Genomic DNA, 132500 nt, shown 5'->3' with positions numbered 1-132500 from the left:
CCTGTGCAGACAGGCCTGTCAGATCTGACCCAGTTAATATGTGATTGTGTTGTCCTGCCGAACAAGAGTTTACACTGGGTGAAGTAATGAGTTGAACAGAGGAGACATGACGATTTGACAGGTTCGGTGGGCCGTGTATTTCCCTCTGTCTTGTCGTTCAACACGATGACAGTTCAATGTTTAGAGAGGTTTGATGAGATTAGCCGTCATTATTAGCCAGTCAAAATCTTTCTAATAGAGCCTCGAGCACAGGTTAAAAACATTCCCCTGAAGCTTTCAAATGAACTGCGCGGGTATTGATTTTTAGTCGGGGTGACTGGTTAAAGCCTCTGGATGAGGTCGAGCGGAGGCTGTTGTTCCTGTCCAGCCAGTCTTTTCTGAGTTCAAAGCATTTATTCATACTTCATTTAATAATAACTGGTTACAAGTGATGCCACATGATGTCAATGGGAAAAAAAAAAAAAAATGTCATTTTGACTTTAATTTTGCTTTATTTTCATGAGCATTTCCACCACATCTCAAATCATGTATTGTATTTAAATGTACGCCGATTTAAATCAAATGACAGACTGATTTGCCATTTTATGATATTTACCATGATGTTTTTTTTCTTTTAAACATTATGCATGTATCAACATTAGGTTGATATCAAATTAGTAGCAATAGTGATAGAAATGTCTTACTTCATAATTGATCTTTTATTTTGATTGCTTCCATTGCTTTGGATAAAAACCTCTACTAAATGACTATGGATTTTTGAAAATGACCTTTCATGCAGTGTGTAACACAGCTCTAAGTGAATGAAAACATCCTGTATGTTTTAGATCTAAGAGTGTACCATGTATAAAGATATTGTCTCTTAAATGAAAGAGGCGAATCTGAGTTTGATGAGTCGTTTTTAAAACGAGTCCCAAGTGGATTCATGTTGACGTCTAAACGAAACATTAGCATATCGTCCACCCACTTTTGGAGCGTTAGAGGCTCACAAACACTTCTTTATTTCAGCAGAGGCATTTGTAATAATGAATTGTTGAACTTAACATTTGGGAGTCATTGAACAAATATAAGTTAAAAAGTAAATGCATATCACAAGAAAATGAAATAGATTTTTGACCTTGCATGCATTTTAGCCTGTTTTTTGGAACTCCCAAAAACCACAATATGAACCTTTGAAATTTTGTTCTGAATCAAATGATTTGCGATACGTGATCTGATTTGAGCGCTTCGAATCATTTTGCAAATGAGTTTGCTGGCCAATTAAGAACAGGGATATCATGGTCCTTAAACCAGGTACTGGTAAATTTAGCACTGTGTGCAGGTGCCAAGTCCTGTTGGAAAATGAAATCTGCATCTCCATAAAGTTGGTCGGCAGCAGGAAGCATGAAGTGGGATGACATGGCACCCCAAACCATCACTGACTGTGGAAACTTTACACTGGACTTCAAACAGCTTGGATTCTGTGCCTCTCCTCTCTTCCAAAAAAATGACTTTCATCAGAGAACATAACTTTGGACCACTGCAGTCCGATCCTTTTTGTCTTTAGCCCAGGCGAGATGCTTCTGACACCGTCTGTTGTTCAAGAGTGGCCTGACACAAGGAATGTGAAAACCCATGTCTTGTATACGTCTGTGTGTAGTGGTTCTTGAAGCGCTGACTCCAGCTGCAGTCCATTCTTTCTGAATCCCCCCCACATTTTGAATTGGTTTTGTATCACGATCCTCTCCAGGGTGCGGTTATCCCTATCGCTTTTTTCTACAACATCTTTTCCTTCCCTTCGCCTCTCTATTAATGTGCTTGGACACAGAGCTCTGTGAACAGCCAGCCTCTTTTACAATGACCTTTTGTCTCTTGCCCTCCTTGTGCAAGGTGTCAATGGTCGCCTTTTGGACAACTGTCAAGTCAGCAGTCTTCTCCATGATCGTGTAGCCTACAGAACTAGACCGAGAGACCATTTAAAGGCCTTTGCAGGTGTTTTCAGTTAATTAGCTGATTAAAGTGTGGCGCCAGGTGTCTTTAATATTAAACCTTTTCACAATATTCAAATTTTCCGAGATACTGAATTGGGGGTTTTCATTGGTTGTCAGTTTAAATTATATAACCAGCACTTGTATATATATATATATATATATATATATATATATATATATATATATATATATATATATATATATATATATATATATATATATATATATATATATATATATATATTTATTTATTTTTTTTTTTTTTTTTATGTTTAACCCTTTATTAGTGAAAAAAAAAAAAAAAAGCTTAATAATGTTCACTTTTAAAAAAAAATGTATAGGACAAACCAAGTGTTGCATCTAAATGCTTTGACAGATTCCTTAAACCTAAGGATAGTTTTATGTCTTTTTATTTATATAGCGCTTTTAACTATACAGATTGTATCCAAGCACTGACCAGTATTAAATAGGAGAATAGAGTGATAGTAATGTATAATGACAAGATCAAGAACTTAATATTTTATTAAATGCATAGATGGACTGTTTAATCAAATAGACGATAATCGCTAGAAATGTCCAGATTTTATGTAAGCAATCTCTTTCTTTATTTCTCTCTTCGGATTTGGAGGCTCTTTTTATCCTCTGAGCAAATGACATGGCATCTCTCTTCTGTTGGCTTAATAAGAAGAAGCAGCTACCTGCCATCCTAATTGGGTTTCTCACTTCTGACTAATTACAGAAGACTCAGTTCGGTCCCTGGGCCGCCTGCCAGCCATGGCAGAAGGACACCGCGTGTCAAAGGCAGTTTGAGGCAACAAAAACTACTAAACAGCAAAGAAAGACTTGCATTCCGAATGCATCCTCATTTACACTGTGATCTTATTAAAGTGTTTATTTTCCTTTCGTCTGTTTTCATGGCAAGGGCTTAGTCTCCGTACTTAACTATTGACTTATTTGTCTGCTGCTGGCAACCATTATCTGAGGAGATTTGCTGTTTGGATATCAAGGTGAAGATTTGTATTTATTTATTTGATTTCTTTCTCTTTTTTTGATGCCGTAATTACCAGTACTGTGACTTTAAAGCTAAATGACGGATTGCATTTTGCAAGCGCAAGTTATATATTGTATATAAAACAACGCTACAACATAGAATTTGTCAAGAAACGTTTATACGCCATATAAAATTATATATAAATACGTTCCAATATGATACAAATCTTAAGCTTTTCAATAACACATAGTATATAGTGACCTATAAACGTTCGACTAATGCAGACAAAACTTTTCATTTACAGAATAAATGCCAATCATATTTAAGTAATGCATCAAGGGTACCTGTTAAATAGTCGTTATTTTTCCAATTTCAGTTCTTGGCATTATTCGTGGAGAAATGTCTAATCTTTCTGTAAATTGTAAACAAGGTGAACCTGAAGCAAAAATGTCACGGGCAGAAGACTTACACTTCGGTGTAGTTTTTTTTCAGTATAACCTGAAACTAGAAAAGGCTCTTGCAATCAATTTCAGTTTTCTCCATGGCATCTTTTTTTTTCCTGTTATTAATAGATTGTTGGTTTTATGCCTCAGAGCTTTTTCTTATTTCCCAGCTGTGACAGGCATGCTGTACTAGAGTAATCTGCTGTTTTGCAAAGTGCTGATAGGACATATACCCAGCCCATCCCGACAGCCGCTTGAGGACCACAGTGTCTGGGCCTCTGAGCGTGGTTTTGCCCCTCTTAGCCCGCACACGCCGTCCTTTCACACACACACTGACGCCGAGCTAATCTCTGGAGTGGCACAGCACATGCAGAGCTGCAGGGAAGGAATGCCCCACCTGGTCAGAAAAGTGTGTAATGTATTTAGTCTTGCCGGCATGAGCAAAAGACACATACGCTGAAATCCTCGCTTATGTGTGGATTTCATCATACGGTTCTATAGAGTTATTCGTGCGTTCGGTCCCTGGAGAGCTGGGACGGGGCATGTATGGACATATGCGGATGACTTATTGTGTATTGCACTTTACAGCAACATCCTTGAAAGGATATAAATAAACTACTAAAAAGTGCAGTTTCTTGTTTTCTTTCCTATTTATTTATTTATTTAAATGTAAAGTGATTTTTTAAGTAATGTCTTTGAAATTACGTATAATGTCGTTTTCCCGTCTTTTATTCGTTTTTAACGTATGTTATAAATATACCAGTTCTGAATGACATCATTCTTCAGGAAGTGACATCACTGATTTGGAAGGAAATCAACGGCACAAACACCAGTGAGTATTAACTGAGAATTACCTTAATGTGTATATTAACAGCTTGTTGCATTGTTAGCAAACTGTTACAGCTTCGGTCAAAATGGAAGCAAAATTGAAAAAAGTGAAGTAATGCCATAAAAAAATTTAATTTTTAATTTTAATTTTCAATTTTAATAGATTAAAAAAAGTGAAAATAATAATAAAAAAAAAAAAAAATATATATATATATATATATATATATATATATATATATATATATATATATATTTATTATTTTTTTTTTTTCACTGTACAATCAATTTTAATCTATTACCAAACAATGACGTCAGTTACGTTTCTTGAGCTTGATCACTGCTTTTTTCCTAAATTAGTTAAGGGTCGATTATTACTTTCAATTACTAGAAACATAGCAAGCATTTCTGAATTGTTTATTCTGGTTGGATAGTTGGATACTGTCCATTTGGCCCAAAATGGTGGCTTCATTTTGGCACCCTAATCACAGCAGAAGTCGTCTTTCACAGCACAGCAGAAGTGGTGGGTTCTGGGCTGATTACGCAGATGTTAAATAATGATAAATGTCATGCTGCACCCATCACTTTGCTAGCTTCGCTCTCTCATTAGGACAAATGAATGAAACATTGTATCACGGTATCAAATTAAGCTGTTCGGCTGATCAGTAAAATAACGGAGGAGTTTACAGCCCGTAGACGTCTGCTAATAACAATCTCGCTTTTTTAATCAGACACGTAAACAGCCAATTATCCAGAAAAGCAGCTGCTGTGTTACATTTTTTGTAGCCAATACTGAGCAATCTCCAGAAATCAATGAATAATGGTTCTGTGTCATGTGGGTTACTCATTTGTCTCACTTGAGAGTGACGGCGGACGACCATAAATAGTTATTATTGCATTTTAGATTGTTCTGTAAAGCCTGCGATCTGGCTCTAAATGAAAAAAGAATAAAACAAGACGGATACAGACAACAATAGCACCTTCTGAATAATTACATTAAATAGATGATGACAAAACAAGTTGCTTGCAATTGCAAACTTTGATAGTGTTACTGCAGAGACGCTTTTGATATGTTAATATATGCGTGTTTAACAATAAGACAGCTCGAAGTTCTTCTTTCCATCCCTCTGCACTTCTGACCCGCGTGTAGTCTGTTGAGAGAATTAATTCATCCACGCAAAATATGTCAAAACGGAGTCTGCAGTCAGATTAAAATCGTGCTTTTTTCAGCATTTTATGCGGTATTTTTGTCAGGTTTGCTTCATAACAAAGCAGTGTAGGTGGGTTTTGAACTCGCTTTGAGGTGTCAGGAAACTTTATCGCTGGGAATTCTTTGCTTGAAATGATTAAGTTATCATTAATGATGAGACTAAGGAAGCCCACGTCGGAAAACAAACTCACTAACTATTAGGACCGTAGTTTTGTTCTGGAACTTTCTGCAGGTTGATGCGGCATTTGCAACTCCAGCGTTTGTTCATCAAATGTATCTTTTGTAATGAATTTCGTCGGAGAAGAAGTTTCGTTTTGATCAGCAAAGTTGGTTCAGAAGTCTTGGAATGTAACGCATGAAATACTTAATTTCAGCTGATTTATTTGATAAATTATGATCACTGTATCTGTTACGTTATTTGTATTTTGCTGTTGCCACACGTTTTATTCTAATATAAAAGTTTTCAAAGGCTTTTAACTGAATTTCGCCAGAGTGATTTTTTAGAGGTGCACAGAAAAAAAAAAACTTGGTTTCCCATATGAGACCGCCCTGGTTTGTTAAATGTGGCTTTTTCTGGGAAAATGTCCTCGGCAGAGACGGAGGATCATTAGAGACTGTGAATAACTGATGTGTCTTGCTGCCTCTGGTCATCTGCTATCACTCAAGCAGCATTTAATTCTCTTCTGCTCTCTTTCTCTCTCTGTCTGTCTCTGTTTGTTTAGTGGTGCAGAGAAAGTTTGTGAATAATGTAGAAACGGTTCGCAAAACTGAAGTTCATGATTATGATTTTTATTAGGACGTTTTTGTATAGGTTCATAGATATTTATTAGCTTGCCACTCGATTAAAATGAAATGAAGATTACATAGCATTATCCTAACAGATTAATAAAGCTTTAGCGATAAATTACAATTTTATATTGAAGACTGGAGTAATGATGCTGAAAATTCAGCTTTGGCATTAAAGCAAATAATCACATTTCGAAATGTATTCAAATATAAAACATTTATCTATATATTTGTTTGTTTTTGCATTCATTCATTCACTTATTACTTATTTACTCTAATGCTATTTGACAATATTTCTATTTTTACTCTATTTTTTACCCAAAGTTTTTGAGTAAAAATAGTAGTGTATATCATTCTTAAATGGTTACATGATGCACAGATGCTCTTAGTAGGTTTTTGCCTGCAGCAATATGATCAGCATTCAGCTGTTCCCTTCATTTAAACTATAAGTGAAGCATTCACAGCTCCAAACATTACAGTTTTAATATTCCATCAAGTACCATTTTGGGCATACCATCATCCTCTCATTAAGGGTCTCATTATCCGCAAACTCTTTTCAGTTTTGTTGTTCGTCGTTGTTGTTCCCTGTACGCTGAAATTTTGCCTCTCATTATCCTTGGGCAAATATAGTTTACAGAAATGAAAACAATCAACATGAAGTTATGTGACTAGAGGAGGGTGAAGGCAAAGATTGCGTGAGAAGATGTCTGATGGAAATAATAAGCGTGCCTAACTAGACATATTGGAGGGGTTTTCTTCCGCCACGAAAGATCTGCTGGCAAAGTAAACTAAATGGATGAGTGTCACTGTCGTCTCCAAATCGGGCATTAGCAATCTGGATAATTATCTTGTGGTGTAAATAAAGAGATGGATGTGTAGCGAGGGTCTGCTTATTCCGCTGGATCACATCAAGCCCAAATTTAGCTTTTCACACTTTTGGAATCGCTGCTATCATTAGTGATGCATGGAAATTTCAATATTATTTACTCTTTGGGATAAATACAATCTGGTCTCATAAAAATATGTACCCCTGTGCGTGTCTTGCTGCACGTTTCAAAGAGAAAAGTCCACTGAGTGAACATAAAACACAGGTTCAATACGTGCACCCTGGCACCCGTCTTTTGATATAGGTGTTTTTATTATGTTAAATATCAGTGGACTGTTGCTAAAAGTAAATGCTGTATCATGCTGTAAATAGGCCCTACATCAAATCCAACCCTAAATCTACCGATCTACCTGTTAATAAATGCAAAACTGAAATATAAAGGCAAAATTTGTATGTTTTGTCAAACCGTAGTTACCGGAGCTCCTCGCTTCTCAAGTACATCTCTGTACTCCGTGAATTACCGAAGAAACTCGCTCTCTGTGAAAACCTATAGATATGAGGATGTTCAAACGTTCAAAAGCTTCCGTTTTCAAATCTCGCAGCATATTAATATTGTTTTGAAGTCACATGATGTTTTTCAACTGTGCGAAAATTACACTTCATTAATCAAAACTGTACATTTGTGTGAAAACAAAATAGTATAAAAGGTGTATTTTTCTTGTGTTTTTTTGTTTTTTGTAAACTGCACCTAGGCACGTTTATGCCATGAGGTCACTGTGAGGTCATTATCATATACTATAATTATATTCCATTATCAAATATCAATATTAAACATGATTTTATCTAATTTTACTATGAATTCATTGTTGTCACATTTTTCATTTTACATGTAGTTTCAAGGACGCCGGTTGAACTGAAAAATCCGCTGCATTTACCGTCTCTCAAATGAATGGTGTAATTCACGAGTTCCTCTTTCAGCAAGTGTGTATTCCAGTCTGGCATTGAGAACACAAGGTATGGGCAAGATTTCAATAGGTTTAACCATTATTTCACAAGCATTTTAGCATGAAATTAGATCTCTTGGTAGCAGAAGGCAAACAGTTATTATTGAATTTCACTTGATCTCTTATGCTTCAAGGCCTTGTAGCTAACAATCTCAGATGTAATGTGAATTTAATTGATATCACAGGGCACAATGTACTGGTTTGATATGAAATCCAGGCATTAATAATGGCATTGACAGCAGAAATCTAAATGAAGCGGCTAATCCGTTTTTTTTTTTTTTTTTTTCACATCCAGAAATGTGTATATGAGTCATGCTTGTATATTCTGGTAGACGGCAGGAATATTCCCGTACTAAAGTTAGAAGACACTGACTAACCAGTAGTTCATATCAATAATCCAATCCAATAAACTAATACTTTAAATCAGTACTCTTTTCTTCAATAATTTGAAATAAACTGTATATTATTTTTAAAGCACATCTTTAAATCACATCTGCTATAATGAATGATATTCTAGCAAATATGGCTAGTGGTTGTTTAATTAATATAAATATCGTATTATTGTTGTGTGCTACTTTCATTTTATTTGACTTTATTTCGATTTATGACTTAAATAAAGCCCCGTGACATTTTATGCCATGCTTTCTTTGACGTGATGCTGCAGACACCGCAAATTGAAAGATGTTTTACTCTACACATTTTCCACTGCATTATTCTCAGAAACATCAGGGAGCAGTGAGGAGAAAAATATCAGCTGAACCAGCAAGAGCACAGCAGCTCTACACTTCTAGTAACTTTGCATTTACCCTACCCAGATAAACTATTGTTCCCTTGTATTTGCTGTTATGTAGGACGTTCACACGCACACGTAGACACACTCACACACACACACACACACACACACACAAAAGCCTCTGGCAGACTGTCTCTGTCTCGGATTTTAAATGATAACTCAGGGACTCAAGCGTTTTACTGGATAAAATTTTGAGCCACTACGCAGCGTATATACACACATACATATAGAGTTGATTAGGTATATACAAACTATTTTAATTAGGTAAAAAATACAGCCGACTCAATAAAAAATATATATGGACAAAATCATTAGAACATTAGCATTTAGTAGTTCAGCCCACTGTATAAAAAAAAAAACAAAGATGAGACATGAGAGCAACTGACAAGTGACGGTGCTTTGTTAGATGTTAGCTTGATTTATTGTGATGTCTTTGCACCTGCTGTGATGTCATTTTTGGACTAAAGTCAAAAGCTCATTTGTTCTGCGGTGAGACCTGAAGCGTGCGCAGCTTTGAGATTATTAATGGGACTTACATATAAAGGCAATACCAGTCCGATTTTTGTAATTGTTTCTCTAAGGGCTCTACACAACTAAGCCAAACACGATATTTATTTTTGTACATGGTAGCAGCAAAGCCACTGATTTGTACATTTTAAATAACAAATATCGATCCGTCAGTGTCTTTGGAGTCCCTACACTGGGCATTTTTGTTGTTGACTTTTGTTAACATCTAATGTTAGCAGTTCTTTAAAGTATCTCGCTATTAATGTATCTGTCAGAGCTGTGCGGTGAATTTTTAATTAAACAGAAACCCCCAGTTTAAATTGTACTGTTGAGGGTATGTAAAAATTAAAGACTAATTTTGATGTTGTGACAGTTATTTTGACAGCTACTTCTGTAAAACCTCCACTAATTTACTTAGTTTCATTTGCATTTCATCAGGCATCTGCTTCTGATGTTGTCCTTCCGATGGCTGGGGACTGCTGAGCGGCCATATATGAAATAAGTGTGGCGAAAAATGGCTTTGATGCCGATGCTTACTGGACATATGTTACAGATGGACATTTTATCTTTGACAGAGTTTAATTAGTTTTGGCACTAGTCTCGTTAAATCAGACCAAGCCAGCTGCTCCCAGCTGCCGATGTAAACCATGCACGTCCCACCAACTGCTGTCTTTACTCTCAGGAGATCGTGTCGCTCTGGATTTCAAGATATTTTACTTGCTGGACATTTTTAGATATTTTCCTTGACGTGTTTTTTTGGTTGATGGGTCTCAGTGTGAGCGTAGACCATCTGATAAGTATTTCGCGGTTGCAGTTTGAAATTGAGATATATTATGTTGGGGTTGATGATGCTCATTTAGATGTGCACAGTAAACAAATATTGACTATATCCGGAACAGAACACCAGCTTTCTACGAATACAGCACACAATCTTATTTGGGGAAAAAAAAAAAAAATACTATGCTGTCATTGTGGCAGTATCCTAAGGTGCAAAAGCTAAAAGGTATGTATTAGTATTTTAAAATGAAATAAAATGTGCGTTTTAGGAGATGATATGAAAATATATGCCTCAGTAGCAATTATTGTACTTTTTTTGAGAGTGTGCACTTCGTTATTAAAATAATGAGCACCTTTATAGTATGGTGTATGACTAACATGTTGCTTGTGAATGCCATACAGTTATGAAATATGGTTATTTTGCTTTTTTATTATTTTGTTTAGCAATGTAAACTTTTTGACAAATAAAAAATAGGAAGAAAATTCCGATTGTGATTATATTCGTAACAGTCTACACTATTTTAGTGTACGTATATTTGTATAATATGAATAATGCTGAACTTACTATTATTATTGTGATTATTGCTAATATTGTTATTAGTCTACACTATTAGCAATGGAGATTATACACAATTCCTGCATAATAATATAGCTCCCACCAGTATAGACCTTAGAATAGAAGGAACACGTCAAAAAATTGACAAAAATTGTCACATTTCATGTCACTGCACTACATAGTGAGCTTCTTTTTTTTTTTTACATTGGCATCTGACATTGACAGCTGTTATTACTGACTGCTCTTCTTGGCAACTTTGACATAACCTAGAAATCCTGAAGCCGTGGCTTTTAGCCCTGAGATGCAGCTGTCAGTAAATCGTTATTAAGAAAATCCACTTTTATTAAGAAAGGCGGATTTATTTATTTTTATTTATTCGGTGGTGGTGTTAAAAATATTCCACCAATTCCTCAATATTTTATGTTTCTTTCTTTTTTGTAAAATGACAAATTTAGGAACGTGAAACAACTCACCTTTTATTCGATTTATTAATGCTCTCTACAATGCAGCTGTTGTTTCGTATAACGTGCAATTGCAAAGAAAATGTGGAATTTGTCATTTTACAAGACCGTTTAACTTAAGCATGCCTCATTCTTGGAGCCTCGCACTTCATTTATTGTTGTCTCCTGTCACAAGCTTATTGAGAGTGTGAAACACTGCCAACAAGTTAATTAATTATTGAATTGAATTTTTTATTCTCAGTATCTTTCTTTCTTTGCTCTGACGGAGTTGGCTTGTGTGAATTATTTTTTCAGTGCTGCGTTGGCAAATGAACTTCCTTGTTTTTTGTGCACTCTCCTCAACTCAGAGGAAAATGAATTCTAAATAGCCGTCACAGAACATAAAAGTCTAACGCCTCAGAGTCAATCAGGTGTCAGACTACAGATAAAACGCTGCGTCAAAATCTCAGTGGTGTGTCATTCATCAGAATACTGTCCTCCTCCTTTTGCATCTGAGAAAAAAGCCTTTCAGAGGCAAGGGAGTGTGAGGAAATGAACATAATCAAAGGTTTTGTTGTCTTCGCCAGCACAGGGGTAAAGTGAAACAAACACAGGGCAGAGAATAATGGAAATCACTTACAGCTTGATAGGAAGACAGCTGTGTTTTATAGGATGCGTTTCCTGTCCATTGTGTTATATACTGAATATGTTAGGGCTGTTTATGTGAAACAGTAAATATTAGATGTTTTTTTATCAAAACAGAATTGTTTAAAATCTTTTGGAAATTTGATGGTTTATTCAGTATGTTGATAGACTGAAGGGTAGATGGATGGATGGATGGATGGATGGATGGATGGATGGATAGACAGACGGACGGACAGACAGATGGACGGATGGATGGAACAATGGATGAAAGAAGTGATTGGAAGGATGGATGATGGATGAATGGAACAAAGGATGAAAGAAGTGATAGGATGGATGGATGGATGGATGGATGGATGGATGGTACAATGGATGAAACAATTGATTGGATGGATGGATGAATGGATGGATGAAACAATTGATTGGATGGATGGATGGATGGATGGATGGATGGATGTAAGACTCTAGCATGCAGTGACTCTCCCAGCCACTAGGTGGTTCCAGTGGTGTATACAGTTCTTTGTGTTAGTGCTAATCAGGTTCATTTGTAACACCTGTGGACTGGTCTATTTAAGCAAGCTTCTCTCAGTGAATTATGTTCAGTCTTGGACCTTTAATGGATGTATTTTTTGTTCCCGAGAAAAGATGTTTTTTCATTTACGCAAGTATTCTGCTGCCATTTTGTTTTCTGTATCTTTTGTGGAAGCTCGGCTTCTGAGTTTTGTTGTACTTTGTTAAATACCCAGTAAACACCTTTTTTGTTCAGCAATCCAAGCCTTCTGAATGTTACTCCTCTGCTCTTGGGTCCAACTAAAATACATGTCTGCTATGGCTCAGTGAGGAAAACCTCATTCCCTCAACTGAGAGACCTGTGTTCGATCCCAGCGCTTGGCACCCCATCACAGCAAGACTGAACCAAAAGATGGACCCAGCAGAAGATGCTACTTCCAGTGCTGAGCATATCCTTGCTGCTCTTTCTGACCAAGCCTCTATGGTTCACAAACATGAACAGATGTTAACTGAGATCCTTCAGCAGTTAAGTCAGCTGTCTGCCCATCCAGCATTTACCACTCAATCCACGCCAACAGATCATTCTAGACCTTCACGGACTGACTTTTTACTTGAGCCCAGGCTACCCGCACCAGAGAGATATGATGGGAACCCAGAGAGGTGTCGAGGCTTCATTACTCAGTGTTCTCTAGCTTTCGGTCTACAACCTAACAGTTTTCCAACTGAGAGCAGCAAGGTGGCATACATAATGACTCTCCTTACAGGAAAGGCGCTGGACTGGGCAACAGCATTGTGGGACCACCACTCACCACTCACTGACAATAGTGATCTGTTTGTTGCAGAGATGAAGAAAGTATTTCATCATCCCCCTAGTGGAGGAGATATTGATCACAGACTACTTCAAATTTCTCAAGGAACACGGAGCGTGGCAGAGTTCGCTATTGAATTCCGCACTTTAGCCACAGAGAGTGGTTGGGACCAACAGGCCCTAAGAGCAGCTTTTCACCATGGTCTCTCCCCTGCACTAAAGGATGAACTGGCATTTCGTGATCCAGCTCCTGACCTGGAGTCCCTCATAGCCATTGCCATCAGAATAGACAACCGCATTCGAGACCGCAGACAGGAACGCCACAGGGACGTTGGAATGTCTGAGCCCCAAATTTCTAGTAGCACCTTTGAATCACCAACACCTTCTATGAATTCTGAGGAACCCATGCAATTGGGAAGGGCTAGGTTGTCACAAGCTGAAAGAGACCGTCGCATGAGGGAGAGATGCTGCCTATATTGTGGAAAACCAGATAATTTCAGGTTCAACTGCCCTGAGTTAATGGGAAAAGGCAACTCTCGTCCAAGGAGAGGGGGGCTGGGACGAGAGTAATTAACTTCCCCCGACCGGCAGTCTCTGGGGTTTCACTCCATGTTTCACTGCATCTGGGTAATCAACGTCACAAGTTGTGGGCCTTCATTGACTCGGGAGCTGCAGGAAATTTTATGGACTATGCTTTGGCTAAACACCTGAGAATTCAGCCTCTTATAACCCAAAGACCTTTGACCATAACCGCATTGGATGGGAGACCTCTGGGTTCTGGCCAGGTAAGCCAATACACACCACCTCTCCACATGTTGACTAATAACCATAGTGAGAAGATACAATTTTATTTGATCCACTCACCAGAGTTCCCTTTGATTCTTGGCTACCCATGGCTGTCTCTTCACAACCCACACATAGATTGGACATCTAGAGAATTAATTGCTTGGGGCACTAATTGTGGGGATTCAGACCTGTCTCTTTGTTATTTTTTCGAGTTCCCGAAGACATCTCTGAACTCTCGACCAGACACTCCCAAGTCACTGCCTGCTCCTCTCCGGTCAACAGCCCAATCCATAGAGGTACTAACTATTCCCAAACTTCAACCTGTGACCTCTAGTAACTCAGTGTTGTCTTCTCAGTTATCTCGAGTCCCCCCAGAATATACAGATCTCTGTGAAGTCTTCAGCAAGACCCGTGCTGCTTCCCTGCCACCTCATAGACCCTATGACTGTGCAATCAATCTATTTTCAGGAACCTGTCCTCCTAGAGGGAGACTGTATTCACTCTCAGCCCCTGAAAGAGCCGCTATGGATGACTATATTAAAGAGGCACTTAACAGTCAATTCATTCGCCCATCTACGTCGCCAGCAGGAGCTGGATTCTTTTTTGTAGCAAAGAAGGATGGTAGTCTTAGGCCATGCATAGATTATCGTGGACTTAATAGCATTACGGTAAAAAACCGCTACCCCCTGCCACTCATGACTACGGCCTTTGAACTCCTACAGGGGGCAACCATTTTCACAAAGCTTGATCTTCGAAATGCTTACCACCTTGTTAGGGTAAGGGCTGGTGACGAATGGAAGACTGCTTTCAACACCCCCAACGGACATTATGAATATCAGGTAATGCCTTTTGGGCTAGTCAATGCACCAGCAGTATTTCAGGCACTTATTAATGATGTTCTACGGGATATGCTAAACAAGTTTGTGTTCGTTTATCTTGACGATATTCTTATCTTCTCCCGTTGCTATCAAGAACATGTCCAACATGTACGATCTGTCTTGTCTCAACTGCTAATTAATGGATTATTTGTCAAACTAGAGAAGAGTGAATTTCATGTGTCTACCGTCTCTTTTCTTGGATTCATTGTTTCAAAGGGCAGTGTTCAGATGGACTCCAATAAGTTTAGGGCAGTGCTGAACTGGCCCCAACCACGCTCTGTCAAACAGGTCCAACGCTTCTTGGGGTTTGCAAACTTTTATAGGAGGTTCATTAGGAACTTTAGTTCTATTGCACAACCCCTTACTGCTCTCACCAAGAAGGGATCAGGCTCATTTAAGTGGACTGATAAGGCTAATCAAGCTTTCCTCCGGCTTAAGCAGCGCTTCACTTCTGCCCCCATCCTCACACTCCCAGATCCTGAGTTGCCCTTTGTAGTGGAGGTGGATGCCTCAGATGTTGGGGTCGGAGCAGTTTTATCACAGAGAGCAAGGAGTGATGGCAAGCTCCACCCTTGTGCGTATTTCTCTCGCGACTTTCTCCCGCTGAGAGGAATTATGACATTGGTAACCGGGAGCTTCTGGCTGTGAAGTTGGCACTAGAGGAATGGAGACATTGGCTGGAGGGAGCTAAACACCCATTCCTTATCTGGACAGATCACAGGAACCTCACGTACATCCGGGAGGCCAAGCGGTTGAACTCCCGCCAGGCTCGTTGGGCCCTATTCTTTAACCGCTTTGACTTTACCCTCTCATATCGTCCAGGTTCCAGGAATGCAAAGCCTGATGCCCTCTCAAGGCAGTTCGACCCACCTGAGGTAGAGGGCAGACCCGAACCAATCATACCCAACTCCAGAGTGGTGGCATCTATCCAGTGGGGACTTGAGGTGGCGGTTAGGAAGGCCCAACAAAGACACCCTGTTCCAGGCAACTGCCCTCCAGGTCGGCTGTTTGTGCCCAACCCCATGCGTTCTGATGTGTTACAGTGGGGTCATGCTTCTCTTCCTTCGGGCCATCCTGGGAGTACAAAGACGCTGAGACTCATCCAGAGAAGATTTTGGTGGCCAAATATGCAGAGAGACGTTCAGGCTTTTGTCAACGCCTGTACAGTTTGTGCTCAGAACAAGGAACGCAGAACCCACCCTCAAGGCTTACTGCACTCACTACCCATCCCTACACGCCCCTGGTCACATATATCATTGGACTTTGTTACAGGTCTACCAAGTTCTCAAGGTAACACAGTAATTCTGGTGGTGGTGGACAGATTTTCTAAGGCATGTCATCTCATACCATTACCCAAGATTCCCACTGCAGGTCAGACAGCAGACCTACTAGTGAAACATGTCTTCAGAATCCATGGATTTCCCCAAGATATGGTCTCCGACAGGGGATCTCAGTTCACTTCTCGGTTCTGGAGGGCTTTCGGACGTCTAATTGGAGCATCTATTAGCTTGTCTTCTGGGTTTCACCCTCAGTCAAATGGGCAGACTGAGAGGGTCAACCAGGACATTGAAAAGACTCTAAGATGCCTGGTTTCCAACAACCATTCTGCCTGGAGTTCCCATTTGATCTGGGCTGAATTTGCACACAACACTCAATATCATTCATCCTTACGCATGTCTCTTTTTGAGTGCCAATTTGGTTTCCCTCCTCCCCTGTTTCCTGAGCAGGATCCTGAGGTCCGGGTTCCAGCTGCTGCTCAGTTAGTGCAGAGGTGTCGACGGGCATGGCAGAAGGCTAAGGTAGCCCTACGTAAGGCCACTCAAACCCAACAGAGGTATGCAAACCAACATCGGAGGGTTGGACCATCACTCAGACCAGGTCAGAGGGTGTGGTTGTCGACTAAGGATCTACCGCTACATGTTGAGTCACGGAAACTAGCACCTCGTTTCATTGGTCCTTTCAAGGTTCTCAGAAGGGTCAACCCTGTGTCTTACCGTCTCCTCCTACCCAGGTCCATGCGTATTCATCCCACTTTCCACATCTCTCGTTTAAAGCCTGTTTTCTATTCTCCTTTGTCCCCAGCCAGGAAGCCACCCCCGGTACCTCGCATTATTGGTGGTCAACCAGCTTACACGGTACGCAGACTTCTGGACTTTCGCCAGGTCAGAGGGAGGAATCAGTATCTTGTTGACTGGGAGGGTTATGGCCCAGAGGAGCGGTCGTGGGTGCCTGCTCGAGATATTCTCGACCCAGACCTCATCAGGGACTTCCACCGTCGTAACCCAATTCAGGGAACGTCAGGAGCCGTTCATAGAAGAGGGGCTCCTGTAAGACTCTAGCATGCAGTGACTCTCCCAGCCACTAGGTGGTTCCAGTGGTGTATACAGTTCTTTGTGTTAGTGCTAATCAGGTTCATTTGTAACACCTGTGGACTGGTCTATTTAAGCAAGCTTCTCTCAGTGAATTATGTTCAGTCTTGGACCTTTAATGGATGTATTTTTTGTTCCCGAGAAAAGATGTTTTTTCATTTACGCAAGTATTCTGCTGCCATTTTGTTTTCTGTATCTTTTGTGGAAGCTCGGCTTCTGAGTTTTGTTGTACTTTGTTAAATACCCAGTAAACACCTTTTTTGTTCAGCAATCCAAGCCTTCTGAATGTTACTCCTCTGCTCTTGGGTCCAACTAAAATACATGTCTGCTATGGCTCAGTGAGGAAAACCTCATTCCCTCAACTGAGAGACCTGTGTTCGATCCCAGCGCTTGGCACCCCATCACAATGGATGGTACAATGGATGAAACAATTGGATGGATGGATGGATAGATGGATGGATGATGAAACAATTGGATGGATGGATGGATGGAGTCACAGACGGACAGACAGATGGACGATGGATGGAACAATGGATGAAAGAAGTGATTGGATTGATGGATGAATGGAACAAAGGATGAAAGAGGTGATAGGATGGATGGATGGATGGTACAATGGATGAAACAATTGATTGGATGAATGGATGAATGGATGGATGAATGGATGGATGGATGATGGATGGAAGGAACAATGGATGAAACAATTGATTTGATTTGATTTGATTTGATGGATGGATGGTTAAATAATTGATGGATGGAATGACTGATTGGAGGGATGAAACTATTTATTTGATGAATGGATAAAACAAATGATTTGATTGATGGATGGATAGATGAATAGATGGATGAAATAATAGATTTTATGGATGATAGATGGATGTAAAAGCTATTTATAATTTTTATCATTATTAATACAATATTAATAATAAATGTTGATAGACTGAACAATTGATGGGCAATTCTATTTTATATTCTATGTTATGAAATTGTTTAAATTGTTCTTTTTTAAAGTACTTAAAAAAAAAAATTAGATCAACTGGATCATTTAATAAATAACAGTTAATTTTATGTATCCAGTAATATTAAAATACATTCTTTTATCTCAGAATAGCATACTATCAAGCTAGTAAGGTTAGAAAATGCTGAAGCTTAATGTGTGACTAACGTATCACCTCACCCTCTCCATATATCAAGTGTGCTGAAATGTCAGTTGTTTTTTTTTTCTTTTTTTTTTTTATTCCCAGAGATGGTGTTGCTTGCCCCAGAAATGAGTGCAGGCACTATTCATCTGTGACCTACCTTTCCATTTCTGAACATCAAGACAAACCTGTGCTCACTGCCGTCGGAGAGCAGCTAGATGCCTCCACACGAAACTGGTAGGGCGGAGGGGGAAATGATGAGGAAGAAGGGATGAGAAAGTGTTCTGGATCCAGGGGCGGTGAAATAAACAGAGAAACTCAAAGAAGAACATCAAATGAGGTACTTGAGGTGGATGAAGGGGAGGGTTATGACAAGACACTTCAGACAATGCTTAAATTCTCCATGAGAACCGGTAAAGGAGATTTGAGAGGAGAGCTGTGTTTGATATGCCTGTGATGAATGTGATGGCTGTCTACCTAAAATATGCCTGTCCCTGATATGAACTTTAGGATCAGATGACTATCTCAAGGAGGACTTCAATGATGAAACTCTCTCCCGACTTGATAGGTTGAAACGCTATTGTAAATGGCAGTGAACAAGACCTTTTCTTCTTCTCTCTGGGTGTCTTTTTGAGTTCATGGAGAAATGCATAGGCATTAAAAAATGAAACAGGCAGTGGAAAAGTTTTAAAACACATTAGGGTATAACAAACCAGTTTAGAACTTTTTTGAACTTTAAATATGTCTTTGTGTCATGGAAACAGACCTTCAGCAGACAGCAGACCTCAGCATCCGAATGTACAAATGGGTCGTAATAAGGTACTTGGACAAATGACCTGTAGGGTCATTTTCTGTTGGAGGGCAGGCTCTAACATTCTACTGTTCTGATCATCCGTCCATCCATCCATCATCCATCTTCTAAGGACGGACACAGATAGATGACAGATTTGAATAAAACAATATTTTTTAACTCTTTAGAGTTTTGCATACATCTTAAAGTTAGTTAGTCTACAATTAGCCTCGCTGTTGTGTAATTGCTTTGATAGGCATCTCTTTAATCTACTGCAACAAATCTCTTTCAACCAATCTCATCCATATTAAACCATCTGTATGTGTAATGTCACATCGCGAGAAGGGCATATGTGATTAATAAACTGCCACTACCTCCCAAAGGATGGGTCCGCACGAGCATGTGTGGAGTTTTGGCATGCGTGTCAGCCCATATTTATCACACCCATAAGTTACAGTGTCTTTGCATCATTCTCCACCCATCGTGTTCATGTTGAGCACCATGTTGCTATTCATCATATGGCCATTTATTGATGCTCATGCGATCTCCATCAGTGTCTGGCGCTATTCATCACTGTCTGTGCTGTCAGCCGGGCAGGAGAGAAATGTGTGATGCACAACTTGTTAAGAGATGAAATATGTATGGCTCCATTCATTGTCACAAGACTGCCACTTCCTTTAGTTGTTAATGATGCTCATATTTTTTGTGTGCTATTCATTCATAATGAGCTTTCAGTCACAAACAATTATTATTATTTTTTTCAAGACTAATGATCTTTCCAAAGGTTGCTCTCTCAGGCAACATTGTTAGTGATTAATGTATTATATAGCATTCATGTGTCATTTTTTTGCAAAAATATGCATTACCATTTGAGACTTTAGAGTTGGAAAGTTGTTCCCTAAAAAAAGTTTATCTAAAATTGTTTAACTGTATAAAATGCATGGATCAATTTAATATATCCTTACTCGATACAAGTTTTTTTAAGTATTATTAATAATAATTATTATTATTAATTATTTTGTTAATTAATTTGTGTTTACAATATTGTATCTAGAAGATTACTTGAGCAGCACTGAATAAGATTCAAACTGGTTTTCAACTTGTTTTTTTTTTTTCTTCTTTTTAATAAATGTGACCTGGACCACAAAAGTCCTAAGTTTTAAGTTGCTGGGATATATTTATAGCAATAGCTAAAAATACAGTGTATGGGTCAAATTTATTGTTTTTTTCTTTTATGCCAAAAATCGTTAAGATCATGATATTTCCTATATTGAATATTTCCTACTATATATATATATATATATATATATATATATATATATATATATATATATATATATATATAAATATATATATATATATATAAAAACTTATTTTTAATTAGTAATATGCATTGCTAATTTGGACAACTTTATAGGCGATTTTCTCAGTATTTATAATTTTCTTACATCCTCGAATTCCACATTTTCGAATAATTTGCCAATCCAGATATTGTCCGATCCTAATTTATTTATTCAGCTTCCAGATGATGTATAAATCTCAATTTAAAAAGAATGTACCCACGTTACTGCGGTCCAGGGTCACAAGTGAGGTAGAAGCAATTAAAAACAAGTCACCTCATGTATTAATATCTTATAACTTGTTGTTTTAAAATATAGAACCACAAGCATTATGAAATATCTTAACATACAGTTTATACCCACCTTGCTTTGCAGTCTTCCACACATTGATATTCAGATCCACAAGATCCATAAATTCATCTGCTGAATGTTAAACAGACGCTGATTGTAAATAATTTGGCAGCAGTTTCCTGGGTCAGTCGTGTGAACTAAAACCGCTCCCTCTTCATATCGGGTCCTTCTGTTCTTCCAGATGCCGGGGCAGAGAAAGAAAAAAAAGCGCTACAGTATATGGACTGAAAGAGAGAGAGAGGGAAAGAGAAAAATACAACATTATGAAACTTGTCATGCTGCTTCTCAAACATGTTTATGTGTTTCTGCAGAATATGCACAAAACTTGACATTTGAAATATACAGGCATACGGGAACCTCATGGATCAGGATTAATCTGATAGACTAGTTTTTTGTTGTTATTTAGTGTTATGTGAGAAAACTTTTCCTCTGGGGGCCTTTAGCTTCATCGTCCCCTAATATTGCCCGTCTGTCTCCCGGAGTTTCCAGGAATCCGCAACTCGGGACCGGAATTGAGCGAACGTGAGTGATAATGCAGACGTGAGGAACTGACCTTGAGAGATGGATCACCCACTGAAAAGCGAGCCTGTAGCAGGAGCGTAATAGCCGCAAATCAATACGTTTAAAAGGCAGCACATTCCTCTATGGTGAGACGGATCAGCTGGATAAATTCAAGAGATGGTTATTCAAATGTGGAGATCAGTGTTAGGGCTTATTTGGTGACGGATGTTCTCGTCTAGCTCCTCGCAGACTTGAAATGGCATTCTGGACAATTAGAGTCCTTTAGACTCTCCTGTTGACGCTGATTGGAGTATAATTAGATGAAGGACATATTATAGCCCGATGTGTGCAGTCCATTTAGACAATGGAACATTCGCATTACGCTTTACAGTAATACAATGTGCTCTGCGAGTACAAACGTCTTCGCAGAAATGCTTTAAAGCTTTATTGTGATTAAGGAGGAGAGATGATATGAGGACAAATGAGATCATCTGTGCTTTTTGGCTGGGGTATCCTGCTGCTGCGTTTTATTATTTAGCAAAAATTGTTCGTCTCAAAGAAGAAGGAAAGATTGTAGAGACCGATAATTGTTACGGAGCTGATACGAGCTGATTCAAAACTACGTGTAGGTGTGCTTTGGGACAAAGTTGCTTAGCTGGTTCAGGCTGTTCGCTAACTGGCTGATCGGTCACAGCGTTCATCAAACCGGCTTGATTGCCGTAATTGGTTTGTTGCTTGTCCAAGATGGGCTACAAGCTTGCACTGTACAAAACGCTAAAAACCAGCTTGGAGCATCTATCATGGTTATAACCACTTTATATTTTTTAAAAGTTTGGCTCTTTTGAATGTTTTTGAAAATCTGTCACCAAGGCGACATTAATGTGATTAAAAATGCAATAAAAATTGTGATATTGTGAAAAATTATCACGATTTAATATAACGGTTTTCTGTTTTTTTTTCCTTTTTTTATCAAGTTTTATCGTTGTTTTGACATTGTTTAATTGCACAAGCAAAAAATCGGCTTTTCAGCAGTAAATAAAATAGGCAATAGAAAAAGACATATTTAAACAGAAGTGTATAAAAATAAATAATAAATGTGAATAAATTAATTGGTTAAAATTAACACGATTTTTAAGAGCCTATACAAAAAGTTGTGTAGAAATAAATATAAAACCATACAAAAATCTAGAAAAAGAGCCAATTATAAATAGGGAACTTTAAACACGACTCCAAATGTATTTTTTTGTGGAAACCATGATACTTTTTTTTACAGAAATATCATTAAAAGTGTCAGTTTTGGCCAAATGAATACATCCTTGCTAAATAAAAGTTCATTTAATGGTGTCTGATAACACAATGATTAAAATCAACAAACTTCTTTATTGGCCTGAAGGTCCCTCTGAAACCTCCGCTGCCCTTCCATGAATACCAAACGCTGGGCCGAACCGCTAATTAAAACAGGATTAGGTCCGTGTGTTATGATTAATTACCTCACTGAATGTAATTCAGCTAACACTGATGATCCTCTGCTCATGTGTCATGTCGGAGACTTGAACCATTCATCAAGAGCAAAGGGTCAAACACAAAGCACGACGCTGACGCTAAAACCGTGTTTCCTAATTATGTCTCATACGACAGCCTCAAGTGGCCTAACTAACACTCATACACACAAACACACTTACATGCACACACCTTTCTGTCTCGTTCGACTCCTCATATGTGCACATTATTATGCAAGCGTTCCATCTTTCAATCCTGTACGATCATTTTTTATTCCTTAATAACTTTATCGGTATATATAAACAGCATTGAAGTGATGTTTTAACGCCTTATATCAGTGTTAGGGCACATATCAAGTGAAATTTTAGTCTTTGCTAACATTTTAGTATTTAAATATCTTTATTTAAATACAAGTATCTGAGATCAAAAGAGCTCAGAAGAGAATCCGTGAAAGTAAAACGCTGCAGTTCATAGACATTCACCACAGTATTGCAAATACTTTGCGTTTCTTAAGACTTTTCACACAGAACTGCGGAATTGATATTTTTGAATAGGCTGGTGAGTGAGAGCAATTCACAGCAGTCAATAGTGATTCAGTTGGAAACACAGTAATATCTTGGGTCATTTTATAGCCCGCTGCACAGACACAACCGTAATAGTTTCTAACTTGTGTAAAGCCACTGTGGGCCTGCAGTGTCAAGCATATTAAGTGCGTGAGTACATACATTTAAATTGAATCGTAATGTGTTTGAATTAGACTGCATGAGGGATTTTTAGCAGCATGAATTATCTGGACTGAGGAAATATTGATATTAGTTTAATCAAAATAGTGAAGGTGACGCTCCGTAAATACTATGGGACGCTTCTTTTTCTTTTTCCTTTCAGTTTGACCAACTTCCATTCTAAGCAACGAATGCATGACCTCCCTAAACGGTCACTACTTTAAAGGGTATTAAGTACACATAGAGAAAACAAGCACGGTCTGATTCACAAACAAATGACTCTTATGAACCGAATCAAAGCTTACGACTGCACAGCAACAAGCGGGTACACCATATATCCATTTTCCAACTCGTTGCTTTGTTCAGAATCACGGCGGGACACCTAAAATGCGTTTATATAAGCTTCGGATAGGTGCCGCTGCGAAGTTGCCCAATACCCGCATGATTCTTCATAGACACCAACGGAGAGAAGTAGCTCCGGCTGCAATGTTCTTCCCCCGAGATGCACCCAGTTCTGTTTATTAACCGCTAGAGCGCCAAAACTTATGAACCGCAGCTTTAATACGTGCTTTTGCCATTTGTATTAAAAACTGAATCTAACATTATTGCAGTTAAGTAGAGAATCAAGTGTAGTCTGATTTCCAAATGAACGATTCTTGTAAGAATGACTCTTGCGATGAATCAAACGCAGTGCAGCGTAGTTAATGAACGTAGTTAAATGAACAATTATCGTAAGCTTTTTTTGTATAGTGAATCAAAAAAGCACAGAACGAGTCGTCTGGTTTTCAAGCAAATGGCTTTTGTGAAATGAGCATTTTCACTAAATGGCCTAAATAACAAATTCTATATATATATAATTAGCATGCTGTTGGTTTTTCAATAGCAACGCTACTTGTTAACTGCTCTAAAAACGCATTGTAATATCAATCTGCCGTCTCGCTTAAGCCTCCACTCTTTAAATTCCCTCCATGTCGTAACCTCCATCAACAAACAAGGAGCTGTATTTCATCGAGAACACACACGGCAATGCAACGGATCACAGACCTTTAATCTATACAGATGAATTTCAATGAGCAGATCTGAGTGTGGCACCTTGATTCAAGGATGAACATCCTCGCCGGACTGTACACATATCTAATTGAAGTGAAGCATGACAATAACCTACAGCGGGTTGTTTTCTTTAGCATCATTCCACTGGACAGTTTGTCTATAGTTTGCTTGGCCTCCATAGATCATTTGAAACAGAAGGGGCAGCCGCGGTCAATGCTGTGTTCTTCACAGGTTGTGACTGTAAAGACGATATCGGCAGCTTTATAAAGGTGATGTAAATGGTGGAACCGACAGACATGAGAATAATGTAAGGTGAAAAAAAAAGACAGCTGCAGTTTCTCTTTCTTTTTGTTGAGCATGAGAATTTATTTAGGTTTCATTCAGGTATTGAATAGACCGTTTAACTCTGGCGTTTCTTTGAGATGATTGCCATATTGGACATTATAAATGTTTAGCTCTGCTCGGTAAAGACAGACATACAGTGTATTTTTCATGACAAACTACTGTCGGATATGTAAACATTTGTATTTATTTATTTATTCCAATTAAAGAACGGTTATTTGAGAATTATGCAAGAAAATAGTGGTTCGGTCTTGTGTTTCTTTGCTGCTACTTTGCATGTATAAAAATTTTTAATTTGTTTTGTTTTACTGTAGAATAAAATTGATCTAAAATAAAACATAAAGGTCATATTTATGTCAACATTTCTTGTTTTAATTTAGTTTATCTTGACCTACTACAGTAAAACAAAAACTGTGCCGAATAATAAAATAAAACAAATTAAAATGAAATAAATATGGGCATATAAACAATGATCTAATAACAATAATCAAATATTAAATTTAAAAAATTATTATAAAATATTTATAATAATATTAATTATAACAATATAATATTTGAATTAGAATAAAAAAATTATTTAAACACATGTAATTATTTATTTATTTATAATAAGTACATATATTTTTTTATTCCTCATTATGCTTTTTCATCATCAAATATTGGATTCAATCTTTTTGTAAAAACGTTTTCTTTCAACTAACACTGCTTTTATTCTTCTTTTAGGAACCGGTTAGACGTACGCTTTTTGTATTTATTTATTTACCAGCTCGATGTAAACAGACACCTAAAATAGATCGTATGTTGATTTCTACGATTAACACTGAAAGCAAAAAACACAATAAATTGCGAAACGAGTCCTTGTTGGCAGTTCTAGTCTTCTTCACAACAAATGACGGCGAATTCACACATCGGATAATTTGTATGCTGATTCCCGTGATTAAGATTGAAACAAGAAAACACACGAGAAATCTCGAAATGAATCACGGTTGACAGCCCCCGTCTTCTTCACACGGGACGACTCGATATTCACACACGTGAAAATGCCTTTTGTTATCGTGTTGGTGTGAAACAGCATTTCTAGTGGGATCTGCTCTTCTGTGTTCGAGCATATTTGAAAGAGGGCAGTTAGAACACCGCTGGGCTGGGAATAAGATAAAGAGATAGGTAGGAAATGCAGATCGACAGGCTGTCCCTGAGACCAAAGCGTGTTGAAGAAGCAAGTGATTTGTTAGCTGCTTCAGAGATAGACGAGAAGACGGGAGTGAAACTTCAACAATCTGTTCCGGCGTGCACTCTCCCTCTGTGACTTCAGCTGAGACAGCCTGTGAGGATCAAACCACACACCCTGAAAGAGAGGAAAGCCGCCGTTCATCCACATTAAAAAACAGGGAAGACGAATACGCAACTGGTGGAAAGTAGGTTAGATCCCTCTTCAGGAAAATCATTCCCCGCGGGTTCAAAATTTAGGGTGATTTTTATGGTTATAGCTCATTCATGTTCTAAGTTAAGAAGACAAACTTTGAATTATTCAGTTCTTAGATATTCTGGGTTGCATTTATTTTGCATACATAGGCTTTGTCTGTGCAAATGACCTTCGCTGTCTCTCCGCTGTCGGTTTATCCGTACAGGGCAATAAATGGTGGATAGTGCTTTTGACATGTCCCGTGGAGTAATAAACAGTGTTTTCATCATTATTTTATAGGCAATCTATAAGAGCTCATTTAAAAAAATACACCATCGGTGCTTTTCTGGAAATCCTTCACTTAATTTGGTGTTTAAAACTGACCAACCGTTTAAAAAAAAAATGCTGCATTATCACCAAATCTTTCAGTCTTTTTGTAAACTCGTTTAATTTCAGCTAGCGCTGGTTTTGTACTTCTTTTAGGAACTGATTAGACATGCGTCTCGTTTATCTGAGCTCATGCAAAATATCAGACGATATCAAAAATATCAAACGAGGCCTTTGATCAATCAGTTTCAAAAAATAAGTACGAAACCTGTGCTAACTGATAGAAAGCAAGTACAAAAATGAAAAAAAAATGTAAAAAAAAAGTTGCTTGACTAAAGTTTTAGCCCGGTGCGATAACGTTAAACCAGTAAAAAAATATAATTTATCAAATATAATTCCTCCTGGGTAAAAATGAGCCTTAACACAAAATAAGGGTTAAAATAAACAGTAACACTTTACAACAATGTGTTATTGTTAACATGAATTAACGTATTAACTAACATGAACAAATAATAAACAATGCATTTATTACACTGTTTATACATTTTGTTAATGTTAATGAAAATGCCGTTTATTCATATTAGTTCACAGTGCATTAACTAATGTTAATAATGCATTAGTAAATGCTAAAATTAACATAGACTAAGATATAATAAATGCTGTAGAAGTATCGTTCATTCTTAGTTGATGTCTACTAATGTTAACTAATGAGCCTTATTGTAAAATGTTACCAAATAAACTAAGCTTATTTATCTTATACATTCATATACATCTCGACCTAAAGTGCGTTGTGCAATAAACTGTTAGAATATCTTTAATGTGTTTAGCTTATTTGTTGTTTCACAACCTCAAGGTAAAGGTTTTTAACCAAGAAAGCCATTAGCAAAATTAGTCCATTACTCCACTGCAGCAAAACCCACTAAAAGCTTTAAAAGTCTGTTTGATGCAGTATTATAATTATACACTAACCTGAGCATAGGTCAAATAGTTTTTTAAGGCATCCAAACATCAGTTAAGTGCCGGTAGAGTTTATCTCATTTGGCAGATTTCTCATGTTGCATACACACTGTACCTTTTATGTTCCTTATGTGCAAAAATATTAACTCGGAAATACATCTCACGATTAATTACAACGAAATCGCAAGACATACGTTTTTTTACAACTTTGATACTACATTGTAATAATGTTATCGTAATAACGTCATTACAATGTAAAATAGCTTTGAAGATCATTTAAAATGTAATCTTTTTATGTGATTGAAAAAAGTTATGTTTTCAGTCTTCGGTGTAACACGAGCCTTCAGAAATCATTTTAATATGCTGATTTGATGTTCAGGGAAAAAAAAAAACGAATCTGATTCATCTTTTTGAAAACGCCGTGATGCATTTTAAGACAATTTTATTAAAAATAAAAAGAAAAGCATTTACTTAAAGTACAACGTTTTAAGTCTAGTCACTGTCCATTTGAATGCAATCGTGATGAATACGAGAAATTATATCTTGCCTATAATGTATGTATTACTGAACTTTTGAACAGAAAAAAAAATTAAATTCCAAAAACATTGCCTTTTTTCCGAAATAATCTTGCACTTAAACCTCTCCATGCCTGCTGTTGTGCAAAATCATTCCCCGGGTTTTTATTCCGTTGCAAGGTAATTGATAGCCAGCGGATAACCTGGTACAGTCTGGTCATTGTAGACAGAGCTAATTAATCTCTTTCAATCCCAGCTGCAGTGCCCAGGGTGGCCCAGGGAGTTTGTGTTTCTCTCCACAATTACAGATGCCCTTCCCTGCCTTTTCAATCAATGTCTGCACCTGAAGCTGGTACCTCACACGAGGATATGATAGGATAGGGTGGGACTTTCATTTATATAACGGAGGCTGATGGGATCGTTTCTCTGACCTTCATAGTGTGCTGAATCTCTAAAGCTTGTTTGCAACATCTTGGACTTATTGGATATATATATTCTAGCGAGCTCGAACTCATGGCCTGCGTTCATCTTCTGTGAATTTTCTGTTTCTTATCCCTCCCTGTTTTAACCCGGACGATGTTTGAAACTTTTGTATCGCACATCATATTGCCTCCTTAAGATGAATTGCTTATTGTAAGTGGCCTTGGATGAAAGTGTCTGGTAAATGTGCTTTATAAATATTAAACACGCTTCATAAATATTCCATTCAAAGTTAATATTACATTATAATATTGGCGTTTGTACCCCCAAAAGTCATCTTCACGAATTTAGAGTGTTTCCCACGGGTGAATACTTTCAGATGAGAACAAAAGTTAAACCGAAATAGAGTTGAATGATGATACTGTTGTCCTTTGCTGACTTGATCTGGTCAGCTCACTTTACACAGTTATTTAGGTGAAATGAATCGATTTTTGCTAAACTTTGAGTCAGTGATTCCGTTACTGTACAGTTAATGCCTCTATTATGAGTTATGAAAGATTCATATTTTGGTTTTGGGAGTCCCAAACAAAAGGTTGACATGGAGGTCAAAAAACACTTTTATTTTTGTATAATATGCATTTATTTTTTTTAGAATTTTAATTAAAATGTATTTTATTTGTTAAACAACCACAAAACGATTAGTTGAGCGCAATTATTTTTTCAAAGCTCTCTGGTGATTAGTTGAGCGATTTTTTTTTCAAACCTCTTTTTGCTCGATTGCAAAGCAGCACCTTTTATTTTCATTCAAAAACGTACCAAAATTCTCATTTTCATTCAGAACCAACGCCAAAGATCGACAGGTGCGCGGGCGATATGCTAATATTTCATTTCGACCATGAAGCGGCTTGGGACACGTTTCAAAAACGATTCGTTTCAATGATTCAGAGTCGACTCTTTCTTTGAAGAGACAATAAGTGTTGCACAATGCATGAAAGGTCATTTTCAAAACTATTTCTCTTTGTGTAGAGCGCTATCAAAATAAAGGTGAGTTAGTTGTTTAAGTCAATGTATATGTTATGTCAAAAGCCAACCGAATAGAGCTGTGTGGGACGGGTTTCGTAATGTAATAGTGTTGGGTAGCAGATGCTTTTCTAATTCTTAAAGTTTCTAGAAGCTCACTGCTGCAGCCTGAACCAAAGTCAGTATGATAGATGTGTGCTGGGTAGTGAAGAACTTTTTCTTTCAATCAGAAGTTTATCAGATGTTCTCTTGAGGATCTGATAACTGGGCCCTTCATCTCCTGAGACACAGAACTGGCATCAGCTTTCTAAAGTTCACCGGCATGGCAACACATTGTCCGCCGAAATAAATATACACGGAAGCAGGCCAGAATGTTATTTAACCAGTGTCTTGCATAAACACCAGACAACTTCGACAAACGTGATTGATGACTAACCCATTTTTTTTCCGCCATGAGAATAGGTCTCAAGTACATTTAAGACTTTGAGAGTCTCGGGAGTAAATGTTATTTGATTATCTTATTGACGTGTTTCAGGGTTTATCGACGGTGCCTGGAGCCGCAGGGGAAGCTGGTAAATGCACACACAGATTTTTGCCCCGATTGAGAAGATGCTTATATGTAGGTAATGACCTGAGTGCTCACGTACTTTGTCTAGATTGATGTACTGATCAACTATATTGAGTCTCTCTGAGATATTATGCCATGCTTGAGCACATTATATATTATTTAAAAATGCATTATATTATATTATATTATTATGAAAATTATTAGATTTTCTATAATATAATATATTTTCATATATGTTACATACACACTCACATAAACGCATAATCAAACAAATTGAAGTCTAATTAGCATAAAAACAAAGTTCTAATGTAAAATGTATAATATATTCGCATACATATATAAAGTATATAAATATGCATGTGCCATATAAAAATCTAAATAATTGATATAAATAAAAATGTACATTAATTAATTTAAAATAATATTAATTGTTTATTTATTCCTGTAATATAAAATATATCATTTATTTAAAGAATTTAAGTTTACATTAAACAAGGTTTACTTTTAAATCTTTCATTGTTTTCCCGTTTGACTTCATCACCTTGTATCGGTGTGCTTTCAGACTTGGTGTTTTAGTGTTTGTGTTCACATCTCAGCTTGAGGATGGGTAGTACTGATCTGCACCGACTAACTAGAAGTGTTTTGAATGAGCACCTGCAAGTGTCACAGTTACGCAACATCTAGCTGTGTGTCTGTCTCTGTCTGTCTGTGTCTGTCTCACGCACAGTTGGAAAGTATGGATAATTGAATGCCCCATACCAGCAGACCAAGCCATTTGGCGTAGCTGATATGTCATGTGCTTATAAAGGTGTGGAATGTGATGACAGTTGCCATGGAAACCTGCAGACAGATGGGGGTCAGAGTGGACAGACTTGCTTTTGAAAAAAAAATAAATAAATAAAATAAATCAAGCATTGCTAATCTTTGTCCACTCAATGTCTGCAGGTATAAACTGTTTTTTGGTAAAGCTATATATGTGTGTGTGTGTGTGTGTGTGTGTGTGTGTGTGTGTGTGTGTGTGTGTGTGTGTGTGTGTGTGTGTGTGTGTGTCTGTGTATGTGTCTGTTCATTTGTTCATTGAACAAAAGTGTAGCTCACCTGCCATTATTTCAAGGTATTTCTGTTTTTAATTGCATCTGACAATTTAGATCTACGTTTGTATGCAAAATAAATTGTAATCTCATACAACAGTGTTAAATAAAAGGTAAAAAAAAAAAAAGTCTAATATAACATCTCTCACATTTAGAAAACACTTAGAATGTGATCATTTTTTTTTTTATTATGAGTGATAATTGCGCAAATAACCCTGGAATTTACCAAAGCAACTTTTCTATTTTCATTTATCTTAATGTACTAAAATAAAAAATAAAAAACTGCTAAAATAAAAATAATGAACATATATAAAATAATCAAAAAAAAAAAAAAAAAAACACAGAAAATTGCTAAAACCTTAATCTAATTATTTATTTATTTTGATCAGTGCATGCACTAAAGCGTAGCTTACCTGTCATTATTTCAAGCTGTCTGTATTCAATGCCATCTAACAATTTAATCTATATTCATATTAGCAAAACCTACATTTATATGAGACAGCAAACTGTAACTTCACACAAGAGTAAATCAAATATGTTCAGTATCTCTCATTCTCAGTCACTGACTAAGACCTTAAAGCATTCTCTTTACTTGTGCAAACCTCATTAAAATGTTAATTCTACTAGAATCTAAATAGAAAATTATTTTCCTGGTAGATGCTTTATTTGATCACTCCAGAAAAGAGTGTCTGCTAAATAATAAACGTTAAATAGATAGAAGGCAATTGATTATTACAGATTATAACATATTAGCCGCATCTATTCTTCATTTTCATTAGAACGTCCCATTGGAGATTAAATACGACGCATCTGCAAATCAGTTTTATTTGAAAAAGCACCTTCTGCGCTCACATCAATGAGAAGAAATGAGGCAGAGATTCGCAGGGGCGCATCAGACCCACTTTAATGCTTCTGTTGATTTCTCCAAACAGTCTTTCATTATTGTAATTGGCGTGTCTGTCCGTCAGTGTGTTGCCCCTTTTGAAAAAAAGAAAGCATTATCTTAAGTGCGAATAATGCCAGCCTTGATGTGGGGAATGTGTTGTGAATTTATTGCATGGTGTTATTAGGGTTGCTTTGAAGGACAGAAGAGGACAAACTTGTTTCCCATCAGCCATGGCCTGTTTGAATGTAGATAACAATGTTAGCGGGTGCGGGATGCGTCAACTCTGTCTTTGTTTGTGTGTTTAATTCTCACATGTGGAAGCTGACTAGATACGCATTGATGTAATCTATTAAAATTGTTAATTACTTTTGGAAAATACGGCTTCAAAGACCCTCTACATCTCGTGTCTTTGTTATCCTCGCAGGCATGCAAATGCTGAGACACATAAATGCACAAAAACGACAGATTTCTCTCTAAAAACCCCTTCATGTTCGCACAAATTAACAGAAGTACAGCAGAAACTCTCGAATTTGAATCAAAAAAAGGGTGCCAGGTTTGATCCGACGGGGGTCACTAAATTGCAAAATGCGAATAACCGTTTGATTGTGCATAGTTAATTTATTTCTGTCTTTTGCTGTCGAGGTTAATCCTGCTCAGTTCAATCGGTCTTTGTTGGGTCAGTTCAGTTCGTGCAAAAATGCATACCAGTATTTAATTATAGGACATTTTTGATTGACTTTTTATGCATTTCCAGCTCTTGTTGGGTTGCCACTTGATGTCAAACGCAAAATCTGTCTCTTGAAGTGAAAAGCACTTCTGCAAAAAGTAGAAGGTGATCTCGTTCTAAAAGTGTAGTTGATTTTGACCTCCACCTGCTGGAGGTGAACAGAAGAATTTTAGCCCCCGCTCAGAAAAACAGCATTTACCTTGAGCTTTAAACCTCGGCTTTAAATCCTCATCACGCTGTTTGCAGCTCATATTTATTTTAGCAGGTTACAATATTTAGCGGGTTGCAATATTCACATGGAGTTGAATACTTTTTGAATAGCATATCATACAATGCGATAAAATATGCAGCAGGAACAGTGATGGTATGAAAGCCTGCTGTTCCATTATGCACTTTAGTCATGTGTGTAATATGGAATAGACGCTAAGAAAGCACAGAACAAACAGAATAAAGCCAAAGAGAGGATGTGGAGGATTGGGCAAAGCCTAACCACTCTTTCCTCGGCGTGACACTGACTAATTAATCAGCGCGTAATTAAGAAGCTGCCATCTCAGCAATCATATCTTCAATATGTTAACACTCACGCGGCATCTTTTGTTTTATCTGCAAATTCCCTGGCTGCACCTGATCTGAAATTCTCTATAAATAACTGTTTCTACACAACTGAGTATACGTGAATGGATTGCATTTACACACACCTGTACTGTAAGCGTTGACCGAGGTTCATTTTCAGAGTTAAAATTCTAATATTTGATTCGCTCATCGCTCATGTCAATCGTATATTTTTGTGGTCGTCCGTTGATAAATGATCTACAGAAAGGGCAATTAAGCACCCTAAATGTAGTCAATACTTACATACATGACTGCTTATGCGTACTAGTGTTCTTGTAAGGAAAAGATAAGATAAGACCATAAAACGTATTTATTTTTCATTTTGGGCATCATATGAAAATAGCTGTAAATAGCACATTTGCATAAACAGTCATTTGGATGCGCTTGATATGAAAATCAACTTTTGAATAGATTTCATTTATTGATCGACTTCTATAAGCAGCTTTGTAATTATATGTCAACTATCAGTCATTAGACTGGAATATTAGTGAACTGACCCTAACCATGACCACAACGGTCTACTGATGCTCAACTGAGAGCTATTGTAGGATTATAGTCAACAGAATGTCTAAAGTGGACCATCAAAACAAAGTGTGACTTAGATTTCATGTAGTCTATAATCTAACACAGCTACAAATCTCGTGGTTAAACGTCACAGTTGAGTTTATAGTGACACGGGGAGAGGTTGAATGCTGGGTCAGTGGCATCGGTGAAGGCACATATACCACACTGCTGATATAATGCGCTCTCTGAACTGCGCCGCCCTCACATTTAGAGGTACCCCAGGGTATACACATATAGATTATACCGTAAATGCATAAACGCCCACATATAAAACATAGGCAATCGACCATGCCACTGCATTTGTGAGCTCTTTGGAAATATTGAACATTAATTGGTTGATGGAAATTGCCCTTGGGGTGTTTATTTATTTATTTTTTTAAGGACGGTTCACAAGTAATGAAAATTCAGTCATCGTTCATTGTCCGTCAGTGTCGTTCTAAACCAGTTTGACTTTGAACCTGTCCTCCAACCAAAGAAACAATGACCTTATAGGTCATTTGTGCAAGTACTATTACAACCTATATATACAAACTATATGTATTATATATACGTGTTGCATTTGTCGTCTCTGTCATGAAATTACATCATTACCAATCAAAATGCGTTCTTTGTTTAAATGCATTGTGTGGACTCTTTACACCGATCTCACGATGATTAAAACATATTTTACCATGTGTAACTTGTACAAATGACCACCCCTAAACCCACCAGTTACTAAAGACATGATTCATATAGCATACTTGCATTTTATGAGCACATGCTTTTTCTTGGTTTTAACTCATTTTTTAACCTCTCGCTCAACTAACTGAGCTACGAGAACCCTGAACCACATAGCAGACAAAAAATAGTACAAAACATTAATATGCAAATGTCCCGTTTCTGATAGGGGCACATTTGCAGTATACATTCTGATTTGTCCAAATGACCTACACGGGCATATTGGTTGCAGGACAGGTTGTTGACTTTCTTAGAAAACAAATGCAGGAAGGACTCAAGTAATAAATGATATTAATAATAACAGGATATAAATTTTTTAGTCACAGTACACAATACAGATCACAGTATTCCTTTTTTGTACTACAATATCGTACATCGGAGTGGATATAGATACTGTTTCAAACAGATAGATATTAAATTGGATGTAACAAATAATTCATTATCTTCTGTTTTGTGGGCCAAAGCCCTGCGTCCTTCAAATGATGTGTAGGGTATAAGGTCTAAAACATCCAATAAATTGTTCCAATTTTCACTAAGCATCACCTGGAACCCCCAACATCTGTTATTTATATTGTAGCAGTGAGCTTAGTGTTACCAGATGTTGTGTGTGTTTTGGGAAGAGTTTTGAGGCCATTACCCTCAGGCTATTTTACATGAAAACCTCAAATGGAAACTCCCAGCGTTAGCTGACAGCTCTCTGACCAACACAGCGTGTGTCAGCTACACATGACGTCCCCCGCAATCGATTAATCCACATCATATTCATCACTCGGAATAGGGAGTTCTTTACAAAAAAAATACACTGATGCTAGACAGTAAAAAGGTGAACCTTTCACGGTTTCCATTTTATAACACGAATGCATTTATAAAACAATACACTCTGTATTTATAGCCAGGTTTTTACAGTCCAGGATGATTTGCGTAGTTTGACATTGCGGTTCAAAATTCTCATTATATGCATGCGTGCATGCATTTATGCCCTTATTCTCATTTGATCATAATATTGTATTGGAATACACTACTGTTTAAAGGTTTGCGGTCATTTTTGGTAAATCGTCATTGTCTATTATCCCCACCAAACTGCATTAGTTTGTAAACATTATTATTGTGAAATATCATTGCAATTTTACATGTTAAAGTTTTCTATTTGAGTATATTGTGAAGCATCATTGATGTGTTACATAATACTTTAGAAATCATACTAATATGCTGATTTGATCAAGTATGTTCATTTGAATGTGTTCTTGCTGAGTTAATTCTATAGATTTTGAGGGGAATACTCAATGTTAGTCATTATTCAGTATTTCTATCTATGATTAATTATGTTAGTAATCCACATGCCATGAATATTACAACGTTGACTTCTCTTAGTAAAAGCTACAGTATAAAATACTTTGGAGCTATAAAAATCTGCTCACCTTGTTACCCGCTGTCCAGGTCATCAGCTTTAGACATGCTGAGATGATGTTTATTTTCAAATGGTGTGACCAATCCATCCCTGGCTCTCATTTTCAGGCCACTTGATCAACTTTTTCACATGGCTTTTCTATTTCACACATATTACTGAACTGTTTTAGCTGCAAATCATGAGGAAAATCAATATTCTGCACAGACTGACCAGCGCGCTTGGAGATTTCACATTGAAAGGGAGATTTTCTCAAGGTTTTTAGCAAGTGTGGGCAACAGGTTACGCTTCGTAAAAAGGCTCATTTCAAAACAGCCCACACGGACTTCTCTCTCTCCCTCAATCCTCTTCCTCAATCAAATCTTTAGGTTTCGGATCCTTAGCCAAACCATAATAAAAATGTTTTTTAAGGTCCTGGGCAGTTTTGTGCCCTGTTAGGAAAGTCGTCCTATCCATCATCCATCCATCCATCCATCTATCTATCCATCATTCTATCTATCTATTATTCTATTTATGATTTATTTCTTGCATGCTGCGTTATGAGAATATTTCCAGAATAAATTGTAAAGCTCACAGAAGACAACAAATACAGAATTTTGTGTTTTTGTTATGACACCTCTATTAAGAGAACTTTTTTTTAATCTAATATTTAATTAAACTAGCTACACAGCGAATGCTTGATCTCCTGAGACTTGCAATTATCCGATGAAAATTATACTTTTATGGTCTTTTTATTTTACAGCATATCGACAAATAACATTTTATGTTGGTAGGTAACCTTTAAAAATAATACATATATAATTATTTATTTAATAATATTATTTTGTGACTATTTTAACAATAATAATCATACTGGTTTGTATCTAATTACTGTATATAGGACTATAATTACTGCTGTATTACTGTATAGCACCTGCCTTTGAAAATTGAAAAAAAACAACAACAAAAACGTTTTTTTTTTTTTTTTTTTACATGTAACATATGACATAGAACGTCTGTGAGTCTTCAGGCGCTTTTTTGTGACCTGCAAGAACTGCTGCTTCAAACGAAAACATCCGTAGGCCATGTCAAACTGTCTTTGCTGATATTAAGGTCATACAGGTTCCCTCAAAACAATTTGCTGTCTGAGAGACGGCTAAAAATAGCACAGAGTCAATATTAAGGCCCCGCTCCCGTGCAGAGTTTATCATTAAATATGCATGATACTTTAATGTAAAACATGACACTCAGCCACGGGAGAACTTGAGAAACATGTCATACGTCCAATACAGCTTGATCTGGAATACTTGCATTTGAGAATTGGCACCAGGATTTGTAGGTAGCACGGCGAAGCGAAAAAAGCCATTTATTTGGACTGACAGGATTTGTTTGGCCACCAATATATCAATGCAAAGCTCAATAATATGTGCTCTTCTTGAAAGGGCTTGTTATAAATAATTCAGAGCAGGTTCTGTCATGGAGACTCAGGTGCAGGTTATGGATATGATTTGTGTTGCCTATATTGACAGAGGCTAGTCTATGCGGCTCCTTGTTTCCCTGGCCAGGAAAGAAAAAGGCCAGTGGCCTTGTCAATAGCGTGTATATGTATGTATGCGATGTGCGTTCACTTTTAAACGGTGACATATTTAGACATGAGCTTAGCATGCGCAGAAAAACGACGCAATGGCCAGTGCGTTATTATAGGACATTCACATAAACTTTTGTTAATTTAGTTGTCTAGCGACAAAATCATAAGCACCCCCGTCCCCGTGCGTATTTAATTCTGAACAAACAACCCCGTTATTATCACTGTTATCGCTTAAAACTATCATTTTTGCTCCACAAATAAAAATAAACACTAATACTACTATTAATTATAATAACAGTCACATTAATACAAAAAGGTTTGATATTAAACATAATCCAATTACTATTTTCCAGAGGAAATGATATCAATTAACCTCAAAATCCCGATAATCAGTTGAAATTGCGAAATTCAAAATAGCCATTTACTAAAATCGTTTATGAGATTTGTGCCATCGTTAAAAAAAAACTGTGATTTTTTTTTTTTTTTTTTCTCCAGGTATTTTATCATGGTCTTTGAAAGCTCTCGTGTAATCTAACCTCTGACGCATTAATTTAATCAACATATCTTTGCGCTTTTTATCTTTTTCCACTGCGTTGCATTCACTTTGAATTTTAAAGAAAGCACCACAGCCGCGGTTTGGTTCAGAGCTATTATGTCTAATGCACCGAACCCGGTCACAATGACAGGAAGTACATGAAGAGACTGCTGAGCTGCTCTCCACAATAACTGCAAAATGGAACTGATTTTATCAACAGTTCAAAGGGGAGAGTGTTGTAAATGTCATCTCTCGCTTCTTAAGCCTTTCTTCAACTTTCTAAACATCATTTGCATATCTTCTGTCTTTAAAACGCGTGGCTCCTGTGCTTTTTATGTGAAAACAGGTGAAGTAAGGCTCTTGAAATATCAGCCGGTTTCGAGCATGAGAATGAGACTCGGGGGAGATGGGAATTTTAGTGATATCGATCTACGTTCGCCGTACGCTTTCACCCTCGGAGCATCTCTTAAAGGGTAAGGTTCCCCAAAGATTTTGGTTTGATTTTGACAAGTGGAGGCACTTGACGCTATTATTAGCAAAACACTCTCCGTTATACGTTAATGAACAACTAAGGAGAGTGGCTTCTGAACATATGGGGCTTTAACAGGTCTGTCGGGACAAAGACGCATGAACAAGGTTAAACTGAAATGCGAAAGGAAGACAAAGACACAGAAAGGCAAGGGGGGAAAAAAATATATATAAATCTAAATGTCACTTATGTCACAAATAAAAAAATAGCAGAAGGGAGCTGCTGAGAATAAGAGCCCCTCTTCTGACATTTACAGTTTTCATGAATAAAACATTTCAGGACGTGCTGCTTTGAAATATAAATAGTGTTCTATACATCTTTCAGCATATCTGTAGCACAAACAGTTTTTTGTTTTTTTTAGAGTAGAATGCAGAGACTTATAACTTGCCGTATGCTGCCATCTTCTGTTCATGAGTTAACAGTGCATGCTTTTTTTTTTCTTTTTGTTAATTCAGACCTTGTGCAAATGTAGAATTTTGCCTCTTGTCGCATCAAAGCAAAAAACCCAATTCATTGATCATAACTAAGACACATTTAGAATATATTAGTAGATCTGAAAATCTATTTTAACTCTTAAGCATATTCTTCACAAGGGGACACATTCTATCATGAAATATACTCCTAGCAATATTAGCAATATTGCTCTTGCTCTTGTTTCTTTGTTTTGTTTTGTCTTGTTTTTTTTTCCTGAATCATTATATATATATATGTATATATATATATATATATATATATATATATATATATATATATATATATATATATATATATATATATATATATATACACACACTAATATATATTAAATATTGTATACCATATAAGTATACAATTAGTATTCTTCTGTTAAACGTACTAACGTCTATTGCATATTCTCATTCGCTGAAAGAAACAAAAAATATAAAAGCATGACCAGCAACAGAAGTGTGATTTATACCAGCCATTAGATTTTGATTGGTTACACAGACTCTATTACATCAACCACAAAAGATCTACTAAGCATTTTCTCCTCTCTTTAAAAAGATAATAAGACTATTTAATAATTATTTGTTTGTTTGCTTTATTTTTGCATTAACGTTGTTTTTTTTAATCCCAGCTCTTTCTTATATCTGAATAGAATGGCAATAATCCACATTATATGCAATATAGTATTAAATCACAATACAAAATTACAAACAATACAAAATAAATGCATAAAATGCATTAGATTGATTGGAATTTTAATCAGTTTGTATTGTTGTCTCAATGAATCCATTAGTTATAAGGTTATTGTTGAATCCGTAGGATCGTCATGTGAGTTATTGCTTTTGCATCTCACCCTGGCTCTATTTCTCCTCTTCCTTGCATTTTTAAATACAGCCTCCATCGCGGCTCCTTACGCTGCACTGAAACCTGCCTTGGACACAATTGATTGGCACGCAAGGAAGCAACAAGAGCCCAGTCCAAAAACCCACCCTGGGGCAAAGCTCACACAATCGTCCTGTTGTCGCACATCCAGTTTTCAAAATTCAATGTGTCAAATTGGTGTGCAGGAAAACAATGCACAACTGAGTGTGTGCAAATGAGGGATTCCTGAGAGACCAGTAACATCTTTAGAGTGATGTTTGTGGATGTGTGCATGTGTGTATTTTAGTGTTTGGCTGCTTTTGGTAAAGGGTCCATCTCTGCTGTAATACAATCTGCTCTGTGGTCTTGGCTGGTGTAGATAAGGGGGTTCATACACAGGTTTATCAGGCGTTCTCCCATGCAGTCACTTAAATGGATACCCAGAGGGGGCCGTAAAAGGCTGTGTTGCATTGTGTAAGCTTGCTGCTGTGTCTGCGCTGCTTTATTGAACATGAAACAAGGCTATTTGGATGCACAAAGCAGAGGTGAACTTGGCTAAAGTGGATGCGCACAGAACGCTAGACTCTGAAACGTACCACTGACATCCTATAGAACCTTTTGTCATAGTAGTGCGGAAAATGATATAGTTACTGTGTAAATATTCAGTGATGGAAATATTATTTTATATTTATCTCGTATTTACCACAAAACTAGGTGGTGTACATAAGGCATAGGTTTTATGAAAAAACAAACAGAAAAAAAACAACAGGTCAACGTTCCATTGCGCATGCGCACTGTTATTTGGTCAGCGTCCTGCGCCGCCTGTTTGAATCAGAGTCGATTTAAAATAATTAATAATTAACCCCCGTTGTTAGCTGCAATACTGAAATAGAGAAGAAGCGACAAAATAATGGTGAGAAAACATGTTTTTGTATAGAGATGTATCCGTGGGCTGTACGTAAAAAAAATCAAATACCGCTGTTGTTGTTCAATTCATGAGCAAATGACTCTTGTGAGTCGGTTCTTTTGGTATCAACAAAAGTTCGTTTTACGAAGAAATAGCTCTTATGAGCCTGTTCTTTGTAGTGAGTAAAAAAAATGTAGTGTGGTGGCTCCTTGTTAATAAATCAAAAAAACATATGCAATAGTGTATTAGCCCGGTTCACGAACAAATCAATCTTAAGAGTCGGATCTCTTAATGAATCGTTCAAAAAGACTCACGAAGTAACCGTTAACTCATTAAGCACGGATTCACTTTATTAACGGAATAAAAATGTGTAATGCATATATATGCATTAAACCAATGGTATTTGGATTAGATTTGTGATTATTTAAGGAGCAGCAATAAATATCTCGGAACTATAATTGCATTTTTTTTTTTATTATTCATATGCATTTATTTATTTATTTTTTAAGCAAAATCTTTGAAACTAATTACAACTGAACCTTTTTCTGATTGAAAGTTGTAGTTTCACATGGACTATGTGACACTGTGCAGGTTTCCCAGGTCACGTTTAGGACATTTATGTGTTCAGGTGAAACGGTTTTATCCTAAAGCAAGTATGAAGGCACAAATATAGCATATAGATCCGCTTGTGTTGCTGTGACCCTGATGCCCCCCTAGAGATTTACTTCAAGCAAGGAAGCTTTGAGGCTCCTGGGAGAAGGTGCTCTTCTATTTCCTTTGAAATGACAGGGGGTTGAAACAAACCCTGTATTTTCAACAGCCTTGCAGGGAATTTGGTGATAGGGCTTTTTTCCAGCTCAAGGATTAGTCTTTTGATGAGCGTTCTGTCGCAGCGTTCTGATTGCCCTTCACATGCTGTTCCTGTCTAATCCCGGAGGACTCTACTTACTTACTTACTTACTTACATATCATTACAAAGAAAATAGCTGTCTGATCCTTACAACTTTTTGCTGCATTATTGTCACAAAATTGCATTGATGTTTACTAGAAGTCATACAGAATGTGCGCATTTGAAATATACAGCAACCGGCTATTTTCAGTTATCGGTTACTTTAAACAGCTCGCAAGGAGATTGAAGGGAAATGTTCCTCTAAACTAAGCAAATGCAACATGTGCTCTTCATTAAGAGGGAATACATGACATCTGGGTGATTTTTATGTATGAAAGCAACCTCTTCAATTGTAAATTTAATTTATTATCGTATCTGAGCGTTATTTGAGCCATATTTGTCTGCCGTCGATGATACCCGATACTATAGCCACTTATTTTTTTCATTCATAAAATAATACAACAATAATTATTTTAATTGAAAAAGTTTTCTATTTGAATATTAAATTTATTCATAGGTTTTTAAGGTAATTACGTCTGTCTTAAAATTCACATGATCTTTACAAAATTATATATATATATATATATATATATATATATATATATATATATATATATATATATATATATATATATATATTATATTCTGCTAGCTTGATACATTTAAGATTCTTTGTTAAATCAATTTTTCAAATATTTATAAACATTTATTTGAAAACTTTTGTATTACTTTTAATCAAGTTGTAATTGTAATAAATAAAAATCATTCTGTCTCTAATGTACTTAATACTGGCTACTACTTTAACTACCAATAAATTGTGTCGTTTTTTAAATTACTTTGTATATATTTATTTTACATATAAATACAACTTTGTTATATGTATTAATTTATTTTGTTTTGTTTTTTTACCTTTTTTTGGGTGTGTGAGGGTATCCGTTTTCCATATTGTAATCGACACGTTTTGCAATAAAGCAAATGTTGGAGTATCCTGAAGGTGTTGTAAGTTCACGGCTGTAGGTTCAAACAGCAGACGGCAATCCGTCGTGTCCTTGAGCAAGACACTTAACCTCAGGATACTCCGGGGGGATCTGTCCCTGTAATAAGGCTACCAGTCGCTGTGGATGAAAGTGTCAGCTGAATGACAAATGACTAATTAAGAATAATCCATTTTAACCCTCCCAAAGAGAGGCGTAAAGCAGAACAATTACAAATTTTATTAATTTAAATTACAGAAATTCTTCCGAGAAGAAAAAATAAAAAGAAATCGTAAAACCTTGGCTAGTTATGGCAGAAGAACCAGCTGTTGGCACCTTGCAAAAACCGTAATTTCTCCTCAACCTCGATCCGTCAAGATAAAAGACTGTCATAACCCATGGCCATGGCCCTCTGAACCTTTCAAGTTGAAAGATTGCAGAGCAATATTCATGAATGGTTGGGCACAAATCTATTGAGGCACTTCATGAAATGAGAGACCTGCTTTCTAGGTCAAGGAGAAACCCAAATTCATTCTCATCAAGGCTGCGCTACGAGAAAGTCATCAGTGGGTCTAAATGGCTGCTTTATAAAAATTTAATTGATCTATTTTTTTTTTTTTTTGCCGTTACCCATTAACGTTTCTAAATGTCTTCATGCCACTTGCTTCATGACAAATATTAATTTATCTATTGCCTCAAAACAATAATCTGTCAAAACTGAATAATGCTTATAAATCGGTTTCACCCTGGTAAGCTGCGTTGCTAAATGGTGCGACGTTATTAATGAATTAATTGATCTGTGACCGGAAAAAAAACACACTCGGATTCGAATGAGTGTTTCTGGCTCATCATTTTCAACGGGGTTCAACCCATCGGGGACGTTATAAAGCCTTGTTGGAGGGTCTTCGGATGCAACCGAAATCCTGTGAAAGAAGTCTAGGGCACGCATCTAGTAAATCAAACTAAATTATTTAAGCCTATTAATCGGGCTACATTATTTAAAAGCGTTCATTTATCCCCGGCGCGTCAATGCAAGGAAAGATAATCAATTTTTATTTATTTCAGGCATTTGAGTTGTACATGAAAGTGTTAAATGCATTACAACCTCAAATTAAGTTTTGACGGATTTATTTTGTTTAAATGTCCATTTTTAAGTCCATTTAAACGTATGTCTTCTATGTTTTCTTATTAGTGCCATTAGTTTCATTCTTTACAATAAACACAAATCACGCAAGGCCTCTCTTCTGGAAGGTTTATTTCAGAACTCAGAAGTCATATACCATGTGGTAAAAAAAAAAAAATAATAATTAACCGACTAAATTCTCTATTTTTGTGTTTTTTTTTTCTTTTCTTTAGATGATCGACTTCCCAAAAAGACACACACACCGGAGTTGTACTACAGGCCGAGATGCAGTAACCATGTTTCAAAGATATTTCATCATGCTCACGGCATCCTCACGTGGCGGCAGATGTTCCCGTGACCTTGGTAAAGTGGCGTTGTTTGCACACCGTACAGAATTTCACCTCAAGATGGCACCAAGTAACTGCTGAACTCAGCATAAGAAGTCAAGGACGCCCGAATCTGTCGCGTGTTCGCGTGCTAGGTCTAGTGTTTCGACGCAGTTCCCTAAAAAGATCAGACGAAAATTCAGTTTGGAGCTTGTGCAAAGTTGGCGTTGTCTGACAATGTGCACAAACAATCAAACTTCAATATTAACACAGAAGCAGTTAGGCTCTAGTATACAAAAACACAAAATATCTTGATTATTTAATAAATAATACTTCACATAATTTCAATTAAGAATTGCGATGAGGGATAAACTAATTATGCGTTATTCGTAATATGTTATTACTCTAACAGCATTTTAACAATAAATGTTGCTACCAAATGAGCTTACATCGCGGTGAAATAATTACTCAATTTCCCATTTTAATACGATAAAATACTTAATATCGATGGTAATCCAAATATTATATAACATGAATGAATTAGCATTAAGTAATATCATTAAAAGATACTAATGAATGCATACATTTGTAATTTACGTTTAAAAATGACAAAAAGACGTAATGAAATAAAGGTCATACCTGAAGTAATTTGGGACTGCTGAATAATTAAGCGCTTTTATTTTGTAATAAACTACAAAGAAAGCATTTACCACTAGATGGTGCCATCGAATTAAACCTGATTTCTCTTGTTTTTTTTGGTGAAGGAGAAGATATTGTGATGCACACACCATTTAAAAACGACTCTGCAGTGAACTTTAGTCCCAATTTCTACTTTTTGCAGTAAATCAAATATATAATCGAATATAAATATTCAAGCGCCGCCTGCTTGAATCTATCTATAAGGCCTCCGTAAAAGTCTAGACACCTCTTGAAGATCGTGCAAGCGCTTTTACTTCGACTAAACCGTGTTGTTTAATTTATGAAGCCATCGCCTCGGAGTACAATCTGTCATTCATTCAACCCCGTAGAGGTGCGTCAAAATAAAAACAAGCTGGGTAATCTCCAAGCTATTTACCTTCTGCTGTTCGTACCCTTGCGCTCGGGTAAGACACTAATGCAAGCCTTCAGTTTGGCAACTGAAACCGCAATTATCTAAATCAGCCCTCACCACTTCTCTCCTGCTCGTCTTCTCCTTCCTAAACCTCCCAAATTACACATCAACGGCACGGGAAGACCGTGCCATCAGCAATAAGCTGGAAATGACATGACTGGCATCTGCAGCTCCCATAATCACGGGAGATATGATGGATGCGTATTACTGCCGCTCAAAAAGAGGCGGGCAACCCGCATTCAAGAACGGCAATTACAGTTTCCCCCCAAGAAAATCACCCAGATGGATCCAAAATATGCAACAATTTGTGCAACCATTAACGCTTCTCTGCCGAATTTTGTCTGAAGCGGCCATTACAATATAGCGGGGCGTGCACCGCCGTTTTTAAACGCTTCAGAGCCATTCCGCGGCGACGAACGAGGTCACGGCTGCCGCTTAAAACGCCGCTTTGACGCTCACGCGGGCTCGTTCTCCGCCGATGTTTGCGTAATGAAGCTCGCCGTGGCGTTGTAAGTGGCGCGTGCGCGAGCAGGGCTAGCGGTAACCGAGCGGGGCCGAGGTTTTGGGGTTACTCTGTGCTCTTTTTAAGAGCTCCGAAGAAGGCTTTCTCGCGCGTTACTTCAGTCTTCATCCGCGCTGTGTAGGTCGGGAAGCCCTCGAGTCAAGGTCCGCGGGACCTCGCAAATCTGCCAAAGTGCCAAATATAAAATCTTTTTTTATGAGCTCAGTCAGGTAAAGCATCAGGGCTTTTTTTTTTCTCTCTCTCTCTCTCGTTGGCAAGCGGCTTTATGGAGATGCTGAGTGCTTTATCGGAACGCGTTTTCACCCGCTCTCCGTGAGTGCCTTCTCGCGCGGAGTAATTGGCAAGTTCTCCGTAAATTAGATTTATGGACTTTTATGGAGTAAATTACATTTAAAGAGTGGCATTCAATAACGCCCGCGATATGATACTGTTATATTGCGCGACGATGTGTCTTTAAGAAGATATATCACGTTTGGTTTTATTTTACAGGGCTTTGGAACGTATCACTTATGAGCCGACGACTCTTAGCGGTGCCCACAACAAAACCGCTACTAAGTGCAGAGATGAAAAAAATTTATTGCGGTTATATATAAATATATAACCGGGGGACCTTTCTGAGTGTCTGCAAATCCATCAAGCTGTTATTCCAAATTGGTTCAGAATCCCATAACACCACGCCATCTCCACAACCTCCAGTGCCCCGCGCTGCTTGTTAGGCCGCTATCGTCATAGCCAAACACCTCTAGAGCCCGTACCTGACTATTACCCTCCAACTCTCTGGAGAGCTGGGCTGCTTTTTAAGATGGATTTTAAAAAGCGATGAGTACATCCTGTGGGACATTTGGACCGCATGACTCAAATGATTAATCGTGCATCTGGGCGGTGTTCCACTCATCGTGCCCCCTCGAGCTCGCGCTGGAGTACCTGTTTACTGCCTGTGACACGACCCTGTGAAACTTCAGAGTCCTTTTCTTTAATCTTTTCCTCGCTATCGTCTTTTTTTTTCGTCTCTCGTGTCTTATGAAGATATCCCGTTTGAACCTTTCTTGGCACGTCGTATAAGACTCGATCGACTTAAGCGATAAGACTTATTTGATCAATAATCCACCCTTTGCCTCTCCAGTCGTTGTGCCTCTAATAAAAGCGCTATCGTACAGTATGTATAATTCTCCGAATGCATTCGACGGTTGTACTTGTATGGAGCGTTTGACGAGTATCGCATCCATATAAGTAAATTCCTAAAAAAAAACCCACATTGCAAATAAAAAACAATTTTAGTGTCTTCGAGCCGATGTTTTTCACCATTCACAAGCCGTTTAGCCCAATTTTACCTCACTTGAATGATCTTTTTTGATTCTCTACAGCTCCAGTCCCTTTATAATCACATGGAAATGAGTGACCTTCGAAAAAAGAGTAAAAGAGGACCTCCTTCCAAACAGAATGTATTGGCTTGTTTTCCATGGAGACTGGAAGGCATATGGCTTAGGAACGTTATGAGGGCGCATAACTAATAAAAAAAAAAGTGCTATTCTTTAATAAAAGATATGAAAAGCTCTGAAAGTTCCGTGACAAGTTGGATCGTGAAATAGTTAACTAAGTAACTAAGTTAAAATGTTGTGCAAGATTTATTTGAAATTGTTTTTAATGCACTTATTAGTGTCAAATGATTCATTGCGATTAATCACATTCAAAATAAGTTTTTATTTACTATATCTACTATATATATATATATATATATATATATATATATATATATATATATATATATATATGTGTATATGTATGTATATGTGTGTGTGTACTGTTTACATTTATGTATAAGTACACATCCCTATACATTTATATATTCATATTATTATATATTATATATAGATATAATTAATATATAAACATAACATAAATATATAAACTTAATATACATTCACGTGCTTATTACATAATATATATATACAATAAATACACATATTATGTAAACAAAAACCTTAATTTTATTTTTATAAAAATTAAGTCGATATGTTTGTAATCAATTTAGAGGTTTTTATTTCAATTAGCATTTAATTGTGTAAGTCATTTATGTTCATGTTTAGCGTAATATTGATGCATTTGATAACTGTGTTATTCTCTGTTTTTACCATTTTTAGCAATTTTGCATCACTCGGTGTAACTGCAGATATTTAATTAAGTCTCAGCTTGTCTTTAATTAATTACATGTATTTTTTTTAATTAATTTATTTCTATTGCAGTACATTGTTGCCTCTAGGTATAGTCCCCTACAAATTATTATTTCAAAATGTGCCTTTGTTTCAAGTAATAAGTAATATTTTATGCAAGAAAGTGAATCAAACTTTTTATTATGAAGTTCTTTACAGGGCTAAAGGAATTGTTTAGTTTTCACGATGTTGAAAACATTTGTGATCAACCAGATTTGTGATCGAATCATTACATTTTATTGAACCAATTGAACTGATTCATATAATCAACTGACTGAAGTGTATAAAAGATTTTAAGTGAATGTAATGCATTTGAACCGATTTTATGATGTTTTTATGACCTTTTGATTCTTGATAGCTCCAGTCCCATTGTAATTGCATGGCAGGGAGCAACCTTCATAAAAAGATTCATAAAATATTATTGGTTTGTTTTCCACAGAGACAGGAAGTCCCATGGGTTAGGAAACAATGACAAAATTGTAATTTTAAATTGGCTGAACCGTTATAAAAAGTACTGAAAGTTCTGCGAAAAGTTAGCTTTCTCTAACTAAAGTGAAACAGTCACATTCAGCAGAATAATCACATTTAATGCGGCAAAGTCCAAAAAGAAAAGAACAAGATAGTAGAGCTGAGTCTCAAATCCTGAAGCCTCGAGAAGAAAAACCAGCTGCGGATGTTAAACGCTGATGCAACTGTTTTAAAAATGCACGCAATATCAAAGAGATACATGACAATCGATCTCTTTTTAGCCTGGTGGGTCACCGTCACACACCTGCTGTTTCACACGCGCTCATTGACGTGACTTTGATAAGAAGGCTGACGCTTTTGAATCCGGTAACAGCAGAGGGAAGGTGTTCACTTCACACATTTCTGTCCTTGCTGACTTAACAAGTTACAGTAGAACTCTAAAATGGCCTCCAGTAATAAGAAACCTACATCAAATCTAATCCTCCCATCAGCTTACAGAGTTTGGGATCCGTGCTGTAATTGACAGCTTATTGAAGACGCTTGATGCTCCTCATGCAGCTAAAGGGATAGTTCACATCCCAAAAATGAAATCATTTACTCACCCTCAAGTTGTTCCAAACCTGTATGGATTTCTTTCTTCTGCTGAATACAAAATGTGTTTTGGGGGGAGGGAATAAAACGACAACAGTTCACGATGCATGTACGATGATAGCAAAATTAGGAAAGCACAATATTGGTAATAGATTGATATTATAGTAGTTGGTAGTTTAACTTTGCGTGCATTCATTCGCATTCATTCATTCATTCGGGTCTCATGACGAAAATATACCTCTGGAAACTTTATTGCAATACACAAAATACGTACCGATAAGTACATATCACTGCAGTTTCTAACAGAATTGAACACCAGAGGTGGTAAAACGGCGAGCTCTTTTTCCTGTACAGTTATGATTACAGACGTAACAAGCTTGCTCAGCAGCTCAGCCAGCATGGAATTGGACTTAAGATATGGAATCCTTGGATACAAACACAAACTTGACTCACGGCGAAAGAGCTAAAACAAGCTAGAATGGCAAGCTTGCGATTGTGTCTTTACGTCATATTTGCTTTTGTTTGTAATATTGGGTGGGAGTAGTGCATCTGGTGTTTTTATTTAATCATTTATTTTGATGGTACCCTTTGAGCAGTCTGTTCACAATAAGTAAACTTTGCATCTACAAGTCATCTAACTATCATTAGAATATTAATACACTGCCTGATTAATATCTGCTAACTCTTCATTGGGATGACATTCTACTGACTATAAGTCAACTGATTCTAACCCTAACCCTACCAGTTTGCTAATACTCTACTAACACTCTAATGAGAGTTGGTAGATATGTAGGTGCAACGTTACTTATAGTTAGTCTCCCGTAGCCAGACCTTCAGACTGACGGCATTGGCCAAGGCCGACAAGCAAACAATCGCAGTACGTTTCAGAGCGTGGAAAAGCATCCACAATAACAGGCCGGTGTTTAAACCTATCCGACGTATTTTAAAGATTCTGTGCCTCAAATTTGAAATCTTTCACAGTTTTGAAAATCCAGCGTTTAATTGGTCCCGATAAGCATTCGTCATCAGTTATAAACACAACGGCTTTCATCTTCCGTGATGGGTTTTAGCTGAGGCTGAGACTAATAATCAACAGTGTGATAAGAGGACCATCAAAATAAAGTGAAACTGTTTTTTTTTTTTTTTTTAAATATCTTTGTGCATTAGACTTACGAGTATAGCACCATTTATATCCATCACACCCAGTGGACATTTCAAATATAATATGTCACGAAACATACATATCGGTACATATTGTACATCAGAGGTAGCTATGTTTTCATCATGAGATAAGATTGAATGAGTTTTTTTACATACTCTTCATGAACTTAAATAGTAGTTGATCCTAAATGTACAATGATGTCATTATTTACTCACCCTGAGGTTGTTTCAAACCTGTATAAATTCCTTTCTTCTGCTGAACAAAATAAATAAGTTAAAAGCCATTACATGATGCTTGCACGATCACAATACAATTATGGATGCACAACATATTGATATTGACCAGTATTATATATTGGTTGTTAAATTGTGCATCATTTTATATGCTCCTTCTGCAGGATATTTCACACAAAAATGTAAACTTCCATAATGTATTTACCGTCAAGTTGTTCCAGATCGGTATATTTTTTTTTCCTCTGCTGGACACAAAATTGTTTTTGGCAAAATCAAACAGTTTCTGGTTTCCGTTGACTTCAGTAGTTTGTTTATTTTCTGTGGTCTCTGTGGAAGTCAATGGGTATCAGCAACAGTTTGGTTACCAGCATTCTTCAAAATATAAAAAAAGTCATTTTGGAACTTGTGGGTGAATAAATGCTGGCATAGAAGTGTTACGCACTTTGATGTGCGGCTAGTTTACGATGCAGCATGAGAAAAACAATATAGTAGCTCACCAGTGTCATCTTTCTGATCGCTTTCTATCATCAGGATGATTGATGTGTGTGAGCATCTTATGCCGCGTTGCCGCAGTAACCACGCTGTGTCCCTCCGGACTGGACGCATTTCCCACAGTTCATTGCAGTCCATGGGTCATTGGTCTCTCCAAATAGCTCTCCGTATGACGCCCGGTCCCCTACTCGGGCTAAATGCTGTGATTAAACTGTTTCCACCACAACAAGAATTCAAGCCTCTCGTCAAGCTCTACCCCGTTGGTGGTGAATATGCGGAGAAATCAAAAAGTCGTGACTTTGACAGGCATTTTCGTTCTGTAGCAATCTAACGGCGGAGTTGCGCCTAGCATTTTTCTCTTTTGATTGAAAAATTAATGACGGCTCCACATGTGTTTTAGAGGCTTTTAATGTGACACTGTCTGCTGCTCAATATCATTAAGGCTCATTTGAAACGTTATCGAAGACAAATGATCTCAATTAGATCGAAAATTTACTATGGCAGAACTTTCCCTGTTGTCATTATGTTAAAATGGTCTCCGGTCTTATTCAGGCAGTAGACTGTTTGATGATTAGAGCTTCATGAGAAATAGACACGGTCTACGTGAGCGGAGAGTAACATTCTTACATCCATTATAAGCACATTACCTCAAAGCGCCGAGCAAAATGCTCACACCTCTTTGAAAGATAAGGGCACGGGGAGGAGGAGAGCATCTCGCTTGGTCATTTCAGATTTTAACGACACATTCCTGGTGGCTAGCTGCCCGATAGGACCCTCTTAGATCATCAGACGGGGGTAATCTGCAGTGACAGCCCGTCTGGTCTCGCTTCACCTTGACCTCGAGTTTAATTTACAGATATAGTTGTAGCAGGTCACCGATTGCCCTTTTACCGGCGCAAAATACAGTTCAACAGCACAGCCGGACGCACTAACAAACCCTCCAGGTGCGACAGTCCTTCTGTGACTCATTGGTCATATTCAAATGTCGTGCGAGGGTCACGCATGCTGTGTTTTTTAATTCGGATGTATGGCTGCTGCGGTATCCAATTACTTCCTCATTTAAATGGTCTACGCTTCTCGGTATTGAAATGGCGAAATATTTTGCCGGTGAATTAAATCTGCATTGATATTTGAATTCTAATATCACATTGTCAGATTACTACGGCATCATACGATTTGATTAAATGGCCTCCATTAGTGCAATTGTTTTTTTTCTTCTTCTTTTTAACCAATAGCCTTTCTGCTGGTTAAGAACCACACAGATATACATCCAATTCAGAGATGTACAATGGGGTTAATAGTTAGATGAGGCTCAGTGATTACAATTAATGAGCTGGAGATCTCGAAGAAGGATATTGGAGATGGGAAAGTTGTCACACTTTTTACTCCAATGAATAAGATTTATTTATTTATTTATTTATTCATTCATTTAATTTTTTTCAAGGTCTCTTTCTGTCTCTGCATAATTGCCTTTGAAAGAGGTGCAGTTCATTTAATGTGTTGTATAGGCTGTTTAGTAGTCTGTCAGCAGAATGAAATGGGTATTTTGTAATATTTTCATTGTTATTAATTAAATGAGTATTTATTCAAGTGACCATTGTTCTGGCCAACAGCTGAATAATTAATGAATAAAATCTATGCAGTTGCAAAATAATAATAATAATAATAGTTAAACAAATAAGTGTGACAGAATTAGAGTAAAAGTGCTCTTATAATATTGCAATATATTGACAAATAACATTGTATATCGTTAAAGAAGCTTTCAAAATAATAACGGAAATTTCAATTATATTATATAAGTTACTAACCCTTTGTGCGTTCTTACCTTTGAAATTCTTTACTGTTGAAATCACTTATTTATGTATTATTATTAATATTATCATGTTGTTGTTCTTGTTTTTTTAGGCAAAAAGCAAGCATGATATTTGTATATTATAAGTGAATGCTTAGTAATGGAACAAAAAAAAAAGGACAGCATGATTGAAATACCTTTCTTTCTGAACTTATCTATGACAATTAGACTGTATATTTCATTATGTTTATCCTTTAGGCAGTTTTCCGATTGATCTACATGCTGTATGTGGGAGACTATGTGGGAGAGAGATGATATTCTATACAACAGATAAGTGGCTCCTTCTGTAGAATGGCCATGTTTTGCATTCGCCTGTAACTCTCTGCGTTCAGCTATGACTGCTGAGAGATTATGTTTTTTTTAGAGATTGCAGAAACAAGAACCCTTCCGAGCTAAAATGGAAGAGCAGCACAGTAGCTACACAGAGAAAATATCTTCACAAATGGCTGGTCAGGAGCTATTGATCAAATGAAAAGTGGATCTCGTTTAGTGATATCCACACTTTTGATGCATTACTGTAAGTAGAGTGAGGGTAGATTTACATTGTCGGCTCGGATTGAGTTGTGGAGTGAATGTTGGAGGAAAATGATTATCTCCTCTTCTGCCTCACAATGAAATCTATATATGTGAGATGGGCAGCGTTTCACTGTAGTAAAAATAAGCCTCTACACACCTGCACAATAGAAATCTCAGTGGAACCGCACCTCCGTCCACGGATATTTTAAAGGCTCCATCATTTAATCTAAGAATACAACTGTGACCAAAGGAGCGAACTTATGCTTACTATATTAGCAGAATGTTCTATATGTATGATTTATTATTCACCTATGTATTATAGTGAAAGGTAATGGAAAATGCATGGCTACCATTCCCCCTCTACATGCATTTATTTTGATAGATAGATAGAATAAATGAATGAACGAATAAATAAATACAATTGCTATATATGAAATATTACTAAAGTGCAATGAATTTCTTATTATTGTTATTATGTAAGATAGATAAATATTTATATGTCAGTATACATAAGTGTATTTTAAAATAAAACCAGTGTTGCTACATTTATTATTATTATCATTATTATTATTTTAATATTATTATTACTTAACATTTATTTGTATTAAATTAAATATTAAGAACTTATAATAATTATATTTAAAATATTTTATATATATATTTTTATATATTTTAAAATAGCTTTTATTTTTGTTTGCTTTTATTTACATTTAAGCACATTTTCCATTTATTTATTTATTTACTGCAGTTGTATTTAACAGCAATAAGCCTGATATATAATATAAACAACCTTTTGACCTGATGTTGGGATTTGTTTTGTTGTTTTTAGGTTAAAGGAGACATATTATGCCCCTTTTTAGAATATGTACTATTATAAGTCTCTGGTGTCCCCAGAATGTGTCTGTTAAGTTTCATCTCAAAATATTCCAAAGATCATTTACTATATCATTTTGAAAATGCCTATTTTGAGTGGAAGCAGAAACAGGCTGATTTGTGTGCCTGTCTTTTTAAATGCAAATGAGCTGCTACTCCCCACCCCCTTTTCCAGAATAGATCTGCACCATTACAGCTGGTACCTGCTAAGAACACCTTGATTCAAATTTTAAATATATATTTTTTTCTATTTCTTAATTATATTTTTCACATGGAAATTTTAAACCACATCAATTAAAACTTCCGATGCACAGCTTATGGCCACAGAAAATGGCTGTCAAAGGCATGTGAGTGATAAACTAAGTTCACATTCACACACAAGTTAAAAAAGAACAGCCGGTTAATTATGTCAGCGAAGGTAAACAGCTGGGAAATAAAGTGCATGTTTATATTAAACCTGTGTGGCAGCAGCAATGTAATTTATAGTAAATAAATCAGTAAATCCTCTGCTCTCTTGCCAGGTTACTGGGTTAATCTTTTTAATGTTTCCTTGGTTGGGAGATGCACCGGGGACCTGATTTTAGCACTTAAATACTGGAAAATTAGGATTTTCGCGATACGTCACCTTTAAGGGAAGTCGCAGGTTTGAACCACGAGCAATTACCATTACGCCCTTGAGCGAGGCATCTAACCTCGGCTTGCTCCAGGGGTCCGTCCCTGCAATTAGCTTACTGTAAATCACTTTGAATAAAAGCAACCGCTAACGGCATGCTGTTTATTCACCTAATTACTCCAAATCCGAACATGATACTCCATATTACCTGTTTTAATCATGAAATATCAGATGAAAATCCCCCAAATTGAATGTGCATTTTGGGGATGGGAAGGTTGCTCGCTATTTAGCAGACAAATTTCAGCCATAGTGACTTAGAGAACAGTAATTTGAGGGTCTGTCTCTGTGGAGTGTTGTAGGGTTAAGTGACTTGCTCAAGGGCGCAGGACTCTGATGTTTCTGGGTCACCCCTACTTGAGGCTGAACACACAAAGCAGCATTTGTTTGGCAGCAACCATTACATCATTACTTGCGCTAATCTCGATTAACCCTTTGGTTTTAAACGCCCCTGTTTGTAGCTGATGCAAGATCAGCTGTACGCTACGGTACTTAAGCATTCTTTGATCCGACGCTGGCCTCCAGACATTGTTCTTAATTTAAATAACAGTGTTTTATAGAACATCCTTTTGTTTAAAGAGCTCCCAACTTGAAAAATGCGTTTGCTAACCAACTTTTCTGCCTTTTAAGCAATTTCCCTTGCATTTGAAGTGAGGGTTGAAAGTCTAGTTCCACCAGTAGGGGATTGGGGGAGGTGAAGACTCCGAACAATGTTTTAGCACGGAAAGATAAAAGGTTCCACCAAACGTATGACTCGCTAACTTGTGCAGGCACAAGCAAAATGTCTTCATTCCCGCTTCTGCCTCTCTCAGCACTTTAACGTTCTCCTAGTCGTCGTAATTAGTTTATCACGTGCGACTGTGGAGTAGCATGTCTTTTGTCTTTTAATGAGTTTTTCTGTTGTATTTTTTATTTTCTTTTCAGATGTTTTGCTGTGATGTTACCTATGGACCAGGGAGCTGCATAAAAAATAGATGAGTGCTTTGCATCTTCTTTCACTGTAATTGAAATATTTGCATGACAGTATGCATATGGAGTATTAAATTTTTTTTGTTGCCTTTCAGCAGCAATTTCATTGTTCACTGGGAGCTGACCTTCAGTTGGAAGTGAAGGTCACACATTTTATACCATATGCAGACAATGCTTTCAAAAGAGAAAAGAAAAGTCCAGTTTGCAAGTATGTACGGAAAGGTATATAAATTTAAATCTTATATATTATTATTTTTTGATAGTTTTCTTTTGTCTCTTGCTCACAAAGGCTGCAATTTCTACTATGAAAACAATTACTCAAGTATTCAGTTTCACACGATCTCACAGAAATCGTTATAATATTCTCAATTGTTGCTCGATACACTTTGCTGGCTATCATCAGTCTCATATTTTTGAGGCGAATAAACTACCAAACTACCAATCAAAAGTTTGGATCAAGTAAGAGAACTAATTCATTCATTTATTTATCAAGGATGTTTTAAATTGATCAAAGGTAACATTTAAAATATAATTGTAATAATGTAATAATAAAAATGTAAATTGTAATAATCCACAAATTATATATAAAAGTATATTTAATGTTTAACTGCCAGATCTATAATATTTGTGTAGGCAATGTAATGTATATATATGACGTTGTATGTTGTATGTATGTGTGTGTGTATATATATATATATATATATATATATATATATATATATATATATATATATATATATATATATATATGTATGTATGGAAATATGACATTGCCTACACAAATTATAGATCTGGGAATTAAATATAAAGCATTTTCTTTGACAGTGTGCAGATGGAGTGTTTAAATTTTTAGCTTTTCAGAACCAATCTCTGTGTTCACTTGCAGATGCTGCCTATCATTGGAAGTGAAGGTCACAGATTTTACAGTTCCTCCGAGGTAAGGAGGGAAATGGGAAATGCTGTGGCATTAAGAGAAGATTGTAATAGTTACATTGTCAAAAGAGCGATTATTATTATTGAGCTATTCAAGGTCAGGATAGAAAAGAGGGCAGCGGCAGTCCTAATAGATGCTTATTTCTCCGTTAACCTTACCCGTGTAATAGCGGTCTAGAGTTAATGAAATAAAATGCCAATTATACTCTACCTCAGCTTGGCCATGACCGCAACCAAAGGCCTTTACACTCGAATGAGAACAGACATGCTGCGGTTCTGCCTGTGGACAAACTAATATCAGAATAACAACATTAGAATTTTTTATTACATTTTTTTTAACTGATCTACATAACATGTCCATGTATTGAATGGAAAAATCCCTAGAACATGAAGCCACAGACTGCAGCTATATTTTGTAATAATTAGCGTGTGTTGTAATCCATCAAACCCTTAATTAAATGCAGCAGGCCATATTGACACTGCAGTATATTTAAAATATGCCTTATAACTTTAAACTATCATTAGGTGGGCTGGAATGACAGCCCATCTATCGGTTAATTGGTTAATGACTTCAGTTTGCATTTATTATCGAGGGCAGGGAAGACAAACTGTGTTTTTAGGATTAAACCCTGTTGGGTTCAATTAAGGACAGAGCTGATTCAAGAGAGCAAACTTTTCTGTGTGCAGCCAACATGATCTCATTAGTATTCATGGGTATTCATTTATAAGTGGTCGTTGTGTGCAAACTAGTCACCTGTAGCTGGAAATTTCTGTTCTGGCAATTCAAATTTGACGATTTGTACAGAAGTGTATGTCTGTACATATGCAAACACTGTATGAAGACCTTTCATTAGACCTGTTTATATTTAAATTCATGTATGTATGTGTGTATGTATATATATATATATATATATATATATATATATATATATATATATATATATATATATATATATATATATATACGTATATATCTATTTATATGAAGAGAAGAAAAAAGATCCCTTGCTGATTTTGTATATTTGCCCACTGATAAAGAAACAATCAGTCTATAATTTGTAATGGTAGGTTTATTTTAACAATGGGAGACAGAATAACAACAAAAAAATACAGAAAAAGAAAAACACATTTAAAAAAATTGACATTAATTGACATTACTCACTTACCCCCATGTTGTGTTTGTCTTCAGAACACAATTTAAGGTATTTTAGATAAAAACCAGGAGGCTTGTGAGCGACTGTCCCATTAACTGCTGAGTTAACATTGTCAATGTCCAGAAAAATATAAAAGACGTCATTAGAATACTCCATCCGCCATCAGTGGTTCAACTGTAATGTTATGAAGCGACAAGAATGCTTTTTGTATGGAATGAAAACAAAAATAACAACTTTATTCAACCATTCAGTACAGTAAGATCACTGTAGCACCATTTCGGAAAGCATCCGCACATATTGTACGCAGTTCTGTGTCAGCAACAATGCTATGATACTTCTGGTATGTACATTTATGCTTCGGTTTATACAAAAACAGCATATCCTTCCATTGCCACTGACACAGAACTGTATACACTGAAATACCTTTTTACTAATGTATCTTATTACTGAAATTGTGTTCTAAAGACAAACAAAGCTTTAATGAGTTTGGAAGGAGAGGGGGTTAGGTTATTAATGGCAAAATTTTAATTTTGTGGTGAAATAATGAATTAATTCATTATGACCCTTTAATGAGTCATGCGTATTTGACCCCTTTGCAAAAAATAACTCAGCACTTGGTGACAAACCCCTGTTGGCAAACTTAGGAGGGATTTTGTCCTTCTCCAAGTCATTATGTTTTCGATAGTAATGTTTGGCAACTCAAACCTTCCCCTTCCTACACAGAATTTCTATGGGATTAAGGTCTGAAGACCGGCTAAGCCAATGTGCTTCTTGAGACAGTTCTTTGTTACCTTGGCCGTGTGTTTTGGGTCATTGTCATGCTGGATATCCATCCACAACCCATTTTCAGTGCCCTGGCTGTCTTCAATGCCCTGACCCAGACAGTACATGGCCTTTTAATCGTCCCTTTGATCTGGTCCAGTTGTCCTGTCCCCTTAGCATTTAAACACCCCCAAAGCATAATGTTTCCACTTCCATGTTTGCCGTGGGGATGGTGTTGTTGGGGTTGTAGGCAGCATTCCTCCTCCTCTCAAGTTGTGTTGATGCCAAAGAGCTGGATTTTGGTCCCATCTGACCTCAATACCTTCACCCAATTCTCCTCTAAATCATTCAGATATTCATTGGCAAACTTCAGACAGGCTTTCTTGAGCAGAGGGCCCTTGCAGGCCTGCAGGATTTCAGTCTTTCACAGTGTAATGTGTTACCTATTGTTTTCTTGGTCACTGTGGTCCCAGCCACCTTGAGATCATTGACAAGATCCTCCCGTGTAGCTCTGGACTGTTTCCTTACCATTCTCATGATCATTTAAACTCCACAAGGTGAAATTTTGCATGGAGCCCCAGACTCAGAAAGATTGACAGTTATTTTGTGTTTCTTCCATTTGCAAATAATTGCACTAACAATTGTCACCTTCTCACCAAGCTGCTTGGCCTTGTAGCCCATTCCAGCGTTTTGTAGGTCTACAATCTTGTCCATGACATCTTTGGACAGCTCCTTGGTTTTGGCCATGGTGGAGAGTTTGGATAGATTGATTGCTTCTGTGGACAGGTATCTTTTCTAACTGAGATTTGGAACACTCCCTTTAAAAAACACCTGGGAGCCATTAATCCTGCTGATTGATGGGGGATCAAATATTTAAACTCTTAATATTTGACTCATTAAAAAGCAAATTAGTGTATAAATATTTTGAAATGTGTTTCTGTGGATTTTTTTTTTTTTGTGGCAAACATACAAAATCAGAAGGGGATCAAACATATATATATTAGTTAATATTTAAACCCTTTCAAAGTAATTATATAGCAAATTGATATTTTTTTATTTGATTATTTTTGTAAATCTGTATGAAAAGACTTGAAAACTGGCATTTCCCATTCTACATTGTCTACATATTTGAAAATGTTTGTTACAAAATGTTTATTCCAGCTTTTAAATTGTGAACAAAGCATAAAGAGAAAAGATTTTAAAAACTTTATTATCAAAATAAGTATAAAAATATAAATACTGTATAAAACAATGCGACAGCATTCAAACGACATGAACAGAATGACTGATATTCTACAAGTACACAATTCATTGTACAGCTCTAACTCTATGTTCTGAAATGAATCCACAGTTTGACAGAACCCATATAAACCTTCCACAGGAAAACTGCCTCTTAAACAGAGATATCAAGTAGTTTACATAATGATCATACTTGTAAAACATATTATACACATACTGCACCTATTTTAGACTTGGTCTGCGATAAAAGCTAAGCTTTTTTTTTTATTATTTTCGTCTGTTTTTTTAGCCATAAACATTGATAGTGTAGAAAGCTACTATCACTCACCTTGGTTATAAAACACATTGTCCACACCATTGATTACAACAAATCCCTAATCTTAAAAGGCATCTGTACTGATTCTTTTGGGGGGTAAAGAAAGAAAGATAGAGCAAGAGAGAGCGAGAGACCAGAAGAAGAAGAGGACAAAGTTAAAGTAGACAAAGAGAAAAGAGAACGTCTACATGAAGAGTTCCCAGTAGTTGAGCGCGATGTTCAAGTCTTCGTAGATTCGTCTATATGCGTTACACAGCAGAGAACAGAGGGAGACTTCAGTATGTATGTGTTAATTTAGTGCTCTGAGATATATTTAAGTGTGCTGTGTTGCATATCCGCTTTAAGTCTCTCTCTGGGACTCCTGCCCTATATACATATCCGCCAGTTTTTTGAACTGCGGACCCCAGTGACTCAGATACTCAAACTCTTGGTCCCCCTCGGTGGCGGCCGATTCCAAAGAGCTGAGGGACTCCGCCAAAGAGCCGTTTCCTTCATAGGCGTAGGTAGCCAAGGAGTCATAAGGGGGCGCTGTGGGGTCCGAGTCGTTTTCCTGCAGCCGTCCGTTGATAAAGTCCCTCACGTCCGTGTTGTCTTTGATGGGGGACGTGCGGCGGAAGGGGAACAGCATCTCGGGCATTATGTCCCGCCGGAGTTTGTTGGTGTCGATGACTTCGGGGTTCCGCAGGGTTCCGATGTCGAAGGCCTGCGTGTCTTCCTCTCCGCCGCCCTCGTCGTTGTAGCTGACCACGTTATCCCTGACGTCTTCTTTCGAGATGATCAGGGGCTCCTTTTTCTTTTGACGCCGCAGGGCCGCAAACAATACCACAATCACTATGGAGACAGAGACAGGAGAATGAAATGATATCATCAGCATGGTGCAAATCAAGCTGAACAAAGCTGTGCGATAGTCATGCGTTCTGAATGTCGCCGAGACACCTGACACTCTGATAACTGAGGAGCCGAAACTGTGCTTACTTCAGGCTTTTGCGGGATGAGATGTCTTAAATACATTCGAAGTGATTATGTTATTTCGTTTACAATTCAAAATACCATTTGTTTGTTTTTGAATTGAAGCTCATTTCACTACTAGCTAATTGATCACAAGTGTTTCTGGGTCATCCTCATTCTAGAGAGCATTTGTTTGGCATGACCGTGACTATGCTGAAAGATAAAATTGCTTTTGAAAGCTTCCACTCAGAAATTAGTAAGTTTCACAAGTACTTTGAAATGGTGAGTGAAACATTGAATTAATCTGAAATTTTGAAGTGGAAAGACTGAACCTTGAAAATGTAATCTTTGTTGATTTATATTTGTTGATTGCACTTTATTTTTAAATTTAGGTACAACATAATATAATGAACTTAACTTTGTCTTGTATTTAATTATGCATAATTTTGTGTTATTATAATGGCAAGTTCAGTATATATATATATATATATATATATATATATATATATATATATATATATATTTATTTTTTTTTTTTTTTTTTTTTTTTCTTAATGCTTATGAAAGTCATTCATTTACAGTTCAGTCTAAACCATTCACACTGCATTTGTTTTGTAATATCTGATTTCATTCTATTAAATTGGTTCATTCAGATGATTCATATACCTGAAATCACTAAAACAGATAAATAAATAAAAATCTGTATCTGGAATTTTAGATTTTAGATACCAGAAGAAAGAACATGGTAGAGGTTTATGAAATTTACTAGCAATTTCTGATTCTGCGCCATTTTTGTTTCTTTCCAGAGTACTGTAGCAGTTGAAATAGCTTTTATGCTAGCTTCAGTTCCAAACTACTTTCACCATCGTTCAATTCACAACTCACAAAACACGCCACGGCTGTTGCTGTACCGTTGTAAAAAAGAAACCGAATACAATTTCTATGGTCACAAGCAAGATACACACCAAAGAGTGAGACTTATGATTAGGTTTAGTTAATTCAATCAGGGACAGACCAGACAATCGATGGCTAGGACAATAAAATTGTCACAGTCACCGAAAACAGAAGCACCGAGTCAGCTAAAAAAAAGCAGTTTTGCGGCTGCTCAAAGAAACAGATAGAGAAAGCGTGCATAATCTCAATCACTGCGGCGAGAAGAAAGGACTGCCGGAGAATCACAGGCTGTTCTTGGATGGCTAAAGCAGAGCACTCAGATAAGAACCCAGTGAGCAGTGCGCAGCACTACAGAGAGCTTAGCTGAGATACAGAGGAGTGTGTTTCAAAAGGTGTCATGCGCTTAAGGTACTCATGAATACAGAAGAGAGACACACACTGTAATGCAGATAAAGACTTATACTGCCTGGAGCAATCACCTTGCAGTTTTAAAATTGTGTAAGAAATAAAAAAGAGTTTGCGTTCTTCTCTTGTGAATTACAAATTTGCAAGGTTCCAAAGGGCACAGATGTAAAGCACCGTGGTAGAGCTTTTTTTTTTTTTTTTTTTTTCTAACAGTAATTTTTTGAGTAAGAGCATAGAGTTTTGTTATATAATACCTACAATATATATATATATATATATATATATATATATATATATATATATATATATATGAAAAGGCTAAATGTGTTGTGCATTACTATGGGGCTTTATGTCTGTTATTATTCTACCTATTTTCAGTCTATATTATTATTAATCGATTGAGTTATGATTTGGTCATGGTAATGGTGATTAAAAAACATTGTTATCAAACTGAACTGAATGGTTAAATTTAGACCCCCTTGGGTTAAATGCCTACTGTTTTTAGTATTTTAGTTTGTTTGTTTTTATAATTATTGCTGTTGATTTAACACATTAATTGAATGAATTAGTCATGAAAACATAAAGGAGCATAAATTGATACCTTTTGAGGGATGTTGGTAACCAAACAGTTTTTGTTACCATTGACTTCCATTTTATGAACTAACTACCTAATGAGCCATTTGTCAAATTATTTATTATTTTGTTGTTGTTGCAGGCAACATTTTGCCTAAATGTTTTTTTGTACTAAATTCTATTTGATGTTTTTTTTTTTTTTTTTCTCCCATTATACACAATCATGACTTCAAATGATTTTTATGATTGTGTGATTTTGTCCAAAAATTGTTTTTTTTTAAATAAATATAATCCCCTGACAACCCCATTTATAATTCATGAAGTAATTACTTAATGTTTTTCAAAATAAGTGGATTCATTCAATCTGAATTTATATTGCTAAAATGACATCACTACAATACAAATTACATAAAATGCAGTATTTATCGAATTATAAATTGAAGAACAGTACATTTAATTTTTTTTCTGTCATTTTTCAATTTCAATAAACTAAACCGTCAAAACGGGTAATTTGCTTGGAATATCTAATTTAGTGTTTTTGTTGTTGTATAACTGCACCTTTTCAAAACAAAAAAATATCAGATGGCACTGTTTAAGATGCAGGCCTTTGAGCTGAAATGCACCATGTCAAGTGCTGCCACTGTTCGGTGAATTCACCACATAATGTTCATACAGTGTGTTGAGCTAGAAGAGATGAGAAGAGGGAATTATGGTCCTAAAAAGGGAACAGGTGCTGTAGTTTGCAGCTTGTTTTTCCTGTTCAGTGGCTGCTCTCTCCTCCCAGCAGGTAATCGTAGAGCTCGCCCCTGCCTCCCACTCAGGTGTTAATTATGAAGAAGGAACGGTGGGGGGCAACATGCTGTGTTCTGCCCAGCCTGGGGGCCTGTGGTGTGTGCAGGGCTCATTCTGTGATCTGGAAGGGAAATGGTGCTGGAAGAGTGTGGGCTGGATGCGGATATTTCTCGCTCTGGCCGCGTAAACCAGCTACTTCCTCTATTAGTGTACTGTATATTCTGGGCTCCGCGTTAGCCAGCTCATCAGAAAAGGGTGCCACAGGAAAGGAGGGAAAATGAGGGGGCAAATGGAGAGCAGGAGACTGAAAGATGCAATAGTTTGTTGTGGAAAGACTCTGCCCTCTGTGACCTGTCCACTCAGCGCCAGTAGACGGGGTTTGGGGGAAGATACTGAAAATGGAGAAGGATGAAGGGGAAAATATCCATATTAAATTTGCCCAGAAAGGATCGGTGGTGGACGAGATGGTGCCTGCGCAGGGGAACAGCAGAATATGAGATGGCAGAAGTGGTTGAACACACGGCGCACAATTGTCTGTGTTGTGTAATGGGTAGAAACGTATACATATGGCCATATAATTTTGGGGTGGAATTTAAAGGAGCCATGTACCTACACAAAACGTAAGGTAGTGTGTGTGTATATATATATATATATATATATATATATATATATATATATATATATATATATATATATATAATTCAAATCAAATAATTTCAGCCACTGTGAACCTGACATTTAAAAAAATAAATAAATAAATAAAATAAATAATAATAATAATAATAATAATAATAATGTTTCATTTATATAGTGCCTTTCCCAAGCTCAAGGACACTGTATAAGGTTCATCAGAACACAAATACTAATTATACAAATACTAACAAATAATTGCAAAAATAATGCAGTTGCATATAACACAGACACAGATTATTTAGACATAGAAAACAAACGAAACTATTATTATCCAAACATTTTAGCCACAATAATTCGAGAACAGTGCTTTATTTACTTTATGACTTGTGATTGGACTTTATGTACTCATGAATATAGAATACATGTTTCTATTTAAACATGATCAAGTGTAAAATTCTTCTTTTTTTTAGTATGATAACTTGTGTCGCGTAAAAGCAGCAGTTCTTTTCAGAAACTTGTGAGTTTTGAAACGCTTGTAGCTTGATATTTTAAAACAGCCAAACCAACACCAGCTTTGATTACATCGTAAAAAAGAAAACGCGACTCGGAGGGTCTCGGGATGCGGTTGGTGAATTTAAATGAGTTGAAGAACTGAGGCCGCCATGACTTAAAAATAATAAATAATGAAGCACTTTTGATGTCTTCATAAAGTTTGACAGTTTATGACATCTCTAGCTGCTTTGCTTTGCGCTTTGAGATACTCCCCTTTTTTTGCAAATAGGCTCATTCTCCAACTCTCTGTTGAGTTTCACCGTTTTGGAATCCATTAGCCGATTTCCGGGTCTGACGATAGCCCTTTTAGCATTGCTTTAACATAGATCATTGAATCCAATTAGACCAGTAGCACAGCATTTAAAAATGACCAAAGAGTTTGATATTTTTCCTACTTTAAATTAGTCTCTTCTGTAGTTATATTGTGTACTGAGACCAGCGGAAAATTAAAAGTTGCGATTTTCTAGGCTGATATGATTATGTACTACGCTCTCGTTCTCGTTTAATATCCCCGTTCTGCATGATATCACTGCGCCTGCTGCGGCCATGTTACGGCAGCAAACTTCCCTGGTTATTACGTCGGAATGGGAGCACGCTTCCTAATCATATCGGCCTAGGAAACTTTTCATTTTCTGCCAGTCATAGTGCACTCAAGACTCTGGGGGACTTGGAGAATGAGTGGAGCGTTCCTTTAAATATGTAGTGCATTCAAGAGGACAGCTGCAAACAGGTTCTATGCTGAATTTGTTAAAACTTTGAACGGTAAGTTAAATCGCTCGACTGGTGCGCAACACAGCTGATGCATGAAGAAGCATTGATGCTGGGGTAAAAGTCTTGAAACACTTGAAACATAGCTATTTTCTTTCAAAATGGATGTTACAGTGTGTCTTTAATATATATATAAACAAATGGAGCCAGCTTCGGCCAGCATAAATATTAGATAGCTAAGTCAACCAGAAGTTCCTGAAAATATTTAGTTTTACGATTCGTAAGAGGCAGATAACAGAAAATGCAGAACGATGACGGATTGCCTGGGGTTAGATTGGAGACTTGAGAGATGCACTCACCAGCAGTTTGAACAATTACTTATTGATGGATGTTTTAACTTAAGCACAACATATTTTTCCTTTTCTCTGCAGAAACAACACGGACGCATGCTGTTCGGAACCAGCTGCACTACTTCATACTGAGTTACCTTGCACGAGTGGCATTTTAGGACGTCGAGAAGGAGCATGCGACCTACTTAAACCCCGCAAGAACACAAAGGCCTTTTTGTCAATTGCATACATTTAATAATGAAAGCTATTTTTCCACACCGCTGCGCTTTCCGTGAAAAGCAAAGAACGAGAGAGAGCACCTACAGTAATGTCTTAATGGGGTGCCCTACTTTTTGATTGTCTGGAGGAAATATTTGGAGAAAATTCAAAGTAAAAATGAATAAATAACAAAATAAACATCGCAAGAAGGATGGCGCGCAGCCCACACTGTGCTGCATCATCAGAATAGCAGGACGAGAGGTCAGGATGCATTACGCTCTGCTCGCCAGACACATCGCTGAGATGTTACAAGCGCTTATTTTTGCTCCATGTCCTCGGGACAGATCTGTTATATCTTTGGTGTCGTTTGGAGATCGTGACTAAATATAAGAAAATGTATTGTATTAAACGGGCTGCATCGGAGTAGAAAAGATATTGTCAAATGTGCCACAAAAATGTATGGTCTCCAGGACTGGACAAAAGGATTAAACGTCTGAAGAGTGATTCAGCACAAAACTAGGTTGAACAAAAGATACATCTGTCTCAATCGTCTGTATTGTCTGTTCGTCTGTCTCTTTTTCTATGTGTGTGTGCTATCTGACTGTCCATCTCTTTATCTTTCTATTTGTCTGTCTTTATCTTCGTCTATCTGCATTGTCTCTCTGTTTGTTTGTATTGTCTTTCTGTCCAGCTCTCTATTTGTCTGCTTGTATTATCTGACTTTCTATGTATTTTCTGTCTGTCTCATTGTATTGTCTATCTCTTTGTCTGTTTATATTTTCTCCGTCTCCTGTTTGTTTGTTATATGTCTGTCTCTTTTATCTGTTTATGCTGTCTGTCTGTCTATTTCTCTGTGTCTTTCCATTTGTCTGTCTATGTCTAATTGATTTGTCTGTATATCTGTCTGTTTTTTTATCTGTCTGTCTGTTTGTATTTTCCATCTGTCTGTTAATCTGTCTATCTATCTATCTATCTATCTATCTATCTATCTATCTATCTATCTATCTATCTATCTATATCTATCTATCTATCTATCTATCTATCTATCTTTCTGTCTGTCTGTCTGTCTGTCTGTCTATCTTTCTGTCTGTCTGTCAGTATGTCTGTCTGTCTGTCTGTCTGTCTGTCTGTCTGTCTGTATGTTCTGTCTATCTGTCTGTCTGTCTGTCTGTCTGTCTGTCTCTATACTGTCTGTCTGTCATCTTTCTGTCTGTCTGTCTTTCTGTCTAATCTTTCTGTCTGTCTGTCTATCTTTCTGTCTGTCTGTCAGTATGTCTGTCTGTCTGTCTGTCTGTCTGTCTGTCTGTATGTTAGTCTATCTATATACTGTACCTGTTAATCTGTCCGTCCGTCCGTCCAACTTTCAAACAAATTTTTGCCCTAACAAATGGTACCTCATTGTGAAGCTTCAAACGATCTACTGACAGCACTTCAAAATTAGTAATAATGAAAAAATGAATATACTTTTTTTGAAAGGTGTAAGACTTCTGAACAAAGACTCTTTGTGGTTTGAGGATCCATGAGAACGTGTAGAACACAATGTGTGGCCACTTCTGAAGTCCACATCCAATCAAAACGCTGTGCCAAAGTACAGTCTCCTCCTCATCAGAAGGTGATTAATGTATCTTCTGAGTAAACACACCCTGTTCTGAGCCTGCAACCACGAGATGTATGACTCAATCACAGAATCAGCCCGCTTCTGACCCGAAGAGGTAAGACAAAACAACAGAAACAGCTAGAAACCCAACCTTTCTCCTGTCTCTGTTTGAGCCTTGTTGATTGCACTGCGAAGCCAGAGTGTTCGTTCTTTTTACTTTTTTTGTTTTTTTAGTTACATCAGTACATATAGATTAATATATGAAACGATCCTAAGAAAGAGCACTACATATGTTTAGAGGATTCATAGCATGCATTAGAGTAAACTAAAATGCTGCTATGTTCAGGGTGGCCTAAATCAGATCCGGATTAACCATATGCACAATTGGGCATCTGCCCAGGTACACCGTGTTCAGAGCGGCACCACACAGGGCCGTGTAAATGTTTTTAAACAGCTAAACATGTCCCAGCACTGTATATTTACAGGAGTTCAGCACTTACTCAGTAGTATTAAAATGCAGAGTAATATGGCCACCAGGGCTCCGGTGCTGAGTCCAGCTGAGAGCAGCAGGGCTTCTGTGCTGCAGGTCTGCACATTCCCACGGCTGTCGCAGGCGCAGACACGGACCGTCAGCGTGCTGGTGCTGCTCTGGATGGGGTAATCGTTGTCTGAGATGACGACAGGCAGCAGGTATGAGTTCATCTCTCTTCTGTTGAAGCCGCCCCGGCGGGTCAGGATCCGTGCTGTGTTGTCTACAAGACAGTGATGTCGAGATCAAAAGAGATACAGTGACTAGCGCGTGATAGACTCCGTTGTTTTCAGAGCTTAAGCATTGAGTTGCGTTTCAGCTAGCAATGTAATTGTCGCGTCTTTGGCATCGTGAAAAATATGTTTTGAATTAATTAAAACGCAGTAACCGTTTGTAGTTCGCTCGCGTGACAGATGTGCATCTGTAGTGTACTATGCCTTACACCGATACTGTCTTCAAGTACAAACATGCTAACAATGAAGAGCTGTAGCTGATTGCATGGTGAAATGCGTTATGTGTGCCTTTAGTAGCTGTTTTCAAACAGGTTCCTCAAATAATTCACCCCATTTTTTTTCACATCTTATTTTTATATCACAAATATGACTTTATTATTTCAAACTGAGGCTTTGTGGTTTGCACATGTTAAATCTAACCATTTACATAAATTTGTATATTTTGTTTGATTACATTTTTAAGATTTATTTTTGGTAGTTTTGCCTTTAATTTTAAAGGACGGTTCATAGTTGACAGGAAAGCGAAGCAGTTTTTTTTGCATCAATTACTCCAGTCTTGTTGAACAAAAGTATTAAACTCAATGGTAAATATACATATGTATACAGTAATTGTCTCAGCAATTATATTTTACATTGCATTTCTTATTTTAAACTCGTCTTGCTATTTTAAATCTGATGAATTTTCTTTTTTTTTCAATTGAATTACCTTCATTGTCGAAGATGGTGAAGTTTGGGTTGATGGTGCTTAAACTGAAAACAAACTTGTGTCCGACAAGAGGTTCATCAGTGTCCACAGCACTTATGGTCTGGATGAGCTGGAAACATAACAAGCTGAGATGATTCACTGCTTTCATTTCATTCTAATTCAACACAGAACTATGTAATACAACAAAAGCATCTTAGTCATAAATGTAGCTCTAAAGCTTTACAGAACAGCAGAAAAACAAAGCAAGCAGAAGCGTTTAGTAAAATATTTCTGCGAAACAATGAATAAACATGAAACTGCGGCATACCTGACCAGCTTTGACATTCTCACAGACAAAGGTCTCGTAGTACATGGCGAATTCAGGCGCATTGTCATTCACGTCGCGCACTTTGATAAACACCGGCACTCTGGTTTGCAGGGCAGTACCTAGATGCCAATGATGAATGCGCTTCAGCAATTGTGGAAGATATTCAGTTTGCATTCAAGAGGTCTAATTTTGTTTCTCTCTATTTGTCTTTCAGCCTTTTACCCGAGGCGTATATTCTTCTGCCGAGAAGGCAGAAAGCATGAATTAAACCACAACTCAAGGTGACAGTTTGATTTTTGTCATCAGTCATTTATTGTATTAATGTGGTTTAAGCCATTTCCAAAAATGTCTCGAGGCTCCAAAGTTTTAGTCCACCTTGTACAGCACATTATTTTTTAAAAGGTTTGAACAAACAAAAAACCCGGAAATGAATTCCCCACCACAAGTAGTTCGTGATTTAAAATTGAAATATTGAATTAAAAGGCGAGTGCGTTCTGGATTGTTATAAGTAAACCTTACGGCATTATCACATCAGCAAAGGCAAATGCAAACTTACTGAGTTCGGTTGCCAGAACAGAGATGTTGTGCCATTTAGAAGTTTCTCTGTCCAGACCCTGCAGTGTGCTGATGGTCCCATTGTTGGAATCGATGTTAAACAGTCTCTCCAGGTCTGTGTGACGATCAATGGTGTATCTGAAAACAAGAATGACGGTAATGAATGCAAGACAATGGAGCTCTGATTATGCTCAGACACAGGGACGGAACGTCCTCAGTGTTTTAAAGAGTTGTAAACACAGCCCCAGGAAGTGAAAAAGGGTACATCACAGACCCATAATCAAGAGCCCGGAACAGTGCCTGTGCCGTCCGCCAGATAAATCAGCCCAGACTGGTTTCATTTTCCTTCAAACGGTGGTATGTATTTGATTTGACATCTCTAATAGAGAACAAATTTGCCCTCGTCAAACGCATTGATGTTAGTTACACGCCGAGGACAACAAACTATACATTGTACCTCTTGTTTTTTAAGACCTTGGCTACAAACTACCCTGCTGAGAAGACCAGATATTGAATCCTTATGCCGGTTCGGACTGGTTTACAGCATCTAAAAAAAAAAAAAAAAAAATCTAAAAAAAAAATATATATATATATATATATATATATATATATATATATATATATATATATATATATATATATATATTCACCCTCTTGGAAGTTTTTATGTTGCACTGTTTTACAGCATCGAATAACAGAGGATTTCATTTGCATTTCGTCAGGATTTAACAGAAAAATCAGTTTTTGTCATTGTGCAAACATTTCTGCTAATTGGTTAAAGTTATTAAGCTTAGCTTGAGCATGAAGTTGAGCAATTCAAGTTGAACTGGAATTTGAATAGGATTAACAGAAAGTGAATTAAAACTATTTAATATCTAATTTATAAAAATCATGCAATTAAAATAGTGTTTATTAATTATACTTAAAAAAACAAACAAAACAAGTTGTAAATGCAAAACAGAAATGCCGTTTAAGGGGTTTTACTTGTTTATGTCTTGTTTAATGCATTGTCTTACTTGTGGTTTCTTAGTAAATATTTGTGAAATGAAACTTGAAAATTGTTTAAAAGTAAATCCTAAACTAACATTTATGTCTAATGCCATTTCCTTTTTACTGTTTTGATACCTGTTGAATTCAAATTCAAGAACTAAATGGGAATTTAAAATGTTTTTTCCAAGTCATCTAAATGACGCACCACCCCGTCGGTGTTCACGTTCTTCAAGTCAGTATTTCAGCAAACAACATCCATCTTTGCACGAAAACCACCTTGCATGGACATCACGAGTCCACCCATAATTGCTCAGTTTGAGATCTGAAGTTGGACCACTGCAGGACACCATTTTCTTTAGTCATTCTTATGTAGCTTTGACTTTATGCTTCCGGTCATTGTCTTGCTGGAAAACAAATCTCCTTCTGCAGGCGTCTTGCAGCCCCCATCAGGTTTTCCTCCAGGGCTTCTGTGTATTTTGCAGCATTCATTTTACCCTCACAAGCCTTCCAGTGCCTGCTACAGGGAAGCATATATGCCCCTCAGCGTGATGCTGCCACCGCCATGATTCACAGTGGGGATGATCTGTTTCTGCTGATGCTCAGTGTTTAGCTTATGCCAGACGTGGCGTTTATTTTAATGGTCAGAAAGCTCAATTCTAGTCACATCAGATCATAGAACCTTCTTCCAGCTGGCTTCAAAGTCTCCACATGCCTTCTGTAGACGAAATGTCATATGACAGTTTTTTTAGCAGTTGCTTTCTCTTTTCAGCACTGAATGGTGAAGGACACGGGTAACAGATGTCGAATGTCTTTCCAGTCTTAGGTACTGACGCTTGTAACCATTTTTTGAGTTTTCTTCTTGCACAGTGTCGCGTTAAGGACATCCTTCCCTAGGTAGATTTACAGCTATCCCAGGCTTTTTCAGTTTCTTAATTATTGATTTTTAACTGTACTCCAGGGGACACTGAATGACTTGAAAATCTTCTTGTAATCATCCCCCACCTTGTGCATTTCAATTACTTTCTGCTGGGAGTGTTTTTATGGTGTAACACTCTGCCACAACGACACACCAGAAGTTAGCCCTTTCATATGAAAGTGTATTCAAACCACAATCAATTCAAAACCCTTGGCTACACACAAATGATTTTGATTGAAGTATGTAAAAAAAAAAAAGTGGATAATACTTATGAAATTAGTAATTAGGTTGGGTTTTATATTCTAAAATATTTTGGAATAGTTTTTTTTTTTTTTTAGCTTATTTAGTTTAATTTAATTTAATGTAATTTAAAAAAAAATAAAATTTAGTTTTAATTTCTCCAAACACCAGTTAGTTATGTCTGTCATATGTCAGTGTCATTGTTATTTAAGTCAGTATCATTTTATATCACAAGTAGATTTACAATTATAATATATTATAATATGTATGCTCATTAAATATTTGTTTATGTACTGATGGTAGGTTTTGCTGGTCTCGTTGCAACTCTAGCATTGCATTTATTTTTTTTTAAATCAGAATAGTAGCACCTTATTGCCAGTAAGTGCTAATTTTTAAGTAATCAATTATGCATTATGCATCGAATAGCCAGCTGTGACGAACACCTTCCTAGCCGAAGCAACTAGCAACTATCAATTATCCTTAACCGCATATCGCGTGTTGTGAATTTTGAAGTGGCTCGTTTGAAAGAGCCTGAATGCTAATCACTCTGTTGATCCCCTGCCTTTTGTTTTCATGAAATAAGAAAAGGAAATCTTTCCTATTAAACCCATTTATCAATGTCAGCTTACATATTCTGCTGACATTTAAATATGCAACTGAGTGTGACGTGCATGAGTAAGCCAGAAGGACAAGCTTTTCAGACAATCGCTCGCAGTGTGCGCACGCGGACAGGAGATGAGACAAGACACACTCTTTCACACCAACTTTGTGACTTATAAAAGTCTGAATTCAGAAAGGAAAGGAGGGGGGAGATAAAACAGCGCCTGTATTCATCTTGCCAAACTTCCGGAGGGAAATCACCAACTGAGGCCCCATGAATAATTTGCTTTTCCCCCGTCTTCACACACATACACACGCGCACACTTGGGAACATGTTGATGGATTGGATTTAACCGAGCACAAAACATCTGATCAACAACCAAAATGTGGAAGGCGAAGACGTGTTCTGCTTGATTTTCATACACCGTAATGAACTTTATGTTCTGATGTTTTGGGAGACACTTTTGAAGGTGTCATTTTTCTGTTTTCCCCCGATGTACCTTTTATGTGTGTCTAAGGTGAAAGCAACCACTTGTTTGTTCGCTGCATATTCAAAAGCATTTAATTACTCGGTCCCTCTGTTCAAATCTCTACTGGACCATTAAATTGCCTGTTACAATGGCTAAGATTATCTGTTGACAGAAGACTCCTTATTAGCTAAATAAGCCTTTGGATGGTAATGCAGCTAATATAATGAGTGCAACAGAAAGCATTGCAAAGCTAGTATGAGCATCAAAACATTAAAGGGGTCATATCATAGCAGAATCAAGTTTCCCTTTCCTTCATTATGCTAAAAAAGCAACATTCAGACACTCAAAATGTCCTCACTAGTTGTTTATTATTGGTTATACTATTCTACAGTTTATTACTTATATTATTTTTTATACTGTATATACATAACAAATGCTGTGTTATTTTAAATGAGACAAAGTATTATAAAATAATTTTAATGTTTATATATATTTATATATGTATATTATAGAATAAATTTTTAAATTTTTCATATTTAAAATGAATTTATATATATATATATATATATATATATATATATATATATATATATATATATATATATATATATATATATATATATTATAGTCAAGTTAGATGTCAAGTCATTAGATTACATAATACTCACAACTCACATTGGCAGTTGTTCAGCTGAACAGCTGGTATATTGTTAAACAACAGTACAATACATTGAACGCACTGCACTTCTATCCTTCACAGCCTCGTTTTCATTCCTGTCAAAAATTTAATACGGTGATACTCTGACTAAGGTCTATTATATGCCTATTAGACAAAGTCCCTTTCAAGAAAAGTCTATTCACTCATTGCCCAAATGGAAGTTATTTCGGGAAAGCAAGAAAAAGTTCTGTCTACTTCAATGGGGAAATCTTGAAATGGCATAAGTGCCCCCTGTTAAGGATTTTTGAAAATGACTTTTCATGCAGTGTGTAACATGGGTTTAAGAATGAAAACAAAGTCTTAAATCTGAAAGTGCGCCATGTATAAAGGTATTGTCTCTTAAAAGAAAGAGCGGACTTAGAATCTTTGAAACGAGTTGATTTTAAAAAGACTCCCAAACCGTTTCATGGTGACGTCAAAATGAAATATTAACATATTGCCGGCCCACTTTTTTGTGCAGATCTAGGAAAACTTGATTTTTGCGCTGGTCTGAATGAAAAGGCAAATTCATTTCTCGCCACTAGATGCTGCTTTTGTAGCAATAAAAGCTCACAAACATTGCAATAAATTAAATCACCCAATCACCGATGGACCGCTGAACCGTTTGGAAGTCACTGAACAAATAAGATAAAAATAAATGCATATTATAAAAAGTGTTTTTTGACCTTGCATGTATGTCGACCTGTTGTTTGGGATTCCTAAATCAAAATATTAACCTTTACCATGATAGGCACAATTTAAATAACTTCTCATAAAGTCATAAATATTGTTTGATATGCTTAAATGATATGCTTATCGATTCAGACAGTACAAGTATTGCACATGTGCAGTCCTAAGCATGCATCCAAATTGCGTATCTGAGTACTACATTTGCATTTGAATTTTACTACATGACTTTGAAAAGAACATTCTATGTGGGTAGTAGGAATGAAATTCGAATGTACCGTGGCCTCGGGGGATAGGAAAGTGTTCACTAAAGGTGCACTTGAGAATCCAGTAGCTTTTCGTCAACTGCTTTGCAATTACTATGAAGTTGGACATACTACTCTTTTGTCATACTGTACAGTTTTTCGCATACTATATAGTAGGGAAGTAATGGTATCTTTCTATGGTATCCATTGGACAACCAATCGGACATTTGCTCTTTTATTAAGAAGGCTGGACTTATTTTGCCATATTCTGTGTTCCAATTTCTCCTATTCATAGTGATGTAAATGTCCTAGCTTGGTATTTCCATAGGCTTGCAATCGGATGGTTAGAAGATTGAAGTAATTAAGCTTAATGTTTCCTAACGGTAAAGCGGAATTCATTATTTATGCTTGCGTTTAAGAGTTACTTACTTTACCAGGTGGTTGATCGTATCAGGGTCTCGAGCGGACACCGTGCCAACCGAGCTGCCAGCGGGGGTGTCTTCATCCACCTCAAAAATATATAGAGCCCTACTGAAGACTGGAGGTTCATCCACATCCGTGACCGTGATCCGGACAATCGCCGTGTCACTGAAAGGCCCCAGTTGCTCAAAGCGTCGATCTATATGCGTGTTGGTCACCTGCACCCGTAGTGAGTACAACCTCTTACTCTCGTAATCTAGTTGCTGAACGGGAGAAAGGTTACAAAGATAAGATGGTTAGTCCGGTCTTCACGACCTCTGTGAATAAAGAAAGGCTTACTTTTTCTGATATGTTTGAGCTCAGGTCTATTCGGTCGCAGATTAACGACATGCTCTAGCAATGTCGCCCTAAACTTTTCGAAATCTGAAGCTCGTTTTTGCATACGCGTGCTTATCTCTCTCCCTTTTCTTCCGAGTTGAATGTCTTTTTCATAAAGGCAGGGCATCGTGCTTTAATGCAGCCTTTTAATTATGAAACGATTAAAGACTCAAGGTACGATCTTTTACCTTTCGCCCATTCAGGCCTTCTTCCGTAGCTATCTTTCATTCTAGTTTAAGCAATAAGATTTGCATAATTGCCTGAGCCTCGTCAAAGCCTGACCTGACAGAGAGAGGAAATAAGCTATAGGCAGATTTCAGCAGGCAAATAGATCCCTGTGCCACACAAAAGGGAAAAAGGGACTTTTTGGGCTGTGAATAGAATTAAGCACCTTTGTAAAGTTGATAGGACACGAAGGCTTCGATTTAGGGGATTACTTTCTAAGCACTTTGCTTCGTATGGGTGCGTGCGTGCGTACGAAAGAATGAGGGAATGAGAACGAGGGAAAGACCGGCGAATGTTGCGGATTTTATTTCCAACCGCCGACTTACAGTGTGATGTTTAAAACATTAGATATAGGGTCTGTTTACCTTCTTCACCGTTATCACCCCTTCCTGGCTGGTGCTGTCCGTAATGATATTGAACATGTCTTGCCCGTCGTCATCCAGGATGGAGTACCACATCTCGGCATTCTCTCCCACGTCCGCGTCGTATGCTTTGATCCGGCCCACCGATGATCCGATTCCGGCCGACTCTGGAGTGGTGAGATGGTAGGTACCTGGAGAAGGAGAGCAAAATAAATCAATTGAGTAAACAGGCAGGTGTTTGTACGAACTCTTTGTTCTCGAGCGAGGCGCTTCGGCGTGCATTTGTCTATTTGTTTATCCTTCTCTCGGGGGAAAAGCGGAGCTGCCTCTCAGTGGTTATTCTTTAATAGAATTTCAGCTCCGATGAGCCATTGGAGAAGGTTCTTTTTAAACCCAGTTTGTGGAAACTGTTTCTGATGTGGCTCTTGTATTGGATTTGAGACTGTGGCAAAGAGAGAAGGATTATCACCCCAAATGAAGTTCCCGCTGTGCTCTCTCTCTTTCCATCTCTGTCTTCTAGTTTCTATCCTTCTTTCTCTATCCACCCTTCTTTCTCACTCTGTAAAAGCCTCCTTCTGTGGAGATTTTGTTCTGGGTTCACATTGTGACTCATCTTGGTCAGTCGGAGAAACGGGCCCCGAGCATTTCCGCGATAATTCGACTGAACCGTGACGTAGCTTCTGTCGTGGTTCTTATGAAATATTGCTTGAAAAATGTGCCACCCTAACAGTCGATTTCATATGCTCATTATCTGCTTGCAAATCCAAGCACAATTGTGCTTATAATTACTCTGATAATCTAGCCGGCATCAATTTTTAATAGTTGACTGGCAGGCAAACTCTTGATATGCTCTTTCTGGCTTTTCTAGGCCTTTACTTCTATACATTTCAAATAGCATTTTTCGAACAAAGTCGTAATCTAGTTTTACTTGACCTACAATTAGCTGTTTTTGCTACTGTACCTTTAAGACCTTCATTCACAAACATCTCTTGCGGATTGAAAAAAAGCTTTGCATTTTGTGTGTTAGGTTATGGCTATTTTGTACATTATACTTGTAGCTCATATGGCAGATTGTGCTGGTAACAACTTTAAAGTCAAGGTTTTGGTTCCCTGAGAACACACTTACAGCTTAAATGCATTACTAATTGGTTTAGATAAAGGTTTCTGTTTCTGTTTTGAATTTTTTGCTGGTTCCATTCTTTTTTTAATTGAAAGTAATTGCATTTGCAATCAAGAAAACAGAATTAAAAATTCTAATTTATTTTGACAAAAAAAAAGCCTTGACTACAAAAATAAAAAAAAAAACATACTTTTAAAAAGTTATACTATGCCTTATGGTGATAAATAAAATCATTTTGTGGACCTGGGTGGAAGAACAATTTATTTCCCAGAATGCATCACCTGTGTTGCACCTGTATTCCTTTCTAATTCAAAATCCAATACCGATGTCAAGATTTCTCCTTCAGAGTAACATATGCATGTGAGAGGAGAGTATGGGCTGTCTTACTGTGGGGGAATCGAGGAGGACTGTTGTTGACATCCAGGAGAGTGATGTTGACTGTAGTGGTCCCGGAGAGACCGCCCATCTGTCCAGCCATGTCCTTAGCTTGAATCACCACCTGATAGTGCTCCCGGTTCTCTCGGATCATGTTCGGAAGCGCTGTCCTTATGATGCCTGACAGGATGGACAGACACAGGTTTTGTTAGGTGCTATCTAATGAGCTTCTCTGACTTCATTATTTATATCTTAATGTCATGCTAAAAAAATGTTGGACCAGGGAAAAAAAAAAGAAGAAAAAAAACACAACCAAGGAAATGAATTCCCTGCCTTGGGGTATTTTAAGGAGCGAGTTTTTAATTGAGTAGGACGTCAATCTTCAAATGATGTTGTGATAAGGTTATTAGTACATGAGAGCAGAATTTCTGTGCTTTTTTTTTTTTTTTTTGTAAAAGCACCACACACTTAAATCATACAAAATGCACTAAAATAGATAAAACAGGTAAAAGCATTACATCACATTAGAATAGAAATAAATGGTAGACTAGAAAACTAATATAGAGTATCTATCTATCTATCTATCTATCTATCTATCTATCTATCTATCTATCTACTATCTATCAGTTATATATATATATATATGTGTGTATATATATATATATATATATATATATATATATATATATATATATATATATATAAATTTCAGCAAAATACTGTATACAGTACTAGGATTGTTACTGATTACAGTCCCCTAAACTGCCTTGAAACATGCGTTATTATTCTATGTGGTGATGTAATTTCAAACTTAACAGGAAAACATGGTGGGACATATCGAGCAGCCCTGCCCCCTTTTTAAAATAGCTAATATCGTTTATATCTGCGCTGGCCAGAGCTCAGTAAAGCTGCATTTGATTACCCCCTAGATTCAATACGAAACTCTTACTAAAAAATAGTGTTAAATATTACGTTGAGGCTGTGTAGTTTTAAAAGTGTTTAATATATACGGACTCGCACACATAATTTACTATCGTGTCTCTGAAATGGAGACAAGGCCCGGTCAGACTTGTGAGTGCTGCCGCAATTCGCGTGACACAAAGCGAAAGCGCACCTCATTTGCCCCAATCGAAAGCATATTTACACCGTCTGAATCGGTTCCTATCGCATACATTCAGCGAGCAGAAAATACTAACACTGTGAAAAAGTGACTAATCTCAGGCTCAGCCACAGCTTCAGCATCTATTTATAGTGTAGGAGGCGGGTGCTTCAGATTCTACAGAGCATTTGATTGGTCAGAAGATTTGATGAGAAACTGAAGTACGAGGTAAAGTAAAAAACGCTTATATCTTCTAAATGCGAGTTTTGTCAATGCTGACAAAATATACATTTTGACTTCAGGGGAACTTTATGCAAAATCAAATTTCCTATCCTTTGAAATATGATCAAGACATGTTTTCTAGACGGGCTATATACGATTCGCCCACACATGTATAACAGCATGTTAGCAAATCCTGCATCACCTCACTATTGTATCCCATCTTTTAATCATTGCAAATGACGCTTGTTCTCTCATCTTTTCCCAACTTACCCGTTTCAGGTTCGACTGAGAAATATGGCTGGCCCTGCAGTATGCTGTAAACCAGCTTGGCGCTGTTTCCATATGCTTCATCATCTGCATCAGTGGCTGTAACTCTCATTACGAATGCACCTTGAGAGAGAGGAAGCAAAAGAGAATAACAGAGAGAGGTATTTCGGTCCTAACATGACTGTGAAACATGATCCCCACATCCAGTATTAAAACCTCAACCATGATCAAAGCAGCGCATCCTAAAGGTGCACCATGAACGACAAATTCCTAGTTGTAAAACTGGCTATTAGCCTATATGATGAGACCCCCCTCCCTCCCAGCAAGAGCAGTGATCAAGGCGAATGCATGATCACTCGTGCTTTCATCTTCTTTATCTCTGTGTTTCTTATCTAAATCCTAGTCTCATAATTACTCCGGCTGCACGGTGAGATGGACATATCTTTAATTGTAGTTTTTCTTTTGCCCGCTCTCTCTGGGTCATCCCATTCATTTTCCGCTCTGATGGAATCTGCTGTATGTTGCTGGGAAACGTCAGACTAATAATCTGCTCAAAGAAACATTATAATTAGACCAATTAATCTAGAACTAACATGATTTTGTGGGGGTTCATTTTCAGCTTGACACAGCTTTGGACATCTGTAGGAGGGGGGAAAAAAAATGTCTCTGATATGAAAAGCTCTTTGGCTGTGGAGGAAAGTAAACCAACTGATTTGGATGCTCATATTTGGCTCTAAATTAATGCTGTACTATAGGCTAAGCAATATATGAAATATTCACAATGTGTCATGTGTTCGCTGGTGATTCATAAGATATTAAGTACAGTAAATTTGCAATCCTTCCTTAATTTGCTACTTTCCAGTATGAAAGTGGCATTAAATATGCTGAAAAAGTTTCTCTAATTTTAACTTCAGTAACAAAACAAATGCCAGTGGTGTTGGTAAGTTCGATTCATTTCTGTCAACCAATTCAAACTGTTTTTTTTTTTGTTTCATGAATAGATTTTACATTTGAACATTTTATATTTAGTATATTTTTCATATTACTAATGCTAGACTGCAATATAATAATAATAATATAAAGAAAATATTTGTTATAGATATCCAGTATGTGTGTGTATGCATAAGAAATACACATAAACTTTTCTCTATGTATTTTGGATGTGATTAATCGCTATTAATCGTATATTGTAGTTTATAATAATGGGGAAATTGCTGTTTTTAGTTTTTTGCACTGGCAATGATATTGTTAATGCGGGCACCTTTTCAGGTTAATGCATTAAATGTATTGAATGCAATTAACGCAGTGTTGGGGCAAGCATTGACCATCCCAATCACAACGGCTTCTTCTGTTATTTTTTTCTGATAAGTAGTACCTTTTTTTAGTCGCAGAACATCTTTCGACCACATCAAACGAGTCTCTATTAATTGAGCTGAGGAGTTATATTGGCGTTTTAGATGAGTGAGACAGTGCTGGCAATATAAATGCATATTTAAAAACGTTACTGTTAGTTGGGATTAATCGTGATAATTAAAAAAGAAATGCGATTAATTAGTTATTTTTTAATTGATTGACAGCACTAATATATATATATATATATATATATATATATATATATATATATATGATATGAACGACATAAGGACTATATATATATATATATATATATATATATATATATATATATATATATATATATATATATATATATATATATATATATATATATATATATATATATAAGGATATATATATATATATATATATATATATATATATATATATATATATATATATATATATACAGTATATATATATATATATATATACAGTATATATATATATATATATATATATATATATATATATATATATATATATACTTAAAAGGCTCTGTAGCCTGTGTATGTTTTGGCTCTATTAAAGCAAAAAAAATAGCTTAACATGTTTGTAGATATTCAGGATACGTGTTATGTTAACATACTTGTTTCCCTGAAAAATAATGCTGTAGCCATTCTACTGCATTTCGGGCAGTTTCCGGGCCCATTTCACCCGCTAGCTGGTGATATTATATACTGCACATTTTATCTCTATGATCCTGCCCACTTCCAGATGTCGCTATAGTAATTCTACTCTCAAATGTGCATTTCGCGACAAAACGCCCGTTTTAACGACTAGCTGTGAATAACGCATACTGCACCTTTAAAAAAGATACATTTGAATACAATTCGCAGCTGTATGATTCTACTATATCTGGTCATTTCAGATCAAGCTAATCAATTCTGAGTGTCATCAAAATGCTGTGAAAAATCAATATTTTATTTGTAGCCGTATCGCTCAGTCCAAGTGCCGCTGAACGTCTTGTTGTGTTTTCAAGCGTGTAGCAGACCATTGCCAATAAACGTCTGATCTTGGCCTGGTCTCAGATAATAACTAGAGACAACAACTTTTCTCCTGCCACATGAAGGGTAAAATCACTCCTCGTTCGTAGTTGCCAACAACCGCGCTTTCCATTACCCTCACGGCTTCCCGCGAGCAGTTTCCTCAGAGGTTGCTCCGATCTTATTTGTGTACTACTGACATCTTACTGTTCGTTCTTCTCAATAGACTTTAGAGGTGACTTCGCGGCTTCTCAGTCTCACCTCTGAAGGTGGACCGAATGCACATGTTGTTTCTGCCATGGATCAGCGGCGTCCTTGGCATCGACAAGACCTCCGCCGAGCGGCGTTCTCTCTCTCAACGACACGAAGAATACTAATGAATGCGGAAACATCTGTCGCCCTCCGATCCCATTCCGATAACACGGAGGGAAACAGAGTCTCAGTCTTCATGGATGGCCAGATCTGATTAACGGCAGGCACGTTCGCAACACATGGCCGGTTTGTTCGGCTTAAACGCGAGTGCCACCGTGACCTCGCGGTTTGGCAAGCAGAGCCGTTCCTGAATTCGTACACGGCCGGGAGAAAGGAAGAGCTCAAGCGAAGTGTCAAACGAGAACGGTGTCTCATTTATGTTACGGAGTACCGAGGATGATGTAACTTTGAACCCCACGGAGAAATACGGATATGAAAGAAAGAACGAGCTTGACGGAAGGAGAAACGGAAAAGAAAGGCTGAGCTTGGGTTTCAAGTTCAAAAGCCTGAGGGAAAAAGACTGTGGTCCATTTACGAGGCTGCTTTTACCAGATTGTGTTGAATAAATAACTCTGGCCACAGTTGAACTGCCGTAACGTGACGCGCTTTTACATCTGTGAGGGGAATAAATATCGGTAGTGACAGCGGATCTGCTATGTATCATGTTAAGAATCTGAATTAAACAACATTGCTTGTAAAACACAGGTGCTTTGAGACTCTCGACGGCGGAGGCATAAAGGAGATCAGGCGCTGAAATGTAAGAATACAACTGAGAGTCCCTGAAGCTTGAGTGGAGTGGTCTTGCATTTGTCTGAAAGGATGACTGGTAGTGTTTCACGCCTCAGGGATCCATCTTTCAACAAACACGGCTGCATTAAGATCTATTCTCCAATGAGACATCCAGAACTTAACAGGATTTTGAATACCTTTACGCTTTAATAGCATGTTTCTTTTTGATGTCGCATTGAAACTGTCATGACAAGGGCATGACGATATTGGTGATTGGCGCGATGACACCTCAAGAATGAATACAGTCCCAAACCCGCGACTTGAAAGGCAGCAGACAGGGAAAATATTAACCCATTTCATGCTTCAAAAATACCGGGGACTAGTGAAGCATCTGCTATAATATAATGAAATATTTGTGATTTTTGACAGATTGTTGCTTGCTTACTTTTTTCCCGTTGCATCAGACAACACAGCTTCTGAATAATCGCTGAAAGAGAAATGCTGTTTTGGTGCAGATGGTTTAGTTATTCCATCTACTAGCAGGGATGAACTAATCTGTCCTAACCAACTAGGGCAGGTTTCTTTGAATCAAGCTCCTGTTTCTTTCTTTTTTTTCTGCTTTAAGGGAAAGCCAGGTGAACATTGACACTTTGTTTTCTAGACAATGATAATTGATATGCCTAATTATATTATATTTCTCCTTTTTAACAGAAATTGTGAAAAAGCATTTGCAGCGCAGAAATATGACCCAGGATAGACAGTATCATTTCAGGTGGTATGCTGAAGCATAAGTTGATCATTCATTCAACAATCCTATGTCATGAAAAATAGGAATAAAATAAGAAAAGTATTTTAAAACTACTTGAATTTTATTAGATGATGATTACATATTTAATAATAATAATAATAATAATAATAATAATAATAATAATAATAATAATAATATCACAGACTATAATAATAATAATAATAATAATAATAATAATAATAATAATAATAATAATAATAATAATAATAATGATAATAATAATAATAACGATAATAATAATAATAATAATAATAATAATAATAATAATAATAATAATAATAAAACAAATATTATTATTATTATAAAATATTACTATTAAGTTTTGGGACATATTTATTCTTTATAATAATAATAATAATAATAATAATAATAATTATTATTATTATTATTATTATTATTATTATTATTATTATTATTATTTTATTAAATATTTATTATTGTAAATGGAAAATACAGTATCATAGGTGGTATGTTGGTATTCAACCTAAATCATAAAAAAATATTACAAATAAGAAAAAATACTGCTTGTATTTTATTAGATGACAATGATTATGATAATAATAAAAATAATAATAATAATTATTATTATGTCCCTCTCAGTCACAGGTTTATGTGATGGGCCATTTCTATAATAAAAATTGTACTCTAGGGGGCATCACATCTCATCCTCTAATTATTATTACGATGTCAAAATGGCAAAAGTTAAAATGCGAAAACATTTAATTTCTGTTTGGTAACCTCTGACACATTGTGTCAAGCTTTCTCAAACAGTGCTTTTATGAATCGACAAACATAAATAGGTACACCAGGACCACTTCAAGCATAATTTCCTCATTTCCTAGTGATTAATCTCTGATTCATTTGCCAGGTCACAATGATTAAGATCCACAATGATTATCTTATCATAGCACAAAATCTTTAATCAAAACCGGCTGCCTTGTTTTTGTCGGAACTGCAAATGAGTTTTGATTCATTTGAGATAAACCTGCGGGTTAATTTGTTGCTTCGTGAAGAGTAATTGATTTCAGCTTGCTGCATCCCGTTCATTTACTTTGATTCTCTCTGCCGCTCTTAATGGGTTTAAAATCACTGATAATTGAATGAATTCAGACGGGATATTGTAAGATCTTTATCCTCCCTGCAAATCACGTGAAGTTGAATGTTTGTCATAGTTTTAATCAGCGTTGATTAAGAAGCTGCAAGAAAGTGTTTTCCGTTTAGCGCATTAAAAAAAAAAAAAAAAAAAAAAAAGAAGAAGAAAGTCTTTATTGGCCAATGTCACTTTGCTCGTCATGGTGGAGACAGTTTTGACTGCTCGGTAAACATGCATCCAGTTTTTTCGCTCACCGTGTAATCATTTTGAATTATCCTTCTGAATTTTTTTGTTTTTAAACCTGATTTATATATTTAAGAAAAAACGTCCATAGCTACTTTATTTTGCTTTCGATGTTTTACGGAGGCACTTCGACGTAAATGAGATTCTTGTGTGAGTGAGTATGTGATTGGCATTAATGAAAATACTTTGCACCTGGATGTAAAAATCTACATAATAGCTGTCGTTTGATGTATTCATGTGTTTTTGTATGTAAAATATGGAGAACTGCAATTCTAGTTTCAACCAAGGGGATTGTAAATATGTATGTTTCTGAAGTAAATAATCCTATTTTAGATACTGTCAAAATGACATTGTACGTTTCAGTTCCCTCTAAAATTATATATATATATATATATATATATACATATACATACAAGTCCTCTATCTATGATATGGTATTCCAGTAAAAAAGTCAACACATCTGAATCAGGGGAGAAATATGCACAGATCAAGCTACTACTATTCAAAACGATATTAAACGCATGCAGAGATTTTTGTGATGTTTTTGTGATCAGCCGGTTATACTCTAATTCTGACGGCACCCATTCACTGCAAAGGATCCACTGACGAGCAAGTGTCGTGACGCAAACTTTCAAATGAGGAAAATCTCGGATGGCCTAAAGGCGAGTACGTTTTCAGAAAATGTTATTTTTTTTTTTGTAACCCGATATAAGCAGAGTACGATTTCTCCTTTTGCGAATTTGCCAGCAACTCGTACAGCACTCACCGACACTGGACATCTCTGATACGCTGGCCACGTAGGTGTCCTTGGCAAACTTTGGCTCGTTGTCATTGATGTCATGGATTTTGATGATGAATTCCGAGGCCCTCTCCAGATCCTGTCCGGAGGTTTTGTTGACGGCTTTGGCGCTCAGCGTGTACAGCGCTTTCTCTTCCCTGTCAAGCCTCCTGGTCGCGTGGATATCTCCCGAGTTCTCATCAATCTCGAAAATAGTTCCTGCCCCGTCTCCGGTGAGCACGTACTTCACGTTTCCATCTTCCGTGTCCATGTCTGAGTGAAGCTGAAAAGAGCAAAGAGAGTTTTGTTGGAATTAACAGTTCCCGAATGAACTGTTTTCTTAGCGTGCGACTGGCAAATTGTTCGCAAATATACTCAGTCTGTCAAGGCAAAATGTTCAGGCGGCGGCCCTAAACCTTGTGCAAATGGAAACAGAAATTAAACCGTTCGCTAAACGCAGTTTAAGCCCTTGCTGGCCGAAGTCAGAATGTGTTTCTTGAGCAATGTTTTTAAATGAGTCATGAATATGTGAATATGAATGTGAATTTGCTCAAAGGCCCCGGCGCTCGGTTTAATTTTCTTTGTGGGTGCAGCTTGATATTTCGACTCAAGTATTTCATTCACATCAGTATCAGTAATAGTTTCTCAATTCTCCTTTTCCTTTTAAACGGCGAGCACGGAGCGCCGAATGGCGATCTCGCCATTATCTGCAGGAGCGCAGAACTTACCGTGTAGAAAGCTCTGTGTTTGCCGCGGTTGACGGCATATGGCAGATATCTCAGAAAACTGTCAATAGACTCCTGTACCTTCAAACTGTGGAGGAAAGATACGACCGGTTTTGTTCCGAGCAGTCACAATTACACAAAACGCTCCTTCAGAGCAGAACTTTCATTTTACACCTGTCTCTTAGCAACAAGAGGAAGCCCGACAGCCCTCTCCATTTGATTGCAGTTCCTCTTTTCCTGATTAGGATTTTACCAGAAGAGGCCAGCCATGCAGCCCTGGACAAAATATCCAATCAGCATAGGTGCCATGAAATGTTTCGTATTTAATAAATGAACAATCAACGCCTGAAAGAAGCTGCAAAAACAGCCCTTGTTTTCCTAAGCGGCAAAAAACCGTCTTCCGTTCTGAGAGCGGGCACGCTAAGCATTGCACCCTACAATTTCATAATCTGTCCACTTACGGCTAAATGTACACTATAATTGGAAACAATTTCAGTGGCTTTTCTAACCGCTGTTATCAGGATGTAGATAATTTGACACGTAACAATTAAAACCTCAGTTCGGAGCTTGCGTCATCGTAAAGCACCGTTCCTCTCCGTCCTGGAACTGAATTAGGTATCTGTTACACACACAATTGCATTAACGGCACAACGGCATGTTGCTCAGAGACATGGCTATCTTTACTTTAGCAGTTTTGTGTCCTGGCGTAAGCAGTTGTGGGAGGCAAGCGATTTAGTTTAGTTTCATGTTTGCCGGAAAGCAGGGTTATCGTAGTTTACTAAAACCATACATTTTTGTCACTTGAAATAAAGTAAAAGTTAATCGTTGCAATTAATTGCCCACCATTTAATAAAAAATTGGCAATCGTAACTGTTTATGACTTATGTGAGATATATATTGGCAATCGTGAGTTAAAAAATCAGGCGATTTTTGCAAGTTAGAAATGAGATATAAAGCTAGAATGGTGGGATATACAGTAAACTATAAAATAGCAAAGATTAAAACTCAGTTTCTATTTTTTATGCTTTGTTTATTTGCAGAACGAGGCTTCCATAGTAGTACATGTAATAAAACTAACTTTCTTTTAGTTTAACTTGTTAACTAAAACTAAAACCAAAAAAATGAAGTATAATTAATGTAACGTAAAATGCAAAAAATACAATAACACCTCAATGATACCCTGCTGTAAGTTGTAGGAAGGCATATATTAGTTGTTTTATGCTTTATCCCCCGTTACCAGCTGTTAAACATGTTACAGTTCGTTATTTTAAGCCCAGTGAATTCACAAAATGATATGCAACCTCCCTAACAGATGTGCGTACTCACCCTCACGGATACAAACCCTTATGCTGTTATTTTACTTATTTATTTATCATTATTTTTTATGAACAACTGTAGGAGAATCACGCTGGTCGTTCTTTTCCATCCATTTAATCCCCATGGGGACCAAAGCTTCAGAAAAGATGCAAGAGTACTATTAAGACACACCCTAAAAATACCACACATGAGTCGCGCGTTCTATTCTAAGCTTTCTTATGTATGCTTTGTTTGAAGAACAAAATTTTATACTTTTCTCTTTCAGTGAGCTTATGCAGTGAGTTTGTGAACTGGATGAACTGATTCATCAAGAAGATCTGACTCAATAGGATGCGTTCATGAATCAAACATCTGTTCTTCTCTCATGAGCACACCAAGGAGAACAACGATGCATGTCAAGATTTTCAGCAAGTAAATATATCTCAATTTTATTCTGTTCCTCGTACAAATCAATGCGTGAATCAAATGGATCGCTTTACCATAGAACGAAGAATGTCATACAGGTGTGGAATGGGATGGAGGTGAGTTGAGAGCGCCTCATATTAAAATACAGGAATCATATTTGTGTTCTGCATAGGGGGAAAAAAAAGTCTTATTTTTCTCAACTAAAAGCTTTTTCATTACAATGTTGTGTTTGGAGTTTTCTGGACTCCCTAGTGGCCGTCTGATTGGTTCTCAATTCCCATCAGCAAGCCGATGAGTCAATTATACATATTTTTGTTTATACATTATTTTACGTTTGATCATAACACAAACATGAAACGGAGAGGGTCACGCGTGTCATCATATTTTTGGTCCTCATATGTGCTTATTGTTTTGAAAATGTAGGGTGTCCGATTATCTTTTTTTTTTTTTTTTTTTTTGTAAGAATAATTTTTTTCACCAAGGCTGCGCTTAAAAAAAATTACAAGAAGAACAATAATACCGTGAAATATTATTGCAATTTAAGATAACTGTTTCCCATTTAACTATATTTTAAAATGTACTTTAATCCTGTGATGGAAAGATGAATATTCTGCAGACATTACTTTTTTTTTTTTCTCTTCACCAAGAACTCTTTATTTATTCGAAACGTTTCAAAAGCTTATTATAGCTTCCTTACTGAAAGGAGGCAGTTTCTTAAAAAAAAGAAAGAAATCTTATTGAGCTCAAGCTTTTCAATGGTAGTTAAATTTAAAGTTGCATGATAGAGTATAATATCTCGTAGTCCGTTACAGTAACATTTACAATGGTCGAAAAACACAGGAGCAAAATAGTCCACTCTTTCACCACACGGACAAAAGTGTAATTTTAGATGATATATTGATTTACTAGACTAGAAATCTCCTTGGTTTTTATTTGCGACGTCTTATGCAAGTGTATACGCCCCGTCTACAGAGAGATTTCTCTTACAGTATGTCAGAATTGGCTGTGTGGAGGTGACATACGTAACACGAGTTTGATTAGTTTTGTGAACCCCTGTCTCAGAGTTGGTTCACACTCTATTGATCGTTCGGGTCTCCCGGGATTGTACTGTCACCGTTGACACGGAGAGAGAGAAGAGAAACATACACCGCTCGCTCACAAAAAAAAAAAAGCCATTCGATACCAGAATGACGTCAGCCATTGTGGACCGTATCAGTTATCCATATTTACAGCATAACCGCACGGTTTAAATTACAATAATTGTTGATGACGCTTCAAATATCGCTCCGTGAAACCGAAAAAGCTAAATATCTTGGAGATGCTGCTTTGAAAATATGACTGTTTTGCAAACATGTGACAGCACCAGTGTGTAAATCCAGATGGTAGCTGCAACTCTTTTTCACACACTTTTTTGGTGCTATTAAAAGCTGTTTTTATGGTATTTTACTGAAATTGACTAAATCTCTAAATCTAAAGAGCCTATACTTGACATATGACAAACGTACTGTATTAGCAGATGCACAATGTATATAATTGGATTACATCAGGGGTTTTATTCTCCAGTGGTTGGAAGTGACGTATCGCTCCAGCGTTAGAAAGTTGAGAGAAAGTTATGTCAATGCTGTTCAATCAGTGTCAAACACTCAATACAAATTCCCACTTTACTCAGAATTCAAAACGCACGAAAATACGCAGCTGAGGGTTTGTGTGGAAAACTAGAGCAAATATGAAGTACCTTTTTTTTTTTTGCAGTGGACATTAAATTTGCAGTCCAGTCAGCGGTTGTTATGACATGGGGATGGCTAATCTCATGAATATTAATTGGGTCGTGCTGACGTTGCTTGGTAACCTTTCAAGACTGCCCAGTCATGCAAGTAATTAATATTCATGAGGCAAACCTTCACCATAGTATGCCTTATAAGTCAAATCATGTGCTTTTAAGATTTAATCTCAGACCGTACTTTTAAAAGTTTTACTTTTACAATTTTTAAATTCCATTCATCAATCCTGGACAAAATATGATGTGGTTTCTACAAAGAATATGAATCTTCACATCTGTTTTTAGTGACGATGATACGTGTTTCTTGAGCAGCAAATCAGCATAGGATCTGAAGGACCGTGACACTAAATATTAGATGCTGGAAATTCAGGAATAACATAATTGTAATAACATATCACAGTTTTGCTGCTTATGCTGTATTTTTGATCAAATAAATGCAGCCCTGGTGAAAATAAGATGCTTCTTTTGGTGAAATGAAAATGTTCCCAAACTAGTGAGTTGTTATGTAACTGCACATATAGTAACGCAATACATTCAATATGTATTGATTTGAAAACCGCATATAAAGCAGAGCATTTGATCTCAGAAAAAGATCTTTCTCAGAATATTAACATCTAGTTATTAGCAATACAATGTTTAACAATTACGATTCACAGCAGATCAATTCAAGAATCCATCTGAACCTAATTTGACATTTTTATTCATGAACTTCATTCATTAACCTGCAATGGATTTTCACAGCAATGTCAAAGAAGCACTGTTTTTTTGGCTCCCCTTGAACCCTACAGTGGTGGCATCTCACGAGTAGCCTTTATCCACCACAGCCTTTTGTGCAGCGGGAAGGTTTAATGGATGAAGCTTTATTCGTAAGGATGAAGCCAAAAGCAAATGCTGCTTTATGTTAGATCAATGCAGATGTAGTACCGTATGTTTAGCAATTTCCCCATCTTGTAAAGACTGTGCGGTGCGTGCTGTCATTCATTTGTGATGAGCAGACACTGCAGACTCTGTCACTGCAGGGGGTTTGTGGGTCAGTGGATATATGCACACATCAGACGTCTCTAGCTCTTTACTCTTTTTTCTCTTTCTTAGTGCAGGGGCATAACAAGCACCTTTACTTGTTTGAAAAATTATGTGTTAAAACTATAGAGAATTATAGTAGACAGCAGGAGTGCACTTTGCTTGAGTCGTTTATGAGTCCAGTACTTCAAGACATCAATCAGTAAATACAGTTGCATGATGGATGGATTTGATGGGTTTGAAGCTGCTTTTATATATAGCGATTATATATAAGCATATAAAATATATATATATATATATATATATATATATTATATATATATATATATATATATATATATATATATATATATATATATATATATATATATATATATATATATATATATATATATATAATCAAAAGTTATTCAATAATCACATAGAGTGATATTAATACACAGTTGAATAGTAATATTGTGTAATATTCTTACTTTTTATATATTGTAATATATGTGTATTTATTATATATGTAATTTATTCCTGTGATGCAAGCATATTGCATTACATGAGCCGTCATATATGATAATTTGATGCTTAAACATTTCTTATTTTTATTTATTTATTTAGTGTAAACATTGATGCATTTTCAAGTTTAAAAGAACGACATTAAGTATGGGATATAAGTTATTAAATATGAGTTATTCAAGCATAGTGTGGTCTGAGATGTGGTTTCTTAGGCTATTTCCCAGTTTCTGCCTATATTCAGCTCATTAACCCAATCAGTGATTAGGAAGATTTCATACCACATTATGAATCAGTCACACACACACACACACACACACACTATGTTCCATATGTATAGAGCTACTGGAATATTCCCGCATGATCACATCTGCTGTTTATTAGACTCAATTTTCAGCATTTTAGCCAAATAATTCATTCTAATTTGTGTTTTTACAACAGCAGACAAAAGGGGAAAAGGATGAAATTGAAAGCCAATAGCCTTTTTGAATATATATGACTGTTGTGGTGTTTTATTTGTATATTGATTTATGCTAATTTCTGTAACTATTCATATCTGTGTCCCCTCACTTCACATTTGAGTGCTTGACCATATTACAAATAATGTTCATAATTGAGTAATAAATGCGTAATGACAAGTTTGGAATATTATTATACTATTGAAATAATCTTGTGTATTATTGTAAAGTGGACACTTATTAATATTTTTGGTGAACACGATATAGATCTAAATGGCATTATTACTATTGCATTCCAGTCTCCATAATTCAATTTAAGAATATAACATAATAATGCATGCTTTATGAAACTGTCTTTGTCTCTCAAGTGACCTGGACTCGATCTGGGAAACATCTCTGAAGCCTGTGTTTTTAATCAACCTCCTGTAACATGATGACAAAGTCTCAATGTTTACAGTCACAGACAAGAACGGCAGAAAAGTCCAAATAAATAAATCCAGAATTTGTCAGCAGCAGCGATGCGAAAAGGGGGAACGTCTTTGCTTTCAGCTCCAAGCCAGTAATCTATGCAAACATTAGCATGCGAGTCATTAGCATGTGGTTAATGAAATGTTTGTGCGCTCTATCTCACGGGTCCACATTCTCCTGAGTGACAGAGCGAGTGAGGGACACAGCATGCAGGAAAGCCAAAGCAGATATAAATAACTTGAGATAAGATCTAATTATTTTCAACATATTTACAGCCAGCGACTCTAGACCCAAGTGTGATGGGGGTTGAACCAATTTTTTGGAAGAAATGACATCTCAAGATGCAGTTATTATTATTATTGTTATTATTTTCTGATGGAAATGTCAAATATAAAACGGTTAAGTTATTTTTTTCATGTTGGAGTAACATGAATCAATAATGCTGCACTCTTAAAAATAAAGCTTTTCTGGTTAAAGAACCTTTAACATTCATGGAACCTTCTCAAAGCACAAATGATTCTTCGGACTCCTAGAAAAAAGCTTCAAAATGGTGGTTTATGCAGTAACGCCGTAGAAGAACCATGTTTTTGTTCTTCAAAGAACCTTTCTGTGATCCTAAAAAGAACATTTTTTCTCTCCTTTGCGTTTAATAACTTTGTAATAATCCAATAATCTGAAACCTTTTTCCACTGTAAAGAACCTTTTGTGCGATGGAAATGTTCTATGGATGGTAAAGTTCATCGGAAAATCACAGATGGCAATAAAGAACCTTCATGTTTAGGTAGAAAAGACCTTCTGATCATTAAGGAAAGAAACTATTTTAAGAAATGAAGTTTTTTTTAGCGGGGGAACCCATAATGGTTCTTCTATGGTGATGTTCTGAGACTCCTCTTGTGAAATTTATATTTAAATAAGTGATAAGTGTCCCTCATGAGTTTAGAAGATGCCATTAAAGTGTTGATAGAGAACTACAAACTTTCAGTAATTACTAATCAGAATTTAGCGACGTGAACGCATTCTCTAAATGCTCAAGCAAGTGGAACGGTTTAGGCAAGAGTTAACATTTAAACCAGACAGAAAAGCATGACAGATTACATCAGCCACAGTCTGAAATCTACCCTTGTGCAACCTTGATGTTTTAAATGAACATCTGAAGGCCTTCAAGTCAATGTATGCTACGCCACCGACACTTATCGTGCATTATATCGGTGGAGCACGGTTTAATTCTCCTTCTTTCATTCCAGAACAAAGCTACGGCGTACCTCCAAAGAGTATTTTCTGGAAAACAGAGGGCCTTCGTGTTAGTTGTAACTAGAAGAAGCCGATATGAAGATGTAGATTCCATTTTCATCTCCGCTATGTATAAAATCCCCTGACAGCACCATAATTAGTCTCTCTATGTCCTTTATTGTGAAGAAATCCTTCAGCGCTGCCATGGCCCACACAGACGTGAGTTTGAAATCCATAAAAAGACATCTGAGACAAAGACATGCAATGAAAGCAGACAACCGCATAAAGCCAATACAAACCCCAGCTTCTCTGGGCTAATTGGTATTTGTCAGATGAGCGTCTACGCGCGCTTAAAGGGTATACATAAAACATTGCATTAATCTCTGAGGTAAACACGCGCTAAAACGACAAGAGCGGGCTTCATTAGGTCATTAATTTGAGGTGGACCGTGGTCGAGTATGAAATTCCCTGCAGGAATGAAGGCGATGTGTGAAAGATGTTTTCGGCCCTGCTTTAGTGAAGGCGTAATGCGTCTCATAACAACCTGTCTTGTTCTATAAAGTGCTGCGGGTGAGTCTTTAGCCGTTGCGTATTATTTCAGCAGTCAGAGACCAGGAACTGTTTGCTAAAAATATTGCACAAAGAATGGAGAGCCGGAATAAACACTGACATGGTTAGAAGCAGTAATTTAGTTTCAGTGGCTTTTAAGTCATTAACGCAAAACGCTCCATTCTAAATATAAAGCGTTTAAAAACTCAGGTGTCACTAGGGCTGTGCGTTACTTCTTGGAAAGTGCAAACAAATCGGGCCTGTTAAATGGACCTGTGAGGGTTTAGATCAACAAACCGTTTTGTATGAAAAAAATTTTAATAAGTATGTTATACAGTATATATTGTTTTACAGTATATACTTAATACGTATATACTTACAGTTTTACTTAATACGTTTGAATCAAAATACATTTACTTAAGAAGCAAAATTCCTTAAGATGAAAAAATTACGTTTTTTATGGACGCCTGTTTCCACTACACAATAAAAAAACAAAACAAAAAAATACTAATAATTAATTGCATTAATTTATATATATATATATATATATATATATATATATATATATATATATATATATATATATATATTTTTTTTTTTTTTCTCAGAACTTTTTATAAAATACTTTTTTAAAAAAGAAGACAGGAATATAACTTTAAAAAAGTTAAAACGGTGCTTCACCTGAACATGAATGTTTTCCTAAAATTGCAAGTTTACATTTGCTCCTCTTGTTGTTTACGCCGCTTAAGCCGAAAACCATCACATACCGTGAACACACGGCACATGTACGACTGCTATAGCTACAGGCACCTTAGTAACTCGCCTAATTGATTGTAAACCCCATTTATTTATTTATTTTCCAACAGGTCTATATCACAATACACCAGATGTTTCGTTTCCACAATGTAGCCAATGTTTTCCATTTGGCTGCTCACTGGAAGACTCGGGGTGTCCTAATTACTGCCAGCTCCAAAAAACAACAAAAAAAAAAAAAAAAAAAGAGAGAGAGAGAAAGAAAGAGAGAGAGAAAGCCAAAGCACCTCTGGGCCTCTGGGGATGAATTAAAAGACATTTCAGAATAAGGCGTCTGTCGGCCATGTGGTGGCCTTTCGCAGTGACTCATGAAAAATATAAGCGATTTGATTCGGCCTCATAGATCCTGATTCAAGCCGAACCACAATCCCTCTGTTCATTTCAAATGCACTACAGGGAGAGTGCCGCATGGCAGTGAATACTGATCGCTTGCTCATTTGCTCTGGGAGCACTTTTTGGCACAACACCGCGCTCTCTGTGGCACCGGCAATCCTGAACAGATACCCTTTGTTTATTGGCAGGAATATGTCTCCGGCGTGAGGTTGCCTAAATAATCTCTGCCAGTCAAAAATCCAAGCGTGTCCCCAAAGAGGCAACGTGGAGAAACACACGAAGCGTGCCAGTGTTCCAAGCAAAAGTGTGCCTTTTCCATTATTTTTGAAGGATGTTCTTGATTATAATGAGCTGACAGTTGAATATGAAGTAAAGGCAGCGCGGATTTATCCCGGCCTTGCTTTCATTTGCCTTCGCTAATTCGCGTAGCACAAAATTAGCCTTTGACTCGGAGCAGCTTTAGGAATTAAATCCCTTGCACACACACAGAGGGATTGTCAGCCGAGCACGGGAGAAATCATTGACAATTCTTGTCAGGTCGGCGGTGAACACTTGCTTAGTACTGCAGAGAGGAGATTGTGAAAATGAGAGCCCGGGCCCAGAACGGATACAGAATAATTATGTATTTTCCCCCCACCCTTTCTTTCTTTGTGTGTATCTTGAGCTCGCTCGGAGTAGGACAGAGTGGCATTGGAGTTGACTAGCTCCACACAAGCGCCGCGGCGCAATCTCCCCCTCGCTGGCTCGCCTCACCTCGGTCGCCCTTTTGTGGTTCCGCCGTTCGACGTTAATCATAAGGCCACGCGCTTCGCACTGTAGTTTTTACACTTTTTTTTTGTGTCACTCGCGAAGGTTTACAACAGATTTCATCGCATGCGGGCTCTCTGAGGAGTTGAAAAGCGCATGAACCCAAACTCAGCAAAGCTCTCTCTCTTCTAATCTCCTCTGCTGGCTGTGGACTCCGCTGGTTCATTTGAGTGGATAAGGACACGCGCTGCAACTACTTAGATAGCTGGAGGTTCCTGTGAGGCCTGACTTTGCTGTGACAGAGAGTGAAAAAAAAAAAAAAAAAAAGCATCCGCGAGATCTTAATCAGGTTTTATCCGATTCGTTCGCCGTGTTTTTTTGCTGATTTTGTATGGCCGTGTGGTTTGGGTTTTTATTTTCTTCCTTTTTTGTGGTTAATAAGTATTCGGAGTATTTAATTTGAGGTATAATATACACCAGAACCACTGCTTGAAATATAATGAGAATGACTTTGCCCATTAGTGCACTATCATAATGCAAAGCCATTAATGCATAAATAATTGAAAATAGAGTTTCAATTTCCCATTGTTTAATTTGACTATTAATGTTGCCTGTGAGGTTTTAGTACTATCAATAACTATACCAGTATTATTATTTGTCTCTATAATAATAATAAAAATAAAAATAGTAATGTTGATAATAATTATAATAATATTAGTAGTAGTAGTAGTAGTAATGGTGATAGTGGTGGTGATAGTAGTGTATTTAAAAAATTATATTCGTGTATATATATATATATATATATATATATATATATATATATATAGAGAGAGAGAGAGAGAGAGAGAGAGAGAGAGAGAGATTTACTTATATAATTATGTATTGCACACACACACACACACAAAATACATCACATCTAATTTACAGTTTTCACACAATAAAAAGTTTCCCAGTTCTACTACTACTACTAACATTATACAATGTGCTTCCTGCAGGCTATCCCATGAGGCCAAGGGATACGATTTGCGAATGACAGTGTGGTACGTTCATATTACATTACTACTACACGCATGCAAACGATGTAAACATATTTATCGTTGGAAAGTATGCACTTGTTCAAGAAGTAACTACAGCTGTCTACTTGTTTGGGTCACAACCTCAATGACTACAGTGACTTTTTTGACGAATTTTAAAATGCTTGTTATGAATCATTTGCATTGGCATACTTTGCACTGAAGCGTTTCTGTTAATGGCCCATGCATAGCTGATTAAGAAGTAAATTTTTGACTTGCAAAACATTCTATTCAGAGCAGATCTTAGAACTAAACGACGCCCCTGATATACATATGTTATCTCAGTTAACATTTATCATTTAGAATTGCCATTCTACATCCAATGATTAGTCGACAGTGCTACAACTGTCAGTTTCCCCTCTATTGCTTTATGATGTGGTTCTCCACGCTCAGATGAGTTTATAATCCTTACAAGTCATAATGAACCTGCGCTAAATATCTAAACATTCAAATGCGCGCTGTCTATGGCTTTGCGTTATCAGTGCTCGCAAATATGATCAAGATCAAGAATTTTTCTTTTCTTTTTTTTTATTTACTTTTTTTATTAAAGCGCGGAGTATTTACGTGGAGAGGATCAAAAGGGTTAGGTAGACACAAGAAGAGAGCTCACCTGGAAAACAGGACTGTATGAACGGGTTTATTTGCACAATGCATTATGGGGCTTGGAGAAGGTTAATAGGATTTTGTTCACATCAGTAGCGCTGATGGCACGCCATGTGAGCCGCTGCCCCTACATCAAACTCATGACACAAAAGCTGAGAAATGCATGGCGGGCTTCAGCGCTTCTGAGGGTCTTGCTGCACAACGGGGCCGTGGTGCCTGAGCGGTCATAATGACCAGTGGGTGGCCAGGAGAATGTTTCTAAACGTAATGGTGTGTGCTGTTAAAAACTGAACGATTTCGCAGTAGTTTTTAAGCTTGAGTCATCACAAAATTACATTTGGAAAACTGCCTCTTTAATCCTGTTTGTTTTGCGTTTCTGCCTGATGCGGTTTCATATTAATTCAAAGAAGAAGCTGTTTTCACATATCATACACTAACTGAATTATAAATTATAGTGTATTTGCTCTGTAGAACATGAGTGCTAATATTGAATTTTTGACTTTCATATTCAGCCCAGTTGCAGTGATGACTATGTGACTGAATTATTCATATAGAGTGTTTGTGTGTATAAAAATTATATATATATATATATATATATATATATATATATATATATATATATATATATATATATATATATATATATATATATATAGCACACATTTGAATGTGCACTAAAAAAATCTATAAATATATATACATTTTAAGATCTAATATTGGCTCCCATATAAACCTCCTCTTAATATTGTTTCATTTTAATTAGTTCATTTATAGATTATATTTTAAAATGAAATGATTCAAAATAACATTCGCTTGATTCACTGCATATTATCACTGTGTGCCATCTTTTAAGTTTGTTGTATTAAATGTGTGTGTATATATGTGTTTGTGTGTATGTATATATACTTTTTAGTGATAATTATTATATTATTTATAATAATTGTTACTAAAAAGTATATATACATACACATTTAATGCATTATGTACATTTAATTTAAATAAATGCTTTTATAACAAATTATGTTTTATGAATTTTTGTAGCAATTATGTTATAATGTTATAAAAATGTAATAACTATGCAGATATGATTTATAATTTATTATTAGAAATTAATATGTTTGTGTTTGGGTATACTAGATTAGTGCTAAAATAATAATTTTAAAAAATTAAGTAAAATAAAACAAAACAAAAAACATACTTTTTTTATAGCAAGTTGTGCAGGTACTTATGAAAAGTGGCTTGACTTTTGAACGTCTTGAAAGTGTAGCTTGTTAGTCGCATGATGTAGATGAATCTTGCGAATGGCTATAGACTACACAATAGAAAAAAGAGCCATGAAGCAAGCGACGAGAGTGCGGTTGTTTTATTGGAAATATTCTTCCCATTTTATGGATTATTTCTGGCTCCACACTGGAAAATAAATCCTCTTTTAGGGCTTGTCTTTGTCAGAGGCCAATAGAGGCCTTGCTCGGATAGACATAAATACGGTATCCCACAAGGCTCCGCAAAGGTTGCTGAATTGTCTTTATGAGGAGAACCATCAATGGCTTTGATGGCTTCTCGCTGGGGCTCTAAGTACCCGTCTATTGGGCTACACAAGTTCTCACGCGTCACCCGCACACACACTAGTAAGAAATGGGGGGAAATGGATGGGATGGATGATCAAGTCCCTCCACAGTGGTCTCCCCGAACCAGCATGGGGGTGTTTCGTTCTCCCTCGCCCTCCTACAGTATTTATGGGAGCCCTGTGTCTTTCTGGCACTTTAATTGGGAACAAGAGTGGACGGTAGATGAGAAGCGGGCCAAAAGCATGTGATTGCTGTCATGCCAGGGAGAAACGCAGAAGCCAGAAAAAGAGGGAGAGATAGAAAGAGAGAGAGAGAGCTAGAGAAAAGAGAGAAGCATCAAAGCTCTGGGAAGGAGGCCAGGACACTGCTGAGTCTGACACTTCCTCAACCGACGGACTCTTCGCAGTCAGCGCTGTTTTGTTGCCTTGTCACGTAAAATGCAACGCTATGAAGGCGGAATCTCATTCTCGTTTTTGATTGATTTATTGTTTTGCTTGCTCGCCTTTCTGTTGCACATGTTTCTTTTCTTGCGTTATTCCCCACAAAAACAACCATGCACCATAAGAGGAAGACATGTTGATCTGTCTGTGCTACCACTCCTCTCTCTCCACCCGAACCTATCACATGTGCACTTGTAGAAGATGAATGCGGTGATGAAAGTAGACATCTTTGACGTAAAATTGGCCGACCCCCTCCTCCCGTGCACCGGGGTGTAACTGCTGCTGTCTCTGCCGTCAGACGCCGGTGGCTTGACAAGCGCTCCGCTCTGATCTGACGCCATGAGAGTTGCACTTCGGCTTCTTTTTTATTTTAACCGAATCTTGTTGCACCGGTAGACCCACCTTTCAACAAATGGCACGTAGAGGTTTGACTCTTGGCTGATTCGTGTCCTGACTTGATCTAAGCTAAAAAAAAAACATAACATGCATCATTCGTGCATGTTGAAAGCCGGGACATCAGCTGTTATTATCAGGTCACGGTTATAATGTAAGCCTTTGAATTAAACCCACACAAGCATATCGGTTTTGGAACGTCAGGATGTGGTCATTAATATAAAGAGGGTTATTATGGCACTTTGTATCCCACACATCGATTCATTCTAATAGCCTACATTCGCATTGATTTTGTTCTAATACATCATTAGCTATCATGCTGAAAGCATTATCCGTTAGGTATGAGTTCATTTGATGTTCGTGATTCATGTTCGTAACTGACCCTTCTGCTTGTTTGTGTTGTGTGTTAATGGTCAGACTCACTGAAATCGCTCATGTCATACTGCACACTGCTCACTGGTAGAGCATGATGGTAGCCACCACATGGTCGTGGGTTCGATTCCCATTTATGAATGCTGCCAAATGCACAAATCCATTTTTTCAGCATTCCCTGGGAATCTAACTCAGGACCTACTCGAAGGAACACGCACATATCTTAGAATGCACTCTTTTACCACTGTGTTGGTATACCATGATATAGATGGAAAATTATGCTATTTTGATATGATATTGTTTAATCGATTACCATATATAAAGTGTTTGAAAGAATGATATTATCATGGAACCACATCCAAACCTCTAGTGTAATTCTATGGTACTTTTTCAGGGGATAAAAAACATCTCCACAGACATGATTCACTCTGAAAGTATGTCCATTCTGAAACACACAGACAGTAACAGCCCTTACCTTTCCAACATACTGCTTCCCAGTCCCTGTCCACTCCTCTAAGAGAAAGAAACTATTCCACATCCATCCTCGTTTAGTGCGTTGCAGAGTCCGTCCGTCCCGATCCGACGTGCTAATTCCAGGCACCGGCCGGATCAGTGCACCGCTCCAGCCCAGCAAGCAGAACAACAGGAGGAAAGTAAGTTGATTGATTATCATTGTATCCGATCACTCCTGGAGAGTCCTTGATAAGGAATCAATTAAGAAACAGAGCTCTGCGTTGAAGATACTGCTGAATGGTGGGAGCGACGAAATGGGGCATCTTATCCTTAATTCTCCTAAATTCTGTCTTCTTGAGGCCTGTGACGGATAGAAAAAGATCATTAAGAAACCATTTCAGCGCAATATCAGCACAAAGCCATGCCTTTTCTAAATTACATCTGGGTCGAGTGCCACAGCCTAGAACAGCACTCTGTAAATTTATGTTGGCTGACTGAAATCGTGTTGGCTAACTAGAAAAAGAATCGTTAATATTGATTGATCACAAAGGATTAAGTGACTCAAATTTTAGCACATGGCAGTCTCTCGGTGGTCTCTAATTGATGAACTTCATGAGCCCTAACGTCTCCAAACATTTACTTTCCTCACTCTGCATAGATTTGTGGTCACCCCCAAAACGCGGCGATAGGCAAAAATCGATATACAAATGCAAAACGCTGAGGACTTCCACTTCTATAACAAACTAGCGTAAAAGAAGCAAAGGCAGCGGCTCACTGAAGCGGTCTCTCCTCCAGGACTAGTTCTGATAGGTAATTTGCAGGATGTATGCATAATTTATTGGCTTTTGGAAGTTAATCCTAATAAATCTTTCTTCCCTCATTTGACGAAAGCCCATTTTCCAGGAGTCTGCAGGAAAAGGCCAAGGAGCCAGGTTAGCCTGACAGGCATTCATTACGGCAAACGTCTCCAGGGGTCTCGTGAGCAAACGAGGAGCAGATTCATAATGTTGTGGCGTTTTTGTTTAACGATCTGAATCAAAGAAAAGAAAAGAAGGGGAGGCTTGGGAAAAAGGGGGGGGTAGAGAAATAAAACACACACGGTGTCAGCAAGGCCATCTCGGTGAACAAAGCGAATCCTTTCTTTGTCTAAGAGCAAATTAGGGCTCTGGTTCTATTTGATGTGACTGAAGTTATGCATGTAAATGAACACTGTCTTGTGAATACGAATCAAATAATTTACTTAATGAGATACGGATGAAGTTAGGAATTATTCACTAGGCAGCATTTGAAAGTGTGCAGACTACTGTAATTTGTGGAATCACTGGCTTCGCTAATGCAAGTAATGAATTTTGTCAGGCCCAGAAGAGGACGCCTTTGTGGCCCAATCTTCCATTCAGACATATGTTTCAGTGCAGCCCCGGGTTAGCTGGTAGGGCACAACTTTGACATTCAGAAGGCCCTCATGAATAAATCATGATTTTTATTTTCACGAGACCAAGCTGAGTCTTTCACATCCGGCATGAATCACACATCGATGCGAACTTTGACTGTGTCTGTGCGTGGAAAGTTCCGCCCACATTTGATTTTAGAATGAGGGTCGTACTGATCGTTCGGAGGGCATGTAATCAGCAGCTGGCATCGAAAAAACCTGCTCAAGTCTATGACGTGACCTTGACGGACAGATCCTGATAAATCTCCATCTGTCAGTGTCATGGTCCGCGACCAACTTGATTGATTTAACGGTTTCTATGACACGTTTTCCATCCGTGGTCTTAGCTCAAGGGCGAGCGCGGACAAAAGAGTAATAAAAATGAGTTCTGATTCATGCATGTTTATTGCACGCTGCTTCAAAGCCTGATGAAGCAGGCGCTGCCCTCTCAGAGTTCGCTCTTTCAAAGCACTGATAGATTTAATGGAGTTCTTAGTGATGTGTCATTTAACTATAAGATTTATCTCAGATTAAAAATTGTTTATAGGACAAATAAAAATAGCCACAAATTGCTCCCACTGAATGTGAAGTGTATAGAGCTATAAAATCAATGCGGATAGCAGCACGGATAATGCAGCCTATTGCAGACTTCTCCTTTGAAGAAAATCAAATCTGAGAAGTAGGAGATCGTTATCATTTTATATATTTGTAATTTATATATTTATTTCTTGTATCGCATTTTTCTGAAGTCTGCTAAAATGCATCAATCAGTCAGCGCTGTTTGATGTTGCTCTTTTTTTTTTTATAAATTTTTTAGTTTCATTCAAGTAACATTTATCTGTCTCGTGGGGTTTTCCTAGGTTTTCGCAGAAGAAATAATATCCACACCTGTTCAAGTACAGTACAATTTGAGTAAAGGCAGATAAAATGTTATGTGACACGCAGCGCAGGTAATGTTGACTATTGTGGAACGTCTCATGAAAAAGAAAACAGGAGAGCCAAATTTATATATGTATTTATGCGGTTTCCAAACGTCTGCTAAAATAAATTGTGGCTCAAATCCACAATCCAGTCCTCCAATCCAGTTTCTGAGTTATGCTTCAGATGATTAATAGCCACTAAATAGGCTTTTTTTTGTTTTTTCAACTTTTGGAAGAATGCGACGTGATTATGTATGTATGTATTTTTTGTTTAGCAAACCTTGGTATATTGGCAAAGCTGAACGCAGTTTGAGACATTTTTGAGATGTCTTCTAAACATTTGTCGTTTATGTACGCTTTCTACAAATCGATGTTCCACTTATGTTTAAATGTTGCTGTTTTAATGGAGTTCTCAAGGGAGTTATGTCTAAAAAAAAGTTGTTAGTCACACATAAGACAAGCGTTAACATGCAGTAAGAGAATAAAGCTTCAAATGTGGACAGCATGGCTCAGATACTTTGATTTTGGAAGAATTTAATTATACTTTTTATTGCGGACTTTGGTATGCTGGCAGATCTGAGCGGAGTTAAAATGTTGTTGAGATTACAACATAAAAAAAAAAAAAAAAAAATCCAAGAGATAAAAATCACATCCATGCATACTGTTTATTTACTGCATATGCTAGTCACAAACGGTTTGTGGTTCCCATTGTTCACAAGCGTTGTTTAAGAATTGGAGTTCTCCTCCTTAGGGTGCTTTTGTTTTCATTAGCCACGCCGAGTAGAGTTATCAAATCACACGCTGTACAAGATTTTTGCAAGTTTACACAACATAATAAAAGAGAGAGAGAGGCGCTGCATATATCCAGCTCAGTCGGGAAGATGTTAACACTACAGCGGTGAGAGGATGTAGCTCGTGAAAAGGCCCAGACATGAGATTGTGTGTTTGTATGATAACTGCAGGACTCACAGGGTGCCAGAAACCCAGAGATTTTTTTTTTTTACTGTTATCGTGCACTCTTAGCCTTTCCACTGCAATGTCAAGAACGTTCTGGCAAGAAAAAAAATGAAATTGTGTGCACCAATTTATGCGTGGCGATTCTCATGATTGCATTTTCTAATTATCATTCAAGGCTGTCCTTGAGGTTTAATAGCATTCTGGATATTAATCTTTGCTACAGCATGCCTATTAAGCATTAGGCCAGCGAATCTTTTTTTTTATTATTATTTCGCCTGTTACCATACAACAAAGACAAGCTATCTCTCCAGATGTTTAGGACTGTCACTTAATTATCTCACTTTGATTAGTGCATTAAAAACTTGTTTATGTGCGGCGGTAAGGGAGGATCCGCGATACTATAAGGGGAGGAACGGAAGAAGCGCGAGGGAGTCGAGCGAGGAGGAAGAATCTTCTCACTTGTCCTATTAAGAGCGCCTAATTAGTGTGTATATGTGAATTTGGGCGTATGTAGACATGCTAGTCGAGGCGTAATAAGGTAATGCTATGTAATTATGAATTAATTGGCAGAGAGGACGACTAGTTGTCCTTTCGGAAAACTCCACACGACTGACCCCCGTTGATCGGCACGAGGCGCTGAAAACATTTTGCGAGCCGTTCTTTTGCAAACGGAGCGACAAAGTTCAAGTTTTGTAATTTGCAGATTTGATTGACAGTGATGCACAGCCGAAGTCTCCAGGATCAGACCACTAGCGCGAGCACAGAGCCGCCAAAGTCTTTCGATGTAATTGCTGTAGTCCTGTCTGCAAGGTAGTGCTATATTTCTCCCGAGGTTTATAAAAGCAGTCTGGGGCAGCGTTGTCTTTTGGGAATACATCTGCCAGAGTTCAACACAGCTTCGTTCACTCATGCTATCTGCCTCCAAACAGCCCCCTCTTTCTCTCCTCAGTATATTCCCCCTAAGACCATATCAGACACGGATCATTTAGGGAAACTGGGTTATTTCTGTCCACACCTGACTGTGTTCTGATGGATGTCTGGAGCCATATGTGGGATACGGAGGCTTGTGTCTGTGCATTTGTCGTGCTTATTATCGCTGGGGGAAGTTTTCTGGTGCTTCTCGTTTTCGTGACCTTGACATCTCAAGCGTTAAAGGATGGAGACCTCATTCAGGTTGTAAGTTTGACGGGAGAACTTCACTTTTAGAAACAGGATGGACAAATCGCTTAATAATAAATATAGACTGCATACGCTCTGAAAGATTGAAATATTGCCCGAGGCCTGTCTGATTTCTGACAATCGAAGCAGCCTCACGGTCTGTCCAGATTACTCGCAGGGCATCAAACTCTCTGCAGCGGTCAGATAAAGATGGACGCAGAGTTTGTTTTTTGTAACATTTACTATGGCAGAGCCTTTCCTTCACTTTAAATTTAAGACGGGAGCTTGTAGAATCTGGATTGCGGGGTTTTAAATGTTTGTTTGCGAAAGTGAAGTCGTGAGGGTTTAAAATGATTGAAGATCAACCGTGGTGAAGACTGGGTTTCATTGCTGCATAGCATTGAATTTTGAGCCACTTGGTGGAGCTAACTCTCTCTCAGATAACACTGAAGTTCTCTGTCTGTGTCTCGCTCTGTTTCTCTGTGTATATAATGTGTCTTCAGCCTAAAACGCTGAAAATAAATTTTAATAGATTTGCATTCTGTTCATTTTAATTTTATATTCATGGCAGTACAAAACAAAAACATACTTTTTGTGTGTGTGTGTGTAGTATATATATATATATATATATATATATATATATATATATATATATATATATATATATATATATATATATATATATATATATATATATATATATATCCACACTAATAGCATCACAATAGCTTATTTATGGCATATTTTACACTCAAAAAATATCTTAGTCTAAATTAAAGCTTGATTAATTTCCAGTTAAAGTTTTATTGCTCTTGAACATTTTCATAGCTCAGGAGATTCTCTGTTTTATGTTTTATGTATCAACATTGACATCCGGGCAAAGTATAGAGCTATACAATTTTCATGAATATAACAGCTCAGAATTTCGCATTAATATTTATATTGAAGTATGAGTTCGGAATCGTGAAAATCTGAGAAAAGTCTGAGACACTGTTGAGATTTCTTTCAAGCTTTCTTTCAAGATTTCTTTCAAGAGACTACTGTGATACATTTCTGAATTGGGAAAAATCTGAAAAGCATGTCTCCTTTTGCCTTCAGTTTAAGAAAATTAAGAAGGTTTCGTGTGATTATTCTTTTATATAGATTATGTTCCCAGAACAATAACCCATATAAAACAGATACAAAGTGTTACATAAGTCTGTAAATGTCTCTCTAGGCATTCTGTGTGCTGTCAGTGACAGATCTTCTATTCACAGGCTTTTGTGTGCATTTCCAAGTCAATCGTTTTGCATCGAAAGGGATGCTATTAGTGTGGCTAATTTATAAAGCAGAAATGCAACGAGCACTTTAGAGGTTAATTTGTGTTGGGCAATAATGACCACTCACTAATGACTTCCAATACTGAAATCTAGTTGATCGGCTGTATTTAGAAGCAGCATGTCCTGGTGTTTATGTGTGTGTGTGTGTGTGCATGCATGCCTGTGTGTGTGCGTCTGTAAAAGAAACAGTGAGAGTGAGTGAGTGATTAGGCTTGAGCAGCGGGGTAGACTCTTGCTGTGTCCAATGCAATACATATTTATGAAATATTCCTGCACGTCCCTCTCTCTCTCGCTCTCTCACGCGCACACACGCACGCACGCACGCACATCGTTTATCTTCAAACTGAGGCAGCCAGTAAAATAGCTGCCAAATGACACACAGGTCAAGGCAATAATCTGCTTATCAGAATCAAGCAAAAGCATTTGTATAATTGCAGGATTCATAACAGAGCGTTTGTCAAATAAAATTACCGCAGCGCAGCTCTGCCAGGCTGAATGAAGTTTTTAGTCGCATCGTTTGCTGTCTAAGTGTTTCTTCTGCACGTAGAACAAATAATTTCATCATAACTAAAAATAATTCCCCATTTGATCTTAAACAGCAAACTTTACCTCCATATCGACAAAATAATACAAATAGAAACAACACACCTCTAAATCTGACTTCTCAAGACTTCAGATGTCTAGAAATGAAATTCAGCAACACGAAAAACAGTTCGAACTGTTTCTATTCAAGAATTCCCTCTCAGTTTCCAAAAATATAAACTCACTTTACCGAAACCTTAATAAATCCTGTACAGTAGGTCCCCGAGCATAAATATGCCAGTGAAACATTCTCAAAAGCGTCAGAACACTCTCTTTATGTCCTAGGCGTATTTTCTGAAACCACCTGCAAAAGAAACTAATTAGCCGTCTACTCACACTCTCTTTTTGCTTTTGCCACGTCTTTCTCAGTTGCTTTAAATCCGTCTTAGCCACTCTTTAATCAAATAGTTCCTCCAGTGTAAAATGATCTCCACGGCAACCACTCTGCAGGGCACATCTGTCTTAATGATAACCTTTAGATTCAGCGAGCGAGAGAGAAAATTACGTACATGACTGCTCTCTTTCCGGACTCTCCTCATCCGTCTGAGCAAGAGTGGGGGACCGAGAGAGCACAAGAGCAACAGAGCTGGAGAGGGAGGGAGGGACAGACGAGAGAGAGAGAGAGAGAGAGAGAGAGAGAGAGAGAGAGTTTTACCTCCGTTGTCTATACTCCATTGTTTTCTGCTGTGTTTTCGGCACACTTCTATATCTCCTTAGCATAAGCTCCACGCTTGTCACCTTCCCTCTCAGTTTTCTCTGTAAGACTGAACATCGTCCTGAAGCTTACTGTGTGAGAGAGAGAAAGAGAGAGAGAGAGAAAGAGATGTCTGTCTGCTCTCTCTCTTTTATTCTAGTCCTTTTGTCTTAAATGCTTTTTGATTTCTACTTGTCTTTTTACCTGCTTTATGTCTCCTTTTTTGGTCTGTCTGTGTATTATTTTCCTTTTTAAGGTGCATTTCTCCCTCTCTCTTTCTCTTTTTGAGTGTCAGGGAGATTGTGGCAGCGGGATTGAGCCCATGATTGGCTGCCACTCAGTCGTCGCCGATGAAAGACAGCAGAAAAAAAGAAGGGTAGAGAGAGAAGAAGAGGCTTTACTCCCCTGGAGCTGCGGTTTTGACTTGGCTTGCCACAGATTGTAGGGGGTTGGGGGGGTTAGAGAGATACACTGCCAACGTCCGAGAGAGGTGGAAAGCGAGAAAGAGAGAGGGAAGAGGTCAAGGAGATGAGGGCCATGGGCATTAGAACCGCAGGCAATAGATGGCGGTAGCGATCCACAGCTAATGGATGACACGTGATAGATGGACTCATCGATGCTAACTGTCCAGAGCGATCCAAGCTTGATCTAATCAGGGTTCAATGACAGTGGAATGAAGGAGAAAGAGCCCATAATAAGTAAATCAACACCAGGAGAGAGGCAAAAGAGAGGTAGGAGTCGGGGGGCGGGGTGGACCATGTCCAGGCACTCAGCGGGAACGTCATTACCAGCTCTCTCCTCCGATTCATATCAGTCCATCACCTCACATAAACCCAACTGATGGAGGAAAGCCGGATTGCTGCAAAGACCAAATGAAGAGATCATATACATCGTATAAATATATGAAAATCGAGTCAAAATTTCGTACCTTGTACTTGTATAAATGTGTACAGCTTTGTCATCGAATAGCACTCCATAGCGCTAATGTTTTCAACTTTTTTTTTTGCAAATTGTGAATAAATATTATAAATATAAATTCTAATTTGTTATCGATATCTATTTGTTAAATCGATAAATGAAATATTGTTCCGAATTTCTGTTCTCGTCAACTTCCTATTGCTACAGAAATATTAAGCAAACTAACAGTTTTTAGCATTTCCTGAGCATTAAATAGCATATTAGAATGATTTCTGAAGGATCACGTGTCACTGAAGACTGGATTAATGATGTTGAACACTGAGCTTGGAATCGCAGGAATAAATCATATTTTAAAATATATTATAATAAAAAAAACAGACATCTTAAATTATAATGATATGTCAGAATACCGCGCACATATTTTTTATCAAATAAATACAACCTTGGGATTTATATAAGAGTAAAATATTTAAAACACAATATAAATGATGCATAAAACACGACTGGCTGTGGTTGACATATCGTACAGCAATGTCTCACTCAGTTAGGACTGACAAATTGCTCGTTGCTGGAAGCCTGGCCAGTACACTGTGTTACATTACTCTTACAAAGGGCACAAAAGCAGGTTTTAAATTTGTCTTTACAAAAAAAAAAAAAAAAAAAAAAAAAAAAAAAGAAATGTCATGGAGGTTGGTCTCAGAGTAGTGATTGACTGAATTAACACAGTCTGTGTGCCGTAACACGCCGCATTGTTATGATAAAGTACCATCTTCTGTAATTTACCTAGAATGCGTGTGTTCACTTCTGTTGTTTATGAACGTGCACAATCACTGCAATAAGAGGGAAAGACAAACCTTTCTGGAAATGTTTTACAGAGATACTGCGAAGGTTTATTTTCAGCCTGTGGGGAATAATGGGAGACCTGTGCAGCTCCGTAGATACTTGCCAAAAAAAAAAAAAAAAAAACTCTTGGTTTCTACATCCAATTCTATTTAAAGGAACCCTTCATTTAAAGATTACATAAAAACATAATAATAAATATATAAAATACCCTCGGGCCATCCGAGATGTAAATGAGTTTATTTCTTCATTGGAACAAATTCAGAAAAATGCAGCATTACTTTACTTGCTCACCAATGGATGCTCTGCAGTGAATGGGTGCCGTCAAAATGAGAGCGTCCCCTATACTAAAAATAATAATAGAAAAATGATTACCCTATTGTTCCCTCAAATGAAAATCCAATAACATATATTCACTTAGAACTGTTTTAGCTTTTTTTAAACCTTTTTTTTTTGACCTCTGCATATTTCTCTCCTGATTCAGACAACATTTTTTCCCGGAAAAGAGTATTATGCACAGAGGATATCGCAAGGTAGCAGTTTGTCTGAAGTCTGGGGCTTCAAGCTAGATTAACCTCAAACTCTTATATATATATATATATGAAACCAGACATTTTTTTGTACCATCTCCTTTTATGCAGTGAAATACATCACCAGATGAGGCACCACTGCTGTATGACGCCGTTAAATATCATATAGCATCACGCATGTGATACAGATCTCAGAGCTTTAACAGACTCTCTTGTTCCTCTTCCAGCTCATCTCATCTCTGCTGATGGCCAAGCGTGGGAAGTTAAGTCTGTAGACAAGTGCACTCATGATGTGTAATGTCTCCAGTTGGGGGCAGTATTGGGCCAAAGTTATTTTTGAAAAAGCGCCACATTCATTCTCTCTGACTAATGACACGTTATTAGGCCTTATCAACAATAAATAAAATAAACAATTAAAAACGGAGCTACCATGTGGCCAGCACAGCTATACAGATGTGCACGAGGAATCGAGAACACACGAACTTCATGGCTGGGACTGATGATGTATGGTAACGCTAACGCAGACTTCACATGAAAATATAAACGGATACTTACTCCTATTATACATTTTTTCCAATTACATTTTCTCTACCTTTATGCTCGTTACTGGACACTGCAGGGGAGCCATTAACTTCCACATAAACACACATGCATTTTTTTCTAAACAAACAGAAATGTCAGAGTTGGTTTGAGTCATCAGGCTAGTAAACACTGCAGACTGGATCCCGCAGTGCTTTCAGCTGTTTTATATGCTCTTATTTATTTATTTCCGTTTTTTTTTTCTGAAGTGGCCAACCTCAGATGAGCATTATTGATCACGACCAGAAGACAGTGATGTGATTTGAGTGAAACTGATACGTCGTAATGTCAAAGACACCGCAGAGATCCCTCACAACCATCAGAAAGAGCAAAAGGGCATTAACAGTATTGTTTTCTTAGGATCCGGTTGCCAGGTGCTCTCTGGTGAATAAAGAGATGAAATGAGTCATATGAAGTTTGTAAACTTTGAATGCAGTCAGTCCTTGTAACTAATTTTCAAAGACTTTGAAAGTCAGCTTCTTTCATATTTTCCTTTATGTATAGATATGTGTGTGTGTGTGTGTGTGTGTGTGGGGCAAAGGACAGTATTTATCACCAGTCAGATTTTCAATCTCTATCTTGGGCTTCCGATTTTCCAACTATCATTTTTTTTACCTTTATGCACCATTTACAAATACGCAGTGTATTTACTGCAGATCATCCGGAATAAATTATGAGAGACAAGCACAACATTTTACAAAAAAATATATAGTTTAATGATCGTTTTATGACATTCGATTTCATTATCGGTTCCTGTCTACATAAGGATGAAATACTACGCTAAAGTACTCTGGCTGTGGTTCCTGCCTCGCTCAGATGTGATGCTACTGTATCTACGGCGTCACCGCAAAAGAAATAGTTTTAGCCGAGTTGTGCTTGCAGTCTGAATTGGATGTAATGAAAGAGAAACACTGGGAGCCACAGAATGATACAAATACAATAAATAAACAGCACATCTTTCTATTGAGCTGTCCTCACTGGCTGCACACAACAACAAATATTTAGCACGGCCAGTATAGTCAGATTTTAGTAGAAGAGACTTTTACGAAGTGGACCTTGATAATGAAATGGACCAAAAGAATCTGACTCATGAGTCGTCGGTCTGAATCACTTGAAGCGTTAATAAAAGGTTCATATAATGGGACACTTTACTTTCCGATTCAGCTATTTAAAATCATTTTTTTATTTTTCTTATGGATTGAAAACAAATATTTTTGTGAGATAAAGCTGTAATAAAACATTGGATGAATATGAAACGAATACTAAAAATATAAATAACAAATAAAAATATAGAAACAAAATCATGAGAATGAAAATAAAACAAATGCATGATAAAAAGCTTATTCAAAATAATAATAAATAATGTATTAGTATATAAATAATACATAATACTGATTACATAAAATTCAAAGTGCATCATGGGTCAAATTATAAACAACATTTAAAAAATAATAAATACAATATTTTTGACCTCAAATGCCTTATTATTCCCAAAGTTAGCCTTGACACGGTGTAAGCAGTTATGGGCCATTATCATTTGCAAAGACTTTTAAAATGTGCAGACCTTCTTGGCTGATTTTTATTATCCGTGTCAAAATGAGCCACTAGACTTTTTTGGCCTTTTTTCCTCTTTAATTTTGCAGACGGGAAATGATAGGTAGCAAGATCGAGACGCACTGAAAGCAGAGCAGCACAGCTCATTGTGTTGGGACGTGTGCGTTAACCACTAGGCCATTTTCAAAATCGGTTTATAAATCAGCATACTGTAGGTCTATTATGGAAAATTGTCTGTGAATCTGCGGTTGGCTCTTTAACCTTTGGTTAGCTCAGCTTGTGTGGATTAATAGAGAGGATTGCCTCCATGTGAGTAAACCAACCCAGATGCTGAGATAATCCTGGAAAGACATGGTTGGCATGGCGATAGACCCTAAAGCACAGCCACTGTCTTTGTTGGCTACTGGGAGATTTCTGGTGCGTCGTCACCAGATGCTTCCGTTGCTGTCAAGTGCTCCAGGGGGATTCTGGGATTGAAAATGATTTCTGAATGTCTCAGGCTTAAAATAAGATGTGCTAAAACTACCTATTTTGAGATAAGTTAGTATGTATATATGTACGTATGCACACGTAGGCCTATACAGGCCCTATAAGAGAAAAACACTAGCGTTCGAAACTCTGGGGGTTGGTGAGATTTGATTATTTTTACTAAATTAACTTAACTTTTTATCGATCAATATATAGTATGTATGTGTATTAATATATACATAACAAATATACACAGTACACATAGTATTATTATTATGTAAATAAAAACTTAATACATTTTGGATGTAATTAATCACAATCAAACTATTTAAAATAAGTTATTAAATTAAAAGTGCATTTTTGCTGCATAAATATATATAAAATATACTGTTAAAAGTCACTTTTTAATCAAATAAATGCAACCTCTTAAAAAAAGCTTACCAAATCCAAACTTTTAAGCATGCATAAACTTCAGTTTCCCAATTGCTACTAAGGTTGAAGTCGTTCAAAGACGTGCCAGTCGTGACAGATGTTTTCTTTTAGATGATTTGTATCCCTCAATGGAATCACTTGCGTCACTAGCGTGATTTAAACCATATGGTGCAGACGTCCACGTACAAAAACAATATATATATATATTTTTTTTTTACAACCGAGTTTTACTAAACCCACATGCTTAAGTGACGTTTCCCTTATTGGACATGTCCTTGTTAAAGCATTACCAGAGACGGGGTTTGGTTTACAGCACATCGCTACAGTGATGTGACATCAGGCTTGTCAGTTATAGGCAGAGAATCTCGCGGAGATTATGCTGACTAATGGCTGCTCTCCTCGAGTTTCGCAGGAGAAAACATTGGGACAAGCTCTGCCGGAATAATGAACGGCGCCGGTGTCGCTGCATGTTTCTCGGAGCTCCTCACCTCTCATCTCCAGCACAGTCAGCCGCAGTGAGGCGTGTTTCATTTCAACCTTCCTTCAGCTGTCAATTCATATTCGCAAGAGGACAATGACTGAAAGGGGCCGCCGCACACCTACCTCAACTGTGAATTAGACCTGACTGCGTAATTAGTCAGGCCAGCACTGATAGGCTTATTTGTAGAGATCAAACACATCTGAAGGGAAGATGGCAGAGTGGACAGAAAAAAGGCTTTTTAGTCTTTTAAAAGCTTTTCAAACTAGCAATTACTAAGAAAAAAAAAGAAATCACAAGAATAATTATATATTTATTGACTTATTTGACACTACTGAGCTACTAGTGGGCCTGACGAGAAAAACGCTCTTAGGAAAAATTATTGCGGTTCGGCGATGGAAACACTTTGAAACATACCATGGTATTGTTTGATTGAAACACTAATATAGTGTAAGATTGCGAGGTGTTGCGAGAATGTCGTGACACGTACTACGCTGGGAAAAAAAAAAAATAAATCTTTCTCAGATATTGCGAGAGCATTTCACAGTTAATTACAAAGAAACGGCAAGCGACATTTTAAATAAAATGACATTTTGAAGCAGCAAAATTGAAAGTGTACATTTTCTTCTACACTGCACCCCAGTAACCTTTGTATTATTTATTAATAATAACTCGAAAAATGATCTTTAACGGCGTCCATGCGCATATTACTGTAATGTCCGGCAATACATGTCATGCTCATTACGTGCAGGACATAGGTTTGTTTTTGTTTACTGTTATGAGGTAAACTGTTGTCATTATCTGTAAGAAAAATGTTCATACATATTGTCATCGTGAACACTGGGTTGTGGATGGCGACACTCACCATTACAGCCACAAATCAACAATCCTGATAACAGCTGTTGTCTCAGAACTGTCATTATTATGAAAGGCTCCTCATCAGAGTTTCCACACTGTGCAGGAAAAAGACAAAGTGAGGTAAAGACAGGAGGAACATATTGTCGGCAGTATTTTTAAATTTTCACTGTGGATCAAGACTGTCTTCCTAGCACACCGCATTTGTTACAGTTATAGCTGACTGGAATATGTGGATTTTTGTGGTTTGTTTGTTTTATTTTGGTGAGCCTCGTTTTTTATTGTCATAGCTGACAGGACAATGTGAATCTGGAGGAGGTGATCTATCATAATGTGGAATAGAGTCGTAAGTGTGTGAGATGGAACTCGTATATCACTGCCATGTTTACCTGTAAATAACCCGGTTTGAGGCTTCTCATCATTTTGCCACACGCGCGCGGACAGAGCTACCCTGAGTGTTGCTGCGAATGCGAGTGTAAAGTCTTTCACACGCCGACTCTTATCTGTTTCACGAAAGCACACATTCACGCAGTCAACCTTAATTTGTTTTCAAGCTAGCATGCATTACGGAGAAATGGAGATATGTTCCATTCATTTCATGCACAACAGGTTGGGGGGTTTTGAGTAGCCAGTAGATGGCGACGAGTCTTGTTGAGTGACCCGCTGAATCGATCGATTCGTTCTGAAGCTAAATAAAGGACTCTTTACATCGCGTGCCACTATTGTGGGCTGTTGGAGAATTGCCTTTTCTGCGGTGTGTAGCTCTAAGTGAATGAAAATCCTGCGAAACTGTATCTGGAAGTGCACCATGTATAAAGCTGTCGATTCTCAAAAGAAAGAGTCGACTCTGAATCATTTAAACGAGTCCCCCTTTCGTGTTAACTTCAACACAAAATATTAGCATATTGGGATGCGGGGTTTATTCTCGCCCGGGTCTGAATAAAAAAAATGCTGCTTTAAATGAAATCTGCCAATCGCCGGAGGGGGGTGGGAAAATGAATCGTTGAGCGATTCGTTTGGAAATCGTTGAACACATAAGGTAAAATTTGAGCTTGCATGCACGCCAACCTATTTGGGACTCCCCAAACCAAAATATGATCGTTTTATAATCCATAATATGTGCATTTTAAAGAGCGAACACTTGACTGTCTTAAATGATTCGTTCACTGGATACACCGATTCCTTTGATTCACTATATTGGGTTTTCTTTTAGAATTGAATCATTGATTGATTCATTCAAAAGAACTGGTAGGCCACGATGTGTTTGCGTGAGAGTGAACTGTGACTTCGTTCGAATATTCCTGTTGGAGCAAAAAATACAGACAACGCGATGGACAGTTTTGCGTCCCGAATGTAAGTTACTCGATATGTCACGCGCTATGGTGCTGTTGTCGTGCTATTTTTATGTATTTTACCCTCGAGTGTTTGTAACTGTTACAGCAATTTTGCTATTGTGATCACCCAGCCCAGAATGATATTAATGACGTTCGGTTCTTTTCTCAAACGACTCGTGAGAACGAATCTCATAAGACACAGCTTTCATCCTACCAACAAGCCTAATGTGATTCCCAAACGAGCGATTCTTGTCGATTCAATGAATCACATAATATGCATTCAGATATCAGTTATTTCTTTCTAAACCACTTACATTCCTAGTGAGTAACAATGATTTAAATTTCTTAGGTTAGGAAGGCCAGAAAAACAAATCTATTTTCATTGAGTCTGTCAACCACTATTAGTCTGTTTTGATGGAGCTTATCAAGGACAGTCTAACCAGCCTCAGGAAAATGACATGGCTTTATGGTGACATGTGTCTCATGGAAATTGTCATGTGGGACATTTTGGAAGTAGCGTGTCCTGAATGTTCTCTTGAGGGCATAAGAAAATAATGACTGATAATTCATAACAACACATCTATTGCATCAACATTTGCACGGGGAGGAAAATGTCGTCTCAAGTGGTCAAACTTGATCGTACCTCGTTGAGTTTCATTTTTAAACCTAGGCTACCTGCCATAAGAAAACTTACAATCATTAGCTTGCAATTTACACACCGTCGAGGAGAAAATGAAGAGAATGCTGAAGTAATGAGATCTAATTGGATGGGTTCCAGTCATCTACTCAGCTTCAATTAACTACCAATTTACTTCAATTTTGACCAGAGTGTAGATTATTTGTCATTACGGTGCATAATGCTAGCCTTGATGCATTTCCAAATGGCCCCTAAACTCAGGATGAGTGTTATCTCGTTTAAAGTATATGGTAAAGCAACCGTTAACCACATCTTTTAGGCATTTTTTATTCTTGATTTATAAAGATTTTTGAAGGCTCTCAAGATTTCTCAGAAATCTTTATGGGCCAGTGTTTCATTTGTTAGCCTTTTAGTACTGAAAACCGTACTACGGCAAAGGATTTGGCTTACGATTGGGCAGTCTAGGTTAACTTTCTAAACGTGTGCCTTAGATATTTCAAATATTAGATTGCTTATCGTAGTACATACTTCAAAAATAGATTCCCTCGCAGTCGCAGAGAACGAGAGCGAGGGGGGAAAAAAAATGACAAGAGAATAAGCCTCGAGACAAAATGGCATCATCTGCAATGAGCTGAAACAGCACCATTAGTGTTCATAAAGAGAACCGGAAAGGATTGCTGAAGATTAGGCTACCAGATACTGAAAACTCTCTGCTTGCTGACATAATGGGGACTAGTAAGGATTTTTTACAGCTTTACATACTGCAGGACATGATCATGTTAAGTGTGAGTATTCATGGCCTCTGACAGCTAGTGAAGTTTAAGTCCCATCAGTATTCCAGTAGAGCATGATGGGAAGGTCATTACTGAATGCAGATAAATGTTACAAGAGATAAAGCACTGACCTCAGATCAGATTTGGAGAATGAAGAAAGGTCAAATTTACATTTTAGTCTCTCTTTCTCTCCTTTCTCTCGCTCTTTCTGTGTCCTCTAAAATGGGAAGCAATCAGAGGATTGCCTTGAAAAATAATTGACACTTATGGCAAGGTTATGACTGATGGTTGTATGTTGTTTACTGTATCCTCTGATTAAGTAGGAGCCAAAGATCATGCCTATAGATGCATCGCAAACACACCAGTTACCCATAGGGCAATTTTATAAGGGTAATGTCATTGTAGTGACTTTTATCCTGCAACACTGCAAACATTGCCCTCGTGACATTCCTTCCTCAGTTTAGAGGATTCCATCAAAGCCTCCTGCAATCTCTGTGTTATCACATGTTTGAAAATGGTTCGAGCTGTAGTATGTTGGAATTGGGCCACTAAGTATTAAATTATGCTAATGTAACCACTTCCCAAAGTCGTAATTTAATTCAAAAACACTATTATTGCACCATAAATATAGACCTTATGACTCGCATATTTGAAGTCTTTTTTTAGTTTGCATGACATTTGTTAATCAAGTGTGTTTTATGAATGAAAAGGAGTTAACGGAATTGATTTTATTCTATTTAATCGATGACATCAATTCAATATCGATTATATGTTAAGTATATTTGTATATTAAGTAGCTGAATATGTCCATTGTCATTACGCCTATCACATTAAAGTAATTCATTCCTAGCTTCATATTCATGTCTTTACTTCAACCTAAATTTGTTAACATTAATGAAAAATGTACATTTTGTTTACCACGACCAGCTGTTGTTTAAAAAGGACAAACACACAATAAAAACACATATACACACACACAAATAACAGTATATTGTAACTATAAAATGTGATATGTGAAAAGATGAGATGTGTGTGTGTGTGTGTATGTATATGTGTGTGTATATATGTATATGTATATATGTGTATATATGTATATGTATGCGTCACTACAGTGTTAAAAGATGGTCAGATTTAGGACTTATTTGTAATTTTTGGAACATTTTTGCAACATTCTTGAAGCACCAGTGTCATTTTAACAGTTTTATTGTGTGCTATATTAATTTTGGTGACAGTAATTTATTCATTGCCTAATCTTTTATGTTCTTATTGTTGTTTGGGGGCAGTTGAGGATTAAAACATATCTAAAAATATCTATTTATGAGTATTTGTAGCTAAAATGATTGTGATTTTGTATCTGCTATTATTTATATTGTTAAAAACTAGTTTAGAGAGCACTTGGGCTATAGAACACAATTATGGGCTTTTGTAAGTGTTGCCATTTTGGGAGCGTTGAATTCGCTGAAAAATGCATCTTGAATATTCTTGAAAGAAAAGATAAACTCAAAACACAAAGAACTATACAGGGTTTGAACAACATGAATGATGACAGATATTTCCTATGAAACGGCAGTAGAGCAGCATTTAACTACGGAGTCGCAGTGGCGCAATGGTGGTTTAGGAACAAAATCACTGAAGTTTTGTTTCTTTATGAGATTGAATTGCCTTCTCTTTCTCTCTCTCGTACACACACACACATACACACACACACATCCTTACTTAAACACACAACAGTGAGGTGTGTGAAGTCCTTTGATTAGAAAATGCTTCATTTCCAGACTGAGGGTTTTTCCTCCTTTATTACTTGCCTGTAACCTTCACTGGGACTCTTTGATCAGATTATTTCCCTTGTTGCTGCTTATGATGAAAATACTACTTCGCAATCTGTGTAGCACTGATGGAAGAGGGTAAGAAGAAAGGGAGGTAGGAGGGAAACTGTAAGTGAATGTTGACATCCCATCCGCGTTTATGAATGTAGAGTTCCTGTACGTACAGGAAGGAGGAGGATTAGGTTTCCCGTTGTGACCCACAAAGTCATGACTGAACATATGAGATGTTGATCATCAAACTGATTGATCCTTGACAGAAGTGGTGTAGGATATCCTAGCTAGATAACGGCATCAATCGCAATCCACGTGAAGAAAAAAAATTAATAATTCATTTTTGATTCCTTATCTGATATACTCCAAACCACAGAGGTGAGTGCATCCCAACGGAGCCTCGCGTCATAATGTAAGTGCAATAAAGTAGAGAAGAGCCTTCGAGGAGAGACACTGGATGGACCCCTAAATAAAAGATGCAGTGAAAACAATTAGCAGCTTTGAAGGTTGAGGTCTGAGGTTGAACGCTTACCGTGTATTGATATCTGTGGTCTGTTAAAAGGGAAAGTTGAGGTAATTCAGTCAACAGTTGTGTGTACTTGTTGAAACTGTGTATTTTTAGAAGTGTACTTTTACATTTGTGTTGTTGGTAGTTTGGTCAGAAGGCAAATTTACTTTTATCATTACTTTTATCATTTATCATATACATTTATCTGTATTCCCGACAGGAGGCCTTCATTCCCCCTTAAATAAAGTTAAGGTCTTCCAAAGCGTATACAGCAAACACCTGGTTATCTCCATGGAAAGGCTTGAAGGGGTTGGGCAGTTTTGGCTTTTAATGTTTTAAAAGTCACATATACCTAGGACGCTTCGAAGGCGAGTACTTTTTCAGTTTTGTGTGAACAAACCCTATGTTTGGAGAGTACACCATAACCCAATCAGCATGATGAGCGTTGCGTACATTCAGCTGAACTCAACTCAACACTGATTATGTTCAGCAAGTGCACACGTATGCGTGCATTCTGGGGCACTATCCAAAATGGCAGAAGAATTGCTGAACAAATTATGTTGTTATTGTTATTACTTTATTGTATTTGCTGCCGTATTGTTCCAAGCAGTTTAGGACAGTTAGGGCCATTCACATAGAATGCGTTTTTGCTTTAAAAAAATGGAATGGGGGGAAAAAAACGAATGCAAGGTTTCGGATGACTTGAACTTATTTTAGCATTTTTACAATGCAGTCTTGTGAATTTTTTGTGAACCTTGTTCTTTTTGATGAAGTCGGGACTAGCAACATAATTTTGTATTAGAAATACTTACGGCTTGTGAGATAAAGATATTTTTTAGGACTGGTTGCTGCTTATGTAACGGTGTATAGTTCATAAAAAGAAGACTGATAAGAATTAATTCACAGTAGTCAAACTGGACTACTACTACTTCCTCTTCTTCTACAACTTCTACCTCTTCTTCTGACAATTGATTCGATGTGCCTGGTGAGAATCAGAGTTTCTTTGCATTTCAAGAGCAAAATACATGGATTGTGCCGAGCAGCTGCATAAATTGCATTTTAAACAATACTTCAAAAAGATGTAAAACCTACAGCATTTTGAGCTTAGCTACTGTCATGCTGCTCATAAATAGATCTCATTATGTCTTAGCATGAATACATTCGGGCACCATATGGATTACAGTGGTTCATTAAAAAAAACAAAAAAACAACAACTAATTAATCACTTAATTAACATTTTTTCATAACGTTGGACAGACTGAATCATGTTAATGAAAACCACCCACAAATTGTTATTAAAACCTTCACTGAGCAGAAAAACAGAGCTGTATTGTAAAATATTGCATATAGCTTAATTTGTTTTGGGGTTTTTTTGTTGGTTTTTGCCTGGTGAAATGGCAGGCATATAATACCCCTTTCTCTCTGTTAAAGCTTTATACAATCTAAAAGAGTTAGAATAACAGCTCATGCTTGTTTAAAAAGTTAGGAAGCTATCTGAAGTCACTTAGAGCACCTTTAAATCAGTTACTTGGAAACTTTACAGCTAGAGTAATGATCTCTGCGTTTCTGAACACTTTGAACTGAGCCTCTCTATATGAATACGGTTATGAAATAATAAATGTTCAATTTGCTCGTTAAATGCAATGAAATTCTAATTCTTAGTGTTCTAATGTACTTCCTCCGAGAGCTTGCATTTGGTTTACATCAAACCGTCTCCGTACTCAATCATGTTTCCTATATCTTCACTTAAAACAAATATGCAAAGTCTTGTGAGCAGGTAATAACTTCCCAGGCACAATGAAGACCAAATACAGAGGGCAGAATATGAATGGATAATTTGCCTGCTGTTATAACTTCACAACTGCAATATTTCGAGAACAGACAAAGTGATAATTTACCTTGCAGACTGCTGCAGTGTTTTATAATGCAGGCGCCCATTCTTTCATGGCCCATTGTAAAAGCTGGTATCCACTGCAGAGCTACAAAAATACAGGCAGGAATACGTTTTGGGCTTTATGTAGAATAATAGCAAAAATGAATTTGCTAAATTCAATAATCACCTTCAAACACGCGTTTCCTGGACCATTGAAAGGCTTTCGAAATAAAGGCTATTATTACTGTTTCAGAGTTATTTTGTGAATGCCACTGTGGTTTGCTTGAATCAGTACATTAATAATAAATGGAAAATGGAGTGGAATGAATGTATACATAACAAACTGTAAGAGGTAAACCCACTATTGAATCAAGGCTCATATAATTTTGAAAATCAATATGATCAGGTTGTGAATACGAGGTGTCGAATGGGTTATGCAAGACTCGTTCTTATTAAAAAACAGAAATCCTTCGAGTATAAAACACATTTTAATTGAATAATACTAGGCAATACTAATTTAAATAATACTAGGCATCTTTTTAATTTAGAAAATATATTAATGTCCATTAATAATATATAATATTAAAAAAATATTCTCCTGGGATCATTTTTGTCATGCATTAAGCTGAAAAACACTATAACTGTTCTTATCACTTTTGTTTAAAATATTTTTATTACATGCATATTCAATTTTTATTTTTATATATATATATATATATATATATATATATATATATATATATATATATATATATATATAGTGAAATGACCTTTTAAAATTTCTCCACCCTAGAGGAGTAGTGGAAGAGCAATATGTACAATTACTACAATTACAACTACTTTTTAAAAAATGTAAAAATAAATGTAAATATGTGCATTTTAAAATATGAAATCACATTGTAACATTATCCAAAATCAAAGTTTTTGATAATATATTTAAATTTACATTTGTATTACTATTACATTACATTTCTATTACTATATTTAATTGAATTGAATTAATTTTATTCAAAATGTCTTCAAATCCCATGACTCGGTGTTGCCAGAACCATGCTTTTCTAGTTGAGTTACAAGAACTCATTTATTCTCTGTATTCTTAATGGAAATAATTATGTTCCTATTCTTTTGTTAATAATTACATGATCTTATTAAAGTATAATACCCATTATGCTATCTGGATAACATATGATGGAACTAAAAGAAAATAGACATTTTGTAATTATTAAATAGAATTATTGAAGATATGATGCTTTGGAGCGCATTGTGTACTATTTCTGATTAATTTGTGCTCTTTTTTTTTTTTCTTTAAACAATAAATGTGATTTTGCATATTGCATAATCAATATAACTCTGGTTTGTAGCAGAGGCTTTGATCAGTCAAGGACCTGGTAGAGATGTACTTTACCTATTATGTTTGACTTTATCTTAAATGAGTAGTTGTAGGACATCCTTATTAACCAGTCCTGCACTGGTTTTGGCAGACATCCATGACTGACTTTGGCTGTATGCCTCACTTGGCAGGATTATTAATCATAATTAACTTAACGGTAAGGTGTACAGGTCTTCCAGTGCCCTAATGATAATTAAATGAGATAGAGGTCTGTGAGAGAATATACGTTAGTAATGAGGTGGCCTTTCCTGAACGACAACGTTAGTGTATCATTAGTAGACTTCTCTTGGTGTGTCGTCATTTTCCAAATGTGCATTGTGTCGTGTGCGTCTCAAACGATGCCAGCACGTGGCAAGCATTTCGTGCCACTGTAAAAATTTACCTCAGCCGTGCAATGGATTTTCAAGAGTAAATAACTGCATAATATTGATTTTATTAGCATTGCAATTTCCAGCGCTTTTTAGCGAGCAGGTATTGTCTGGAGCTATACGCAGGCAGATATTACCTCAGAGAAAGAGGGACCTGCAAATCAAAAGATATCAGGTTCATATCCAGCGCTCGACACGCACACCCACCCACTCACACCCATGAAGTATGACACTGTTGCTATGGGACATGAACTGCCCACTCGGGGACTAAACTAGGCGTATCGAGTTCTAGAGGTCCTTGTTAGCATAGCCCGAAAGCATACCACAATATCACATTCCACAAAAGAGTCAAGACCCACACATTACATTTAGATTCTATTACACCAGCGAGGCTTCTGGTTTTGTATAGCTTGTGTCGCTACATTACTTCAGAACAATAAGAAAACTACTTAACCAGACCTCAAAGAATTGCCCCAGCAGCTATTTGCAAAAGGATAGTGTTATGCTTTAGTAATATATGTCTGTCTGTCTGTGATGGTATGTGTACTATTCTATCAACACTGATGATATATATATATATATATATATATATATATATATATATATATATATATATATATATAATATGACTATATGCAATGCAGCATACAAAGCAAGTGCCCACACACACAAAACATACCCCCCCCACCTCTGTAACAAACCTCCGTTAAGTCTAGTCCTAATACTAGTCCTGATTGAATACGGCTTAATTTTTATTGCCAGAATTTTTACCGTTATATTGCAAACTATTTTGCCCATCCCTACTGTCAATCAGATTTACTATGCTGCACGCAAGGTCAGGTGACTCATAGGTCATAGGTGTTCGTAGCCACTGCTCGTGTCCATATTGATAAATTCAAAATTTGAGAAACGACCATACACCCAATTTTCTGCCGTGTGTTCATTTCGTAAATGAGGCCCGATGTGATCTTGGGCTATTAAACTTTCAGTGGTTGGTTGGGAAGAAAAAAAAAAAATTGGCTGTGAGTTTTTCTGGTGGTAATGTGGCTATTGAGGCAATCACACCTGTGTCTTTAGAGCGGTGCTCAATCAAGGCTGCTGAATGGCATCCCAGATAGCTCAGTGAATTGTCCTCCATTATTGTGCCAGTAATGGCTTCATGCGTAGCATCTTATTTTAAACCCAATTTCTCTCTGAAAAAATGTAACACACACACAACATAAAACATAATGCCACATAGAAAAGAAAGACAAAAATAGGAATAATAATTCTCAGTATCTGTATTCTTTGTGTGTAGTTCCGTAGTCTTATGTGTCTATAGCTCATTTGTCATCAGCCCTTCATTTCCGTCCCGCCGGATCTTTTTCATTCCGCGTTTGACGTTACGCTCAGTTTCAGGAATCTTTTAGTGCGTGCGTGTCAGTGTCTGCCTTCGGAGAGTGAAGCAGCACTTTCTGACATCCGTTTCCTGCTGCTGCCTCTCCTGACCTCCATGAACTTCACCATGAGATTATTAGTACAATTTACCACCATTAGCAGCAGTTATATTAAATAATAGGTCTGTGTTCCATCTTTAAATCAAAGCTAATTACGACCAGGAAAGAGGACCCAGTGCCAGAGGACAGGTTGTCCTCATCCTTGAACGGGCACTGCCTTATTGGCCCCAATCAGAGCACAAAACACGGAGCGATTCTGGTAATGCTACAGTAAGCTGGCCCCCATCACACATCCGTTACCCCATAAGGCCAGATTTGATAACGTAAGAAAACACGGTCTGATTGTACCTGAGAAGATTAGGACCACAAAATAGCTTTAAAATTCTCGTTGCTATTGTAGGGCTCAAAGCACAATAACCTCTTTAGCCTATCAGCTCGTACAATTGTTATTTATTTTTAAATCAATGAGTGTTCTTTTTTGACGGGAATTTGTTAGTAAGTGAAATCATGAGGCATGAAATCATGATCTCATTTTATATCGCTACCTTCGTTTTAAATGGCATAGAAATTTCCCAGAGTCAGGCCTTAAAGGGACAGGTGACCAAAAAAAAAATTATTCTGTCTATTTCCTCCACCCTCATGTTGTTTTAAACACACATGTCTTGCTTTCTTCAGTAGAACATGCAATACATGATTTCATCAGTTTGTTGTTCTATTTTTTTGGTGAACTATCTCTTAAATACACCCAGAAAAGTGTTTGAACTATCCTTTATTTAAATACACCCAGAAAAGTGTTTATATAGAATATATATATATATATATATATATATATATATATATATATATATATATATATATATATAGTCGTTTTAGTAAAATACACTCTGCTGCCTTCTTCATATATACATAGTACAAGTGTTTCATCCAGTGGATATTTTGCTAGAAATTGAAAAATGAAGGGGTATTTTTAGAATCTGAGATTATTAGACTTGTATAAGCTTGTTATTCAACTATGGGGCTATGAAGAATAGGGAAAAGCTTTAAAATGGCAAAATAAGTCAAAAAACCTTTATTTGCATTTGAGCTACAATTTATTACAATATTTCAACTGATGCAACATACATTAATTTGTCAAGTGAATAGTGATTTTACTTCTTTTTAATCTTTTTTTTTTATGTTTTAATTTCACTTGTTGTGTTAATCTTTTTCAATGCATCACTGACTGCAGAGAGCAGCTGCAGTTATGAAATGAAAATGAGCGGAAAGCGATGAGGAGAGTGTGTGATTTATTGTGGCGATAGAGTGACCATTTGATTACACTTCCCATAAAAGATGAGAGTGAGTTACAGCCCAAGCTGCACAATTACAAGCTAATAGCGTCCAGCCATCATTACTCATACTTTCAAGCCAGCCATGGGAACACTGAATTAAGCACTAGAATATTTGTGCCTTTCATACATATTGAAAAAATCTAATGTCAAGCCACAAAGGATCATTGACACTGTGAATGCGGCAGTGTGACTTACATCGGCGGTTTAACACATGCTTTTGCTGTTGATGTTGCTAAACAACAGACGATGAACAGGCTTTTTTTTTTTTTGCAAGAATGCACGTGCCGTGTGGTCATAGTTAAGCGCATTAAATCTTAATAAAAGAACTTTTACAGAAATAGCCCCAAGGTCAAGTGCGAGTTGTTGATATTGGATGAAATCAAGGTGTAAGTGTGGCCGTTATTTGTTTTAATTGGCCAGACAAGAGTATGGTAATTTAATAGGTCAAGTGCTTTGCTGGTTTGAAAAAAAAAGTACTTGGCTTAGTGGAGAAAAAAAAAAGTTGTTAATTCACAATGCAAGGCTAAAGAGAAATCGAAAGGCTTGCTTTAATGATAAAATTTTTGCTGCACTAATAATTGTATAAATACTCAGTAGTACAGTGATTTAATACCAGTAAAATGCCACTGTGACTTTAAATATTTTTTAATTACGCAAACATTGTTATTTTAATAGTTTAATTTGATATTTTTATGCAACGAAGCACATTGCAGGTGAATTTCAGATTCGGTGCTGCATTTTAATACTGTGGTCACCCCTAAAAACTTTGCGGTGCGCACTTATCACTATAAAACTTTTATTAGTGGTATTATTTATTATTTTTTTAAATAATTTATTAAATTATGAATAGGTTATATACATACATCAAACAGAATAATGTGCATAAATAAAGCTCAACACTGCAAAAAAAAACGAGTTGTAATTCGAAGCCTTTGATCTTCATAGAGCACTCGTTTGAAAGCAGTCACCAGAACAAACTGGGACTCAGTACCAGAAAGGTATGGACTCGGTACCAAAGTATCTGTAGTTTTCACAACATTTACTACGTCATTCCTTGAATTCTCTACATGAGCACTTTTCAATAAAATGTGTAATAAAAACTCCATACTGAACCGTCCCAGCAGTTCAGCTGCTGACAGAATTGTTGAACTGAGCCTGAGGAGAAAACTAAACCTGAATGTCATGATCTTCCAATAAATCGAGTTAAACTCGTCCTTAAATGGCTGAGGAATTTGACCTCAGTCCCTATGCAGGACTAAGGGAGAGTGACAGGGAAATGAAAAAAACGCTTAATCTTCTCACTTGTGGTAAAAATGCCAGGAGAGAAGCGTCTATTGAACGGAAACTGTGTGCCTGTAGGTACTATCACTCTTCCTCAGAGACCTTGCCTGAGGCATCCATCCAACTCCTCGGGGAAAATCATCTCCCACAGAGATTCCTGGCTGCACCATCGACAAAAAGGGAAAAAAAAAAGTGTCAGGACATCTTTCATTCTCCATTCACAGTCTAGTCCTCACTGCAGATATGACGAAACACAAATAACCCGCACGAATCCCCTGCATGCCGCCGAAGATGCGCAGAGCTCTAAAACTTTAATTAGACTTCATTGAGAATATGTTGCTTTGAAGACTGCAGGGATTGTTGGCCTATCGCTACTGTACTCTCCGGCAGTGTAAAAACTTCAAAACATTGGGACTTTAATAGGCAGGGATTCCTGTGATGTATTCATTGTCATCGTGTCTTATTCCATCATTAATTTTCTATGCTGTTTGTGGCCACGATGCAGGGAAGTTCCTACCTGTTTAACTGAAAGTAATTGTGCTGAAGGCTGTAGAAGAAAAAAAAGAGAAGTCTTTTCAGCCCACCTCAGCTCCCGGCTGATCGTTGTGTGCATTGAATTCTGAGGAGGCTCTTTCAGTTGGAGGCCGAGGGCCCGGTCAGCTTGTCCTCCACTGTATGACTGAAATTTGATTAGGAGTCTAATTATGTCCAGCAGAAAAATGAGGGTGGAGGTCGTTTTATAGTTTAGCTTGTTCTTGTTAGTTTTTTTTTTCTCTCTCTCAGACGTACCTCTACGTATTTTGTCTGCAATCGAGATGGTTCAATGCTTAAAAGTGTAGATGATGTCCTACTTACCATATAATCTTGAACAATCAGCGGGTCAGGGTGTAGTTATTAATTGTCTTGCAGAAGCTGTTGACCTGTACAATAGCAAGGAGAAGTAAATGATTTTGATTGCGCATTGTCTGTCTCTAGGTTTTCCTGATTGCAGACTGGTGAAAGGTTATGAAGATGCCCCTTACGCATCTTTACCAGCAGTGTTGGGGAAAGTTACTTTGTAAATATTGCGTTACTCCATTAAAAAGTAACTAGACCTAATTGCGTTATATTGCATTTTCCAACTTGGCTGGGCTTTTTGTTTGATTATTAACAAAAAAAGTTGTATATTTGGCAACTATAAAGGCCCTTTGACACAGAAAGGAATAGATGAATAAGAAAGTTTCTCTGCACCTTACTCCCAGTTTCTCTCAACACAAGGACAAGGGCACTTCAGTGAATAAATGGGGGGGGGGAAGTAACTCTGATTACTTTAAAAGTAATGCATTAATTGACTAGTTACTTGAAAAAAAAAATCATCATTTGATTACGTTATTTGTGTTATTTGTAATGCATTACTCCTAACCATCTCAATAAAAACATTAAAAATGGCTAAAACTCATTTGTGGCATTTGCGCCTTCAGCTTTTCTCAGAGTGTGTTAGTTTCCCGCTCTTTCACTTATGGGTGTTATAAGTTGAATGCATTATCACATTGCTCTGGATAAAAGCTTTACGCATAAATGTAATGCAAAGCTATTGTTTATTGCCTAGCCCGTGTTATGATGCACTACTGCATGGATAAAGCCGGAGCTTTCAGTGAATGAAATGGGGAAAAAAAAGGTTTGTTTGGGACTGTTTTGGTCTGTTTGTGGTCAAAAGGTTATGTAGTCCAGACAGGGTCATCATCTCCACTCCCTGACTGACAGCAGGCTTGTCGCTGCTATGATCCAGTGCAAGGAAATCTAGTTAGTGCAGCAGGCTTTTTAATAATAGCTTGCTGAGCTGTGATCAGGTGTTGGTGGAAACGTTCTCCCTGTCCAATTTAAGAGGCCACAGGACAGCCTTTCACACAGTTTCTCTGCCCATCGTCTGGGGAGAACCGGACAGTCATTTCACACTATCGATTTGTGGTTTTTATATAAGATTTTTCATTTAGTTATTTATTTGCTAGCTTTTGAATCAGTGCTTGACCCTGGCTGTGAAATCTATATTGTGTTACTTTTTTTCCACGTCAAGTTATTTCCAAATGCTGAAAGTGTCAATTTAAAGTTAAAGGTTTTTTTTTTTGAGGAAATATTTTCTTCATTCATAGGCATTCCCGGGTTCATTGTAAACATAGTAACAGTGGTTGAACCAATAGTATTACATGCTTCAATAACCAGTAGCAGATACTTGAGAAAACCTGTCGGATAACAGTAGGTATGCAAAAATGTTATTTTGCGTCATGCATCATAAATAAATATGAACATGTAAGGTTTTCTCTACTTGTATTTCTCTACTTATTACACTATATTTTGCAGTTGTTTCATCGTTGCAAAAAATATGTGGTGTTATGAGTGAAATAGTTTGTTGGGTCACTATAAATGCCTGTTTGTACAGAAAAATCTACTTTTGTATTTCATAAAGTCATACACATTTCGAATGCATGAGGGTGATTGCATAATGATAAAATTATCTACAGCATAAGTGCTTCATATAGTGGTATTAATTAACCGATACATCGTCTAAAACAATATCTCAATAATAAAAACACATAAAGACTTATTTTAAAAGTCTTCTAGTCTGAAGGAAGTGAATAGCCCTTAGATTTCCTTCTAATCATTGTAGATAGCGGTGGGAGGGGTGACATTTCAAACGGTAATTTATATGATAAGTACCTTCGCAAAAAGTGAGATTTGACCTTGTGAGCGACACTTGAAATGGCTATGGCGATGATCTGATTGGTGAGCTTTTGTTAAGCAACCCAAGATGCAGAGGTTTACAGGAAACTGCAATAATGAAGGGTCAGCTGCTGGTAAAACTCAAATTATTCATAGACTGCAGCATGGCTCATATGCCAAAGTAATGCTTACATAAAGAATTAGCTCTGCTTTATTCTTCAGCGCTATAGATGACAGATCTGCGTGATGTATATAAACCATAAACAATGAAAACAGATGCAGATAAACAAGACCAGTGGGTGTCATCATGCATTGACATTTATACATTTGGGAAATGCCTTTATTCAAAGTGACATTTTCAAAACCCATGTTGATACAGCGCTAGCACCTTTTTTTTAAGTTTTGTATTTGACAAAGAACATTTTGCTTCTTGGAGGTTGTCGAGGCAACTTCGCCTCAGATATTTGTTCTGAAATAATAGATACACTTGGAGACAGCTTTTCTTTGAAGCTATCAATGAATGCGGAAAGTACAGTTAAACTCACATTTAGGTCTCTTTTTGCAAACTTTGGGATTCTGGAAAATACGAGAACAGTTTGAGATCTCTTCAGCAACTTTTGAGGAGACATGTCAGATTAATTTTTTTTTTTTCTCTGGAAAAGAATCGAGAATGTTTCTTGCCCATGAGAATGTACGCCTTAAAATAGAACAATGCATTTGTTGGCAGGTATTACATCACTTTAAATCGCTGGATTTGTTAAGATGTTAAACAAGGAGCATTTTCTGAGAAGATCCGAGAATCCAGATCTTCTTGTTTTAAACCCCTGTAAGATTTTATTTAACATTGTGTGTGTGTGTTAGCTTAAAAAATTATTGACTATATTTTTAGGAATACAATCATTTTCCTTTGACCTTTGCTTTAGGGATCCGTTATTTATAACTGCCCCACTGGGGTAAATTATTTTTGGAAAATTGTCTAAAACTTCACACCCAATCAAATGCTTTTTCACTATCTGAAAAGAAATTAAAAGGTCTTACTGTTTCATCTTTATGAACATTACATTTTTTTCCCTTGTGCTGCTATATTTGATTTGGAACTTGAACGAGAAACTAAAGCTTGACACACATTCGGATGTAATTTAACTCACTAAAAACCATGTTTTATTTTTTTTAAAGCATTAAAACAACTTTAACTCTGTTTCTTATTGAAATCTTGGCACAAGTGAGTCAACAAGACTCTTCTTTTTCCGTGTACTCCACACATCCCACACATCAGTAGATGTGGACTTGTGCAGTCATGATTGGAGCATTGCTGTCTGTCAGTATGTGAATGCCAACAGACACTGGCATCTTTGCTGACCTCTGGTTGTTGTATGGATCACATATTTCAAACTGGCGTACAATAAATGTACACATGCCTGACTTCCACAAAAACCTATCTGTCATCTCTGCCCTCACACTCATTCCTTCTATCTATTTGTTTTATTATTACACCATGAATTTTCCCGATGCACTCGTATCACTATTATCAATCATTTCTGAAATAAGTACAGATTTGTCTCTCCATGTCACAGATATATCATTATACAGCCTGCCATTGCTGGTCAGTAGTGCCAACTACACAGAATATGCATCCCATAATAGGACTTTTTAATTTGTTGATCTCTGATCTCTTTGAGTTGTTGCTTTTATAAAAGTGCATTAAAATTGGCAAAAAAACACATTTGGTGCACAATTATATATTTACATAACTTTTATATGATTTTTACAATCTAAAATGAGCTTATCATGGAGTCTTGTGACCCAGTATGTGCTAATGTCTCCTTTACTGTTCAGTTACCATAAATGTGAAGCATATGGCTAATTTTTTATTTATTCATTTTTTTTTCACTGGTGAAAGGGAATTTCATTTGACATTAATAAAAAGGAAAAAAAAAACATTTGTTGGTTAAATATTAATATTGTATTTTAAATTCAAATTTTCTTAGCTTCATTTATACATGACAATCCCCTATAGAGGGTTAAGATCATATTATTTTTGTCTGACCTCCAAAACCATGAAGCCCGATCTTAAAATTGAACTTTCTCTACTGCAAGTTGAGAATGAATTTTGACACTAATGTAAAAATCCAATCTCAGCCAACTGCCAGTGAATATTAGTTGCTGATGGAGTTTTGTATCACCTGTTTAATGAAGGAACCTG

General features: G+C 37.0%; 1 protein-coding gene and 1 long non-coding RNA gene across 2 annotated transcripts; one reads left to right on the top strand and one right to left on the bottom strand.

The window, feature by feature from the left end:
• The first annotated feature begins 44186 nt into the window (after positions 1 to 44186).
• Positions 44187 to 67190, top strand: LOC122355860. The gene is made up of 4 exons (XR_006252255.1): positions 44187 to 44274; positions 55863 to 56129; positions 56794 to 56844; positions 66248 to 67190. It is a non-coding gene; the product is annotated as an uncharacterized LOC122355860 (long non-coding RNA).
• Positions 59948 to 108050, bottom strand: LOC122355859 (cadherin-10). Its single transcript, XM_043254441.1, has 12 exons — positions 107841 to 108050; positions 101162 to 101500; positions 85877 to 86171; positions 79608 to 79727; positions 78029 to 78196; positions 76525 to 76712; positions 75566 to 75819; positions 70293 to 70429; positions 69737 to 69855; positions 69430 to 69538; positions 68462 to 68713; positions 59948 to 61142 (listed from the first exon to the last, which is right to left on the bottom strand). Exons 2-12 carry the CDS (start codon positions 101357 to 101359, stop codon positions 60652 to 60654), a joined length of 2331 nt encoding a protein of 776 aa, XP_043110376.1. The 5' UTR covers positions 101360 to 101500; positions 107841 to 108050; the 3' UTR covers positions 59948 to 60651.
• Between the last annotated feature and the right edge of the window lie 24450 nt (positions 108051 to 132500).

Source organism: Puntigrus tetrazona, chromosome 12, assembly GCF_018831695.1.
Source record: "Puntigrus tetrazona isolate hp1 chromosome 12, ASM1883169v1, whole genome shotgun sequence".
In the NCBI taxonomy this organism is placed as follows: domain Eukaryota; kingdom Metazoa; phylum Chordata; class Actinopteri; order Cypriniformes; family Cyprinidae; genus Puntigrus; species Puntigrus tetrazona.
Note: the sequence above shows the minus strand (reverse complement) of the source record. Positions and strands in the feature narration are given on the sequence as shown.

Coding starts and splice junctions, on each gene's coding strand:
- LOC122355859 (XM_043254441.1), bottom strand. CDS start 101,359: ATGATAATCAATCAACTTACTTTCCTCCTGTTGTTCTGCTTGCTGGGC. Junction 86,172..101,161: donor GGAAGCAGTATGTTGGAAAG/GTAAGGGCTGTT, acceptor TGCTCTTTTCAG/CTTCACTCAGACATGGACAC. Junction 76,713..78,028: donor TCCTCCTCGATTCCCCCACA/GTAAGACAGCCC, acceptor CTCCTTCTCCAG/GTACCTACCATCTCACCACT.